At 39.1% G+C, this 138,614-nt stretch overlaps 8 protein-coding genes and 1 non-coding gene across 15 annotated transcripts; 6 read left to right on the top strand and 3 right to left on the bottom strand.

Moving 5' to 3' along the window:
• Positions 1–2,050: 2,050 nt before the first annotated feature.
• Positions 2,051–6,193, bottom strand: LOC131217647 (serine/threonine-protein kinase STY13-like). 2 transcript variants are annotated; one of them, XM_058212584.1, is made up of 2 exons: positions 4,744–6,191; positions 2,051–2,720 (listed from the first exon to the last, which is right to left on the bottom strand). In XM_058212584.1, the coding sequence occupies exons 1-2, from the start codon at positions 5,640–5,642 to the stop codon at positions 2,381–2,383; spliced, it is 1,239 nt and encodes a 412-aa protein (XP_058068567.1). In that variant the 5' UTR covers positions 5,643–6,191; the 3' UTR covers positions 2,051–2,380. The 2 variants fall into 2 exon arrangements, with proteins under 2 accessions (XP_058068567.1, XP_058068568.1); XM_058212585.1 differs by lacking the exon at positions 2,051–2,720 and adding an exon at positions 4,270–4,475 and having other exon boundaries at positions 4,744–6,193.
• Positions 6,194–27,556: 21,363 nt separating this feature from the next.
• On the top strand, positions 27,557–39,516 carry LOC131217645 (uncharacterized). 2 transcript variants are annotated; one of them, XM_058212583.1, is made up of 6 exons: positions 27,557–27,888; positions 30,080–30,224; positions 30,587–30,847; positions 36,531–36,612; positions 37,479–37,675; positions 38,965–39,516. In XM_058212583.1, the coding sequence occupies exons 1-6, from the start codon at positions 27,836–27,838 to the stop codon at positions 39,229–39,231; spliced, it is 1,005 nt and encodes a 334-aa protein (XP_058068566.1). In that variant the 5' UTR covers positions 27,557–27,835; the 3' UTR covers positions 39,232–39,516. The 2 variants fall into 2 exon arrangements, with proteins under 2 accessions (XP_058068566.1, XP_058068565.1); XM_058212582.1 differs by having other exon boundaries at positions 27,560–27,854.
• A 16,370-nt stretch (positions 39,517–55,886) lies between these two features.
• On the top strand, positions 55,887–64,268 carry LOC131217628 (probable serine/threonine-protein kinase PBL17). Its single transcript, XM_058212569.1, has 6 exons — positions 55,887–56,331; positions 60,378–60,706; positions 61,589–61,724; positions 61,944–62,080; positions 62,887–63,010; positions 63,574–64,268. The coding sequence occupies exons 1-6, from the start codon at positions 56,244–56,246 to the stop codon at positions 64,221–64,223; spliced, it is 1,464 nt and encodes a 487-aa protein (XP_058068552.1). The 5' UTR covers positions 55,887–56,243; the 3' UTR covers positions 64,224–64,268.
• Positions 64,269–75,411: 11,143 nt separating this feature from the next.
• On the top strand, positions 75,412–76,526 carry LOC131257593 (uncharacterized). Its single transcript, XM_058258375.1, has 2 exons — positions 75,412–76,233; positions 76,339–76,526. Exon 1 carries the CDS (start codon positions 75,460–75,462, stop codon positions 75,946–75,948), a length of 489 nt encoding a protein of 162 aa, XP_058114358.1. The 5' UTR covers positions 75,412–75,459; the 3' UTR covers positions 75,949–76,233; positions 76,339–76,526.
• On the top strand, positions 76,231–82,110 carry LOC131217672 (lysine-specific demethylase JMJ29-like). The gene is made up of 11 exons (XM_058212634.1): positions 76,231–76,241; positions 76,339–76,438; positions 77,058–77,190; positions 77,281–77,347; positions 77,740–78,463; positions 79,004–79,333; positions 79,533–79,826; positions 80,176–80,248; positions 80,331–80,416; positions 81,141–81,260; positions 81,528–82,110. Exons 1-11 carry the CDS (start codon positions 76,231–76,233, stop codon positions 81,606–81,608), a joined length of 2,019 nt encoding a protein of 672 aa, XP_058068617.1. The 3' UTR covers positions 81,609–82,110.
• A 3,919-nt stretch (positions 82,111–86,029) lies between these two features.
• On the top strand, positions 86,030–91,487 carry LOC131217621 (uncharacterized). Its single transcript, XM_058212563.1, has 3 exons — positions 86,030–86,182; positions 89,374–89,957; positions 91,078–91,487. Exons 2-3 carry the CDS (start codon positions 89,390–89,392, stop codon positions 91,380–91,382), a joined length of 873 nt encoding a protein of 290 aa, XP_058068546.1. The 5' UTR covers positions 86,030–86,182; positions 89,374–89,389; the 3' UTR covers positions 91,383–91,487.
• A 1,190-nt stretch (positions 91,488–92,677) lies between these two features.
• TRNAR-ACG (transfer RNA arginine (anticodon ACG)) lies at positions 92,678–92,750 on the bottom strand. The gene has a single exon. It is a non-coding gene; the product is annotated as a tRNA-Arg (tRNA).
• A 5,098-nt stretch (positions 92,751–97,848) lies between these two features.
• LOC131217614 (U3 small nucleolar RNA-associated protein 21 homolog) lies at positions 97,849–116,226 on the bottom strand. 5 transcript variants are annotated; one of them, XR_009157278.1, is made up of 20 exons: positions 115,890–116,222; positions 115,239–115,266; positions 114,306–114,406; positions 111,358–111,561; positions 110,900–111,143; positions 110,034–110,209; positions 108,621–108,703; positions 107,588–107,660; positions 106,458–106,523; positions 106,253–106,295; positions 105,343–105,482; positions 104,908–105,120; positions 103,819–103,903; positions 103,441–103,735; positions 102,695–102,962; positions 101,434–101,656; positions 100,450–100,664; positions 98,988–99,151; positions 98,102–98,193; positions 97,964–98,002 (listed from the first exon to the last, which is right to left on the bottom strand). XR_009157278.1 is itself a non-coding variant. In XM_058212554.1 (19 exons), the coding sequence occupies exons 1-19, from the start codon at positions 116,013–116,015 to the stop codon at positions 97,888–97,890; spliced, it is 2,835 nt and encodes a 944-aa protein (XP_058068537.1). In that variant the 5' UTR covers positions 116,016–116,226; the 3' UTR covers positions 97,849–97,887. The 5 variants fall into 5 exon arrangements, 4 of the variants coding, with proteins under 4 accessions (XP_058068537.1, XP_058068539.1, XP_058068538.1 ...); XM_058212554.1 differs by lacking the exon at positions 98,988–99,151 and having other exon boundaries at positions 97,849–98,002; positions 98,102–98,238; positions 115,890–116,226; XM_058212556.1 differs by lacking the exon at positions 97,964–98,002 and having other exon boundaries at positions 98,070–98,193.
• A 10,322-nt stretch (positions 116,227–126,548) lies between these two features.
• LOC131217600 (uncharacterized) lies at positions 126,549–136,773 on the top strand. The gene is made up of 4 exons (XM_058212540.1): positions 126,549–126,669; positions 128,912–129,125; positions 133,258–133,357; positions 136,100–136,773. Exons 2-4 carry the CDS (start codon positions 128,946–128,948, stop codon positions 136,354–136,356), a joined length of 537 nt encoding a protein of 178 aa, XP_058068523.1. The 5' UTR covers positions 126,549–126,669; positions 128,912–128,945; the 3' UTR covers positions 136,357–136,773.
• The last annotated feature ends 1,841 nt before the right edge of the window (positions 136,774–138,614 follow it).

Here is a 138,614-nt window from a genome sequence, read left to right as displayed (position 1 = left end):
GTATGACTATGTGCATGACCAATCAAACAACAGAAGGGTGGATGGGCTCAAATAGTGTCTCACACACCACCGGGGCTGCGGCTCCGACTCCTTTGGCCTGGACTCGCACCAGTGGGATAGGGTTCACGTAGACTTGAATACATTTACACAGCACAGAATAATCATTTCTTGTCACAAGTTCTAAACGAGATTCCCATATAATACTGCTGTAGAAAAATCTCCATGCACTTTTTCCAGACAGATTTGTTCAACACGCCCATTTTAAAGACCATGCTCTCCATGCACTTTTTCCAGACCGATGTGTTCAACACGCCCATTTTAAAGACCATGCTCCAACATACTCCATTTTCAAGACCATATAATATCATGGAAATTTATTTATTTTAAAGGTTCATTGTATCATGGTATCTCTTTTAAAGCTAAATAAACAAGTCATCTTTCCCATGTTGGGAGTGCTTGCAGAGACTCCCATACAACTCAATCATAATGAGGAAAAAAAAAACCTCCATGCAATTATCAACTCAATAATGACGAAGAAGCCCTTCGGAAAGGATAAAAGGATGGACTATTGGCCTCACAGGGATAATCATATCATATCATGGGAAATGCATCATTTCATATGAGAATGAGATTCGAAATTTATCTCCTTACCATAATATGATTGCAGTCTTCATTACTTAAATTTTCTTTTTGGTACCAATCTCCGCTACTTATTGATATGTAAACTAAGAGAACTGTCTTCTTTGGATGCCTGCATTTGTAGCTGTTGCTTCGCAGGGGCGTTTTGCTGGCACAGTGAGATAATCTCCCACTGTACATAGTGAAGCCCATGAGCTCAGCAACTGCACTAGCCAATTAATGTCCAGATGACCCTAAATATCTGATTAATGATTTGCAAATGAATGGTTAAAAGGAAAAAATAAATAACTCAATAAACGGTTCATATTCACCAGATTAAAGGTCCATTGACCAGGCATTTAGGAATCATCTTGACCTCTTCAACTTTTATGCCACAGCCTATCCACTTGGGATGGCTTGCATTTATATTGTGTTTGCATGTCGATGAGCAGAAAGCTATCTGGATGCAAGATTGCTATAAACACAAGTATTTATACACGCACACTGGCAGGAAGATAGTTTGTGTACCAGTATATTCGTATGCAAACTCACCTTTTAAAATCCGCTCAACAGAATGCAGTGTGCAGGACAAATGAAGTTATGCTTTAGCCTAACACATACCTAAGCGACTGAAGCATGGACTGTAGCCCGATGTATACTGCACATATGCACGAGGTGTATCAAGTTATTAGGGAGAGTATAAACATGCATGTACACACATGCTCTGATTCTAGATGCATACATGCCGTGTGTGGAATCACACACATTCCTCATGATTATGCATTTTCACATGCAAAATGATGTATTTGGCTATTAGCTAGCATGCATGTATGTGCATCTGTCATTGCCATGCTACATATTGCACGTTTCAGCCCAAGCATGGCATGGTGTCAATGTTAGCACTTTCAGCATGCATGGATGGGTAGCATGTAGGCCACTAAATGTGCATGCCACTGCATGGATACACTTGTTTATTCATGCGCCTACTACCTTTCCAAGAAAACAAAGTGTATACATGTCTGTACTTTCACATGCAAGCTCAAGTATACTAGCATCTATTGCAGAGAGATGTGGATGTGTATGCTCGTCCAACACTACATGTTAGATGCATGCACATACGACATAGCATGTCAGCATGAGTGCATGCATGTACAGTTTTGCATGTGCATGGATAACACACAAGGCAAACATCTATATAGACAAGAATGTGGCGTGTGCCCCGATAATGCACAGAAACAGGCATTAATGCAGACAAGAACACCATAATTCCATGTATGTAGAATCTCCAGTCCAGATAAATGTGCATGCATGTTGCCTTGGGTGCATACCCTTTTTTTCTGGCAACCAAGAGACAAAGTTCAGTGACACAGTGGGTGTATGCAGTTTTCAGGTGTTTGTAATGCCAAAAAGGTCATGGAAGGCTTTCTGTAAATTTTCTCTCAAACTGCATACTTATATTGATAGAAGAAAATTTTCCATGTTTAGGGAAAGATGAAATAAGCCGTAACAACTTAATACAACAGAGTATCCAACAACAACAAGAAAAAAGTAAAACCAAAGGGATCTGATAGGAAGCTTCTGCTACGCAAAGCAACTAAAGCTCACATATATGGCAGCAGGGATACACAATCAAATCTCTATTTTCAGCAGCAGTCCAGTAAAAGACCAGAAACCAGCAGTCCAAGTGACTATTCTTTCTTTTTCTTTCCTATCCAAAGAAAATACGATAGATACACAGGGGGATCGATGAATTCACCTCTTTTCAGTCAGCAGTCATTGGTTGCGTCATGCAACACCGGAAACGGGCCTTGCGGACGGTGGTCATGATCTCAGTTTCAGCATTCTCAAGCATCCGAACAACCTCAGCAAAGGGCGGGCGGACTTCAGGATTGGCATCCCAGCAACGGGTCATGATCTCGCCGAGCACTGGCAGACAGTCGTGGGGTATGATTGGCCTTACACCCTTGTTGACGACTGCAAAGGCGGCCTGGACAGCGGTCATGTTTTGGAAGGGAAGCATGCCAGTTATGAGCTCCCACAGGACAATACCAAAGCTATACACGTCAACTTTCTGGTTGTATGGCCTGTGCTGGATCATCTCCCTGCAAACCACTCAAATAGCCCAATTACCAGTGAATTAACAACATCACTGACAGAATCCAAGCACAACAACACAGACGGAAAAAAAAAAAAAAACAGAGAGAAGAGTAAGGAATCTGGTTGTTCTTCTTTCCTTGTTTTCTTTTTTAACTTGTTCTGGATCTCTGCAAATCTTAGTGGCAACCGACGTCGAAAGTACAATTCTGAAGATAGCAAAAATTCTGGAAAAAGTGGAAGAAGCGTGCGGCTTTATTTGGAGAGACACAAAACCAAGCTAGAGGTAGCATAACCTTAGCTTCTTGAAGGTACAGAAATTTAAACCCAAAAAGAATGTCAGAATCAGCACTAACTGCACCAACAAATCGATAGAAACAAAGGACTGAAGACCCTCAAGACAGAGCCAGCAGATGTGAAATCAACAGAACAGAAAAAGAAAAGAGCTTGGTGAAGATGAGAAGTAAACAATAGTCTTTAAATGCCACTCCTGAAGGCCTTGATTCACCAAAGCAAGAGACAAGCATGAGAACGAAAAAAGAAAAAGAAAAGAAAAAAAAAAAAAAGCGACCTAGGAAGATGGACAAATGAATTGGATAGGAATGGGAACAGCTTAGATGACAATCTTTCTAGATCTGACATCATGCTAGATTTGCATTTGATTGATCCCACTTGGCCACAAAAGCATGATACAGATCACTTGAACCATGGAGTGATCCATCAAATACTAACTTTTGAACTGGATAAGAACTTAAAAGATGCCAAAATGAGTTAAGTATCATATTTATGAGTCCTTTACTTCATACTTCACAGATGAATGAGATGAGTAACAAGAGTTAAAAGAACTGGAATCAGGAGCATGCAAAGCAGAACCCAAGTCCAACTGCAGACTATTGCATGTTTATTGATACATGTACTACTCTAACATCACATATTATGGACCATCGTACTTTAAATATGAGAAAAAAATTAACCAAAATTATGGGCATAAACATATTAAAATAAAAAATTGAAAAGATATTCATGACAACCTATGCAAAACATACAAAATAATAATAATAATTTGTGATGTTCTGTTCTCGTTAGGGAACAACCAAATTAATTTCCTGATAAGAATCAACGCCAGGCTCATTGAAAGAGAACTGGAGTCTCAAGTTACATATCATAATATTGTTAGTCAACTCGAATTCATAATTTAGTTGCAATGTTACATAGTAGGTGCATGTGTAAACCGAGCATGGACATCTAGCCAGTCTGTGTAATCATTTGAGATCCGTGATCCCATCCTCAGAAGATGAGGCATGCCACATAGTTATGGCTTTACAAGGCTGCTGAAATTACACACCAACAGCTTCAAGCGCATTCCTCTAAGTGGGCCAACAGATATTATTAGGAAGCATGGAATACAGGCAAAAGACTATATTATGTTCAGGAAGCATGGCTTTAGAAAATACGGTATTGGTAATGGCAAATTTGTAGATGTTTCTCGAGAAGGAAAAATCGGAACAATGTTAAGTTCAAAGCAGAAATCAGTGACATTATGGCAAGAGCAATAGCAAAAGAGATACTCCTTTAATAAAAAGAAAGCTTCCATCAATCAATGTAAGGATGAGAGAATGAAAGAGGCGCCATTAACTCTTCTTTGCCAGGGAAATGCTTGCAAGACCCTGGACTCAGTGCTTGCGTGCTGAAAACAATAGCAGAAGCAGATGGATAGATGGGAGCAAAAACCAGCTTGGAAGCAGTTGTGCAGACATCATCCACTAAATATCAAAGAAATTCAAGGCCACCACAAGAAACTAGAGGGGGTAAAAAAAAACATAGAAAGCATGCATATAAAACTAACAAATCATATATACATATATATAAGCATCATTGGTGCATTTAATTGCATCTGCTAAATAAATTACCTACAGCTCATTCCTACAATAAATGCAATCAGATCCAATGAAGTGGTACAAAATAAAAAGCACAATTTCATGATAGATGCAAGCGATGCATATGGCAAGAGAACAGAATTTTTTGACTTACGGAGCCATCCAACGGTACGTTCCCGTCTCTGGTGTCATCCCCTCCGTCTGCACCTCGATCCTTGCCACCCCAAAATCCGCAATTTTGATCGATTTGTCGGTAAAAATCAACAAGTTGTCTGACTTTAGATCCCTATGAATAAACCCCAGGCCGTGCACATATGCCATCCCCCTTGCAACATCCAAAGCCTGCTTGACTGCCAGCTTCAATGGCACTGACCTGTTCTGCCGTCTCATCAAGAACTGCCGAACTGAACCACCTTTAGCATACTCAGTCACAATACACCAGACCATTGGTTTCCGGCATGCCCCAATAAACCTCACAATGTTTGGATGCTTTAGTGTTGCAAGCATCATTACTTCTTGCGCAAACTGCTGCTCCATCAACTGTGCCCGCTCCGGACTGTTCTCAGGCCTTTCCAATATCTTAATAGCAACATCTTCTCCATTATAAGTGCCCTTATAAAGCTTCCCAAATGCCCCCTGTGCGAAGGCCATGCCCATATTAAGTTTCCTCAGATCAATCGTCCACTCGTCATAATTCTCAAGCCCTTCTGTGGTGAATCTGTTGTCCATCAAAGCTTGGGCCAACACATCATCGCTTAGAGCATGTGAGACTTTCCCAGGGCGAAGGACGCTGTGCCCAACAGAGTAGTTATTCGTGACAGCATGCAACCCAGGGTGGTTTAATATGCGGGTGTGGGAATCATTAGAGCCAACGCTGCTGTTATCAACAGACATCGAGACAGAACCGCCGCCGGCTGTCTGCAGGCTCCCAACACTGTCAATCGACATGTTGGAGCCCTCCCCAAGCTTCTGGTAGAACCCTTGGGTGAAGTCGTAGAAGTTGTTCTCATTGTTATTACCAATAATACTCCCAGGGAATTTCGGACCCTCCATCTTTCCCACTTCAAATCAAAATCTCCAAAAAAAGAAAAGAAAATGAAACTCTTACTTCTTCAGCATCAGTTTTTGCAGCTGAAACCCTAGCAAAAAGCCTAGAAATCTCCAAATTACTTCGAATCCCAGTTTCTTCTCAGCATCTGATGCTGTAATTCCCAATAAAACCCTAAAAGAACTTGAGAAAAAGCAAAACCCCAGGAATCCGAAGAATAAAACCCTAAATTTCCATTTCTCCACCAAAAACGAAAGGAAAAGCGCAGAAAACCAAGAAAGCCCTAGAATCGGAAGAGGAGACCCTCGGAAAGGGGAAGCCTCCGATCCGGACCGTCGAATCACCGATTTTAACGATACGTACCTCGATCGAGAGGGATATTCCGAAAGGATGGTTGAGATCGGAGGAAGATAGACGATTCGGCGAGGATGAATCGAGATCGAGGGAGAAAAGCGAGTGGAGATGGGGTTTTTCGAGGTGCGATTACGCCCTTTTAAAGACGCGGAGACGAGACGACCAGTAGAGAAAGAAATAAGCGAGTCATCGTTTCTCATTTCCTTTAAAGACTCCTTTTATATTTGTTGCTTTTTCTTATTTTTCTATCAATTTATTTATTATTATTTTTTTATCCTTTGGACCGGATCTTAATTTTCTAACGAAATTTAAACTGCACTCGCGCGAGTGAACTTTTCGCAGCATTCGCGTATGCTACGCCCTGATTTGCATAGATATTAAAATTAAATCCGTTTATCCGCTGGGCCCAAGCCTTAATATCTCATCTATTTAAAAATATTAGTTGAATTATTTACTTTGTTTTGTATAATTAAGTCCTAAAATAAGTAAATTCCGGACCTTTGGTGATTTTTTTTGAACCGTCTATTTCGTTTTATAATTACAGCCTATCTGACATGAATAATAAAATGGATTTTTTAATAAGTAATATTAAAGTTGATTCCCTCTTGATGAGAGGCTTGGATATTTCTCACGTGTGCTGAGTTAACATGTGTGAACAGGGTGTACCAGGTGGACTGGCGCAAGTGAGCGCAACAGATTTTTAATCTTCCAAGCTGTCCGAGGAGTGGTAATTCCGTATGACCTATCTTCAAGCGCCAAACATAAACTCATCACACGTGCCATTTTAGAATACTTATAAGGAATCTGGGACATTCGTTCAGTGGTAATAACACTGAAAATTACTTGTTTCGAAAATCAGGCTGGTGCATTTACTAGGATGGCCGTACATCTGTCAACAAATGAACGATTAGAAAAATGCTAGCCAACGGTCTAGATTCAACCATCATGACTGCATGTTTTTCTCGCAGTGGGTTGGCCTGATCATTAGGTTCAGATTACAAAAGACGTATTTGCAGGATTGAAATTCGCACGTGTCGTGCGTTTCCAAGTAATCGCTTGAAAATGGTGAATGTGTTCCTCATGCGTTGATAATGTACGGACTATGGTTGTATTTTTATCACGACGTGGGAGAGGGGGGAATTATTCGTTTGTATTCTCAGCAATAAAAAAGAGAATCTACCCTCTTCTTTTGGGTTTCTTAGAGGATGATGATTATTTGATCCTGGCCATCAGTACTTCTTGTCCATTCAATTTGGCAATTGTATTATTATATTTTAAGCTACAAATCGAATGGCTGAGATCCTTTGCAATTGCTCGAATGTAGTTTTTCAGTCACCTACCCTTCAATTAGGTCGAAGCGACATCACATGTGGGTTTCATTTCTGCGTGCTGCACGTGACATTGTGAGGCCAGACTTAAAAATTTTAGTAGGATAATATTTTTTTAATTGTATTTGTATTTGTGTTGATTCATGTATATTTAGAAGTAAATACAGTTTTTTAAATCCTATGTATCATTTGTAATTATTTTGAATGACATTTTTTTTATTGAAATTATTATACCCCATAAGAAAGGATTATACCCTGTACAGAAGGTTCTTGCCTTCCTTATATCCTTAAAGTAGAGTGAAATTAATGTGGCATTAATAAGAAACATTGCATGTGAAAAAACTTGGACCTTTCAAATACATATGCCCATAATGGATATTTATAAACATGAATTCATAATGTAGTTTTATGTTACAAATCCAAACCTGTAATTGATATTAAGTTGCAGATATTTTCTTATATTTTTATTATAATATAAGGTGAGAATTCTTCACTTATATCTTTTGTGCAATAATATAAATTTTGCATTTGATCCGTTAATCTCCTCTATACCTTTTTTGTAGGGTCCAATTTAGAGGGTGGATTAAGCATGCAACATAATTGCAATACAAATTATAGATCTCAACATGCATAGTGGATAGATCATGAACGCATTGCAAGCGAATTATGAATGTTTAGATCTCATATGCATTCGATGCACGTGGTGGCATACATGAGCAAATAAGAGAACAATATATATACATAGCAATGAAGAGTAATAAAACTTGAAAAGGATAAACCGCATTCTTTCTATTAAAAAAAACTTCTTCTTTTCTTTTCAATTACGTTATGTTCTCTATGTAAAGCTCTCTTTTTTTATATGAAAATGCAACAAACTTTCCAAGCTTCTGTTTAACATGAAAAAAAATAACAATACAAATTAAAATTTAGTAAAAATAAAGTAAAAGAGGTTTGAGAGTTCAAGTCATGGCCTTGAACATAAAGCAACTAAGTTAGGGTCTCACTCGTGGGCACAAAATTAGCCCGTAATGTTTAACACTCTACCTTATTAGTACTTTTATATGTTTATTTCATTACATCAATTCATTTTTTAGATTTTGAAGTGAGAACAAAATAAATATCTATTATTGTGTTGTAATGCTACAATGGTCAATACATCCTCAACAACTAATGTCTCACATCAACCCAGCCACTTTAACATCATGGTAAAGTTTAAGATAATTGTAACACTTCCCTTAGGTATTAATTATATATTAATAATATGAAATTGGCCTTGAAACTTTTAGAGTTCAAGAATGATAGTCCTTTAGTAAAGACATATATTATATGTGAAATATAAATGATTTACAATTCGATACAAACAGGATGTATAATATTAGCAATACTCCCCAATAATTGTCCCCCTTATCTTCATAAATCTCTACATCAATAAACAAATCATAAAAAAATATAATGCACTTATTTTAGTGAGACTTAATATTTCTCCTCATTTTTTATCAGTATATAACAAAGAGTTAGTTTCATAAATATATCAATAAAAATATAAACTTGAAATCATTAACTTTATAAGTCATACTAAAAAGGTAGTAAATAGTGCATATAATCATTAAATACATAAAACATGCATATTATGGTCATTTAAAAGATATATCAATCAAATTATAAATGATCAATTATAATCCGACAATAAGCATATAATATTTAAAATTAAGCAACTTTAAAGGTAAAACTATTTTTTTTTTTAAGAGAGAGAAAAAATAAAAAGAAGTTATAATATTTGAATTTTACTATTAAGCACAAGATGGGGTAAGTCATTTGATTTTACTATGGCGCTCACTCAATTAAGACTTAATCATCTAATTAATTATTTAAGCTACAAAGATCCTTCTAAGATCACTTATCTGATATATTATCGTCTCTTAAGCTTATAGCGAGGGACACCATGGTGAAGGTCGTTAAAACACATAAGTGTTCAACATCTTTGTCACTAGGGCAATCTCCTGAATCGGATTTGAACTCATCTATATCATCCCATGTTGTCGTCATATCATTATCTTTATATCTTACTTTACTAGCGCAATTGGTGATATCATGTCTATAACCCTGACAATTAAAACATTATATTGCGCTAAATTTTTTACAAAATTTGTTTTTACGTACAAGTTCAATCAACTAACGATTTGTGTCACAGCTCTTCCATCTATTAAACTTGAGAAATTTCTTAAATTTTTTAGACAATTCCTCCACATCCTCATCGCCATAATTACTATCGATCCAACAATCATATGCATGTTTGAATGTTTATGAGATGTTTTAGAGCCTGTTTGGTTTTCCAATTACATAGGTAGTTGGTTGTAAAGAAGTCATAATTACTTTTTACTTGTATATGAAATGGTTGTCGGTACTCCTGCTAATTACTGTCATGCGTTTGTTTTCAACAAAAATTTTGGTAGAATAGGCATGAAATCAATAGTCATGTGTTTGGGGAGATGGTGTATTAGTCATGTCACTCCGGTTGGTATCTTATGTTGTCCACCACCTCATTTCTATTACAAATGCAAACACTATTTGCATTCCTTAAAAGAAACAGATTGTGGTCTCCCCCTCCCACTACACCGGTGGTCAGTGGTCACTGTTCTGTGGGCCCCACATTCATGTACGTGTTTCATCTATGCCGTTTATCCATATTTATAAATTAATTAGAGGTTCGTCTTAAAAATGAAAGGGATATAAGCTAACGTGAGAGATGTGATAATCAGGGTACTGAGCAATTAGTTGTAAGAAGGAAGAGGAATGTACTTTAAATGAAGAAATTGTAATAACATGCAATACATTAAAATATTCAAGGAAGAAGATGGTTCTAATGCTGGAAAAAGTCGTACCTTCCCATAAAGCTTTGTTTTTTCGATTAGAGATGCTCCGGAAGTGCGATGACCAGCTTTTATAATAACTCTGATGCTGTATGTGATTGTTGACCATAACAATAGAAAAGATTGACAGTGCAAATGAATGGATTTTCAATAACACACATTTATGAGAAGAAGTAGAAAATGATAAATAGTATTGGTATTTAATAGAATGAAAAAATCCGATTGATATATTACCTTCTTTGATTGAAAATCTAGTAAATTCCAGTTCAAGAGAGGTGAAGAAGAGGAATAGAGGAAGTTTTCTTCTTCTTTTTTAAAGCTGAATATTGAGGTTGGTCGTGCTTCGGTATTCCTGTGGACCACCATTCGAATTCGTTGTTAGTTTTATAGCAACCGTTATTCGTATCAATTACTTGCAGGAAAAGACGAATTCGGGTGATGCCTTTACCTTAAATTACAGTCATCTTTATATCTCATATAATGCTAGTATTTAAAGCAATTTTCAAACGCATGTCTGTAATTATAATGTCGTCTTTATGTCCAAATCCCGGTATTAAGAAAAACCAAATAGGCTCTTAAGAAATATGCTGGTTTCTTTGCTCTAGAGAGGCCTTAAAGTATAGTTCATATATTTGTACAGAATCTAAAAGTTATTATACATTTATATCATTTATATTCTTATACTCTTTTATCGAAGTTATCTTGGGAGTAAACTTATCTAAAAGATATCTAAGTATTTTTCTACATATATGACCATCCGAAATTCTCTCTCATAAATTCCATATAAAATTGTAAATATTATTAAGTTTATGATAAAATTTTATGAAAGTTTCACTCTTATATTATAATATTTTAAAAATTTGTCATTAAGAGTTGAAGCTTCAATTTTTTTATTGTACTAGTTTTATCGTACGAGACTTTCAATATATCTCACGCTTCCTTACCCGTTTCACACGTGCAAATATGTTTAAATTTTTTTTTTAAATCACACAATAAATAGCATTAAAAGCTTTAGCATCATAAGTACACCGTGCACTCTCATCGACACCCCATTTGGATTTATCTTTGAGAACGTTAATAGTTATATCATCAACTACAACTTATTCCATAAGCATCGTCCATCCTTATTCAACAATTGCCCAAACCATGGAGTTAATGGATATTAGAAATACCATCATCATAACATTCCAATAGGCGTAGTTAGACTCATTAAAATATGGAGGTAGTGTGACGACACACCCATCTTGGGTAGATATCATTCTTAAGTTTATTGGACCAACTTAAGGTAGTTAAGCCCTTTAAGAGTTACCATATTTGATATTAATTAAAATTGCACATGGCGTAAGATAATCTACAACAATTATACGCGAAATCCTGATGGAGCTATAAAATGAATGGTTATGTGTTAGTGGGGGCGCAATTAAGGCTAAATATTTTTTTACCAATAAACATACAATTACTTATTTAAATTAATATGACAATTTAAACTAAGTAAAACAATTTAACACTTCAGTTTCTAAGCTAATAGTGAGTCAAATCACATAAAATATAATAGATGCAATATGTTAAGCCAATAATCTATAAGGGTGTGTTTGATTTTCTAGTTTATCGATAAATACCTAGTAAATTGGTAATGATTATTTTCCTACACATTTTCCTGTACTTGATTTGACGTTTTACTTTTTTTTACACAAAAATCGAGAACACTGCAAAACATTTGCGGGTCCCACCGTGATGTGTGTCGCTTATCCACACTGTTCATCCATTATGCCAACTGAACTTATGGCATGAGCAAAAAAATGAGGCATATCCAAAGCTTAGGTGGACCATGCCACAGGAAAAAAGGAATCAAACACTTACCGTTAAAAAAATTAAGCCACTATTTCTTTTGGTGTGAGCCAATTGAGTGTTGGATTTTCCTCAATTTTTGATTCATATCTCAAAATTCTGTTGTAAAACGGATGGATGGAACGGATATATCATATACATTACTGTGTGGTTCAAAAATTAAAACTATCTCTTTTGTACTGGTTTCAAATACACGAATTCCTATAAATTTTCAAATGTTGTGAAACGGTAATAATTACTCATTTCCACGGTATTTACGTTTGCTTTGAAAAAACAAACTAACCCTAAATGATAATATATATGTATCTGTGAGATGTATTAACTATTAACTTCGAGCATTCATATAATCACACACACACACACACACACATATATATATATAATTCACTAATTAATCACACAAACATAATTAAACAAGTACTCAAATAACAATCTTAATCACAAGCATGTATAGTTGTTAAGTTCCTATATTCCACTCCCAACGGACGCACTCAACCCATGAGTATACCAGATTTCACAATCGGAGGTTTTAAATCAGGTTCATCTTTAACCTATACAAGCATACACTCTCATCAAAGGCTTACATAAGAACTTACCTATATACTCACATGTGTTGGTGGCTTATGCAAGGACTTACCACATATATACCCATGTCGGTGGCCTACTCGAGGACTTACCCATGTACACACCTGTGTCGATAGCCCACACAAGGACTTGCACATGTACTCACTTGTGTTGATGGCGATACGATCATACATGAGAACCTATGCGAGTTTAGGTTATAAACTCTACATTTAATCCTACATGAGGAATGAGTGTGGGGACTCTTATAATTAGCAACTCGTGGGATTGAGCCCCTTTTGAAGCACCTTAATGGGTTGCTTGATCGATGCTCTCTCGTGCTTCAATCAATTATCTTTTTGCTCTCTCGATCATTAATGTCGATACGTTGTCAATGCTTCAACTCCAATATAAAACATTTTACATGCGATGCTCCTTTGAAGTGACCGAGGTGATGGAAGGTTAGATAGAATTTCCTACGACCAATGAAAAATTAAACTCATAAGGGATTCTCCTTGACGGACATTTTAGAGGTTGATAGACATTGGGATTTACCAATAGAATTGGTGTCTAAACTCTAGAGAAGGTTTGATATCATGATTTTCTTGAATAGAAATTTAAAATGCTTATTAGAGTGAATAACCACTAAAAAGAGAGCATGGATCTCCTTTAGATAGAGCCTAGGAGGTTTGGTAAAGATTGGAATGTACTAAGGTATATAAAATACCAAAATCTATGAATTGACCAAAGATCTGAATGCAATATATATAACAAAATGCCTCCAACGGATCTCTAATAGCTAGTCTCAATCGATCAACCTAAGTTATAAATGGTTCAGTGAACTTGTTGGGCTATTTTGACCATATTTGATCGATGCCTCAAGCGTTCGAACTAAATCAAAATTTAGGCCAGTGCTTGCTGGACAGTTTTTGCCATGTTCAGCTTATGGGTGACACCGAGTCGAACCGAGTCGAGCTGGCCTCAACTCGACTTGGCTCGATCACTTGCTGACATCAGCTCGATCCTCGAGCCTAACCGGCCAGCTCGGTTTGGTTCGGTCAGCAGCTCGGGCCAATTCGAGCCAAGATCGAGATGAGTTCACCATTACAGCATTTTCACAAACACCTAGACTGCACCTTCAAAATCTCACTGTATTAGAGACAATGGCAACGGTTTTACAGGTATTTTATCAAACACCTTCCAAGCAACATACAAATTAAGAAAAAAATGGTGTTGGTTTCATATACATACCTTCCTTGCCACCAGCCGCACTTCTTTGAGTCATTTCATCAAACACTTGGTGAGCAACATTAATATCAAAGTAACTAAGTCACTGAACTAGTTCGATCCGAGTTAGATTCAAGTTGGGTTCAATTCGAGTTGAGCTGGGGCTGGCTTGAACTCGGCTCGAACTCTCAAAAAATCAGCTCGACTCGGCTCGAACTCAGCCTCGAACCGAGTCGAATCGAGCTTTTTCGAATCGAGTCGAGTGAGCTAACTGAGCTAGCTCGGTTCGTGTACACCTCTAGTTCGGTTGATCAATTCGATCGATCGAGCTTTACTTGAACACACTAATCAGTATGCCAGTTTTGACAGTATATTTTTTCAATAGCTCGGAACCTTTATAGCCTATCTTAACATTTTTCAATTAAGCTTCTAAGGTTAGGGGATGATCAAACAATATTTACCTAATATGTCATCATTATTTAAAATTTGAGAGTTGTTTTATGTCAAGGTTAAGGTCACCAAGGAAACCCATTTACCTGTTCTTCACTTCCTTGATACTTTACTCTTCATATGTCTTCAATATTTAGCTTTTAAAAGCTCAACTGACTCCCTGACATATGGACGTACGTGATTGACAATTAAGATATATAAAATAAGTGGACTAATAGAGGCCCAAAATGAAAATTCGACAACAATATATTGGGATTCATCTCCAATGAGTGTTTTTTGGACTTATGGACGTCATGGAGAGCACACACCCATGTCTCACCCATTTGTGGCTCTTTTCATGCGTTGACGATATGTCTTATGCTATAAGATGCATTATTGACTTAAAAATTGAATATGTTTAGACTGGAGTTGCCACTAGCTAAATGAAATCTTGAAATTTACGGCTATTTAGAAACTGTAAAATCATTCATAGATTAGAGAGTTGCAAGACTTTCCTTTCCACATGATTCATGTAGTTGATTTGTACTGTAAATTCTAGATAAGGGTATGGGTTACGAAAAATGAAGAGATTATGCATCATTTTATGCTCGCATAATGTGCAATATCTACTTTACAGGATTTCTTAGTTTTAGGGGAATTAATGAAGCTTAAATATTACTGTGTCAAGCTGTATTTCACGGGATATTAGAACATCTTGTAGGCTGAATAATTTATTTATTTATTAAGAATAGAAAAAAAAAGAAAAGGAAAAACAATGTATGGATGTATAATCTTTGCAAGTGTCTTGAGACATGTGAAGTGGAGCACTTATTAATTTGATATGTGAGAATGATATGAGAAAACAGACACCATTTTATAGTAAAAGGGATGGTCGAGTATCTCCAATGTCAACCCCACTCTTTTAGCTTCAGTAGCTTCTTCTATTTCCACTATATGCACTTTTCTGTTAGACAAGATTACAATGTCATCATGATTTTTAGACAAAAGCAGAAAATAACATGTATAACAACCTTTCAACAATTGCACGTTGGCTCCTAACAATCCCAAAGTGCTCCGAATTGACACAATGTACTCTTCAAATAGACTCGGTCTTTACCACTACTTCTTTTCCTCTCCCTTTGATTGTTTGTTACGATGGATTTTACGCATCGGTTGAAGACCCATACATTTATTTTTTTTATAGCTTTAAGAAGCTCTCTTAAGGAGGCTATTATTTCGTCAACTTTTTATAATTGGTACCTCAGGTACCTGATGTAAATTTTTATTATTTTGTCTTATAATTGTTGTATTCATAACTTTTGAAGTTTCAAGAGCCCTATCTTTCACCAAACTTGGGTGTTAAGAGATTGGGTCTGATATTTATTTTTGAGAGGTGTCGGGACCCCTTTAACTTGACTTTCATGGATTTTCAATACCGTTCGAGTCTGAAAAATGTGGCTTAATCGTCACAATATTCTTTAGAGACATCTAAATGACTCATGAAATCAACTATTATATGATTTGAACGGGTTAAAAACCCGTAAATCTAATCCATTAATGGTATTAAGGTCATGTCGATAACTCATTTTAGCCGAACCATTTGAATTTTTAAGCCTTTTAGGCCATCCAAATGTGGTTTTAACCATGTGATTCATATTTGAGCTTCTAGAGGACCCTAACGATTTGGTCGAAATTGGCTTGGTTGGCCCCTTGATCTATCGATCTGGTCCGCCAGTTATTCCCGAAATCTACCTTAAACACATTGTGCCTTATTCGTATGTTCATTCGTCCTTGAAAAGACATTTTTATCAAAGCTTGGTTGAAAGTCGGTGAATAGTTTAGACCTTATTTCAGGTAGGGTGTTAACACAATATTGTAAGCCCTTACACACACACACACACACACACACACACATATATAAAGTATACCCCCCTCCTCCTTCTCTCATTCTCTCCCTTTTATAGCCCATTTGCACAATTTTTTCCCTTTCAATTTTTGATGATGTAATTCCTCTACTAATCCCTCACTCTCTCTCATGACCTATCTAAACTTTCTTCCCCATTTACTTTCCAACAACACTATTCCACCATTAATCCATTCTCATCTCTCACAACCATTTATACTTATGTACTTTTTTCTATCTTTTCAATTTACAGTGTCTCAATTCTGCTACCCATCAGGTCTGAATAGTTGACATTAACCTCGATAGTAATATAAAAGGAAAAAGGAAAAAGAAATAAACATTCATAGCACCTCCCTTGTTGTCCGCTAAAACTCCTCTCTATAAGTATTTTGCTTTAAATATAAAATTAATGGGCCTCCTAAGGTGCGAAATTACTTCATTTTAAACTAAAATATTTCTTTTAATGGGTTCATTACATTAATGCATGCCATTTAAAGACATTAACAATAATTTACTTTATTATTTATTATTATATAAATACATTGCACAATTCCTCTTTAGCAAAAATTCAGGTTACCAAACACAAATTTTGTATTCTACATAATTTTAATTACAGGTGTCAAATACAATTAAACATTCCAGTATGATTGTGATTTCGATTTTAATACATTATAAATATAAGTTGTAAAACAAATCATAAGCGAACTTTTCTTTTTAGAAAAGAAAATATAAGTCATTTTCCATACTCCTATTTGATGTAAAACAAAATAACTAAGTAAACTAAAATTAAATAAACACAAATTAAGAGAAAGTCATAGGCTTAAATCCCAATCTTATACATAAAGTACAAAAAGAAAAACAAAAACAAAGCAACTAAGCTAGGGTCTCACATGTGAAGCCCACAAGATTTGTCAATAATGCTTAATATTTTATAATTTTATTTTTTATTTTTGGTTAACTTGTTAGTACACCCGACTATCAATTCACACTTCACTATTAGCCACCCCCACTAGGGATCAATACCAAGATCTCAGTGTTGAAACGAGGTATCTTTCAATCAGTGTATCACTTGAGCTATGAATCAGGGTGTTAATATTTTACACTCATTCCAACTATTCTCGGTGTTTCTCTTTCTCTCTTATTCATGACGAAGAAACATAAAAATAGATGAGAGAGGAAATATCTAAATGTAGTTTTTTTTTTCCTCCATCCCTTTAAATTTGGGGCAACTACGATTTAGAGATAAGATATTTTTCATTCCCTCCTCATATTTGGAATAATCATCGTAGGATTTATTTCCTATTTCGATTATGATTCTCATGGATGCTATATATATGGGTGTTATTATTAATATGGTATATCCCAGGGTTTTTCATTTCGTTCAGAAGGGTTTCAAATGTTTGTCAAGGAGATTCGACGCTTATTCGAATCAAGTAATGTCTATCTTTCACAGTATATTACTGTTGCTTTATGCTATGGTTTTTTCTATAAAGATTTTTCTATGTTAAACTAAGTGTTTGTAATCAAACTTGGTTGTGCGATTGAAATACTTTGCTCGATTCATCTCTGTGTGCTTCCGCAGTCCCCCAACAGATTTTACCTTTATAATCTTCACTATTTTATCTTTGACCATTAATTTCATAATAAATAATTGGATGGTTAGGATTGCTTGACCAATCTTGACCAATGTTATTTTTAATATACGCTTTGTTCATAGTCTTCTGGCTGCTTTGAATGGTCTTCATTTAAAAATGTGCTTGCTTCATGGAAGGCTAAAGCATGGACTTGGGATTACTTATAACCACTCACTACAAAGAGGTAGTGCCTTCTTCTTCTAATTAGTTTTGTTCTTTTTTCTTTTTAAATTTTTTTTTCTTTTTATTTACATACATTCATACATCCATCCTACATATCCTTCCTCACTCACACTGCAAGGGTTGCTTGAACCTGTGACCTCGTGTTGAAACTCTATAAATTCTACCATTGAGGTGCAGCAACAGATGCAAAAGAGGTAGTATCTTGCTCAGCCATAAGGTCATTCCTACTTGGATGCACTGAAAATGCATAACGTGATTCAAAACTCCTCAGTATTTTTGTTTACGTGGTATGACACACTTGAGTTTTGAATCTGCCTCATTTTTAAGCTCGTGTTCTAATATGATTTGAAAAAACAGGTGGGCAGGGTGGATTTATCACAAACTTCAAGGCAACCCACCTAGCTTCCCAGCACAGTAACTTATTGAATTCGTGTTCCATAACAATGCCCAGTAGATGAGCAGCTCAATCACATTCAGAAAAGCCACATGCAGGAATCCAGAGTGCTTGATAACCAGCTTTGGCTGCGTTTGGATGCACTCAGCTAATAAAAATACAATTTTAGTCATTTCTCCTATTGACATTCCTTTGTTAGTACATCCAAACGCATCGCAGGTGTAGCTCACAAATGCGTAGGTGGCGTTTTCTGTCTTTTCATCGAATAAGAACCACAAATGCGTTGAAATGAATCCATGGCAAATGATTTTCGTCCATCCCTTCACAACTCCATCCTACCCAACAAAATGGCCCCACTTAAATCTTGTGGCAGCAAAGGCTCCTTGCTCGGATCACACATCCATCTTCTAGACCATAAATGTTGAGGTAATTTGCACATGGAGAGATTGAAGAGGCCGTTCGTGGCCCATCTGCCAATGTGGCATACGCTTTGTCAGGGCTCTGTACAAACAATCAAGAAGGGGACACGGATTAGATACTGACAGATTAAGTAGCGAGTAGGCTACTGAAGTGACGTCACCAAGTTATGTGGCCCCACTATGATGTATATGTTGTATCCACACCGTCCATCCATTTTTGGATATCATTTAAGGGCATGATTCAAAGAATGAGGCAGATAAAAAGCTGTAGTAGACCCCACCACTAAAAACAGTGGGGAGAGTGATTCCCACCGTTGAAACTATCCCAAGGCCCACCATAATGTTTATTTGAAATCCAACCTGTTCAAAAGTTAAAAAATACATGGAATAAGGGAAAACACAAACATCAGCTTGATCTAAAACTTTTGTGGCCTTTAGAAGTTTTTAATGGTGGGTGTCACTGTCCCCACAGTTTTCTGTGTTGGGGTCCACTAGAGCTTTGGATTTAACTCATTCTTTGTATATTGCCCTAGAATGATCTCTCTAAATGGATGGAAGGTGTGGATACGAAACATACATCATGGTGGGGCCCACGAAACTTGGTAACGTCACTTCAGTAGCAAGTCTCACTACTCAACTTGTCAGTAGCTAAGGTCAACTCATCAGGTGGGCGACGGACGCGAATTGGCTACTGACAAGTTGACGTCACTACGTTCCATGCGCCCCACCATGATGTATGTTTTGTATCCACGTCGTCCATTCATATAGAGATATCATTTTAGGGTAAGATACAAAGAATGAGTCACATCCAAAGCTCTAGTGGACCCCACCACAAAAAACAGTTGGGAAAGTGATGTCACTGTTAAAAACTTCTATAAGCCATGAAAGTTTTCGATTAATCTGATATTTGTGTTTTTCCTTATTTAATGTCCTGGTTAACTTTTGAGTAGGTTGGATTTCGAAAAAAACATCACGGTGGGCCTTAGAAAAGTTTCAACGGTGGGCATCAATCTTCCATCTATTTTCTATGGCAGGGTCTACTAAAGCTTTGGATCTACTCATACTTTAAATTGATATCTTCAAATGGATGGAAGTGGATTGGTTGGTGTACCACACACTAGCTATATAGCTGCTGTAGGTACGTGTCGTGCGAAGATGAGCACTGATGCTCCTCGAGCTTCGAGTTGTACGAACGGTTCAAAGGAGATCAAAGTTACATGACCCCACAGTGATGTCTTTATTATATCCACCCTGTTTATCTATTTTTAGAGATCATTTTAAAGCATTATCCAAAACATGAATCATATCCAAAGATCATCAGGACCACAACACAAATAGCAGCGGAGATAATGATTTTCACCGTTAAACAATTCGTAAGGCCCACCATAATGTTTATTTTCCATCCAATCTGTTCATAAGGTCACAAAGACCTGAATGAAGAGGAAAAACAAATTTCATATTGATCCAAAACTTCTGTGACCTCACAAAAGGTTTCAATGGTAGACGTTCAATCCCCCACTGCTTAGTATAGTCCACATGATAGTTAGATCTATCTTATTTTTAGTCTCAACCCTTAAGACAACCTCGCCAAAAAAAATCGATGGTTTGGACATAACACATACCTCATGATCAGACTCACATAACTTGCTGACGTAAATACAACAGCTATATAGCTAGGGTGAGGTACACTAGCCAATCCGCTTCCATATACAACACATACATCATACATCATGGTGGTGGGATCCATGTAACTTTGTGATGTCACTTCAACAGCAGTGAGTCTCGCTACTCAACTTGTCAGTATCTAATCCGCATCCGTGGGTGATACGGGCTAAAACCTCTCTTTTTTCCCTTACAAGACCAGGATTGCCTCCTATTATTTCGTCTCGGCTGGGTTATGTGGGGCTTACAGTTTTGTAAGTATTTTATCCATGCCGTTAATCGCTTTTTTAAAGATTATTTTAATATATGAATCAAAAATTGAGGTAGGTCCACATCTCCATTGGACCACAAAGTAGGGATTGAACTTCCATCATTAAAAACTTCTTGGGAGCTGGAGAAGTTTCGAATCAAGCTGATATTTATGTTTTCACTTCATACACGTCTACATGATCTTATGAATAGTTAAGATGGTAAAAAAACATCACAGTGGCCCTTATAAAGGTTTCAACGGTGGGTTTCATTATCATTGCAACTTCCTTTGGTGTGGACCATTGGAGATATGGACCTACCTAATTTTTTGGTTCAAATATTAAAATGATATGTAAAAAGAGATAAACGGCGTAGATAAAACACTTATATAACTGTGGGCCCCACAGAGCCCTGCCTAGACAGATTACCGTCCAGGCGGACGCAATCCGCGTCCTTCCCTTACCAACCTTCAAATGCACACAGTTGGTAGTAGGGTTAATCGATGAGCCACAGCCCAAACGATGATCTGGATGGATGATAGTGACAGGGATCTTCAATCTGACCGTCCAGCTAGCTGCGTGCCATGGAATGTGGGCGGTCCACAATATGGATGATCTGTATCAGGGCCATATCAGTCCAGCGAGTTTGACTGCAAATCATCTCAAAGTAAAAGGTGTGCGCATGGCATCCACCATACACTTGGCACACATGAAACTCAATCCTGATCGTACGCATCAGCATTGCCCAAAAATCACATTGATGCAGTGGTCATCGTCTCATTTATCTGTTATAATATGCACCATTGGCCATTCTACTTTTATAATTATCTATTAGACTACCACGGATTCGATGGTCAAGATGCCCTAGCTATCGGAAGCTGATTTGCTGCAGCACCCAGATATCCCTACTTATATGTTTTATCCACGCTGTTCATTCGTTTTGCCAGCTAATTTTTAGGCATTATGCAAAATATGAGAGAGATAAAAAGCTCAAGTGGACCACACCACACGAAACAGTGGGATACTTACGTCTACCGTTGAAAGCTTCTTTCGGACCACGGACATGTTATTTGCCATCCAACTATTCATAAGGTCAGACGGACCTGGACGATGGAAAAATACAAATATCAGTTCGATTGCCTGAGAAGTTTTCAACGGTGGGCTGTTTCCTATGGTGTGGTCCACTTAATCTTTGGATCTGCCTTGGGCTCATGCCCTAAACGAGTTTGCAAAATGGATGGATGGCGTGGATAAAACACATGTATCACGGCGGGCTAACAGAGTTCTGCCACCACGGATATCCCTAGTGGCGGATGCTGCAGGCAATCCGCCTCTGTGAATATCGGAATCGGTAGGGATGCGCTATCTCTTTACTGTTCGATGCTGAAAAAGATCTTTGGACCTCACCATGATGTATGTGTTTTATCTATACCGTCCATCCATTTCACAGCTCATTTTAATGCATGAGACCAAAAAAGGAGGTATATCCAAATCTCAGGTGAACCACATGAGGGGGAAATAGTGGTGATTTAACGTCTACCATTAAAAGATTCCTGAGGCCCACTGTAATGTTTATCTTCCATCCAACCTATTGAATAGGTCATACAGACTTGGGTGAAGGGAAAACACAAATATCAACTTGATCCAAAACTTCTGTGGCCCTCAAGAAGTTTTTAATGGTGAGCGTTCAATAACCACTGTTTGCTATGGTGTGGTCCACATGATACTTAGATCTACCATATTTTGGAAATTTTCTCTAATATTAGCTTGCAAAATGGATGGACGGAATGGATTAACCGTAACATCCTCGATTTTAACTGTTTTGGATTTCCAAAAATCCTTAAATTTTTTAAACTGTAATTAACTTATATGATCACTTATTGACCATTGGCACTCAATGTTAGTTTATACACGGGTGATATTAGTAAAGAATTTCACAAGTCCGATTAATCAACCGTAAGAAGCTAACGAATCCACCCGATCACTTGAACATCAAGTTTAGCCCCATTATTTACTCACGTAACCGACCCATCACTAAATAATCAAGACAATCATAACTAAATTAAAGATCTAACCGAAGCCGAGTCAGATATGACTCGAATCTTGACTAATAGACAAAATCAACCCCGTTACTCTTTTAGCCTAAAACCGACGGTTTAGAGTAAACATGACCAAATCTCCACTTTCACTACTTATAAATAGGCCACACTATGAACATAATTAATCCAAACCCTAATCATTGCCTACGAGAAATCTTAATACCTAATTAATTTTATAAATATCTCGATTTTCCGAACAAGCTCTAAACAGCTCGTTGTTGGGCTACTAGTTCTAAAATTATAAAATAATGTCCGCCTTATTGGGCTTGACGTCCATCGCGGGAGTTGGACCTGAGTACTGTCTAGAACCGCTCAACTTGAGCCAAAGGACGAGTGCATGAAAAGTGCAAATACCCTAAAGGAAGAGGCTGAAACTTAAGTGAATTGAGTCGTCTACTTTTATGCAAAGTTGAGAATTTTGGACCGTCGGTTTACGATCAAACTTCACACATGGAGTAAGGATATTTCCTTACTCATATCCGTATAGCCGCGGCCCCGATTGACTATCGGTGACCGTTGAATAGACTTTTAATCATATCTGTTAATCGGCGCATCCAAATGGCGGGCTGAACAAGTCCATACATAGATCATCATTAGGGCTAACTATCATACGGTGTATATCAATATGTACACCCTGTAGTGGGCCCTAGAGGATAGAAAAAAAGCCTCTCATAGGGCTAATATAGTAAAAATCCAACCCTTAGGGCCATTTACACAAAATCTGGCATTATAAAAGGGCCTCATTTGGGCATTACCTCTTCCCATGCGAATTTGCCCTAGAGAAAAGAAAGTGAGAAAGAGTGAAAGAGAAGAAAAAGAGGAGAAAGAGAGAGTGAGAGAGAAAGTGGGAGCCATCACCTTGCACGCACCCCCGATGGCTGGATCTAGTCTATTCCGACCTCTTTCTCCCTTTCTCCCTCAAAATCTCCAAATTTCTTGTTGTTGGAAGAGAGATCTCACCCTAACTAAGGTAATATGGTGATTCCCCCTTTAATGTCCATGAATTTCAGTTTTATCTTTAACCTTGTGCATTCTACACAATATAGGGTCCTGGTACTTCAAGCCTATGGACCCGGCTCCGTTAGGATCGCTTCTTCACTCTTCGATCGTAATTAGGTGCGGACTATCATCCTTAGGTGGCTTAGCACCAATTTTACTATGAGTTTAATGATTATGAATATTAAGATGATGTGCTTAAGTAATTTAGAGAGAACCTGGCTAAGACCCTATATGATAGGTTCCCCTAAATTTCATGAAATGGAGTGTTGTTTATTTGTTCTTCAACATGATTGAGTTTGATTTTGGTGTGGTATGTTCATCTCATGTATGATTTTACTAAATTCCATAACATGATTTAGTGTTGTTTATTTGCTCTTCAACATAATTATGCTTGATTTGGTATGGTGTATTCATCTTATATGCGATCCTAGTATAACCGTCCTTGTGGCATTTATGATTACATAATCCTTGTTGTATGAATGATGTGTAGCTCTTGTTCTCTTAGTTAACCCCACACAACACACATATACATTTATTTCATATTTTTGTTACTGGTTGTAATTGTAGAAAAATGTAAGTTTTTATGTTTGATGTGTGAATGCATGACTTCACTTGGGTTAGAAGGCAAACCCTGAATAGTTGGAATATTATTAAACGATGTCAAATCCTTGGGTTAGTCAAGGAACTGAGGTGGGAGAGGGTGGTCCCGTTGGTAGGACCATCCTGCTACTAAATCAGCGGATTTGGGCGGATGCGAATGGACGACAGTAATTGGACTATATAGGTGGCTTGTACTCGATATCGTCCGTCACGTGCTCACCTGAACTCGCACGGTCTAATTCGCTTACTGACCAAGCATGTTCGTTAACCATGTTGCTCACGCCTGTATGGAACCTGGAACACCCTTCAACCACTGAAGCCTATTGATAACCCTTTGAAACCGATCCACTGACTCGAGAGCCGGGCATGGTGGAATGAGACACTGTGTCTGAGCTGTCGGCCTACGCTGGGGTGACAAGCCTCCTCGTAGTGATCACAAGCAATCCCTCTTCTCAGCAATCCCCATGTGCTTGAAATCGGGGATGGGGAACCTGATGGGATCAAGGATCGCGGGGTCTTGGCCCCGCAACCAGTTGAAGGCAATGATACGTGGGGTGTACAAGTTTCTCCAATCTGCTGGATGAACGAAATTAACTAAATACTTGACTAACATTATTTACGCATCGCATTAGCTAGAATTTGGCGACTCGGCAGTTGAGGTCGCAATGAGAGAGTGTTGGTCATAAGCGATCGTTAGACGAAGTCGCTTGAGAGTGTTGTGTGAGGGCATATATCATATCATAATACATGCAAATGCATTAACAAGACTAGTTAGGGATCTGTGAATGCATGCCTTTCATTAAATTCATCATATAATTGCTGCTTGTTGTAACTTAAGGCTAATAGTAACCACTGAGTTAGCTACTTACTCCCATTCTAGGACGGTGTTTTAAAATACCAACCAGACCCTTTACTAGATGCAGGTGACACGGAGTTCGACGAGCCAAACGAGGTGAGCAATGATAGGGAAGAAGAGCTGCCCTGCTTCTAGACTTTCAGCGGATTCTTTTAGCTTGAGTTTAGGCTACCGCGTGGTATGGACCAGGGCTCTAGTCGCTTTGGGTCATGTATGAGTGGAATTAGTTCCCTATTTAAATAATTTTGAATTCGTGGTTTTGATATTTTTATATTTAGTAGCAATTGATATTGCTTTATGACGTACTTATGCTTCATGTCTTACTAAATTCTCCATTATTTATGAGATCATTTAAATGTAATTAAAATATAAAGTTTATTAGGGCACCTATGACACCTGAAAATCCGGGAGCCGAGTTCTTACACGGCGCCTGAAAACCAGAGTGTTACATTAACCATATACATTGTAATGAGGCCCACAGAGCTTTTTCACTACTAAATCCGTATCCGTGAATATCGGACTGGATTCAGCTTTTTCACTACTAAATCCGTATCCGTGAATATCGGACTGGATTCCTTTAACGGCTGGGTCCCGTTATTTGGACGGTCTAGATCGGCCTACGCACGCTACATCTACAGCGGATCTCGCGTATTCGGTACTTGCGTGTGGCACTCATGTGCAGCTAGCAGAAAACGTACTTCGTCTCTGCCCAGTATCATCATTGTGAGTCCCACAAGCGATCCATACCGTCTATTTTGTTAGTCCCACCTTGGGCGATGAATAACCAAAAAATCTCCCAGAATGAAACATCATAATCGTCCACCCCTTCGCAAATTGATCAGTGGTTCGGATACCCCGGTTGGGTGATTCAAAGGTATCCATCATCGAGTGTGGATGCAGCAGATGGAGCCTTTGGCGCCGGAAATCTCATACCACACCTGTTCCAAGGAATAGCAGGCAACTCCCAAGCTTTGTGGGCCCTCCAAGACGTTTGCGTAGCATCCACTCCGTCCATTTGCAAAACCTTGGGACCTCAACAAAAATTCAAGCACGTCCGAAATTCTGGTGGGTCACGTGCATCACAGGGACCATTAGGGATGGGGACGCACACATAGAAGAGCGCGGGTTTGGTGAGGCCCTGACGCGGAGCCCACCTTGATGAATCTGTTGTACATCGACGCCGTCCATCCGTTTTTTCAGATTATTTTAGTTTATGACTCGAAAAACAAGATCTAAATCTCAGGTGGACCACACCACACCACAGGAAAGAGTGGTGATTGAATGCCCATCACTAAAAACTTCTTGTGGGCCACAAAAGTTTTGGATCAAGCTGATGGAAAATAAACATCTCCTGTGGTGTGGTCCACCTGAGATCTTCATTTTGAATTCATGCCGTTAAATGATCTGGAAAAACGGATGGACGGCATGGACATACATCAACGTGGGCCGGACGGTCACGGCCTCACCGAAATGGGTGTTTCCCCAGCCTCACCGAATCCGCGCTTACCATAGAAACTTTCATGGGGCCGCCGTTTTGTTTATTTTCCATCCAACCCGTTCAACAGATGAGACCCACAAGTATGAAAAGATATAATAAAAACGAACCTGATTCGAGACTCAGGTGGGCCATTTGACATGAATCTAGAGGTTTTAGGCGTGTTTTATATTATTCCTGTTTTGTCGATAAGCTGAGTTTTAGATTGACTATATTTTCGTTATGTACGGTTAAAAGGGGCTGCTTCAACTGATGGACGGATGGATGCCACAAAAGGAATAAAAATTCTATGGGCCCCACGGTGATCGTATGTGGCATGCACGTTCTGCGCCAGGAGTTATAGTGGATTCCCATCCTCCGTCTCTATCCACTTCCTACTTCACACAATTGCTACGTGGGGATGATATGATAGTATGATACAACGGTCTCTATGATAGGTCTCGCAGCCGTCCATTTTGTAGAATTAAGTGGATCTAGACTGTACAATCTGTGGGGTCCACCGTGGACGGGTTGTAATCAAAAGGTTTTTGAAAGAAAAAAAATCCTACGCGTCCTAATGGTAGACTTGAAATGGACGGACAGGACAAACACAGATCAACGGTTGAAATTCAGGGGGTACAGATGAAAGAAAGAGATTGCTCAGATTTTCCGGTTTAGCGAGCCAGAGTGGTTGACTATGGGCCATCTGCAAAAGGTTCCCGACGACGTGGACGGTCCCGGCCCATCGACTCACCTGCCACGTGTTCGGTGGATGGTGGCTTTGTCATGCCATTTCCCTCTCCATGGTAGCATCGAAAGAATCACAGATGCACGGTCCGCACGGATGGATTACTACCCAAGGCAGGACTTAGGATTCTCTCTCTCTCTCGCTCTCTCTCACAGAAATGGCCTCCAAACCTTGGATTTTTACCACGAATATGGCGGGAATTTCACATGGGTCGATGGAGTTTTGGCGGGAAAACGTTCAAGGGGGTTGGGCGACGATCGCCGTCCTGCTTTTTCTCCTCGCCTGGCGATTTCTCAAGGCGTTTCCGAAGCGTTTCAGACCCGTTGGAGGAGATGGAAATGCGATGACGGTTGTTCCCTCAAATGCGAATACCGGAATCAGGTTACCTGCGTTTCCCCCCCCTTTTTGGATTTGGGTAATTCTCATTGTAATTTTCGTTTTCTTTGGAGCTTATGTGCATGATTGGTATTGTAGATTTTGGTTTTTTTTTCTGGGTTCTGTTTGGTGTGGTTTCTATGGATTGGGAATTTGTATTTGATTGCGTTTGGTTGCACCAGATTTCATGATATGTCATGAAATTTTTCAACAAATTAGACTGATTAATCATAAAATTTTCATGATATGTAATGGAATTTGCTGTAACCAGTTTGCTGATTTTGGTAGTTTAGATGATAGTCGAGCGTGAGTGATCTGTAGATAGATTTTGTTATATATACGTGAGTGATCTGTAGATAGATTTTGTTATATATATATATATATATAGAGAGAGAGAGAGAGAGAGAGAGAGAGAGAGAGAGAGAGAGAGAGAGAGAGAGAGAGAGATGACTAAATTTTATTAAAACACAAAGGGAAAAAGAAAAAAATACAGAGATGGACGCGAGGAGGCGACCCTACACTAATCAAGAAAATTGAAATTACAATCCTTAAAAGTAGGGGAAGAAGAAGCCCATTCTATAAGCAAATTTCTGTCTCTATGGGATATACTTCCCACCGGCTTGCTCAGATTATTGAAGCACCTCGAAATCCTTTCTTCTCAAGTTGCCCACCAAATAGCTATAAAAGCCATTCTCTAAAGCTCGGTTTTAGGTTTCCCTAAACCCACCCGCTCAAGATGATAAGAGGCGATCCACCGAATCCGGGGTAACCCACATCACTAGAAAGTGGACCAGCACATTAGTCAAAACTGGCCTTAGAAAGGAGCAATGAGCAAAGAGGTGATTCACAGTCTCCTCATCCTGCATACACATTAGGCAAATTTTTGGCAACACATTAGCTCTCTTTCTTAGGTTGTCAATAGTTAGCACTTTCTTTCTCCCACCAACTACCTGAAAGCCGCAATTTTTGGAATGTTGAGATTTTTGGTATTATTTCGTTTTTCAGTATGAATTTTATTGCTTAGTTGTTGATTTTAAGGTCTTTCTCTCTCTGGGTGTGTGTGACTGGGTAAGTACATCAAGTCAGAAGATAGCTTTCTACTAAGATTTTAATTTGGGGGTGGATTTGGATAGTTAGTGGTTGATTGTAACGCTGGTCTCTCTTTCTCCATCCCTCTCTTTGTGGCTCTATGTGCGCACGTGCGTGTTTGTTGCTGGTCGGGGCATAGCTTTTCTTGAATAAAGCTTGTGTCACGGATAAATTTTTTTATTGGGTGCTATGTTCCATCTCTTTCTTTCTTTAACCTCTTGGTGTTTCATGGATTGACTGCACTGTGCATCTCTATCTCTTTCTCCCTCGCTGATTATGGTATTTATGCTGATGGTCAGACCGTTGGTTTTTAGTATATGAATTTTGAGATAATTGGATATCTTTGTCTCCCCCTTTTTGCTTGTGAATTGAGAAGTTGGCTGTTCATAAGTATATATGGAATTTGTTATGTTGGGTATCCTTTTTCTTTTTCTTTTTTGCCCCCCTTTTTCATTTCTGTTCATAAGTATATATGGAATTTGTTATGTTGGGTATCCTTTTTCTTTTTCTTTTTTGCCCCCCTTTTTCATTTTTGATGTTTCCTTGACTTATGGATTTATTGGAGTGTTGATTGGAAGGCTGGATTTTATAATCTGTTTGGACATTTCATTTAATAAGACTAGTTTGAATTATTATAAAGTTCACCAAATGGAAAGTCTTTAAGAATATTAAGTAATTCACTATTCATTACTTCCCCTTTTCTTCTTGGTTAATTTGACATCTAGTGGGGTTGCAATTCAATATCTTTGTTAGATTACTGTTCAGGAGTACCCCTAGTTACTGTTCAATCATAAATCCATGGTGATTCAGATAAACGTATGTATGGCAACATGCTTGTGGCAGGTGCTATTTTTGAATGTCCATGCTGAAAAAGGTAGCCCGTTATCAAATCAACATCAGATATATTCAAGTTGGACCTGTAGTCACCCATATGGACATAAGAGGAGACCACATCCCATCCACCCTAAAAGGCAGAAACAGCAAGCATTCTTTTAGTATGTTGGCTGTAGTGAAGTTTTGAGGCTCATTTTTATGCCTTGAGTCATGCTAGTTTATGCTCAGTCTTTTTGGCACATAAGAGGCAGCATGATTATATGATTACGTCTTTTTGTTATCTGATATCAAAGTTCTTTTGCCTGCAGAATCTCAGAGATCATTTCAGTTGCTGATTTAAGAAATTTAATAGACAATTTGGAAGGGAAGCTTGATGAAATGGAGAGATGGGATGATGTCATAGAAAAAAAGAACCATCTCATGTCTTACAAAGCAAGGTGCTGCAAGCCAAAGGTTAGTGCTGCAACAACCTTATTCTACTTAGTTAATGGCTGTTCTTTTTGGCTCCCTCTTTTCTGTTTCAAAGTTCAGTGTACATTCGAGTTAATAAGTGATCTATAAACCATGTATAAAATTTGGAGTTGGACCTGACCTGGAGATTGGTCTTCCAACCTTTGGAGCTTGACTTGGCCATGTTAGTGGAAAAAAAAATCATGCTAACCTGTCTGACATCTTATAAAATCAGCATTTGGTGGTAATCTGGTTCCAATTGAGTCGATTCAACTGGATTTGGGTGGATCAGCTTCTTTTTTGTTTTTTTAAATGTCGATTTACTTTGCACTTTTGTTGTGACATTTGTGAGTTACTCACCACAGGATGGTCCTCTAAAATATCGAAGCTTGACCACATTCGAGAATTGTTCCACGGAGCTGTTAAGAGACTTTTACATGGACAATGAATATAGGAAAGAATGGGACAAAACATTGGTTGAGCACGAACAGTTGCAGATTGATGAAATTAATGGAACAGAAATTGGCCGCACAATTAAAAAGTTCCCGCTTCTGACACGAAGAGAGTATGTGTTGGCATGGCGCATTTGGGAGGGAAAAGAGAAAACCTTCTACTGCTTTATTAAGGTAAGATTCACCATTTAGATGCTGTTGTTATTTCCAAGGACTCCAAAAGGTGTGCATTCATTTGTGCTTATTGTGAGAAGGCTTTGAACCATGCTTAGATGTTCTCATTGAATGGATACATCTATGTGCAAATTCGAGGTTGCATCTGTTTATCCTTCCCTCCTTAATGTCATTTGAAGGCCCTATGTGTACTATGATTGCTTGAACAGGCAATCTATATTGAAGTTGAATTGCTATCTTCATCCTTTTTTGAGCAGAAAGATCAAAGTCATGCTTACTGCTAGACATGTAGTATATAGAGTTTTATTTATTGTATTAACTATGATTATTATCAGAAATATAAATATAAGTGTTAGTAGAAATCGTACTCTCAGCGATAGCAAAGTCTAACAGAGTTCAGTTCTGGTGACAGTTTTATGTGTAATTTAAAAAAAAAAAGAAAAAAGAAAAAAGAAAACCAACATTTGGTTGCTTTTAGAAGGTAAATACATCAACCTTCCACATTTTCTGGCCCGACAAGCACACGGAATGACAGAAGATCCTCCAAGGCAGAGGCTGTCACACTTTATGAAGTTTTGAGGCTCCTAGCAAAGAAGCTTGAGATTCTGGTCATTGTGTATTTAATGATTTTAAACGGGCGGGCAAGGATTATTGTGAGCCTTGGAGGCATTTGTTTGTTTGTTTTAAAATGAAAACCGCTTTCTCTCTGAGGCTAACCATTTCATTTGCCTATGTTCATGGATATGCTAATTCGCTCGCCAACAAACGAACGCCTCCAAGGCTCATCATAATCCTTGCTCGCCAATTAATTACATTAAGTCTCCTTCTAAAATAACTGGACTTTCAACTTCTTTTGCAATGAGTCTAAGAACCTTGATGGAGGGCAAGAGCCTATGATGTTAAAGCATTTTCTGTGCACGAAATAAGGCCTACATCAGTTCCAAAGCTGCCTTTTTAATGAGTTTGATTTGAACTTTCCAGACAAGCTCTCTTCTTGGAAAAATATAAAAAGATCTTAATGAAATTAAATTTCTACCAACTTTTGGAGTGTACTTTTGGTGACTTTGAGCTATTGGTTGCAAGGTAAAATATAGTGCCTGCTTGGTTTTAGATGGCACACTCTTCTTGTTCTATTTTTTTCAACTTCCAAAGTGGGCAAGAAGTGGAGTAGTTTTGGATATAGACTTATAGTCTCCAAGTGCTCCACCAGTAAATAAAAACACTTGATTTTATTAACTGGCATGCACCTTGGTTCTTATCAAAGCAAGTTTATTATCAACTTCCGGAACTGGTTTTGTACTGCTTGCAGTGGGTTTGAGTCTTTGAATAGGGGTGCCATGGGTTGGGTCGGTTTCAGGGGTACCCATACCCAGTGTTCGAAATATCGATACTATCGGCCGATATATCGGCCGATATTATCGGTATCGCACCAGTGCGAGACGAAACTCCGCCGATAACACCCGGAAGATACCAAAAATCCAAAACTTCAGATATCGTACGATATTATCGTCGATATCGTGCGATATATCGTCGACATCATGCGATACATCGTCGATATCGCCGATATCACCAATACAACCCACCCCGATGCCGTGGGTTGTGGAAAATCAAAAAATTTTGAATTAGAAAAGAGAGAGAGAGAGAGAGAGAGAGAGAGAACCTCGCTGCATGAAGGAGAGAGAGAGAGAGAGAGAGAGAGAGAGAGAGAGAGAGAGAGAGAGAGAGAGAGAGAGAGAGTACCTCGCTGCGTGAAGGAGAGGGAGAGCGCTCGTGACAGAGAGGGAAAATGAAGAAGATGGGGCGGGAGGGGTGAAAATGGGGATCGGCGCGGGTGTGGTTTACTGAGCATGCTCCTATCGTACTCAGTAAACTCAGTTGGGGCCCACTTTTAATGTATGTAGTTTATCCAAACCGTCCATCTATTTTCCCATATAAATTAATGGGTTGATCCCAAAAATTAGAACGGGAAGTGGATCATACCACAGGAAACAGTGGTGACACTGATTTCCACCGTTGAAACCTTTTTGGCCCCTACAGTGATGTTTATCAGTCATCGAAACCGTTAATAAGATCATATGGACGTGGATTAAAGTAAAATATGAATTTAATAAGATCATATGGGCCCTGCAGTGATGTTTATTAGTCATCTAAATTTAATACTTTTGTGGCCAAAAATGATATTTCAACGGTGCATGTTCAATTCAACTGTTTTGTAAGGTGTGGCCCATTTAAACATTGTATATAGTTTATTTTTGGGCTAAAGCCTTGAAATTATCTATTAAAATATATGGACGGAGCAGATAAAATACATAAATCGTGGTGGACCTCACATGAGTTTACACAGTACGCTAAGCGTACTGAGTTACTCAGTGTACAATCATATAAAGTGGTGTCCATGTTCTGTGGGTCCTACGGTAATGTGTGTGTCATATCTAAACCGTTCATTAATTTGGAAATAATTTTTTAGGGCATGACACAAACAATGGTGTAGATATAAATCTTTAGTGGACCCCGCCACAGAAAAAAGCGGAGAGAGTGACGCCCACCATTGAAACTCGTAGCATTCTTGAGGTCCCATCATAATGTTTATTTGTGATCTAATCTGTTCATAAGTCCAGAAAGATATGGAATAATGGAAAACACAAATATCATCTTAATCATCCATCTCTTGTGGCCCTCAAGAAATTTTTAATGGTGAACGTCACTCTCTCCACCGTTTTCTGTGGTGGGGTCCACTCGAGCTCTGAATCTGACTCATTTTTTGGCTCACCCCTAAAATGATCTGTTCAAATTGATGGACGGTGTGGATAGAAAAAATACATCGTGGTGGGACCCATGTAACTTGGTGACGTGACTTCAGTAATCGGCGCTGGAAGCGGATTGCGTACTGAGTAACTCAGTACCCTTAGGGTACTGAGTAAACTGTGTGGGGTCCGCTGTTATTTTTTTATTTATCCACTCCGTTAATCCATGTTAAAAGATAATTTTAGTGCTTGATCCCAAAAACGAACCAAATTAAAATCTCAAGTGGACCACACCACAAGAAACAGTTTGATTGCACCTCTTCCATTAAAATTTTTTTGGAGGCCAAAGAAGTTTTGGATCAAGCTGAAGTTTGTGGTTTCTCTTCATCCATGTCTTTGTGATCTTACGAACAGGTTGGATGACAAATAAAAATTACTTTAGACACTAGGAAGGTTTCAACGGTGGAAATCATTATTCCACACTGTTTCCTATGTAATGGTCCACTTGAGCTTTGTATTTACTTCAATTTTGGGATCAACCCCGAAAATTATCTGTAAAAATGGATGGACGGTGTGGATAAACCACATAAATTCATAGTAGGCCCAACTGAGTTTACTCGGTACGATAAAAACATACTGAGTAACTCAGTACGCAATCCAATTACCGTACGGAGTAACTCACTACGCTTAGTGTGCTGAGTAAACTCTGTATGGTCCACCATGATTTATGTATTTTATCTGCTTCGTTCATCTATTTTAATAGATAATTCTAGGGCTTCAACCCAAAAATGAAACATATACAATGTTCAAGTGGACCACACCATAGGAAACAGTTGAATTGAACGTCTACCGTTGAAAATTTCTTGGGGCCACATAAATTTTGGATCAAATTTATATTTATTTTTTCCCTTCATCCATGTATGTACGATCTTATGAATAAGTTGGATGACAAATAAACATCATTGTTGGGCCTAACAAGGTTTCAACAGTGGATATCATTATCCCTGCTGTTTCCTCTGGTATGGTCCACTTGATCTTTGGATATGATTGAATTTTTGGCTCAACCCCTTAAATTAGACGGAAAAACGAATGGATGGTGTGGATAGATCACATACATTCAAGGTGGGCCCATCCCACACAACTGCCCGTTCGGTTCAGGGCTAGAGACGGGCAAGGGTAGGACGCAATCCGCGTCGGTGACGTGCAAAGACGAGCACTAATGCTCCTCGAGCTCCAGTTGCACGAACGGTTCAAAGGAGATCAAAGTTACATGGGCCCAAAGTGATGTATTTATTATATCTACACCGTTTATCTATTTTTAGAGATCATATTAGATCATATTAGAGCAATATCTACACCGTTCAATTTAAAAATAGTTGCGTTAGTTCAGTTAAACATCGCATAACTTAGGAACTTATACAAAGGAAATTTATTATGTGCATTTTTTTTTTTGAGATATTATGATTTAAAAGTGTGTATTAAGGGCCTTTTTAACAATCCTCAAAGTTTCATTAAAAAATTCAACCATTTTCCCAATGTTTCCCCATGTTTCCCAAAAAGTGCGATAAACTATGCGATACAAACGATATATCCCGTGCGATAACCGATACGTATCTGTATCCCAAGGGTGCGATACATTGTGCGATACCGATATTTCGAACACTGCCCATACCCATACCACCAATGGATATTGCACCCATACCATTACCCATGTCTGGCTTGGAATGGAGACCAATACCTATACCTATCAGTGTTGTCGGGCATCCATTACGGCATTGGGTACCCATTTGTGGTTTGAAAATTTCAGAAAAAAATCTACCATTACTGCAAAATATTAGATTTTTTAACCAGGGATTAAAAAATTATGGATTTTTCTTCAAAAGCATAAAAATAGTGTTGTAACATGCTATTTTAGATTAGAAAACTCGAAAATACCATCTTTTGATGATGGGCGCCCCACTTTCACGGTGGGGTAGCCTTGTTGGACAGGTTGAATAGCATACATGCTTCACACCAATCAATCAATGGTTGGATGGCATGCACACTACGGCTAACACGTGGGCCCATCATGCAAAGTGTTGTAGAACCGGTCACTTTTCAGTTTTGTGAATTAAAAGGTGCTAGTCATTATTACTAGTCAGTAGTTATTGATTATAAATTAATTGGAGTATTGGTCACATGTATAATATTGGCATGTATACAAATTTATAACATAATATCATAATAATCAGGTTTGGGCTGGTTTCGGGTATGGGTAGAGGTATATCCACACCTGGCCCAGTTATTAATCGGGGTCAACCCAAACCCGCATCCATACAAGTTAGCCACACCCATACCTGGCCCATGTGTAGCTGGGCTCAGGTACCCGTTGGGCCTACCTGGCCCATTGCCACCCTTAACTTTGAACCATCAGACTGCAAGCTCTCTCATTGAAAAGATATATAACATGCTTGATTTGTGTAGTAATCATTCTTCTAGGGCATTAATAAGATTAGTTCTGTACCAACTTCAGAAATGAGCTGAATGACGTTTTGGAGCAATTGTGTACCAAGCATTACTTGAAAATTTTAGATGCACGCTTGATTCTATTGGGAAAGCAAGCAAGTTCCATACCGACATCCAAGGTGGGCCTTTTGAGGGCTTGAGCTACTTGTTACATATGCTAGCAATTGCTAGTGAGTTATTCAAGTTGCCGAGAATTGTTGTTTACTTCGCAATGAGATCTCAACCCTCGGCAATTTATGAACGATGGATAATAAATTTGTTAGAAAAGAGAAGAAGCCTAATTCAACAAGGGAGAAAAATTTTCTTTTATTACTAATATAATTTATAACTTCTAATTTTATAGTTCTCTTTCTTAGTGGCATTTGATGTATTTCTCTATCACACCAACCTTGTGCCTTGTTAACATTATTCTTTACTTTGATGACCTTGGTTAGGAGTGTGAACATGCTCTTGCTCCACGACAGAAGAAATATGTACGTGTTGGTTTTTTCAGATCTGGTTGGCGAATCAGGAAAGGCAAGTCCACCTCGCTTTCTCTTAAAGTTGCTTTTAGTTTAGAAACAATTAATTGTCCGTATACCACGGATTAAAGCTCACCTGGGACTCAGTCAGGTGGACTCGGTTCACCCTTGTTCCAAGTGCATAGTGAACATGGACTTCATAAAAAGCCATCTGTGTCAATGGTGGGGCATGGCCATTTTTGTAGTAGCAACTCTTGCACCGATTGACCTGTTTGAATTTGGAAATTGAAAGACTTAATTTCCAATATGAACCCTGAGTTTTGAAGTTTGAACTTGCATCTATTTCTAGAAAAAACCAGTTGTGTTTTGAAGTACCAATATGCAGTTCATTTTTGTCTCTGCTATAGTTCTGTCTCTATGCCATTTGCCGCTCTTTGATGCCATTGAATCTTATGATTCATTTGGCTCTGGCAAATTGCAAAATGAGAAGATGACTGATTACATTTTGCAATCAATCCATCTCATGACATGTTGCAGTTCATGGTGACTCATGATATGTCATTCACTGGAACTGTCCTATGTGGTGGCTGAAAAACATGTTGATTGGCCAAGTCAATCATTCTTCTATTGCAAGTTTTATTTTGACAGGGCCAAGCCAAATGTTGAAACTGAAAGACCAGTCTCCTAGTCCAGTCTGTGCTCTGCGCATCATTGGTCCTGTCAAAACACCTTTATCAATTGTTTACTAGAACTTTTCTCAGGCAATTTTGTTTAATTGACGATAGAGAAATGGAAAATTGACATTCAGTGGACCATGATTATTGTGAAATCAGTGTTCAAGTTTGCAGTTTCTTTGTTTCATGGCAGTTCCCGCCACCCCCCTCCCTTCTAACGCTGCCTAGTTTGTGATTTTGATCACAGTCCCTGGTAGAGACGCTTGCGAGATTGCAATGGTGCACCAAGAAGATGCGGGTCTCAACGTCGAGATGGCAAAACTGGCTTTTGCAAAGGGTATATGGAGTTATGTATGTAAGATGGACAATGCATTGCGTAAATACCCTCCTGCCCACCGTATAAGCACAAACTTGGCCGTGACTGCTCTCCAGCTAATTCAAAAGGTGACTACTCCATCCTCACTTCCTGCAGTGCAGCCCTTTTTAGCAATGTTCAACAGCAACTGGTCCGCTGGGAACTTGGCTGGGTTGACTCATTTGGTTGGTCTATGACCATTGCCTCTGCCAAATCCTATTCCATGAGAATAGCTGATGTGCCTTTCATTCACTTGGTTGGGTCGAACTCAGACATCTAAAGACTGATTTCCGGGTTGAATAAAATCCAAGTGATTTATCCATCTAAGGGCATTTTCCGTTCCCATGACAGTATTACATGTCATTTTACTGTGGGCGATGGCTTGCTGTTACCAGGTCAGGTGTTATGGATGTAGACTTTCCACGTGTTTACATACACTTGCACAAGCACATGTTATGTTTCATATATCATGAATGTGCACGTGCCATACTTTTCTTGCAGGTCCATTCCCAATTAACATCTTTATGCATATGTATGTATGTACATACGTGTGTATGCATACATGGGAAAAGAATACATGCATGTGTCTAAGCATATACATTAATGGACATAAATCTGTGTATATATAAGACATAAATGGGTATGTGCACAGACTGAACAGTTGTCACATGCACTTATGTACATAAACACATACTCATGCACATTTGTGTGGAGGAGATCCAGTCGATCTGAAGAGGATGAAAATGAAAACTTTAGCTTGCAAGGTTTATACCACACGTGCTGCGCCATGTTTATGATGATCCAAACCGTTGATCTGTCTTAGGTTCTGAAGGCTTTATAAATGATAATTCCACAGACCAAAAATCACAGTGATGAGACAATCATTACCATGTAAAAAATTTGTACAAAAATCGGTAACGGTTTTGTTGTTTTTCACAAACCATTCCTGTTTGGGAGCTTGGAAAGTATTCGGGTGGTAAATATTCCAAGAAAATAACATTTCCCCCCAAATTGGGAGTTCACTTTTCGGTGGAAAACATTTTCCAATAATACGTTTTCATAGCCATAGTCGTAAAATAAAATCCTGCCCTGTTTTATATTTTCTTTTTCTCTCCAGATGCTGTTTTGGAAAATAACTTGCAAAGAAAATGTTACTCTTCCTTTTGTTTTCCAAGCTCCTAAACATGCCCTAAAATGTTAGGAATATTGGATCATCATCTACTGCCCAGTCATGGTTGTCCTATCTGATTAAGTGGTTGGGATCATCCATACACATGATATTACCCATCCACCATTAAACATGCTTTCAGTTTTACATTCATGTTTTACATCCACAAAGGGGTAACTCAATGACCTGTTTATTATTCTGCTTGTTTAGGTCCCAACTGAATTAGAGGCCAGGACGGCTGCTGGCCAAGATGTACCCACCAGCTCTACATTGGAGGAGTTAAGAGAGAAGAAATTCTTGAGAAAGCCTTCGAAGAAATGGATAGCAAATGGCTTGCTTCTCTTAGGAGGTGTTGTATGCCTATCCCGTGGCCATTCTAGCCTTGGTGCTAAGATTGCCATTGCGTGCATACTGAAGAAACTGACTGAACATGGAACCCCGTCGAGCCATGCAGAGCCGAGAGGAGCCCGCCCGTAGCAGATGCACTGCAACTGATCTTTTGAGGTTTGAATCATCGAGCCAACCCAAATTGGTCTGAGCCCATCAAATGACTGTTACTTGTATTACTACTAGTTCATAATTCTTGATTTTTTTTTTCTTTGGTTATAATCATAAGTTTTTGTTATAATCATAAGTTCTTGTAAGATAACTCTACAGTTGTTGTGTATGGAGCATGACCTAAAACTGACATTGATCAGATGATCTTAACATCCAGAAATCTTGTGTTGAATTTAGAAAGCGGATCAGTTTCTTTCTAGCCAACCATTTGACGGCCACCTATTTGACAGTTGAATTATCTGATCGGTGTGATGAATGAGACGAACAAGAAATCTTCTCGTATAAATGCAGGAGAGGGATTGTATGATTTCCATTCCATGTCCCGGCAAAGGATAGGTGGGTTTTCAGTTCTGATAAGTGGGGCCTGTGCTCTGGCAATCCAGACAATTGCTTTTGCACCACCATTGATGGATGTTGATCCACAGTTCTCATCCAGGTCACAATCTTAACCTTTAAATTGTGTCCAACAAATTGACAGTTCAGAAGGGATGCACCAAAGGCAATATTATGATGACTTAGTTGTTAGCTAAGGATCCCTGTTCTGATAATTTCGTATTTGAACAGCAAGTCAAAAAAAAAAAAAAAAAAACATATTTGAATGGCAGATCAAATTTCACGGAACAAAGGATCTTTACACTTATGGGTCGTTTAGCACCTTGGATATAGGTAAACTGGTGTCTTTCAAATCCGAATAGCCTTTAGCACCTTGGATTTAGGTATTTTAAATGTATGCTTTTGGTGTGTTTTGAATTCTTAACAAAATGTTGTAACGGGCCGGCACTGTATGTAATTCAAATGAAATGGCCCTTTTCTCCTTTTTTTCCCATCCTTTTAAGGCAAGAGAGTCCACATGTAACGAAGGGGTTGTTACGCTATTGATTTACTGTACACGTGGCACGTTGATGATACACATTATTAGTTGCAACACTAAAATCATGATAATAAAATGATCTAAACATTGGATGATTAAAAAATGTTGGTGAGTCATTTATTTGTAGTCCTTATGTTTATGGCTCACCAAGGTTTAAAATTTTCTCATTTTTGGCCAAAGTATATATTTTAATTGAGTTTATTACAATCATTCTATCACATATCACACAAACAAATTTAGGATATGAAAGCTGATTTAGTTAATCAAATCCAAAAAAATTCTCATTTGTGGTAAGTATATATTTTAATTAGGTTTATTACAATCATTCTATCAAATATTACACGCACATTATACACACACGCGCGCGCACACACAAATTTAGGATATGAAAGCTGATTTAGTTGATCAAATCCCATTTCTTCATGCAGAAGAAGATTCTGTAAACACAAGTCATGTGAATATAATGAAGAATTCTAATGCATTTCAAAGACAAGCTCTCAAACAGAAAATTTGGATTCCACTTCATTTCAACCAAACACAATTGAGGATTTGGAATGACCTTAATTCCAATATCAATGTGATTTGGATTTATTCCAAATCCAAGCTTCTAAATGGGCCATTATTAGAATTTAATCTTTGGCACCTTATATCCTTCTAGAAGCTTAAGATAGGAGGAGATGTTTTTTTACACCTTACGCCCCTGTAGAGGCCTAAGATGGGAGGATAGATTTTCCGCATGATGGGAGGAGAGGTTTATCTCTGTGAGATATCATGCACGTGAAGCATACACAGTGTACCACGTTTACATATGAACTGATCACAATTACTATGGGCCCATCAGTATGCTTAGTCCAAATAATCCAAAGTATAAGTTCAAACTATTCAATACATGGAGCCCACCTAATAAAAGCCTTACATCATTTTGATGTTCCATTCTCATCACATTGTGGGCCATGTGTACTAAAGTTATCTGTGGTTCCACACCGTACACATAGCAAGAATTTACGGTAATGGTAGTCTGGTGGGCCAACATGCAGATGAACCATGGCCAAAAGTCATAATTAAATAGTTTTGAATGTCTAGTTGAGAGTTTTGGACAATTTAAAAGTACTTTCCATCCAACTGTTACTTGAGCTTTGAATGGGCCTATTTTTAGTCAATGGCACAAGCACATGTTGCCATACCTGAATGGACGGGATAGATCTTATTATAACTGAGACATGTTTAGGAACCACCATGTTGTTTGCATGCCATCCAAACCATTTTTAATGTTATTCCAACTTACTGCTTGTTTCGATTGCGAACACTAATTCAATTTAAAGTGTCATTATTAGATTTTATAATGTTTGTTTAAACATGCAATTTAATGGTCAAATAGAGACTTAATAGAACAATTTTTACATTGTGGTTTGGGGTTCTTGTCGAGTTGATTGAGCCATTGAGTTGAATCAACGAGTCTCTCTGTGTCTGGGTCCAGTCAGACTCAGTTCCAAGTTTCCCAGTAACTGTGCTGGGAATCTTGCTGAGTCGAGTTAACTTGGCCAAAGTTCAAGTTGAGTGAACGAGTTTCGGAACACAGCAGTGTTCGAATTTGAATAAGAGAGGGCGTTCTCAAACGACCCTACATGCATGTGGATCATGCTATGAGTTCTGAACTGTCCATCATGTGGGACATGTTTAGAGCTTTTGCCATTTCACTCTAAAGAAAATGGACGCTAGCAAAGTTTATTGTAGTGGTCCATTTTTAAATTATTATTATTTTTGTACAATGTGACTCACCCAAGTGAAATGGCCCAATTTTAAGTAAAAAGATGAAAGGAATGTGGGTCAGTTGTGTTGTATCTGCATGTATGGTATACCTGTGAAAGGGGATGACTCCAGAGGCATGTGGGCAGTGGACCACCTAAATATTATACTCTCTCATTCCCCACTAGATTGAGTGACGTATTGTTCTTTGCCTTGTAGACTGTTCAACGTCTTAGGCTACCTTCCATTTGCTATGTGGGTGTGCCGTTCTCAATGTTCAAGCCAAAGCACAACCGTTGATTCAGGGAGCCCAGGCCTTGATTAACAAAAGGACCATCTCCAAGGCAGTTGGATAGGACCTTCGACTACTCCCGAATGATTAACAAAAGGACCAATGATTGTTTCTCACTTCAAAGAGACCAAAGGACAACTTACAAAGCTAACACCCACTTCGTCTTTCCTTTATACTCTACCAAGCCTAAAACAGCCTTACAATATACCCAGCATCACAAAGGGAGTCTAAAAGCACCCAATATACCTTTCCTATATATCCCTCATGAAAGAGGGATGGATGAAAAGATGACATACCACAAGACCTTACCAAGGCCCACTTCAGTTGGCCTTCAATGATTGTTGCCTGCTAGTATGCTTCAGGCACCATTCAAAGGGGGAACAGTCGTTGGATATCATGGATGTTTAGTAAGAGTTATTTGCTATTATCAAACACGAGATCACACATAATAACAAAGGCCTTTATTTAGTTAAACGTGTGCAATTAGGATAGAATAGGCATCCGAGAGTCATACTCGACTTGAGTTCGATTAAATTTGTTATGACCCTAGGCTCTGAGACAGATTGATTACACCAGGTCCATGGGTGCGGCCACCTTCCCAGCCACCTATTGTTGTATGTGATCAGGCAATTTAGAAGGGGCGGTGTTTGTCCTTCTGAATGAGAACCTTTTGCTTTATGTTAAGGACTCTTCCTTCGATGGTGATTGTGAGCTTTATTTTTCTCAATAGAATAATGATGGATGAAAAGAATTAAAACTAAAGGTTAATATTGTCGATTTTATTAATTTATATTTGAAGCTCAGTACAATTAGCAAATAAACAAAATATTTATAGAAATAAAAGAAAGATAAATACTTGCGATTACTTATATGGACAAACAATTGAAGCAGATGGTCAACATGATATGATCAGGGGTGTGATCTTTCAAATAATGACTTAGTTGATCGAGAATCTAATTAAGGTAGGTCATTGATATTTATACTATTTTTAAGCGTACTGTAGCAATGACATTGAACAATAACGATCTAAGCTAACTTAAACTCCAGACGTTCTGTAACATGACTAGGGAGAAGTGAAGGAACTAGAAACTAAGATAAGCAGCATTGAGATGTGTAGATTGATTGTGTTTGGTGTGGGGTTTCGAACTCTTCATCGTATGTTTCTTATATAACCTAGGAGGTGGCAAACCCTTCCTGGATTTCCTTGTTGGTCCAAAATTCTTAGTAATTCTAGTATAGAACTGTTTTCTAATCTTCCCAACAGGCTCGAGAGATCTCTAAAAGTCATTATATTACACCGTTTTCAGATCTCCTTGTCAGCATGATTATAGAGATTCATGGTCGTTACGGGATCAATCTCATTGTACTTGGATTCTTTAGGACGCCTTTCGATTTTCTTATGTCACCGAATCGAAAGATGTCAGGCAAAAGAAATTCTCAAGGCATGAGTAGGATTTTATCCGTTATTTACTAGGTAGCAACAACAAGTGGTGGGATCTTATTGGCCTGTGAGTGTACATACCATGATGGGTGTAAACAAGATCCCATTGACATAAAGTAGGAGTTAATCCTTCAATTCAATATATTCACTTATGACATGATCTCCTCAACATGGTATATGGAGCCATTCGTACTGTCTTTACGTAATTGCATAGTAGGAATGTGTCTTGGAGGAGCTTTTTAATGTTGGCTAAGAGGTGCCCTTAGCCATACCTTAGAAAAAAAAAAAACCCCATTTTCCTATCTTATTAAAGTTGCTAAGAGGCATGGAATTATCATTTCCGTGCTATAACAGTGCTATGCTTTTGCCTCGGCACTCCTAAATAGCCTTAATTTGCATATCTAATGGAGGAATGTGGGCCGTTTGTTAATTCAACCGATTAAATCAATCTTGATAACTGATCGTTTACGCGGTCAGTGCCTCTCTTAGATCAGGTCGTTTCCACTAATTATAGATGGCTTCAATATCCAAATCAGTACATATGGTGGACCTAGAAAATACCAAAAAGGTCCTTTGATGATCCAAACTGTAATATAATATGATTTATGGCAGGCCTAGCTGTGGATGTCAGAATGTCCAAAAAGCCCTTCTCATGACCCAAACCGTATATAGGGAAACCCTAAAAGGTGTTCTTGATTACCTAAACCATTCATATTAATGGCCTAACTTTAAAGAAAAACACTCTTACATAAAAATATATAACTACCCTTTGACGATTCAAAGGAGCGGATTGCGTACTGAGTAAACTATGTGGGGCCCAAGGTAATTTATGTATTTTATCTAAACCCTCCATCCATTTTATAAGGTAATTTTATAGCTATATCCTAAAAATTAAGCATATCTAAATCTCAAGTGGACCACACCTCAGGAAACCATGTGAATTGAATTTACACCGTTGAAAAATTCTTCAGGGGCCACAGAAGTTTTGAATCGACCTGAAATTTGTGTTTTCCATTAATCGATGAACCGGTTGGATTACAAATAAACATCACTCCGGGCCTTAGGAAGGTTTCAACGGTGAAAATCATTATTTCCACGGTTTCCTGTGGTATGGTCTACTTGAGCTTCGGACATGATTCAATTTGGGGCTTAGACACTAAAATGAACTGAAAAAACAGATGGACGGCGTGGATAAACCACATACATTCACGGTGCGCCCAACAGAGCTTACTCAGTACGCAATGGGATTTCAAGATTAACGGTGCCGTCAACGTTGAAAGTTATAGAGTAAAAAAATCTCAAGGGTTGAAATTATTCTAATCTATTAAGTGGGGCCCATCATATGGAAGAAGACCCAAGTTCCAAAAAATCAAGTCGGTCTGTACAATGCGTCCGGATGTATTCTAATTTCTCAGCATCTCTCCACTTTCAAATGGACATTTGAAATTTCAACTTACCAAATGCCGGTGTATTACTGCCGACCTGACCAATGCGCGTTGAACATTTGCTCCATTGAGGTATTGTACTATAAATAAACAATTACAAATAAAAATATGTAGTGGGGCAAGTGCATCGTAACCTTTCCATGCACCTAGTTGCATCTGTAATTCTCAGCATCCACATCACATATCTGGACCGTCCATTAGATCCAGTCCACTTTTCTTCCATTACCCTGCAAAAAATCATAGAAATTGGGTGGTACTAAACATACGTGGCTGAACCTTTTTTCTATAAATGATCTTGTCCATCTATTTTTGCATGCCGCTGATTTGACGGTTTGGATCATCCAACCAGAATCATCTTCTCCCACGAAGAGTGATAGGGCCGAATGGACGGTCCAAATCTATAATACGGATGGCCCACATGTCCAAATGCAATCAAGTGCATGGAATGGTTCGGTATAAATGAAAAGGCCAGCAAAGGCTTCTGGAACGGAACCTCACGAGAGTCCATGCAATCCCAGCCTTTCAAGGACGACCAGCCACAACATCATGACAGTTTGTAAACCGCGTCGTATCAGCGTCTGCATGGAGAGAGACTCCAGCGTCCGACCAAAATCCGTTCACATCGAGAGAACGACGTTTGCTAGGATACGTTCTCACGTATTGGTATTTTAGTACGTCGGCACTTTAGCCTGTGGATATGGGGGTTATCTTTGAATGATCCAAACCGTTTATATAATGGGCCACACCATGGATTAGGATACCCAAAAAGGAATAAAAAAAACTCTTGGGTTGAAAATTTCAACACTTTGATTATGACAGTCTCTTAAGGGTTGAATATTTAAATATGCGATTTTTTTAATCACTTTAATCGCTTATGAATGATATGGGCCATAAAATAAATGATTTGGGTCCTTCGTTTCATAGCTAAAGTCCCACCTTATCCTCAGTACATTCACCGAGATGTATTCTGGTAAAACTCCCACAGTTAGCCCCCACACGAAGCACACATACTAACTTAGCAAAGAGTGCAGTACATATGAGAGATGATACATAAGCTTGAAGGTGATCACGTGCGAAAATCTAGTCGGTTCACTCATCACGAGCACTACTCGTTTACATTGAATTCGGACCGTTTGGACATCTTTCCGAATCTGCATCCTTCTTTGACACAATCAGCCCACCTAACAAGTGGACCATCTTGAGTTCGTGTATGATCGTGTTCCAGGTGGGCCCGACCAATGCACTTAAGAGACACGTATTCCAGGTTCGCACGTGTGCTGCATGTGAGACTCACTTTTCAACCTTTCACACCTAAACGAGGGAGCAATCCAACCAGCAGGGGTTTTCGTTTAAGCTCGTTTTGCCTCCATCGAGACTGAGGATCCAGAGTGTGTCTCCACCCAATGGGGCCCACATGCTGAGTGATCGGATGATCTGAACCGTCCATGTATAAATTTTTTAATAGCTCTCATTCGATGCTAAAAATCAAAGGTTAGGATCATAACCGAAGCTTGATTGTAGGTAGCTTATATAACGTAGTAACGAGAAAACGGACTGTTCAAATAATCAGACTGTCTCGGCATGTAGGCCGCAAAGGGTGGTGACATACGTAGGATCCTAAGTCGCGACGGAATCAAAATGAACTCTCGCAGACATCCAATCTTCGTCGCATGACCGCCCATTTATTGGACCTTGTCATGGATGGCTTACATTGAAAAAATCACATGCATCGGGAAATCCAAGGCATCACCATTCGTCACTTTCAAACATTGGATCTGAACCATTAAAATTATTATTTTCTACCGTTGCTTTGAAGGTCACCGATCAGATGGCTAAGATCATCCAATCATGCGTCGAGTCAACACGGAGGGTTTCCTTTTCTGAGATTCGGATCTGAAACTCGAATTAATTCCATTTCATAAAACGTCAGGGAGGCGACCTCGACCCTCGTCCGTCAACCTCACGCGGTTTTTTTGACAATGCGTTCTGGTTTGGATTTTTCAATCAGAGCGAAGATAGCTGATGAGATATGGCGTTGTAATTGTACAGTTGTTTTTCAGTCAACAGATCACGTCCGTTGACTGTATTGCTGTGAAGGAATGTACAGAAACTCATACGCCCCTTAAACACCGTACGTGTGACACGTATGCATTCCATTTTTGGGCCCCACAGTGGATGGAGCATGGCCAGAAGACCACACCCATCTGATCTTGCCTGATGAATTTGGATCTTTGCTAAGCGCACATGCGTGTGAATACAGCTCATGTACACGCCATAGCACATACGTGCAAATTCCAATCTATCCATGAGGTTGGGCCCACGTTCTACGTGTTTTCCTAAAAATAAATCTGGTCCACTCAGAATATGAACCCCAATACTGGAAACAGGTGGACGGGTTAGAAATCTTCAGCCAACTTTTTTCAGAGCCGTACAGTTACTTTGTAAACGGTGGCCCACCTGATTAGTGGTTTAACATGATTCTAGGGTTTGGGCATCAATATTGTGGTGCCTTTCTGATGGATGAATTAGATCTCTGACTTATTGTGCCATGATGGCACACTTGTGGCGTGTACACGGACTTCATTGCCCACGCGAGTTGGGCTTAGCAAAGCGCCTGAGCATCAAGGCACCGATTTTATGATCAGGACTGTTAGGTGGGTCCCATTTTCAGATACTGATCCATCAAGCATTGGGCTTATAATTTGGACGGTCTTAATTAATTCACGTAAATGTAACTGCATCATATTCACGCACATGCATGGTTGATGAGTTCCAATGGTCTAAACGCCCCACCATTTTAAAAAAGCCGCAGGTCCAACTGGTTGGATGATAAGTTACAGTCCAGTTAGTACATACTTCTAACCTATCTTGTTTGTTCAGAATCCAAACCGTTCAATAAGTTAGTCCCATCATGAGGATCTACTTTTACAAAAAAAAAATGAAAATTTACACTCATATGTTGGCCAAACCATAGAAAAATAAATAAATAACAAAATACAAGTGTGGTCTACGTAATAGATGGATAAGGCTGATTTTTAGATAAACCGATTATCACGGTGGACCCAATTTACTAGACAGATTGGATTTTGTACAAAGATGACATTAGGAACTCATCCATGGGGTACTGACTGTAATTTATTGTCCAACGAGTTGGACTTGGACCATGTGGTAGGTAAGCACGAGTTAGAGGATCCATGTACATGTACTCTATTACTGCATACTTCACATCCAAACTCGTGCATGAACATCCAAATTGTCATTTATGCTCTTCTACATCCGTTGTTTGTGCGAAATTCGGTCACACTGGGATTATTACCTCCCGCTATAAATCAGGCCAGAATGCCACACGTGTGTGGAGTCAGGCCATCCGCAGTCATGATTTCAACACTGGCCCTCCTCATGAGTGGACCTACCTATTTTTGTTGGGCACATCTTCAATGGTAGGAAGCTATTGCAATCCAAAGCTTGGTTAAAATTACAAAACAAAAGAGACAAAGAAATAGTAAATAAATAGGGATTTATGCACTTCCACGATATTCCTACTCCACATGGGACAATGATACAAAATTTTTTAAGTGAAATTTACTTAGTGTTTGTGAGAAATACATCTAGTTATCTATTTTAATAGTTAATTTTAAGACATGAGTTAAAAAGTGAGCTAGATACTGGTATAATCTTAAAATACGCTGTAGATCTGAAACTTAGGTCAAATACACCGCAAGAAAAACTGGGGAGGGAAAGGAATAACATTGAAGCCTTACTGAGGTCCACTATGATGCGTATATGTCATCCAGACTGCCCATAAGGCCATTATAGCTGGGATGAACGGGAAGCACAAAAATATATATATAGGCTGATTTAAAACCTCTGTGGTGGCATGAATGTTTCAACGGTCGATGTTGAATCTTTACTTTTTCTTCTATATGGCCCACTCGAGTTTTGGATCTGCCCCCTTTTCTTTTTTTTTTTTAAAAACCATTGTTCTAATATGAGATTCAAAAACAGTAGGACGGAGTGGATTTCTCACAAACATCACCCTTGCTGTATAACCATGCTAACTGTATGGCTGAAGAGTCACCACCACATGTAGAATTATGGTAAAAGCATGCCCTTGTCATTAATACACGAAGAATTTCAGTGTTTAATTAATTAAGACAGATAGATTCATCTTCCGTGCCAACATAGATTCATCTCTCGTGCCAACATCTCATCATGAATTCGTGGTACAGTTGGATTGGATTGAAACCGTCCATTTATTGATTCCCATAATAATTCGTCCATGGTCTCAAATTCTGTGTTTAGAAAGTTAGAACCCTTTAATTGGTGGCATACAAATGATCACTAAAAAAAGCAAAAAAAAAAGAAGAAGAAGCAATTCTCATGTTATATGATAAAAGGCCCATCTATTAGACGGTTGAAATTGCATTATCAAAGAAAACATTGGTAATGGTCAATCGACAGCTGAGTCTAGTAGATGTCTGGTTCAGATCACCGTACATATGTGCCACGTATGCAGTACACGATCTGGATGCACCAAAATTCCCGTGGTGCTAAATAGTGGTTTGATTTTCCCATCATCTCATTTACGAAAATACCCTTCAAGTTGGTCTCACCCCATTTGATGAACAACTAATAAGGTCTTCATCTGGCCTGTACATACAGAAACATGGATTCCTTTGCAAGATCCAAGCCGCTCATCAGGCCGATCTCCACAGTCGATACTCTTTCCAAGGAGTCACAATGATCTGATTGTCATTTAGGCCACGTATTCAATTCGAATTTAGACCGCTGCTCAAAATATCCTAGCCATCCATTTATTTCGTATATATGCGGTGCTCATTATAATTGGACACCTAGTTTTTATGGAAAGAATCCGTATGTTGGGACCTATCCAATGAACGGCTTGGATCTCGACCACAAGAGTGGTCGGCACGTGTGAGAGTTGAGTGTGGAAAAAATGTAGTCGCTCGAGTTCACTTGCGAAAGTTAATTCAGAGGCTATGTATTCGCGCACCTTTCATCGTGCAACCTATTTTTTTACACTCGCGTCAAAGACTCAAAGCCAGACACGCAATGCATGGATTAGCGGCCTGACCGAAGGGCGAATCTGCTCCCTTGAGGGAGGTAATAAGTGGGGATTGATTGTCAAGAAAAGGATATGGAAATGACATCCGAACAACCATAAGCCTCATCAGGTCAGCTCCGCGGTGTGGGCCACCGAACGATGGGCCCCACTTGTACCGAAATCCTTCTCGCTAAATGCTTGACACGTCACCAAAATTTCCCTCATCCAATCACAATGTCCGCAGACGAGAAACAATCGATGAAGGAAAGACCGAAGCACACATAGACAAAACGTAAGGGTCTGTTTGGGTTGTCTTAAAGCAGATGGTTGAGAAGTCAATAGATGAGTACGGATACCTGGCACTTGCCTTTCTCAGGTCTGTAACATCCAAACCGTTAATTAGGTGGTCCCCATTCGGTAGATACCATGTCTCAGAAATCAGGCTTATCTCTTCGTCCGATGAGTGACACGTGTATGTCGAATCTTTTGGGTTTTTTTTTGTTTTTTTGTTTTTTTGTTTTGTTTACCACAAATTCCTCAATTCTGACTTTAATATGAATTAGTCCACACGCCGGTGCAATAAAGCTGAAATCGGATTGCGTACTGAGTCACTCAGTAGGCTATTATCATACTGAGTAAACTCATTTGGGCCCACCGTGAATGTATGTGGTCTATCCACACCGTCCATCCGTCTTTGCAGCTAATTTAATATGTTGATCTCAAAATTTAAGCATATCCAAAGATCAAGGGGATCATACTACATGAAACAGTAGAAACAATGATTTCCACCGTTGAAACCTTTCTAGACCCACAGTGATTTTTATTTGTTATCCAACCGGTTCATGAGACCATACCGACAAGGATAAAGGGAAAACACAAATATAAGCTTGATCCAATACTTTTGTGGCCCTTAAGAAGTTTTCAACAGTAGACATTCAATTCACACTGTCCTGTGATGTGGTCCATTTGAGTTTTAGATATATTTAATTTTTGGACTAAATTATTAAAATTATCCAGTAAAATAGATGGAAGGAGCGGATAAAATACATAAATCGTGATAAATGTCACAGCGTTTACTAGTACTCAGTACGCAATCCGCTTCCAATAAAGCTCATGTGCCGACACGCCAGAAGTTTCAACTGGCAGTGTTGTAATCCTGTCATTTTTTGGTTCATTCTCCAGGATAGGATGGGAAAATACAATGTGGACCACATGTGATGACCCCAACACTACCTATATATTTGGTGACTAGACTTTGTACTAGACTTTGTAGGGTCCATTATGTTGCATATGTCTCATCTACACCATTCATTGATTTTTGTATTCAACGTTCAAGAGTGCCACACCACATGAAATAATGGGGATATTATTTTTTAAGCTTGTTAGTACCCGCACTGTGAGTTGACACTTCACTGTTAGCCACCCCCGCTCGGGAATCGAATGCCAGGACCTCAGTGCTGAAACCTGGTATCTTTCACTTAGCCTACCACTCAGCTATGGATCGGGGGTGTAAATAATGGGGATTGAATGCTGCCGTTCATAAGTAAGTGGGGGGACGAAAGTTTTGTATCAAGCTTATATTTGTTTGTTTTCCCTCTGTCCATGTCTGTCTGAACAGGTTGGATGGCTAATAAAAATTATAGTGGGCCGTAGGAAACTTCGATGGCTTCCACTGCTTCATGTGGTGTGGTCTACTTGAGCTTTGGATATACTTTAATCATGGACTCATATACTAAAATGAGCTATAAAAACATATGGACGTAGTGGATAAGATATATAAATCATGGTAGGCCTAAAGAGTCCGGTTACAGGGCTATAAATGGTGATGGATCACCGCATCCGCTTCCCAATTTTCAGAGCCGTACAAAAAAATGCAGCCTACCTGACCATTAGATTAACCTGATTCTTTGGGCTAGGGCATCAATACAGTGGTGCATTTCTGATGGATTGATTAGATCTCTGATCTATTGTCCCATGCTGACACATATGCAGCGTGTACATGAGCTTTTTTCACACGCGTATCAGCTTAACAAAGCCCTTATAAACCAACTCCCCGACGAACGGACTCGGATCGGGTACTACCACCGCCAGTCCTTGGAATGGACAAGGGATATGAGGGGCCACCGTGATGTATGTATTTTATCCACACCGTTCATACATTTTTCCATATCATTTTAGGGTACTTGCCCAAAAATGTGACAGTTACAAATATCAAGTAGTGGACTACACCGTCGGTATTAAATACCTACCGTTGAAATTTTTTTAGGGGCCACTGAAGTTTTGGATCAAAATGATCTATTTGTTTCCCTTCATCAGGTCTACGTGACCTTATGAGCAGGTTAACCGTCACTATGAGCCCTAGGAAGGACTCAATGGTGGATGTCAATATCACCGCTTCTTCCAGTGGTGTGGTCCACTTGAGCCTTTGATCTGTCTCATTTTTAGGCGTTTATCTTAAAATGATATGGAAAAATGGATGGACGGTATGGATAAAGACCAATAGTGGCCCTTCATAGTCCCTGTACGTTCCTAGCTAGGGACGGGCGGGGTAGTACCCTTTCGGCATCCCAGCGAACTACAGCACGATACGTCGGATCTGAAGCCTTTGAATCTGGTCATCTTTTGTTCTGATTATGAACGGTCACAATAGCTTTATATAATCAAACGGTTGAAATATCAAATCTGAGATTTTTTTTTTTTCGGTCATCCCCCATGCACGTGGCGCCATCTCAAATGAACGGTTTGGACCATTGAATAAAAATCGAAATCCATAGGCCAGAGTCCCTACCTTTCTTATTGTAATAGGACGCGATTGACAAACGTCTCTCTAGAGCACTACGCCATGCTTTTTGTGCACTGAAATGATTAAGATGCTTGCATCTATTATTTTATTTAAAAAAATGGTGAGAGTCGAGAGTTGTGCGGCTGAAGGATGGTGTTTGTGACATCCAACCCATCCAACGTGTTAATCCCACTATCATATACGTATAAAAATATAATCACGCCTATCTAATCATCAGGTGGGCCACACGGATGGTAAACCTAGTTTTATAGGTTTTGGGCACTTGATGGTTTGATTGGTCGGATATTGGATTATACGGTGAGAATGGTTGGATACACCAGTTGGACGGGTTGGATGTCACACACACCACATGGGCTTGCGATGCCTCGACTCTAACGTCTTTTTAACCAGCTAACCAAAAATAATAATAATAAATAAGGGTATTTTAGTCACGATATCCCGCAAGCGAAAGCTGATTCGATGGGGGAGCAGTTTACGTGAGACCCCGGCCTTATCCAAGACGGTACGGCCCTTACCATGGGGGCCACCTTGATGTGTGTATTCTGTATCCACACCGTCCATCCGTTTTTATAGATCATTTTAAGAAATTATCAAAAAACAAAGAAGATCTAAATCTCAGGTGGACTTTACTCTGGGAAACAGTTGTGATTGAACACCCTACCATTAAAAAATTCTTATGGTCCACCTGATAATTGGATCTGCTTCATTTCATTTTTAGAACTCTAAAATGATCTGGAAAAACGGATGGACGGGGTGGATACAGAATAAACACATCAAGTTAGGCCCAACGGTGAGGGCCGCACCGTCTTGGGTAAGGCCGGGGTCTCACCTGATCCGCTCCCGATTCAATGAGGCCGGGAAACACCGACTTCAGTGAGGCCATGACTGTGGGCCGCACCTTGATATAGATGTTGTATATCCTCTCCGTCCATCCGTTTTGAAAGATCATTTTAGGTTATGTAACCAAAAATAAATCTGATACAAATCTCAGGTGGACCATACAGAAGGAAAGAGTGGTAATTCAATTCTCACCATTGAAAAATTCTCGTGGGCCACAGAAGTTTTGGATCAAGATGATATATGTGTTTTCCCTTCATCCGGATCTATATGACCTTATCAAAAAGTTGGATGGCAAATAAACATTACTATGGACCCTAGGAAGTTTTTAATGGTAAGCGATCAATTCCCACTGTTTCCCGTTGTGTGGTCCACCTGAGATTTGGATCTGCTTCATTCTGGGCTCATGCCCTAAAATGAGCAAGAAAAACGGATGGACAGTGTGGATATACAAGACCTACATCAACGTAGGCCCTATGGTCACTGCCTGATGAACGGGTAAGATCTTTAGCACGAGTGACAAGCTTTCACGTGTGAGAGGCAAGTGGCAGCCGCGTACTTGACCGAGTTGGTAAAAGATGGGAGAAGCGGGAGAATCGAACAGAACAAACACAACGGACGGAAAAAAAGTCGCGTAGATACAGCATTCCAAAACTGCCCTTTATTGTAAATTACTAAAATAACCCTGGCACGCTGAATGAGGTGGACATGGGGCCACACTTCACACGTGCAAACGTGAGGCGAGCATGCGGGACGCTAGGTGGAATCCAGCATAAACGTACGCTGGGCTAAAAATCAGGTCAGCCCACTCAACAGATAGAGCTCAACTGTCCGTTGAATTAGACCACTGGTCATGCCCTTTATAAACCATCTTTTATTTATTTATTTATTTATTTATTATCATATTGATTGTGGCCATTCTGATGGGTGGAACGGCCTGATTTTGAGCCAGGGAAATGTTGAAGGTGGGCCACACTTGATGAATGTGCCGGATTTGTAACACGTGTTGTGTGAGGGCTTAAACAAAGATCCGCTCCAGGCAACTTATGTAGAGGGCGTGCCTACCGCTGAGTGCCACGTGGGGGAAACGTGCATGAGATCTGCCCCGTTCATCGCGTGTGGTGCCTCATTTTTCACTCAGAGCCCCAAAAATCAGGAAGGTCCAAAACTGGGGTAGGCCACTACGTAGGAAAAAGTTGGGATGGGGACCCCCCACCATTAGTTTCCTGTGGAGCCCACCGTGTTGCTTATCTGCCATCCAATCCATTCATCTGGTACGCCTCCCGAAACATCGCACTATACTAAAATTCAGGTGGGCCACACTGATCGGATTATCAACGCGAATTGCTCTACATGGCTGGGAAATCCTGGCCGTTCATCATGTGGTGTGGTTTCGGCCTTAAACATGCCGCATACCATAAATAATGCGAATCACTGATCGGATGTATCAAACTGTTACGAGGAGAGTGAAGGGTTAAAAATAGATATACCAACGGCCAAGATTTAAGTACAAGCATGACCCACATGATGAGTGCACCATCTTTATTTTGGGATAAAAGGTTTGTCCACATGAGTTTCACACGTACGCCAAATCAGCCCCATTCACGTCTTCAATTGATCCTCGCGCGAATGGTATCCAGTGCGCTTGTAAGCATGAGATCCACCGTCCCATTGCTACCCACATAGAACACGTGGAATAGATCCAAACCGTTCATTCCATATATGAAATGGTTATTTCAATCCAAGTACTGTTTGGACATCCAAAACTTTAATTGATGGCTACAATTGGACACTAACAAAAAAATCACATCCAGTGATAAAAGGTCCACTCATTAGATGGTTAGGACATTCTCAATCAAATCAGTTTTCACAAATGCATAATCTTTGTCAATAAACACAGGATTTATGGTTCGGATTATAATATATATGTGCCACGTGTAAGGTCCAAAAGGTGACGTCACGAAAATGCTGTGCCTCCGGATGAATAAAACACTGTTCTATAATTAGAGGGTATTTCCGTTAATCTATCGAGTTTCGGGGACATTTGTCCCCGCCTGCCTTGTAGGACAAAGATCCCAGGAAGCTGGTTTGGCGTTTTCGGCGGCTACACATACGAAAAAATCGCCATAAAAACAAAACCCCTCCCCAGACTCATTTCTCTCCAAAGCCCATTCCTCCGACGATCCAGATCGGAATCTGACCCACTTCCCGAGATTTTCTGGCTCTTTTGACGGAAATCCTCCGAAAAATCCCAGATCTGTCGGATCTATTCCTTGCCACAGTCTAAAAGATCCGATCTTTATCGTCGTAATCATCAGAACGACAGGAAATATCGGTTGACAAAACGATCGGGGAATTCCGTTGAGGTGGGACTCGCGTGGCGATCTTTCGTGCTGTGGAGAATCCGGACCGTCCAACCGGCAATGGAGGGATGAGATTGAAACCGTGCCTGGGAATCAAATACATGGGGAACTGCCTTACCGTAGATGAGCCGCAATCTGCTTCTAAAAAGCAGTCAGGTGATCTCTCTCCCTCTCTCTCGGAACTGTATTTTCTCTGTAGTTTTTCTAATTTCCATGTCTCGCGGGCTACCATTTCATCTCCTATTTTTCCTTTTGTGGATGCGAATATTCGAGTGGAAATGCCGATGACATGAGAGAGAACGCCACCGGATATTTCTGAAAAGAGGGGGTCTATGCTATCTTGCGCCGCGGGTGGCAACGCTCTGGAAATATGAATGTTTTAACTCCTCGACATTACAAACACGTTGCTTCACTAGAATATGACGGTTTTGTCCCCGACATTTCTGGAACAGCAGTCGAATTTGTAGGGGTAATTCGGTCCTTTCATTGGACAGCCGTCGCTACCATCTCCGTCCAAATTACTGAACTAACCCTGAGATTCCCGTTATTTACATAGTTTACTCCGCCTTTCAGCTCTGAAAATTGGGACATGTGCTTGTGTAATCCAGACCATTGGCCTGTTGTTTTCCGCAGTTGATGGAGCATTCCTTAAAAAATCTAGTCCATTGGGCCTGCAAATGGATGGCCAAACAGACAAGTTAAGCAACTGTCCATATTCAAAAGGGCCCCCAACGATAGTTATCAGGGTCTTCCATTCTGGGAGGTTTTTTGGCTCCATGATGGGATGCAACCTACCAATGGTCCAGATTAGTTACTGGCCCACTAGTCAGAACCCAAAAGCTGAGTATCTTGTCCAAAGCCTCCGGTCAAGGATCCAATATCTCTGTCCTGATCTAAAAAAGTGGACTGGACGGTTGGATTTGAAAATTAAAATGTGGGTTGTAAGTCGTAAGTATCTTAAAAAGTGGACTGGACGGTTGGATTTGAACATAAAAACGTGGGTTGTAAGTCATAAGTATCTTAAAAGGTGGACCGGACGGTTGGATTTGAACATTAAAATGTGGGTGGTAAGTCATAAGTATCTTGGTATCTTAGATGTCCTTTGTAAGTCGTAAGTAATCTTAAAAAGTGTACTGGACGGTTGGATTTGAACATTAAAATGTGGGCTGAGTTGTAAGTCATGAATATCTTGGTGTATTAGTAATTCCCTTGGATGCCAGTAAGTTTTGTAAGTGGAAAGTGACTTACCAGTAAGTCACTTATAGGTGGTGTTTGGGAGAGGAATTCATAGGGCTTTGGAGTGAGAAGTCACTTCCCTATAAGTGACTTTCAATTGTAAGTCACCCAAAACTTAAAGACGTACGGGCATCCAAAGGACTCAGTAGTAGTTGCAGTAGGTAGTGATGTGGAGTGGGAGAAGTAGCCTGTTGTCACGAAGATGGTGGTATTCGTAGTACTAGTCCATAGTTGTATAAGTGTAGCACAGGTACTATATTATAAGTAGAGGTGGTGGCAGCAATAGAGGCAGTACTGGTAGTAGCAGTAGTGGCAATCATAGTTATAGTAGTATCAATTTTTGTCAAGGTTTGAAATAACTGTAAAGGTTGGTGTATCAACCAGGTCCAAAAATAATATATAAGGTGCTTTTCAGACCAATATATTAGACGAAATATTTTCTTTGCTCAAAGTAGTTTGAGAAATTATCAATAAAACAGGAAAAAAATGTAAAACACCAAAATCCATTATTTTAAAAAATAATAATAACATGTATTTGGTGGTATATTAGACCATTCTTTGATGAGAATGTTGTCTGTTGGCTGGATATGCTAAAAGTCAACCAAATAGACCCTAGTCAAACACAAATCAGGTTTTGTTTTATTAATTAGGGCTTATTATAATGAAATACAACAAAAGGAAGATGAAAAAACAAAGTGAATGATAGTTTCCCCTTTAAAATGTTTCCCAAAATGGCTCATTCCACTTCAATTCATTGAATATCACGCAAATCTTGTACTATGGTCCCCAAAATTAGCCTAGTTCTAGTAAAATGAATTTTTAAGATTCTCCTATGGTTGCAATGAAGAAACCAATGAAAAATCTAAGAAAAGTTTTCATTTTCATTTTGTTATTTTGAGATGGGCCCTTTTATGGCCGTATCGGTTCCACATCGGTGCCGATATGGGGTATATTGGCCTGTATCAGCTGATACAGGCCAATTTAGCCCATTTTGGATAACAATGCTAGCAAATACAGTTATGATACAGCAAATATGTCCACATCGTAAACAGTTTTCAAAAGCATGGTCATCATAGCTTATAGGTGGTAGCTGTAGTAGTTGTAGTAGTGTCACACAATGGTGATATAAGGCCTTGTTGTGCTAAACATTCTCAATAAAAAATTTCCTCGGGAAGCCAGCGAGGACCATGGGTGCCAAACAAGGTTCCAAATATCTGTATTGAAAGGCGTATCTGCCTAGCCCAGAACTGATGTCATGTGGATTCGATATGGAAAGTCAAACCTGTATTGGCTTGTACAAATAGATCTTCCACAAAAAAATTCAGAAAAAAGGGGAAAAATGGGAAAGACAAGAATATACACTTTTCTTTTGTGTTTTGGGCATGTATCCAATGCTGTGCGAGGCCCTTTTTTGGTAATTGTCGAGCTGACCTGTTGAATAATTTTTTTTTTTTTTTTTTAAAGAATGAAAAGAAGAAGAAGAGCTGACCTGTTGAAAGCTGAGATGTTGAGTCCTTGACCTTAAATTTTTAATGATTCTTATAAATTAATATGATACTATGATATGTCAACTATCGTATTCATCAGTACATGTATTAACTATAGACTAGTAGAGTATAGATTGTAGAGACTAGAGAGCCATTGCTACCAAGTGGGCAAGTACTATCACAATTCATGGTATCGCCCAGCCAATGAGTATCCTCATGCAGCATGTATGTTCACAAAATAAACTTACTTGAGTACCAAGTAATTGTTAGTCATTGCATGGTCAATACCACATGGATTTTTGCGGGGTCTCACATGCTGAAAATTGAGTTTTTTAATCTTTGAACACTGATAGTTGACATTAAAGTATTTGGAAGCTAGTTCTTAATTTTTAGTGATTCTTTTAAATTGTAGGATACTACATTCTGATCACCGATATGGGCCAGCCCCGCTTTGTTTCGCTGAATCATACTCTTAAATCTTTTCTTTTGATCTCCAAAATAGCCCTAGATCTAGTTGGACATGGCTTATTTGTCTTCATATATAAAATAGATGAAATTGGAGAAAATTAAAAATAATCACGAAAGGGGCAATCCCTGGTAGTTTCACCTTTCAAGACAAAAAATCATCAAAGGGACCAAATGTTGGCTGATACATCCAGTGATCCACTGATTTTTTAATAAAGCCATTTCACCCCTGTATCATGGATCGGCCATGATCATTGACCAGTACGAATACAATACCATTTTGTTTTGTGATATTTGGAACCATGGGAGTTGGGACGCCACACTAGCATTTCTTTGTTATTTTTTGGGATACTTAACGGCAAAACTCAAATGATGGGAAAATGCTCTTTGAGAATAATCTCTTGGGAAGCTCTGCCAGATAAAACAACAGGAATACAAACAGGCCCTGATAATTAGTATATTCCAAAAGCCCGGATTCAGGCACTGACATAGGTGGGTATGTTATCTGAGACACTCAAGAAACAACAGGGGTCACCAAGGGGAATTGGCAATAGCCATTAAAACATGTTTACAGAACGCATGTGTTGGTATCCATATCCTTCATGACATCTGTATCAGATGTGCATCATTATGTATTCAATACGGAAATACAGAAAGATGCGGGCATAATTCATCACTTTCTGTGAGTCTAGTTTTGGGTGTGGGCATGGGTAACCCTTTTTATGGGTGCTACAAGCACTTTCCTCCAATTTATAACATTCAAGAAACCATACTGGGGATGCATGGTTTCATTGGTTGTGCCGAGCAACTGAAGAATATCTTGCCTCTCATCTTCATATCCATTTCATGTCAGCACATAACATGTCTGTTAGTAACAACAGTGGTTATAGTAGTAGCACTGATAGTAATCATCTTTGTCTGAATGGTTGTCGTACAGATCTTATCTAACTGCCCAAAATTTTTTTATTTTTGTGTGCGGTTTTTTTTTTTTGGTGTGCTTTAAAACAAATTCAGTTGAAGTAGACCGTCTTGTGGCTTCATCTCCCACCAAGCCAAACAAGCTGATTGCTTCCGACATCAGCAATGCCGTAAGTGTGCCGGCAACTCCCAAAGATGTTGAGGATTTTCGGCAGAGTGCTGGATACAATGTCGACATTTTTACATACAACGAGCTGAAATTGACGACCAAGAACTTCCGGCCAGATCAGATTCTGGGTGAGGGTGGGTTTGGGATCGTCTATAAAGGTGTTATAGATGAGAATGTCAGGCCAGGTTATAAGTCCACACTAGTTGCCGTTAAAGAGCTTGATCCGGAGGGTTTTCAGGGTGATAGAGAATGGCTGGTAATTTTCTTCTCTAACGAATACTGTTTCTGCAAATATCTTCGCTTCCCATTCTTCTTTTCTTATATGAAGGTATTGTATCCATGGTCATGGATAATCATAGGAATGGAGAACTGATTCATCTGCTTCAAGGGCAGGTTCATCAAAATAAGCTCATGAAACAACATCTACACTGATTTATAGCACTCCACTCCAGCTGGTTCTTAAGGATGCATTTCGATGCTGAATTGGACAGATTTGCAATCATTCAATTAAATATAGAGGTAATGACCCAAATGGATGTGAGTGGGGCAAACCCTACTTGGGTCATTTCCGCTTTATTAAATTATCTCAGAGAATAGGTATGACAACTAAGAAAGATGTTTGAATCCCAGAAGTATCAAGAAAGGGAATGGGAATGTTTAAAGCCTTACTGTTTAAAGCACTACCCCATGGGAATTTTTGAAGCCTTAATGGTTTCAGAGACTCAGATCGACTCATTTGGTCTTGAGTCAAGACACAATTTGCCCAAGTTGGGAGTGTATCGGCCCAACTCTCCTGGTGGGGTTAGTGCCAAATCCGAGTCCAGTTGTCCGATTCACAACTGATTCGGCCAGTCTTAAAACCATGTTGCCGATCAACTTGGAATGCATGAAAATTGGACTGTTCTTTCTTTTCTTTTTCTTTTTTCTTTGAAGCGGTAATGGATTGTCCTTTTTCGTCATAGGTAAACCAATAAGTGATGTATGGATTCTCATGGTTTAAGCTTATTTTTTGTAATAATTTGATACTCAATGGAAACAGTACTGATTGTATTCACCATCTTTTCCCTTCTTTTCTTTTTCTTTTTTTTTTAAAAATTCTTTTTCTTTTCATTTTTTTTTTAAAAATTTTATTTTGCAGGCAGAGGTCAACTATCTTGGGCAGCTCAGCCACCCAAATCTCGTCAAATTAATTGGCTACTGCTGTGAGGATGAGCACCGGCTTTTGGTCTATGAATATATGGCCTGTGGAAGCCTCGAAAAGCACCTTTTCCGACGTAAGAAACCAAACTCACAGTTAAAGAGATAATTTCTTTTCCTTTTAAGCATTCAACAACATTTCTTGCTTTGTGCTCTGAAGGTTAGTTGGGTAGTTGGGGGAGAAAATGAGAATTTTTGGCAATTATGCAAAGAAAATTGGTTGATTGAACGAAATGTTCTGTTCTAGCAAAATGGTTAGCTTGGTTTAATTTGGCCCATTTCTCCTCGATCCACAGGAGTATGCCTTACAATGCCTTGGTCTACTAGAATGAAGATTGCATTGGGTGCAGCAAAAGGGCTTGCCTTTCTTCATGGAGCAGAAAGGCCAATAATCTATCGTGACTTCAAGACATCAAACATCTTGCTGGATTCAGTGAGTATCTCTGCTGTTGTACATTTCATTTATGACACTTCAGAAATTCTAGACCTTTTATTTGAGAAATACTTTGATAGTCTGGCAGTGTGATGGGTGATACACAGATACTTAGAAATTACTGAGAAACTGCACTCGTGGTGTGTAAGTAATTTGAACCAAACTGACCAAATTAACCATTTTAGACATATCATGAACCAGAAGTTAATTCTATCAGGTTATCTGAATATTAGATTGATAGGCATTTATTGGACACTTGAAATGAAAAATATCCATGGTCTTATTTCAGAAATTATCCATGAATGAGAGGTTAGGATTGTTCAACCAATTAGGAGGGTAACTTTGAAACAAGTGGTTCCACAATTTAGTCGGTTTAATTTGAGTTAATATATGCCACGTGCACCATTTCTAAGTGCCTGCATATCAAGCGTCATACATAGCCAGAGTATCAAATTACTCTCCTTTATGTTTTCCAAACATCAAGTTCAAACACCGTATGCAAACAAAAATCAGATGAATCTGCACGGTAATCTTTCCCCGTGCAAACAATTTAATCAATCTGCACATGCAACAAAAAAAAGGAAAGCTCATTTTTTCTACAACTGAGAATATTGGCAATTGGTTGGTGATTGTGAAGAAATCCTGAGTAGTTCTGAGCATGTGCAATAAACGGTAGAAACAACTTTGATTTCATTTTTTTCAAGAGGGATTTTTTAATACTCTTCATCCAAAATATCATGTTTCGAATTGGAGTATTGGTAACTCATTGCATTATTCTATGATAAATAATTATTTATAACATGCAGGACTATAATGCCAAGCTTTCAGACTTTGGGCTTGCAAAAGATGGGCCTATGGGAGACCAAACCCACGTTTCCACACGAGTTGTGGGTACTTATGGATATGCAGCGCCAGAGTACGTAATGACAGGTGAGTCTGCTAAAGGGACTGATGGACTGGGCCAGGTGTAGGAAGGAACCTCCTATTTAAAGAAGAGAAGTGTGAAAACAGGACAAGCTTGTGTGTGATTTAGGGTTTTTCTTATTTCATAATCAGGTTGGTCCACTAATCAGGTGGCTTAGAAATGTATGTATGGACTGGTGGTCATATTTTTCTCATGGTTCATTATTCATACATGCTTGTGGTCAGCTTGATGAGTGGACTGGCCTCACTTTTGGGCCAGAGCATGTTCATGGCATATCCCTCCTGATGACTGTCCTGGATCTTCCACCTGTGTGGCATTTGGGATACTTGCTGCAAAGAAAACCCTGTTATCTCCTCGTGCAAGAGTTTCATTAAAGAGCTCTTTGAAGAATTACAGCGACACCTCTCAGATAAATCATTATCTGGATCCTTAAATTGCTTTGGGCGGAAGAGCATCTTGTCCGGCTGAGTTACTTGGGAGATCTGATCATTCCCTTTCGATGTTAAACATAATTGCTTCTCTAGTAATTGGTATTTTATGATCTAATCCATCTAATTCATTTGATCAGGTCATCTTACAGCTCGAAGTGATGTCTACGGTTTTGGAGTCGTGCTCCTCGAGATGCTCATCGGGCGAAGAGCAATGGACAAAAGCCGGCCAAGCCGAGAACACAACCTGGTCGAGTGGGCCCGCCCACTCCTAAGCCACAACAGGAAGTTGATGAGGATCTTGGATCCAAGAATGGAAGGCCAGTACTCATCGAAAGCTGCCCAAAAGGTGGCACACCTGGCCTACCAGTGCCTTAGTCAAAACCCCAAAGGGCGGCCCACCATGAACCAGGTGGTGGAGATCCTGGAGACATTCCAAGAGGAAGCACTGCTCCAGGGCGGAGGCAGCAGTGTCACGCTTTACGAGGTTCCCAAAACCCCAACAGATAAATCTGCAGAAGGAAAGAAGCAAACAAGCAAGAATGGCTGTGAAGGAGAGGATGCCCAACACACAGAAAAACCAGCAAAACCAGTGAATGGATGTGGAGGAGATGATGCGCAATTCAGAGCAAAACCACCAAATGGAAGGAGCAAAAGCGAGACGGCTATAGACTCTGATCTGTATAGCCCTTCTTCACCTGACATTGAACCCCAGCAGAGGAAGTCCTTTTCCACAATAAATGTAGGTGGGAAACGACCTGTGGACGAAGCTGATCTGTATAAGTTCTGACATTGTAGTATTTTTATATGTTCAATCAATGAGAATTTTGAATTCCATCTACTTATTATAGTTGCATGAAGTGTGAAGTAAAACAGCAACAGATTCCGCTGCAGGAGTGGGGAAGCATCTATTTCAAAATGCAAACAGATATAAATAGGCAGGAAGCAGGAGCATGATCTGGATTGCAATTAGAAGCAGGAAAGGCACCTATTTAGAAGGATCCTGCAACAAAGCTTCTTGTTTTACAGGTACGAGTGGGCAAGACAGGCCATTCATGAGGTGCACTCAGCTGCATACGCAGTCTAGCCCACTTATCAGGTGGCCACCACATTAGTGGATGTGTGACCAACATGGTTGTGGACTGGCCTGATTATTGAGCTGGGGCATTTTCTGTGGATCTTACCTGGTGAATGGTCTGTATCGGGCACACCTGTGCTGTTGGTGCAACCAAACATAGCTTGGACTGATTCCGAGCTCTGAAACTAAAGAATTCTTCTTTCAGCTTAGTTGAATCATCTTTGATGATTTCCACAGATAATCTTCGCTCACTTGGAGTGATTCTGAGCACTGAGTGATAAGCTTGTTTTGACACCATTGCAATTCAGGATCCGGGTGTTTTGCTGTCCAGGGGGGTTAATATTGTAAGTGGTCCGGTGATTTCTCATACAGGCCATTATAAGAAACTTAAAATGAACTATGATTGTTGAGCCTTGCTATCTCTTTAGGTGAATATAGAATAATGAAAAGAAAATTTTCAGTGGTACAAATTCAATTCAAAGGTCAGGATCATCATGGAAGTGTCATTTGGGGTAAGCAGGTAAGTGAAATCATTACTTTTTCTCCAGATTTCAAATGCATTGAAAAGTCGCATGTCACTTACAGGTGAAATTTCAGTCCGACTGCCACTTCTAAGGGCCTGTTTGGATGCCTATAAGTTGGTTAAAATGTAAGTGACTTGCAGGTTGTGTTTGGGGGAGAAAATTTACCTGTAAGTTACTTACAGCTTGTAAGTCACTTATACTCAAATCTTCCAAAAAACTATAAGAGGATGGGATTGAGAAGTCACTTCCCTGTAAGTGACTTACAGGCCAATGGTCTGATTTTTGAAAGGAGGAAAAAGGGGGAAAACGCACCTCCATTACAGCGAATGCTCTGATAATCTCTCTCTCTCTCTCTCTCTCTCTCTCTCTCTCATTAGGGTTGTTGTGCTACCCTCTCACCCTCTTTGCAATTAAGTTTTTTTTTTTTTTTTGAAGGATAACAAGATAATTTTATTGAATAAGAAAAGAAAAGGAGCAAATTACAATCCTTGAATTCATAGACAAAAGAGACTCATTCGACTATTAGGTGAATCACCCTAAGAATTGTAGTCTCCACTGATTTTGAAGTATTATTAAAGCACCTTCCATTCCTTTCTTCCCACACGGCCCGCCAAACAGCCAATAGGGACATTCTCCATAGCTTTGATCTATGCTTCCCACACCTCTTTGCAATTAAGGTTATGATTTCTTTTCTTTTATTTGAATCTGTCCATCTAGTTAGGCCGTGACAGTGGGGCCCACTTTAATGTATCTTTTGGTATATCTATGTTGTCCATCATGCCGGCTCATCTTAAGGCCTAGGCCCAAACATGAAGCAGATCCGAATCTCAAGTGAACCACAGGTCCACACCACAGGTTACAGTGGTGATTGAATGTCCACCATTAAAAACTTCCCGGGGCCCATCTTAATGTTTATTTGCCATCCAACCAGTTGTTAAGATCACACATACCTGGATGAAGGTGAGATATAAATGTCATCTTGATCCAAAACTTTCGTGGCACACAAGAGGTTTTATTGGTGGCCATTCGATCACCATTGTTTACTGTAGTGTGGCCCACATAAGATTTAGATCTGCTTCTTTTCTTCTTCTTCTTCTTTTTTCTTTAAAATTTTTTTATTTGCCTGAGCCCTAAAATGAGCTGAAAAAATTGATGGATGGCGCAGATCTAGAACTTGGCCTTCTTTCTTGTAGCCACTGGTTTTTCAATCCATAGATGATATGTTTAGGAGCATACAATCAAAGGAGTTGTTTACAATTATTTGACCGTGTCATTTTCTGATTTTTTTTCTTAGTGGTTCATTAATTATGGGTTTAACTTGATAGAAACGTCCAGATCAATTGATTGGATTGTCCATGTGTCCCTTACAACCTTTTGTTCTTGAAGCAATTGGTATATTTTCTCCTTTTATGTGACTTTTATATGGCCCTATCTGAGTGGGGCCCATCAAGTGAATAGTTTGGATTGGGGAGCCATGAATTCTAGTTAAAGTATTATGACATTATTCATCTGAACTCTAGTATACATGGCCCTATCTGATGTGTTGCATTTGTTTATTTACAAGCCACCAATTAGATGGTTGGGATCATCTATATTGTAGATGTTGGCCATGATGATCGATTAGATGATCAACTTAGCTTATTAAAATTTTGGTCTGACTAATATTTTGAGTCAAATAGTGCTTGTTTATTATAAAGAGATGTATCTAACCAGGCGTCCGATTATCTAATCCAACGCTATTGTAAAATGCTTCTCCATATCCTGTGAGGTGCAGATGAGTGTACCAAGCTACTGATTCTTTTTTTTTTTTTTTAGTTTCTTAGCATTATCAAGATTTCTATATTATATGTATTTTAAATTCATGGTTTCATTTTTATGACCTACTTGATGATTGATTTACCCAAGAAATGGTTCAAATATTCATTTAAATGGACTTAACGAAATGGTATTTTTGTGCTGATAGCTTTGTGTGAATATGCAACTTTTTACTTGTAACTAACTTATAATTTATCCAAACATAAAAACTAACTTATTTGTAATTGACTTATAACTTATATTCAAGTAGGATAACCTTCGAGAAATGATTTAAATATTCATTTAAATGGACTTAACAAAATGGTATATTTGTGCTGATAACTTTGTGTGAATATACAACTTTTTACTTGTAACTAATTTATAATTTATTCAAACATAAAAACTAACCTATTTATAACTGACTTACAACTTACATCCAAACAAGATAAACTTCAAGTGATTTTCACTTATAAGTCACTTACAACTTAAAAAATTTATAGGCATTCAAACTAGTCTTAAGTTACCTATAAACATTTTATAATTAATAGAACTTATAGGCATCCACCCCTTATCTATGGTAGTGGTGAAACTATGGATGGCTTAAATTATAAGACCATCTCTACATCGCAATTAAATAGTTCTTGGAAGGAAGCTTGCTCTAGTCTTTTAAAGACTATGGATCTCGATTAATGTTTTTGAAAATGTAATTTCATGCACCTTTTTTATGATTTTGTCTTCCTTTATTTTATACCCTAAACAACACTCACACTCACCCTCACCATCCTTTCATATAAATGACAAATTATAGGCAAACACCTATTATTATAATGTAATTGCGGTTATCCACCTATTATTCATCAAATCATCAATCTATGTTTATATCTATACTACTTACAAAAGTTAGAATAATTTTAAGAATTGTCATTTTTTAAAATTTATTTTTTCACCGTTTTTACTTGACTAAAAGACACTTGTAAATTATCCTTTTTCTGACTTAGAATATGGGCATTGTAGTAATTTATGGAAGAGGGAGTGAGATTGTGAAATCCACTTAATCCATGTTTTAAATGTATAATCGACTCCGTCCATCACTTTTTATACCTGATTTTAGTTCATGCAGTAAAAAATCAAGTAGATCCATGACTCAAATGGATCACATTATCTTGTTGAGTGTAGACAACCGTAAAGTGTCATCTGATTCCTTCATTTTTGTAAAACTTGAGAAATTCATTTGAAGTAAATTTATTTCCATTATCCATCCTAAGAGTCTTGATGCAGCGACTTCGGTCTTGGAATGCATGAAAATCATGAACACATCGCTCTTGGACTTTAATGTTTTTATCCTTACTCTTTTTTCTCTTTTTCTTTTTTATGAAAAATCATCAATGAATGAGACGAAGTATAATGCACCACCATATGAAGTAGTTGGTGACGATCCCTACACATCAACGTGTATGTAATCAATCATGCATTTGCATGTGTGACTACCTTTTGAGAACTTTTGCATATATTGTTTTTTTATAAAAACAATGTTTATAAAATTTCATTTCACTAAACTTCATCATCAACATTAAATTTCTTTTTTCCAACACTTATATACACCATTCACTCATATGACCTTACCTCTTGTGCCGTGACCGCAATGAAAGTTCACCATTTTCAAAAACTGCATTTGCCATGTCATTTGTCATTATACTTCCTAACAACTTGATGGCTTTTACAATAACACGTGTGCTTCTTTGGAGACGGTAAGTACTCCCACTTTCCTTGTAAACGGAGTTGTATAGAAGTCCAACCAAGTCAAGCTTGGCCTATCTCGGCTTGGCTCGGCCAGCAGGCTACCTCAGCTCGAACTCGGTTTGGCTCGGCCTTTCAGCTTAATTGGTCAGCTCAACTCGGCTTGGTTAGTAGCTCAGGCCAACTCGAGCCAAGTTCGAGACGAGTTCAAGCTCGATCTTTCAAGTCGAGTTCGAGTTTAGGTTTTAGGGTTTTTAATAATAATAATAATGATAATATATAATTTATTTAAATATATAAATATTAATAAAATATTTATATTAAGTGAACTGGATCCGAGTTGAACTGAGTCAAGTTCGAGTTAATTTCTAAGCCGAGCCAAGTTGAGTTTAGCTTGGACTCTGTTTCGAGCTTAAAAAATTAGCTTGATTCGACTCAAGCCCAGTTTCGAATCAGGTCGAGTCAAGCGAGGTAACCGATCTAACTCAGCTTGTGTACAACTCTACCTATAAATTTACAACAATCTAAATATAATTTAGATAATGAAATCAAGTTCTTTCAAGTCCTGACACATGAGTCACATTTTCAAGTCTTCTATTCATTCCATCAGATATCTTCAATCCAACGAATCCTAACTTTTGTGCTAGTTGAGTCATTTCACATTGATACAACACCACCCTCTTGTAATTCATGTGTTAAACCACAATCAATGAGGACACATGATGAGTGACACTACTATCAAGTATCCAATTTTGATAAAATGACGGGTGAGAACCTACCATCGCCATCTCATTTTCAATGGACGTCGATGTTGACATTTCTATTTGATTGGCTTTATTCCTAAATTTTAGAAAGTTGATCGTCATTATTTGAATTGAATTCTTTCGATTTTTTATTTTTTTATTTTCTAACAATCTTTCTTCAAATGACCGGTCTTGCCACATACCCAACAAGGACATTTGACACCCCTCGATGTTGAATGGCTCCGCGACTTGCTTCTTGCAGAATTCTTTGCTTTGCCAATATAGTCATTGGGCCTTCCTTTTGTCATAAAAGCTTTCACTTCCAAACCATTTGAACTTTTCAAAAATGCATTCTTTTTAAAATTTATTGACTTGTAATGCGCTACAAACTGTATTTCAACTAAGTGAATCTTCTTTGGTATAACTTAATGATGTAATCAAGTTATCATAAGACTTTGGTAATATACATAATAATGCTATTGCCTTTTCTTCATCTTCCATTCTCACACCTATGCTTTTGAGTTGACAGATAATGTTATTGAATGCATTTAGATTATTCAAATTTTTTATACAATCCTTCATCTTTAAAGCATATAATTTTTTCTTCAAGAAAATTCAGCTCATAAGAGATTTTGTTTGATACAAGCTTTTTAGCTTGTCATCTTCTTGCTAATTATGTTAAATAAAATATGATCAGTAAAACACAAGCGGATAGTTGGCAATACCTTGAGATCCATCTCGTCATAATCATCATCAGTCATAAATTTAGGTTTCTTTGCTTTACTGAGCAATCCCATGTGTTGTCTTTGTTGAACTAACAAATCTTGAATTTTAATTTTCAAAACTCAAAATTTTTTTACCTATCAAATTTCTCCACATCCAATCTAATATTAACCATCTCTTCTAATTTATTATCCAAACCCAAGATCTCTTATATCGCTTGAAGCAACTAGAACTATAACTGACCACTTAATACAACTAGAACCACCGCCCAAACAACAAGCCATCAAAATTAAATACCATTTGATTATAATAACATAATATATAGAAGGATCAATTGCAATAAATAAAAAGAAGATAATTAATATGAAACCAACCACAAACTACAAAACAGAAATACAAGATATATGTGGTTTACTACTCGAGCTACATTCACAAGCAATTTGCAAAGAAATAATCCACTATAACAATAAAAGATTACAAAAAGCAAGGCATAGAGTTCATTACTCAAGAGCACAACAAAACTCATTTGAATCCAAGCTCAAAAAGAAAACCCTTCACAATTCCATATGCTAGTAGAAAATCTTTTCAACTTGAACACCTATAAAAGAAGATCTTGAAGCACCTATTGAGAAAAAGCTTTAGAATATTAAATCTTGCCATTAAGAAGAAAAACACCACTTAAAACCTTCTCCTTTGTAAGAAAATTAAAAAAAAAGTCTTCTCTAACTCATAACTCTACTTTCTTTCTTTTTTTCCAAATATGACTCAACGTAGAAATCCCATTTTTCATTAATGAAATACCTAAAATACCTCTCAAATAGTCCATAAATACTTCGCCTTGTTTGCTTACTTATAGTATAACTTATATGAAATTAAAAGGTGATTAAAATCATAGTAATTTTAGTGTCACTATTTTAACACTCAGTGCTTAAAATTGAAGACAGGACATATTGAATGGATTGGATTTTACATATATATACAATATGGCAGGTCCACTTGGGTGTTTTCCATGCTACCTACAACACCATTGTAGAGTATCCAGGATAAGGTATCTTGTGAGAACACGCTGGAGGCTACACCCACTTGCAAATATATGGTTGGCATTCCATCCCCATTATTCCCCTTCGTGTGTCCCACCTGACTGTTAGATTTAGTTGATTTCTATCCCCACAGCCCATAACTAAAGTTAGGATCAGATGAACGGATTGGATTTAATCAGAGCTTGGGTGTTTTACTCCATGGGTGAAACAAGTGTTGTAGAGGACACTAGTCCAAGGTACTATGTGGGGTTGTTAATAGGCCGGACTAGCCTATTGGGCTTTTGGGCCTAGCCTGTATGGAATTAGGCTTGGGCTGCAGTATAAGCCCAAGGGCTGGCCTTGGACTTAAAAAGCCCGTTTTTTAAAACGGGTCAATTTTGGACCACGTACAACAGCCCCTCAGGCTCCACCATAATGTATGTGCTTTATCCACGCCGTCCATACACTTTTCCATCTAATTTTATGTACTGATTCCAAAAAAGAGATAGATCCAATTCTCAGTTGGACCACATCATAGGAAAGATTGGTAATTAAACATCCACCATTAGAAACTTTTGAGAATCCAAAAGTTTTGGATCAAGCTGATATTTGTATTTTCCCTTCAACCGGATCCGTGTGACCTAAACGATGGATGGAAAATAAACATTACAGTGAGCCCTATGAAGTTTTTAATGGTGAGCATTAAATCACCATTGTTTCCTGTAGTGTGGTCCATTTAAAATTTGAATTTGCCTCATTTTTGGTCACATGCCCTAAAATGAGTTGGAAAAATTGATGGACGGTATAGATAAAACACATAAAATCATGATAGTGCCCACAGAGCTTTTCCAGTAGCATACAGCTCCGATACTCTACGCAATCCGAATCCTTCTTTTGTCCGGCAACCGCTCTCCCAACCCATTCTCTCTCTCTCTTTTTCTTAACCCACCGTCCCCTCATCTTCTAACCTCCAACCAAAAATTTCTCTCTTTCTCTCATCTTACAAGCTCCGATTATCGCCTCCGGTCAAACCGTCAGATTTTCGCCGGAATCCACCTTGAATCTGACGCCATTCTCGCCAACCGGACCAACCACACGGCATTGTGGCCGTTGCAGCAGCTTGCCTTAAACAGGTATCTCTCTCCCCAATCTGAGAAACACTCGAGCTCCGCCATAAACATTTCGGGCACGGGCGCCGCCTGGACTCGGGTCTATGTTAAACGATGCGGGCCGAGCTTGACCCGACCCGTTATACACCCATGCTAACTTATTAGGGGGCCATGGCGATGTCCGTTACATCCACTCCGTCCATCAATTTCACGAGATCATGTCCCATCCAGATCTGTCTCATAGGGATGAACGAAAAAAAAAAGAAAAAAAGAAAAAAAAGACCAAATCTCATCATAATCCAAACGATCCAAAACTCTGGTGGGTCCACCCTTGATTTGCATGTGGCAAATCTCAGTTTCTATTTTGGCTGATTTTCTTTTTTCTATTTTTACTTTTTCTAAATATGGACAATGTGGACCCCACTTCTTCAACGTATAAACTGAAACGGATTGGCTGCTCATTGGCTAGTGGTCGGTGCTCTGTGGGCCCCACCATGATCTATGTGTTTTATCCACACCGTCCATCCATTTTTACACATAATTTTAATACCGTATTCCATAAATTATGCAGATCAAAATGTCAGGTGGACCACACCATGTTATAACAGTAGTGATTGAATGTCTGCCATTAAAAACCTCCTAGGGCCCACTGTAATGTTTATTTGACATACAACCTGTAGATTAGGTTCTACAACCTGGATGTGGGTAAAAACCAAATATCAGCTTGATTCAAAACTTTTGTAGTCCCAAGAAGTTTTTAATGATAAGAGTTCAATCAACACTGTGTGGCCCACTTGAGATTTTGATCTACCTCAGTTTTGGTTTTATATAATAAAATTATCTGTAAAAACGGATGGACGGCATGGATGAGACACATAGATCATATTGGGAGGGTGAGTAGCCAATCCGTTTCCCGCGGCGGTATAAGCTCGAAACGGAACCTGGAGTACTGGAATGGTCTGCAATATCTACGCGTAAAACATCGAAGCTCTGTGGGGCCCACAATTTTGTATATGTAAAATCCACTCCGTCCATCGGGTTTGCTACTCGATTATATCCGTTGGGGAAAAATATCATCAAGATCTACCGCTAAAAAATTCTCTAGTATGTATGCATATTACTAGTATATTATACGCATAATAAAAACGTACGTTAGTATTCTTTTATTCCTTTTATACACATGTACTTTGTACGATTGAATGGGATTGGTCCACAGCGTGTTTCACATGGCCCCACGATCACATCCATTGAAATTAGGGTCTGAAAAGTTTCAAGTGCAATCACATTGGATGTATGTGTCTGGCTGTACACGCGTAATAGAGAGAGCTCCCAGTTTTCGCCGCTACATTTTACACTGTTAACTATGTTGTAGCCCACTTACGGTCTCCATCCTACTGATTTTTAGGATCAACAGTAAAAATATGGTGGCTCATCTGATGGACGGGGTGGATCTGATTGATATTAATACCACATAGTGCTGAGTCAGAGCAAGTCAAGACATGGTATGCGATACGATGGAGATACTCCGTAAAAAAAGGATGCGAATTTCCTGGAAAGCCTTCCGCGGGAAGTTCCTGCCTGGGAAGGTAGGTGGGGCCCTCTGTGATGTTTTTCAGGAATCCAATCCGTCCATCCGTTTTCCGAGATCATTTTAGGATATGTAACTGAAAATGAGGGGGATCCAAAACTCAAGTGGTCTATACAATAGTAAACAGTAGGGATTCAATGACCACCGTTGAAACATTCGTATGGCCGCAAAAGTTTTGTATCATGATTTTGTGTGTGTGTTTTCTGTTCATCTAAGTAGGAATGACTTTATAAACGGTTTAGATGCCATATAAACATTAGGTGAAGCCCAGGAAAGTTTCAACGGTACCAGTTTTCCCTCCCGTATGCCCTGATTGAACTTTCGATCCACCTAGTTTTTGGTCTCATTGACTAAAATGACCTCTCAGAACGGATGGACGGATTAGATTTCTCAAAAACATCAAGTTGGGCCCCACTTAGCTTCCCGGTCCTGCGAAAGGCTTTCGCAGGAGATCCGCGTCCTTTAAATGGACTGATTTTTTTCTTTATTTTTTATTCCGTCGTGGAAGTGGTCGAGACGAGAACGCAGAGAGGTAATTTCTAAGCGTTTTTCTTCTTGTTACTATATCTAGCTACTTCAACAATTTGCGACCCTGACCGTGGGGCCCACCTTTATGTATTTGTAGTACATGAATGTGGGGCCCACCTTTATGTGTTTGTAGTACATCCAGTTAGTGTGGTCCACCTGAGATTTGGATCTGAAAAAAATGGATCATTCTGTGGGCTCCACCATCAGGCCTCACCCGGGGATATTTTCTGGAAAGCCTGGAATGGACGTGAATTTCCTGTAATGTGGAGCCCACTGCAACATCCGTGTGGCATCCACTCCGTCCATCAGTTTCGCCACCTTAAAATAAGGCATGGGCCTGAAAATTGGGCAGATCAAATTGCTGAAGTGCCCCACACCATAGGAAACATTGGGATTGAACTCCCACCATTGAAACATTCATATGGGTCACAGAGTTTTAAATCAGGTTAATATGTTCTTCTTCCTATTCTTTTTCATCCATCCATGTATGAATAACCTTATCGACGGTTTGGATTGCACTAAACATAACAGTGGGCCAGAAAAAAGAAGAAGAAGAAGATATTAAAACTGTGTTTTCCCATCCCCATTGTTCCGTGTGGTGTGGCCCATTGGCTTCCAGGAAACTGATGGTGACTCCAATAACCTTTGGGTTAGAGCAACCTTGCTTCTCCTACGTAACGTAGGGCTAAGATCCTATAAGAGAGATGATGCTAGATTTCTTCCTGTTTCAGATACACATACACTGACAATGTTACCAACCATGGCCGACGATGACGACGAATCACCTCCATTCATCGCAAACAACGGCCTAGAAGAAGAAGAAGAAGGTCAGAGGCAACGACGGAAGAAAAGCAGAAATCAACACCACGAAGACGACAGTCGACGGACTCCATACGTCAGGACGAAAAGGCGACGGACCGTAAAAAAACTGAATGACCCTACATCCAGACTAGAAGAAGAAGAAGAAGAATGTCAGGATCAGCTGCAGAAGAAGCTAAGAAATCCACACCATGAAGATGACAGTTGGACTCCATACGTCGGGACAAAAAGGCGACGGACAGTAAGAAAACTGAATGACATTACATCCAGACTAGAAGAAGAAGAAGAAGAAGAAGAAGAATGTCAGAATCAGCTGCAGAAGAAGCTAAGATATCCACACCATGAAGATAATTGGACTCCATACATGGCGATGAAAAGGCAACAGAATTTTAAAAACAGGAACTCGAAAAAGCTTCTCTCACCACCAGCAGCTGAAGGTTCAAAACCAAGGCTTTCAGAGCATAAGCAAGGTAGATGGATTCTTTCGATCGACCCGGAAAGGCCATGGACCATCAAGATCACGATGTCAGAAAACCATCCATTGGCCATAAAAGAGAACAAGAAAAGACTTTCAGACAATGAAGACGAAGAATGGATTCCAAAGGGGAGACGGGAAAACCATCTACTGATGTTGCAAGATAAAGATTTAGAAGAAGAGCAGGAAGATGATGAGCCACAACGGACTTCTCCGTCAAAGCATATGGAAAAGGTTGCGAAGAAGAAAGAGGAGGATATCTCTCCTTCTTCTTCTTCTTTAATTACTATCTCGACCGATGGCAGCGGAGATTGCACCGATGGAGTTTTTGCTAGTGTTGCGAGCAAGGTCGGCATTGTTATTTTCATCTCTATTTGATTATCTCCCATCAATTATAAGCTTTCTTTTCAAATGGATATGATTGATATCTAGTATACAGTTGAAGGATTGTAAATGTTTGATGAGTTAGACTAGTATTCCTTATTTAAAAATTTTAATTTCGAGATGGTTTTTTTTTTTTCCGGTTTTTCAGCGGCGACGACTGCCACAATCCAAGGAAGGAGATAGAAAGATGTGTCATCAATGTAGGAAATGTGATAGGAGTGTTGTTCCATGCCTCAACTGTAAAAAGAGAAGATTTTGTATGCAATGTATACATCAATGGTAATTCTGTAAATTCATAATAATCATGGCATTATTTGAATCCGTTTCGATGAGGATGTTGAATGCAATCTTCTAATTATTAATTTTTTCTCTATTTGATTGTAGGTATCCGATGATTTCAGAGGAGGAGATTGCAGCCGCTTGCCCAGTCTGTCGTGGGAATTGCAACTGCAATGAATGCTTGCTTAGAGCAGTGACTGTCAAGGTATGATTTTAATTCTTGGTTTGTTTGGATAACCATCAAAATTGAGATTTGGGTATATGCCTTTTGTTCTGTTTTAGTTTTTTTTTTTTCCAAAAAGAGGCAATGTATACTTCATTAAATGCAAAGAAAATGCACATTGTTTTATATATATATATATATATAAAGAAGAAGAAAAATGCACATTGGGGTCCATTTTGGTGATCCACACTGTACATATGGTGGGCCCCAAAATCTCTCCCATTGGATCATCTCATATTTCAGTTGGACACTCATGCATGGACCATTTTGTTGTAGTTAGAATCATCTGATGGGGAAGATATTGGGGCTTTGGAATGATCCGACATACCATTGGTTGGATAATCAAACAATGGGGCATGTTTGGATTAATGGATTAAGTTTCAGGAAGGTAGCCTGCACGTGTCCTTGTTGTGCCAAAAGATAAGATGGTCTTTCCTTGAATCTCAAATCACATAATACTTATTTTTTTAATTAGAATTTGGAAGGATAAGATGATCTTTCATTGTATCTCAAATCACATAATACTTAGCTCTTTTTCTTTTTTTCTTTTTTCCTTTTTTTTTTGTTTTATAAGGCAGTCTAATACCTTCTTCTGTCACAGAAACCGCAAAGGGAAGTAAGTAGAGAGGAGAAAATCATACATGCCCATTATATGCTACGCTTCCTTCTCCCTTTTCTAAAACAGATTCATCAAGAACAAATTATGGAAATGGAGTTGGAGGCTAAGATTCGAGGTACCAAAAATTTCTTGGGTGAGGGTGTCATTGTTACGAATTCTACATTTTCTTCCGACATTTTAATAACTAGATGCTTTTTTCTGGTAGGATTGTCATCACCAACCGAAATGGAATTACAACAGGCGATCTCTTTCGATGATGAGCGTGTGTACTGGTAAGCATTTCTCTTTACTTTATAGGTAGATTAGAGCTTGTTTGGATGCCACTTGAAAATGAGTTCACTTCATTTTATTTAATTGCAATTATGTCTTAGAGATCAAGTTTTTGGTAGGTATTAAAAATATAGCCAGTAATTTATATAAGGTTGCATTTGGTTGTACTAAGTATCACAGAAATTGCTTGATATTTCATGATTAATTAGTCTTTCATGAAATTTGGTGCAACCAAACACACCCCTAAACCGTGATCTCTAATACATAATTAATCTTAGCTGAAATGAGATGAACTCATTTTTTTTAGGTGGCAACCAAATAGGCCCTTGTAGTTTTATTTTTGTCATACATTGTACCTTATTTGCTTGCATTTTCAATGTGGTTTTTGGTTTAGTAACAACTGCAAGACGTCCATTGCCGATTTGCATAGAAGCTGTCCGAAATGCTCCTATGAACTATGCCTTAGCTGCTGCCAGGAGATCCGCGAAGGCTGTTTAAGGGGAGGTGGTGAGGAAATCACTTGGCATTTTCCCGACAGAGGGATAGATTATGTGCACGGCGGAGATCCCCTTCCGAAGTCTATGATAGAAGTGGGACTCCCAGATAGCTCTTCAGGTCATCACGAGCCATCGATTGAATGGAAGGCCGACCACAATGGCAGCGTCCGTTGCCCCCCAAAGGAGATGGGTGGCTGCAGAGACTCCCTTTTGGAGTTGAAGCACATTCTTCCTAGAAACTGGATTTCTGATATGGAAAAAAAGGCAAAGGAAGTAGCAGCCCAAAGCTGTGAATTTATAGGAGTTGCTGATACTTCGCTCTGCAGTTGCCATAGTAGCAGGAGTAATAAGGATTTGCGGAAAGCAGCTGCGAGGGAAGGTTCAGATGACAACTATGTGTATTGTCCGACTTCAGGCGACATTAAAGATGAAGGTCTAGAGCACTTTCAAAGCCATTGGATTAAAGGCGAGCCAGTAATTGTTCGCAATGAGGTTGAACTTGCCAGTGGCTTGAGCTGGGAGCCGATGGTCATGTGGCGTGCATTGAGTGGTAAGATGAATTCGAAGAAAATTAACAAGGAGCTCGAAGTGAAGGCCATTGACTGCTTGGTTTGGTGTGAGGTTAGTTCTCTAATTATTTTACTCTTATTTCTTCTTTTTTTTCATTTCAGATAACTAAGATTTGCTTTTGTGCATTGCACTTATCGTGGGATTTATTATTTGGAATTTGTATGCACCAAGAATCCTTTTTAGTGGATAAGCTGTCTCAATTTTGGTAATCTAACTCGGTATTGGTTGTGGATGAGTCAGGAGCTGAAAACGATATTTTGAACCATAACATGATCCATGATGACCCACTTATATAAAGATTATAGAAAAGCTTTAATCATCAATATTTTTAAATAATACTAAAGGGTCTGAAAATGAAGCCTTTTGGAATGACTGAAGTTGGAATTGGGGCTAATGATCTATTTTGGGCCGTTCACCGACTTAAATTCTACACCATTTAGTAAATGTTCATGATCGAGTTGCTGGTCTCGATTTGAATTCTTGGCCCATTTAGTAATGCCCGAACCTGAACTACCCATACTCGCATCGTAGCCATTTTATGCTTGTGTGATTTATATCTCTCAATTATTGAATCTGGTTACTATAATGCAGGTAGAAATTAATAATCACAAATTTTTCAAGGGATATACGGAAGGGCGAATGCATAGAAATCTATGGCCAGAGATGCTCAAACTGAAAGACTGGCCCCCTTCTAATCTCTTTGAAGAGAGGTTACCACGCCACGGAGATGAATTCATCAGCTCGTTGCCATTTCAGGAATATACACATCCTAAGTTTGGTCTTCTTAATCTTGCCACAAAGATGCCAGAGGGAATCCTGAAGCCGGACATGGGGCCAAAATCATATATTGCTTATGGCATTCCTGAAGAGCTCGGCCGCGGGGATTCTGTAACTAAGCTTCATTGCGATATGTCAGATGCAGTATGTCTTCTCTTCCATAACTTTACTAGAGTCCTGTTATGGGGCTACTTGTACTTTAGCAAATGTCGTACAATTTGAGCGAGATCATGGTCATTCATCATTTTCTAAATTGGGGTTGAGATGTCATTGTAGTTAGTACTCTTGGTGAGCTTTTTTCTTTTTATTTTTAACCTTTTCTTTTTCTTTTTTTTATGCTTAGGTGAATGTTTTGACACATACTGCAGAAGTGAACCTTTCCAACCGACAGCATTCCGCCATAAAAATGCTGAAGAGGAGGCATAAAGATCAAGATGAAAGAGAACATATCCATACACATGAAACAGATGAGGAGAAGAACAATGATTCTGCTTGTTTTCCACCAGAAGAAGGAATTGAAGAAAGAGGGGGTGCTCTGTGGGACATTTTCCGAAGACAAGATGTACCAAAGCTACGAGCTTACCTTAGAAAACACTCAAAAGAATTTAGGCACATTCATTGTTCTCCAGTTGAGAAGGTAACAACAGATGAAAGAAGAATTATATGATCCTTGGCCTTAAGATTGTATTAGTTGGCCCATGTATCCACATTTCAGGCCATTGATTTCATGGGCTCCATAGATGATGGGTCAATACCCAAAAAACAAAAACGAAAAAACCGTGACGAAACAACAGAAAAAAGAAGCTGAAATTTGTGAATGGCTAGTATCTCCCAACCTGGGAGATTTTTTGAGCATGGCCCATCAACTGAGATGCCCTTGAAATCAAGAACATAGATTACCAAAGCATACATAACCTTTGTCCGAGGATTGATATTATTCGTCTAAATTAATATGATGTTCTTGATCTGTGATTATTTATGAACAGGTTGTTCATCCCATTCATGACCAGACTTTCTATTTAACTTTGGAGCATAAAAGGAAGCTCAAGGAGGAATTCGGTTAGTACACACCTTCTTCACGATCACCCTTGTGCATTGAAACCTAACAGTCATATTAAAGCATGTTTTGTTTCTTCTATAGGAATTGAAGCTTGGACATTCGAACAAAGACTGGGAGAGGCGGTATTTATTCCTGCTGGATGCCCCCATCAAGTGAGAAATCTAAAGGTATACAGCCATTTTCGGTCCTTAAATTGAAGAAATTGTTTGTTGTTGTATCTGAGGGATTGCTTCCAAAACAGAACCATCTGTTTCCCAATTTGGAATTTTCTATTTCTCACTTGCGGTTTGGCGCGAAAAGAGAAGGAAACAAGAGCATGCCCAGTGCACTTCTTACTTTGTGACCTGCTCTTATTCGCAAAGACTCCCAAGTGGGACTATTCTTTTGCCCTTGAAACTCAATATGTCCCACTTAAGTTCAAAAGGATTTTGATTGAAAAGGTTTTGTAAGAAAGAAAAGAAAAGAAAAAAAGCAATGCATTTTATAGCTTAAGTACACATGTTTTCTTTGAGTAGTAACTTGTTAAAAATTCAAAAAAATTTGAGATCATTAAGTGGGGTCCATTTGCCCAAAAGCCACATGGATCCTTTATGCATGGAAGCTTATAAGCATGGGGATTAAAATCCCAACAGGGACCCATATGTGTTAAATGCAACAAAAAACAAGGTGTATGAATATGATATCATGGTTTTGACATTTTTATATGTTTTATAACTTCTTATGCTTGTGTTTGTCTATGAATATGATATCATGGTTTTGACATTTTTATGTGTTTTATAACTTCTAATGCTTGTGTTTGTTCCATCTCTTCTATAGTCATGTACGAAGGTTTTGACATTTTTATGTGTTTTATAACTTCTTATGCTTGTGTTTGTTCCATCTCTTCTATAGTCATGTACGAAGGTTGCTCTCGACTTTGTTTCACCTGAAAACCTCCACGAGTGCATCCGTTTAACCGAGGAACTCCGGCTACTTCCTAGGAATCACAAGGCCAACGAAGACAAATTAGAGGTATGCCAATCTCTCCCAATTAAATAGTCACATTTTATCATTCATGCACATATAAATATATTCTCTAATGATGCATTAAAAAAATAACATGGGCCAATTGAATCTCATTTGCATATCGATCGGTTAGCCCCGCAAAAGAAAAACCTGTGTACGTATTGGCACAAAATAAAAGAGCCAAGGGCATATGCACATAGACACACATACAATATACATACATCCTTTGTTAAAAACTTAATAATAATAACTCACAAATTCGCATTGGAGCAGGTAAAGAAAATGACCCTTCATGCCGTAAATCAAGTGGTGAAAGATTTGCAGGAGTTAGTGCCTACACACGAAATTGAGTGATTGTTTGTGACCATAGAATAAAAGGTATTGTTTCATAAATATGTTGTTAATTTATATTAATGCAAGTATTGTAGTGGACTTCACATTCCTATACCTCAAGTTTATGTGATGCAGTTGCAAGCAGTCTTTCTAATTGATTTGTAAATGTTGTTTTAGCTTCTTTGAGATTGCGATTAAGGAAATGGGAGAAATATTTAGTAGCCATTGCAGCCTGCAACTGACTTCATCAATGGTTCTCTTTCAAGCTCTATGCATGATGGAGAAAAGATAGATTGATCATACAGCTCTATAGATAACATATGAATGTAATATGTTCAACGGATGAGATGGAAGATTGTGTTTGTGTTTATGCAAGTAATGAATGTTGTATATATAATTACTAGGGGAAGTAGCACGTGCAACGGACATTAAGAGAGGAATGGAAAGAGAAAAGAGGGAGAGAAAATGGGAGGAGAGGATGTGGCTACAAGATCTTCAATGTTGGATGATCCATCCACTCTTCTTTTTTAAAGTCATGTGGCCCACTTGAGTAGATTTGCCTTTTATTTGGACTGATGTCCTAAAATGAGGTAAGCTCAACAGATGTAGAGATGGATGTTATAGAGTCATTATAGTGGGACTCACATAGCCTTTGTAGAAAGGCTCCTAGGTTGGATCTTCAAGAAATGAGAGTGGGCTACTCATGCACAACATAGGAGAGGGGAGGAGCCAGTAAAAACCAAAGCAGTCAGTTGACGCAGCTGAAATCCAAGTACTCCATTCATAAGGAAGCAGATTTTCAAAATTCCACTCAGTAATATAAATATGCTGTGACTATATTGAAAATCACATCTAACATCCCATAGAAATTGCTCATGTGGGGCCTACCTTTTGCTCGATTTGTTTCCTTTTTTTACCCAAACCCTTCAACTGCAGGCCCACCTTTTAGAATTGGCTACTTTTTTAATTAATTTTAATTAACTAATCAAAATATAATTAATTGAATGTGTGGTAATGCAACCTAGAGACGATTGCCTGGAGACTGGTCTGATGACCACCATGATGTAATTGTTTTATCCACGCCACCCACATCCGTTTTTTCCAGCTCATTTTTGGGCTCATGCCCTAAAATGAGGCAGATTCAAAGCTCAAGTGGACCACACCACATAAAACTGTGGAGATAATGACGCCCACCGTTAAAAACTACCTAAACCAACCATGATGCTTGTGGGCGTCGTTCTCTTGAGCTTCGGATCTGTCTCATCTTTTGGTTCACACCCTAAAACGAGTGGACAAAATAGATGGATACCGTAGAAAAACCAAATTCATTATGGTGGGCCCAAAGAATCAGCTCACCAGGCATATCTACGGTGACTGGGTCTCCAGCCCCTAGAGACCAACTTTCTGCCAGGGAAAGTTAAGTGAGGCCCATTGTGAAGTTTGTAAGAAATCCATCCAGTCCATTCGTTTTGCCGGATCATGTTAGGACATGGGCCTAAAAATGTTATAGATACAAATCTCAAGTGAGTCACATGACAGGAAAAAGTGAATAGGAAAATGCCTGCCGTTGAAACTTACCTTATATGGTCATTCCTACTAGGATAAAGTGAAAATGCAAAAATATTAGGGTCGTTTGGCACCATGGATTTGGGGAGATTTGAGAGGATTTGATGGGACTTAAAATCCACTAGTTGTTTGGCACCATAAAGTAATGGGGGTTTTCAAATCTCCTTAGATAGGGGTTTAAAATCCACGGTGAAAGCTTGGATTACATCTAAAATTTTTTCAAGAGTTGCATGTGTAACATGTGTGTCACTAGACTATTAATCTATTGGACACATGGCCCACTAATGATATCCTAAAATCATTAGATTATCAATTGCATCACTATAATTACTTTAATATGATGATTAGCACGGTTCAAACATTGTCCATGTAAATCCATGGTTAAAAAACGTTGGTTAGTCACTTGGACGTGAGACTGAGAATTTCATCATTTTTGAGGCAAAGTATATATCTCAGCAGGCTTATTACAACCATTATGTCAAACATAACATAAGCTCACTAATTAGAGATATTAAAGTCGATTTAGTAATTAAATTCAAACCCTATAAATATACACTGCATTGTTACTTTTGGATTAAAGTTATTCAGGGGTTCTAAATCCACGCTCCCGGACGGGCCCTTACAATAAGCCAACACTTCTATAGTCGTAGAAATGTTTCAACAGTGGACATTCATTCCTCCCTGTTTTGTGTCTCACACGGATCACTTGAGTTTTGGATCTGCCTCTTTTTCTATCGGGTCCTAAATGATCTGACAAAACAGATGGGCCGGGTGGGTTTCTCACGAACATCGTGTTGGGCCCTGCTAGCTTACCATCCCAGGAAGTTACTTGGAAAGGCTTTTATCAGGTAATCGGCGTCCAAAGACAACCATGATCTCCTGGGTTATGGCCCATCTAATGAACGTGTTGATCGTTGTTCATGTATGTCACTTGTATGGTTGACTTGTTTAGGACAACACCTTATCCTGTTATAGGATCTATTGGATGAGCGGTGTAGATCACTGAAAGATGGGTCCCACACGCACAGTTTTGGTGGAACCTGAATTGTACCTGAACCGAACCATGGACTATATTGTGGATGGAGCATAGCTTAGTGATCGTATTAATCAGTTGATCCTCACCGTCAATTTGGTTGTATTGAAAAGGACGGTGAATGTTCAGTGGTCAATTGTCCAAATTTCAACGAGAGAAGTTAGTGGTAACGATCGTCGCCCATGCTTCATCCACTATAAGACCCCGATTTTGGGTGGTCTGGATCGTTTACATGCATGCTAGATGGACGGTTGATGGTACGATCCAGTACCTTTGTTTTCTTTTCGAGGAATGTTAATGTCAGGTCGCTGCATAAAAGTTCAATGCATTTCCTACCTCACACGGCCCATGTGGGAGCACGTGCGGTGATCTGAACGGTCCATCAGATGACCTTCCTCTGCTATAGACCAACCAACCATCGCCTGTGACCTCGGGCACAGAGATATCTCTTTGTGGGACCCAAAGAGATGTCCATGACAAATCCACTCCGTCCATCTATTTTGAAAGACCAAGATAGGACAGGATTCTAAAAATCAGGAAAATCCAAAACTCATGTGTGCCAGGCCATGTGAAACAGGTGGTATTGAACGCCTGGCAGTGACAGAAGTTTTGTATCAGCATGATATTTGTTACACCGGTTTATCTGAGTGGTAGTAATTCTATGAACGGTTCGGATGGTATATAAACATCATGGTCAGCTCCAAGAAGGTTTCAGCGGTGGACGTCGTTATTCCCACTGTTTTGTTTGTTGGCCCACCTGAATTGGATCTGCCTTCTTTTAGAATCCTGTCCTATTGTGATCTTTCAAAATAGATGGGCGGCGTGGATTTGTCACGGACATCTCTATGGACCCCACACAACCCCGGGCACAGAGATATCCCCCTGTGCCCGGGTTCACAGGCAGGCAATCCGCAACCGACTATACAGTTGAGAAATTTGCTGGTTGAACGTGGACCAGTTATCTAACCGTTCATTTTACGGACAATTGATCGTGTGGCTACCAAAGATAAATCTCATTTCAAATTTTGTATAGAGTCTATCCATTTGGTGGCCCAGAAGAATAACAGCCTCGATCACTATAAATGTTTGCCACGTGTACCGTGGACAGGGAACTGCATAGAATGTTATGCAGCAACCTGCGTACCAGCATCCATTTAACTTGAGTCGGTACAACTAATGAAGAAAGTCCGGTGCATCAGGGATATGTACAAGGCCTATGTTTTGGTCATCCATACCGTTGATCTCATAATCCATGATGTAGATATGGAAATACTCAAGGTTCTATCAGAGTAGAAATTCTGACACTTTGATCAATGGACCACTTGTAGAAGATAAAATGTACACAAACAGTCCGTAAGATGGGGCCAAAGATTCAATGTTTGAGATCCTTCAGTCTGAAATTTTTATTGGCCATCCCTCATCTGCAGTATTTTCCATAAGATCAACGGTCTGGATCGAAGAAACATGTCCCCAACTGTACAAATGGGTCCATCAGGACACGATTTCCATGACGAGAGAATAAGTCCACAGTTCCACAATAAAAGCCTGAGCAATCATCATATTATACGCCGCCAGCATATTTGCACGGTATACGCGGGTAACAAGTGGTACCCATGGTTTAGTACTCTGGACTATTTTTATAGTGTGGTCCACCTTGGATGGACTATGCCTGAGAACTATCACTGAAATCACAATCTTAACCGTCTGATTTTTGGTGTAAAGATGGACGGTTTATAAGAGTAGTAAAATACGGTCCATATTCAACTGAAATAGATCCCAAGAAATCTTAGATGTTTTTGAAAAAATATCCATCCTCAGTGTAAAATCAATAGATCAACGGTCTGATTTACATGAAATGGGCCCCACTTATCAGAACCGAAAACTCGCGTATACTCTGCAACGATGCGATACAATTGTAATTGGCGTTTTGAGAGGTGTTGGTTTTGTTCAAAATTTGCAGTGAGAGAGGCAGAGAAAGAGAGAGAGAGATCGGAAGGTTCTTCTCCGAAACCCTAACTTCTTTTTTCATTTCATCTTTTCGATTTCTTTTCGATTCTCGTTCCCATTTCAGGTGCGTTTGGATGCTCAATTTAACTGGACTGCGTTTCATTGAAGCCATTTTATTTGGGGAAAATGAAAGAATATGAGGGCATCCAAACCCCTAATTTCAATTCCAAAACGACATTAAAATGCGATTTTGGGGGTTAGTCGTTGCTAACAAATGCAATTTAGGTTACTTGTTATTCTAGGAGTTGAATAATTTCAAATTCGCAATTCATTTTGATTGAACATCCAAACACAGTATTTTGTATTTATGGTCTTTTTTCCTGAATTTTTTGGTAAATTTTTATTTTTTTTATAATTAAAATACGTTAATTTCTTTAAGGGTCTGCTTGGAATATGCGTTGTGCGAGGAATGCGAGTGGAATCCGTGCGTTCATGCACCTTAGATAAGAATCTCGCGATGATAACGTGTCCACACCACTGTTATTGAGTTTGCATTTTTTTGGGCCTTTTTTTTCCCTGCAGGAGTGAGATTTTGTTGCATCCACCCAAACACCTCTTCCAGGATTCATCAATTGCTTCCCTCGCAGAATGTGGCCCTGTTCTTCGTCGTTCTCATTCTGTGGGCTATTCTTATTTCATTTCGTTTGGTTTGGTTTCTCTATGTACATGATGAAACAATTAACTACTCTTGTAATTTAGAAGAAGAAGAAGAAGAAGAAGAGGAAGAAGAAGAGGAAAATATACACTGCTCCCTTTAATATCTCAAAAGTAAAATAGTCAATTTTTCTTTTTTCTTTTTCTTTTTTAAATTTATTCTTTTTAAAAGATGAAGATTTTTATTAGGGCCAAAGGCCAAAAACAGAAAAATAACACAAGACAGAGCAAAGAAACAGAAACAAAAACAACACTACCCTACATTCAGGGGACCCAATCCCTTATATACAACTCCACCCTTTTAGACACACCCTCAGGGAAGGACTTAAGATTACTAAAGCAGCGGCTAATCCTCTCTAACCAAATTGACCAAAGGGCAGCCAATAATGCAACTCTCCAAGTCGAGGTCCTTAGCAAGCCTCCCCCTCCAACATGCCAACTTCAATACATAGAATCAATCGAACAAGGCATCACCCAGAAAACATTTTCCAATCGAAGAATGCGTAACCAGAAAATCGTAGAAAAAGAACAGCCAATGAACAGATGGTCCACTGTCTCCTCCACCCTCAAACAAAGGGGGCAGGCAGGCATTAGGAATGCGGAGTCCTCTTTCTTGGAGGTTGTCAATGGTCAGGATCTGGTTTCTCCCAGCCAGCCACGCAAATGCAGCAACTTGGTGGGGGCCGTAGAACCAAAGTGATGTAGGACAATTAACCACTTGCTCTAAAAGCTCTAACTGATAGAGCATGGTGAATTAATCCGTTTATCTCATAGCCTAGGCCCCAAATCCATGGGTTAGGTCATCGGCCGAACCCTCATGGGCCCAAATTCATGGGTTCCGCCTCACACGGACCCCAAATCCATAGGTTGGGTTCCGCGGGCCGCCCACCCCGAGTGTCCCCCTGCATCCCATAAGCCACCCCACTCGAGCCCGGTGTGAAAACGCCCCCGCATTAATCACCCCCGGTGAGGAGTTTCAAATACGAGACCTTCTGCTCTGATACCAATTTGATGCAGGACAATTAACCACTTTCTTTAAAAGCTTGAGCTTATGGACCAATCAACATGCTTTTACCCATGCTTATGGACCAATCAACATGCTTGGGTTACTTCCTTTTTTTCAAACATGTGACTGAGCTAGCATTCCTTTTCTAAGTAACAACTTCAGAACGAAGGGAAGCCGCCCACAAGAAAATGTTAATAGAATTGCTCTCCTCCCCTAGGTCCCTTGAAATTGTTGATTAGAAGATGTGCAATCCCTGCCTTCTGCTTCTTTGAGTTTTTCCACCCAGCTGATCTTGAAAAATGCCTTTTTTAATCAATTAAGAAAAACCATCAGGGTCTGTTTAATGTTTCCTTTATCTTTAGAAACACAACCCACACACAAAGGTCCATGATCCCACATTGAAACAAAGTTCAATGTCCTATAGCTGGGATCGGAACATCGGTCACCTTTTTGTTCTCTTTTAACAAAATTTTGTTAACTTTCTCAAAAAAAAAGAAAAAAAAAAAAAAAAAAAAAAAAAAAGGAAAGAAAGAAAGAAAGGAAGAAAGGAAAGGAAAGGAAAGAAAAGAAAAAAAAAAAACAGGAGGTGATCTCTTCTACTTTGCTTCTAAAAGTCAAAACTCAAATTGAATTTGATGACGACACAACCTTTGTTGATAATGGGAACTTGGGTCAGTTACTGTTTCAGCTGTAGAAGTCTTAACTGTGATTGATTTTAGTTTTGGAGTAACTGATCAATTTCTGGGTTTAAGAAAATCAAGCCCTCATGACTCGACAGGAATCCTGATTGACGTCAGTCAGTACCAGAAGCTTCTTCTTTTTGTTATTGATACTCAATGAATGCCCTATTTGGACATATCTCCGGCAGTAGTCTCCGCAGTTCCTTCTTTTCTTGGACGACATTTTTGTTGACTCTCCAAAAACCAATCCGATTGGTTTTTGGTGGAAGCCAAACATTTTGATAAGTGGCAACCAGACGGGGTTTGTGAACGTGCATCCAAATGCAAGAGGCAAAAGGAAGTTTGGCTCAAACGGCTTTTAGCCATTAAAAGGCCCTTTTGAAACTGCATCCAAACGGGCCCTGGGTTTTGGAACACTGCTGAGGATTGAGAGTGTTTCATCATCTTCTCAATACCAGTTCTCCTTTTCTAATTTTTCTTTTCTGATTTTTCTTTCTTTTTTTTCTGAGCTTTCCCCCATCTTATTTTATCTGCCTTACATTTGAGTTTGTGATGCTGCTTTAAGAGTACATTTTGGGTGTTTCTGCCATTAGGCACAGATGGGATGCTTCCCCATGTTCGCCATCCAGATGAATAAAAGTCCGACTTGGAAGTTATCTGGATTCTGGATGCTCATTTTGAGACAGACCGCCCTTAATGGACATGGTTTCCATAACCCAAAACAGGCAGATGACAGATATTAACCCATTTCATCATGGATGTCTAATCCACTGGTTATTTGAGGCATAACCAAGCGGCTCCTTAGTTTCTAATCCAACTTTTTACTTTTCTGTGCTACAGCCATCCAAACAATCCAATGGAAGTCCAATTGGATGTCAAAGTTCAGACTCCACGAACTCCTATTAAAAAGGATGGGGATTCGAAAATAAAGTCAGAAACCAGTCTTCAGTCACTGACAGCTTCTCGCTGCACCCGTTCTCAGGTGGCTCCTGACTGGACCGTTCAGGAAATTCTGGTTCTTGTGAACGAGTTCGCTTCAGTCAATAAGGATTGCCTAAAAAGCCTCCCTTCTTACCAGAAATGGAAAATAATTTCTGACAACATGGCAGCCTTTCAAGTCATCAGACCATCAAACCAGTGCCAGAGGAAGTGGGAATCTTTGGTCGCCCAATACAAAAAGATCAAGGGTTGGGAGTCACAATCTGGAATTGGTTCTTTTTGGTGTCTGGACAGTGAAACGAAAAAAGACTATGGACTTCCAGCTTTTTTCGACAGGGAACTTTTTGGGACGATGGATGGTTTTCTTAAGAGTCGGGTGACTCGGGTGGCTCGGGTGGCTCAATCAGATTCAGACGTGGATAGCGATTCGGAAAGACATACCAGAAAGGTCAAGGCTGGCATGGTTGTTCTCACAGGGAATCCTGGTATGGCAGCTTTCCTTTTACATCCCTGTTTCCTATATCAATGTTTAGACATTGAGGTGGATTAGGACTTTCCATCTAACAGGATGGACCATGGAATGATCATAGTTAGAAAACCACACAAATCGGACAATCTCAGCCATCCTACTGGTGGCTTTCAAAACAATTTTTAAAATATCAGTGCATCATGTTAAAGGGAATGTATCTTTTGAATGATCAATTTGTTCCAATACACGTGCATGGCATGGAACATATCTTCTGCAAACTCGTCCACATGTAATTTTTATGGAATTCAACATTGTGCCAAGATTGACAACATTGGAACGTGTTGCCATACACTGTTCAACAAGGTATTTCAAATTCTGCCTTTAAATGGACGGTGAAGAACAAAATGGTTAATGGCCAGTGGTCAGCATGACTGTCAGCCTGGAAGTAGCGGGCCCAGGTGCTAGGATTGTCTGATTGGTTGTTGGTTTCTAACTGGCAGCCATCTTCAGTATGAGCCACGAGATGGATAGTTTGATCAACCTCTTCCTCCACATTAAGGTAAGGTTGTGGTAATGCCAGGAAATTATCTTGGATTGACTGCCTGTAGCACTGCTTAGCTCTCATATCCAAAGAAAGACCCATCAAGTGGCTGCAAGTTTCTTGCATGCCCACACTTGAGAAACTTGCCTGCACTTCTCTCATGCTATATGTCTATATTGGGATGCATTGCAAATTTGTATTGGTAAGGTTTAGAACATGGCTACTGATGTTGTTAAAGCAGAAGACATGCTAAGTAGGTTCACTGCCTCTGCTTCACCACACAACGATCCAGACCACTCATCCACGAGGTCCCTCTGTAGAGGGGCCGCATTTTAAAAAAAAAAAATCACTCATGAGAGAGGTCTCACTATCCATTCCAAGGTGAACTAGAAACAACTCTCACTATCCATTCCAAGGTGAACTAGAAACAAGGTCCACGAGAAGTTTCTAACCCAACTTGTTTGGATACAGACCCTGAGAATTTTGCCACCCAGCCCATACGCAGGTCAATCCAGATGAGTGGTATGGATCATCACACTGATTATTATTTATTACTGATATTTTCTTATGCTCCCCTCTCCCCACAATTCATTAGGTTCTAAGAAAGAAGCGCGCAACAGGCTGCGGAACAGCAATGCAGGTAAGGATCAAGAGCTGGCCAGGAAACTGCAAGAGAGTGCTCAGCTTATGCATGCAATACTGAAAGGAGAACTGACGGGGAGTGCAGGTGGCAGTTGCAATCCAGCAGATATGAAGAACCCTGATGAGGTCAAGACCGAGTTCCCTGATGAGGTTAAGACCAAGTTCGCAAGGCAACAAGCGGACCATCTCATCAAAGTCTTCGGAACCCTTGTTGGCACCCTAAACGAGTTTATAGAGTTAGTTAAAGAAGGTGGGTAGTTTTCGAACCTGCGGCTGGGACACTTTGCATGGACTGTTGTACAGCTGGTTTCAGTTCAAAGGTTAGCAATGCCGCTGCGAAAATCCATCTGCTTTCTCGTTGAATTCTAGTTCATTGCATGGTTCTAACTATCCACTGAATGCTCCATTGAATGTGTTAAGCATTCCATCTCTTCTACCTGGTGGAAGGCATAAGTGCCCATCATGGTTAAAAGAATCAATGAAGCTAACCAAATCATCCTGTCTCGAGTCAACTTGGGATGAATCGACCTGACTCTGGCGGAGTCGGGGTTAACTTTTAGGGAAGAAATTACCATAATGCTATTGATCGTTGTTTCTTTAAAAAGCGGTAAAGTCGATAATTGTGGGGCCCGAGTATTTTTTGACATCCAACACGTTTGATATATGAACAGATCAAATCATCAAATGGACCGCATGGGAATTTGGATGCTTTGGGGTGGGGTACTTTTTTTATGGTGTGGCCCACCTTTATGATGGTGTCGTCTAGATTTTTGGTTCATGTGATCATCACAGTGGGTTGTATTCGTTGGACAGTTGGATGTTATACACATACCACATGGGCCTAACAATTCTCTACTTCACCACATTTATAAATAAATAAATAAAAGGCCATTTTGTTTAGTTTCATCCCTCCAAAAACAAATCCCAAGCATGAGGCATTATTTGGTAAAACTGGAATTACTTGGAAGTTTTGCAATGAGTGAAAATTCCTTGTTACTTAAAGTGGAATATCTAGAGCTTCAAAAAATTGCAAGATGGGGCTTGGCTTGCATTGGTACGGTTGTTTTGCCGGAACATCACTGGATGACCATATTCTAAAAATCAAAGGGATTGATGGGTGGATTGCAAAAGAAATGGTTAGATCTGCACTCCACATCCATCCAACAGAACTCACAACATCAATGAAATTAACCGATGGATCATACATTTATGAGATACAACCTCATCATCAGGTAGGCCACACTGTTTATATCCCCTGGCAAAACAAAAAAAAAAAGGAACATTTGTCTTTTGGATTCGTTTGTTTTGCTCATTGTCGACCCACCCAAGGAATGAAAAAGCCTGATGTTTGAGTCAGAGGTGTAACCAGCGTGGCCCAAAGGAAGGAAATGTCAGATATTGCAACATGCCTGTGGGCTTATAGTGAACAAATCACATTGAAGTATAGGAAGTAGACCATCAGATTAATCTTCCTTTCTCGAGCAAACCTTAACCGTCAATCTTCTAACCATCTGTAGGGATGGATGGACAAGAAAAAAAGAGTTTTTAAAAGACGACTCCGCTGGGGATCGAACCCAGAATCTCTGGTTTCGTAGACCAGCGCCTTATCCATTGGGCCACGGAGTCTTTGTTGTGAGAACTTTGCCTACTATATTTATAACGTATTCACTGATTCAGCAGATGCCGGCTCTGAAAACGATCTCTTTAGTTAAAAAGGTAGCGCACACATGACCCGCGAAAGATGATCTAAACGGTTCATATGGTGGGTCCCCACCATGTATAGGTATGTGCTATAAATCGATCGGATTAACTGAGCAAATCCCAGACCAAAACCAATGACTGAAATAATAATAAACCAACAGTTCCCATCTAACGTGAAACGGCTCATCCATCATGTTGGAAACATGTAGACAGGGCCCACTTGATTAATGGCTCCGATAACCAAGATGGGCCAGGCTAGGATTAGCCTGTCAACCTTCCTTTCATCTTTTGTCATTAGATGGATGGAGAGGACTCACCCAGCCACTTTTAAACATGCAATGCAGGAAGCAGATTACCCATGCCCCCTGCACAGGAACATCCCTATGGCCCTGTTGTCTGAAGCCGTGTGGGGCCCACATAGATGCTCGTGACAAATCCACTCCGTCCATCAGTTTTGAAAGACCAAAATAGCCAGAAAGCTAAACATCAGTAATATACAGTACCCAGGTGGGCCACACCAAACGAAACAGTAGGAACGGAGGCGTCCACCGTTGAAACGCTTCTGGAGCTGACCATGATGTTTATATACCATCCAAATCGTTCATAAGGTTATTACCACTCAGATAAACAGTTGGCACAAATATCATCCTGATGCAAAACTTTTGTGGCCCCCACAAAGCTCCCAACGGTGGGCGTTCAATCCCCACTGTTTTGTGTGGTATGGCCCACATGAGTTTTGGATCTGCATGACTTTTAGACTTCTGTCCTACTGTAGTCTTGCAAAAATGATGTAGGGAGTGGATTTGTCACGGGCATCTCTGCGGGTCCCACACAGCTTCCTACATTAGGGTTATAGGTAATCCACCTCATGCTTTGCATGGCTAATCTCTAACATGCGGCGCAATCAAATTTCTCAGGCCCACCCAATCCAGTTCAAACAAAGAAAGTAGATTTGATTGAACATTTTGGCTGCTATCGTCCGAGTCAAATCCTCGAAGCGGGTTTGATTGAACGGCAGCCCAGCGGATTAGGTGCGGCTTAGGACACACACAAGATGGTGCAGCCCTTACCGTGGGCCCACTTTGATGTATGTATTCTATATTCACCCTGTCCATCTATTTTATCATACGATTTTAAGGCGTGATCGATAAAATCTAGCAAAATCAAATTTCAGATGCACCATATTATAGGAAACGGTGGGATTGACGATTAAAAACTTATAGTGGGCTACAAAATTTTTGGATGAAGCTGATATTTTTTTTTTTCACTTCATCTAAGCTTACGTGACCTTATCAATGGGTTTGTTGGCAAATAAACACTGTAGAAACATTATGGTAGGCCTTATGAAGTTTTTAATTATAGGGCGTTCAATCACCATTGTTTTTTATAGCATGGTCCACATGAGATTTAGATCTACTTCATTTTTTTTACGCTGCCCTAAAATGATATGACAAAACGGATGAACAATGTGAATGTAGAATACATACATCAAGGTGGGCGCTGCAGTAAGAGTCACACGTCTTGGGTAAGCCCAGGGCATACTTCATCTACTCCTTCGAGTACATCTACGAAGTGTGATTTGATTGGACAGCAGGCAGACATAGCCTCAATCAACTACAAACTCAACCAAATGACTTTATAAAGAATCCGGATCCTCTGCTTGACACAAGCAGGAGTGTGTGATGACATGGTCCAGTTAGATTGCAATAAAGGAGGATTTTTCTTGTGGCAACCATAAGATTGAGAGCTATCTTCAACAGCAACCAATTGTCTAATCAAATCCAATCATGCTAGATACATGGATTTAGTAGAGATAGGGTGCGATTTGCTTGAACCATAAGCTGCTATCAGAGATTATCCTGAAATGAGCAGATCAGGTGTGACCCTGGCCTTGTCCAACACTGTATGGCTTTGACTGTGGGGCCTATTTTGATTTATGTATTTTATATCCACACCATTCATCTGTTTTGCCAGCTCATTTTAGGGCATGAGCCCAAAAAATGAAGCAAATCCAAACCTCAGGTGGACCACATCACATGAAACAGTAGTGAAAAACTTACAGAGCCACATAAATTTTGGATCAAACTGATATTTGTTTTTCCCTTCATCCAAGTCCATGGGACCCTATCAACAAGTTGGATGGAAAATAAACACTATGGTAGACTCTAGGAAGTTTTTAATTATGGTGGATCAAACTGATATTTGTTTTTCCCTTCATCCAAGTCCATGGGACCCTATCAACAAGTTGGATGGAAAATAAACATTATGGTGGACTCTAGGAAGTTTTTAATGATGTAAGTTCAATCACCACTGTTTCGTGTAATATGGTTCGCTAGAATAAGGTGGATTGCAGAGACATACGCGGTCTAGTTTTGTTTGTTTTTTTTTTCCTCGTTTTTCTTTTAGTTGTCCATTTGCATCATATACTGTAACCATCTGATGAGTTGTGGACCAGAGCATCTAAAAACAGGACCCATCTGGTGGACAGCTATGACCACCTCACACATGCCACAGTAGCACACAGGGTGGCCTATGAATGGACTACCCACAGCATCAAATATTAACCCGTATCAGTGTGACAAATACCACCTGAGTTCTTGAAAATCTCGGCAGAATTTAAAATGTGGCAATGAAATTCGCAATATTATCACCTTATTAACTTGGAAAACAATAATAATAAAAAACCTGAAGTTAGTTTATATAAATATAGATATTTATATTTAAATTGTAATTCATTTATTAATTTAAAAGAAATATTTTTTATTTTCGGCAAATTTTTCCAATAATATGAGGAGAAAACCTCAAATTTTAATAATCTCCTGAGAATTTACAGGTTTGTCACTATGACCTGGATCGTTTGCTTAGGCAAGTTCCAGAGGAGACATCCCTTGTAATTAAAAAAGGAAGATGGAAATTTTGGGGATTTGGCATCCAAACACTGTCAACACAAAAACTAACTCCAACAATCTTTATATCTTTCTAACCAACAACTCATATAAGAAGGAAATTCCAAAGATGCCCTTTAAACTCAACAGTTAACGAAAATACCACCACTTGACCTTATTTGTCTCACATGTGCCTCACATGGCCTTGCCATGGGTAGTGCAATCTAAGATATTTCAAGTAGGCCGTGGCCATCACCCTAGTGGTAGACTGAGTGAAAGATACCGTTTCAATACTGAGGTCTTGGTATCGATTCCCTAGTGGGGGTGGCTAACAGTGAGGTGTGAACTGACAGTGGGTGTACTAACAAGCTAACAAAAAATCAAAAAAGTCGGCCATGGCCATCGCCCACATCAAATACCTGATGACTCATATGTTGCCAAACGCTAATAAATGTAAATGACATGACATCATGTAAATTTGATATATGAACATTGTTCGGAGTATCCCCATATTATCTCTTATCTCCAACTCAACAATACTGATAACACCAGTGGTACCAAAAATAGTAGTACCAAAAATATTCTAGAATCGGTGATGAATCGCTAAGGGGGTGTTTGTTTTTCAATTCCCTGTGTAAATACATGTAAATGTATGTAAATGGATAAGGATTAATTACTAATGTAATTCCTACACATTTTCTTATGTTGACAGCAACAACTTACCTTTTGACATTAAAACCGTGGGTGCAAATTTCATGTAGGGCCATGTGGCTTATCCACACCGTCCATCCATTTTGAGGGCTGATTTTCCAGCATGAACCCATAATTGAGGTAGATCCAAAGCTCAAGTGGACCACACCACACGAAACTGTGGGTTGAACGCTTTGCCGATAAAAACCTTTTACGACTATGATTTCCTATGGTGTGGGCCACTTGAGATTTGGATTTGCTTCATTTTTGGGCTCATGCCCTAAAATGTTTAGGTAAAATGGAGGTGTGGATGTCACATACATCACAATAAACCACGCAGATTTAAACCAGCCTTTTATGGACTGAGTTTCAAGGTAGAAATATCTCTAGGAATTCAAACAGATGTAAATAACAATAATGACCTATTCACTGATAGTTATTGGTATTTACCCAGGAATTGAAAAATCAAACACCCCCCTAAGTATCACCAATATTTTTAATTGTGCAAATTCAAGGTGTCAGTTGTATCAACATTTCCAATGTATCACCAATATTTTCGACTGTGTAAATTCTAGGTGTCGCTTGTATTGCTAGTGTATCAATGATATTTCGATAATATCGCCAATGTATTGATACCGCCAAAAGTTTGTTTATTAAAAAATTCCATATCAATTTTTTTTATAGGCACATGGTTGTATGCAGTGATCAAATTGTCAACAATATCATCATTAACACAACATGGTTGATATCGAGACCACATTCTTTCGTCTCATTTTCAGTTGTCAACGATTTCTCGGCAAAATATCACGTGTTGTCAATAGTCTGAAATACTAATGGATGCTTGGATGGAAGGTATAATGGTTGGATAGATGGGATTGATGGGATGGTTAGACTGATTTCTTAGTTCTTACAACAACACATGCTTTTTAAGCCCCCCAGTACATAGAAACTTATTATAAATGCATTCTTTCTGTAATTTTTTTTTATTCCTAAATATGCAAATGTGTATTTTAGTATTCTCTCGAAGCTTCACTGAATATTTCCACCGGTTTCCCCATGTTTCCCAGCATTTCCGGTTATCAACGATATTATCAGCAATATCGATATTGTTTCCGTGTCCCCAGCCAGCGAAACTTGCAGCAATTTCAAACACTATAAATGAAATGGTAATTGAAAATAAGAAAATGAACAAAACGTCATGTACTGGTTATAGCTTGCGGCTGTATGAAAAATGAATCCGAGATTCTGGAATCACTACCGTAGGATGTCCAAGTTGAATCACAAGATTCAAAGCATTTTATAAGCTGGTTAAATAAAATAAATAAATAAATTCTGAAGTCCAAAATTTCAGTATTTGATTAAAAAAATACCGATTGCAGTGCAACCTCATGTGCAGGTCCACTCCAAATTGCAAAGCCTATATTACAAGAAGCAACTAAATAGCTTGGTTGAGCAAAATTTCAATACATTTTTTATGTTACTGATAATCAACCAAACTTCATGTTACAACAGAGAATGCTTCCACAGCTATCACAAGAAGTAACATGTAAATCAGTGAATATTAAAGGCCTGGTATTCCTTAAAGCCGGGCCCGGTAAAATGCTACAAATGCACCATAGAAATTGCCAAAATTAGCTATAACCATTAGCGAATATATTTTAATCGTAGGCATATTGCCCAATCAGATCACGAACTACTGACCATGTAGATGACTTCTTGAAATCACAATCCATCCGCCTCATTGAAATGGTTGAACGGCCTAATGCATCAGGAATCGTGAGTTTTGAGTCGTCCTGACCAGAAGTCACCAAGATCAGATTTTCAAAACCGCAAGTTACCTGCAGCTAAAACAAAAATATATATATCATCATCATCATCATCATCATCATCATCCTAGTCTTCTCCCAGCAATTTAGGGCTGGCTTTTGAATGGTGGATTGGCATAAGGTTTCCAATTGGCTGCCACACACAACCATTCTCTTTTACCTGGGCTCTTGGAACTGGCAAAGGCAAAAGGCTCATATCAATGCCATGGTTAAAAGACCTGGAGACTCTGATCGACTCATCCAGCCCTGATTCAAATCATGACTTGCCAGAGTCAGGGCCCCAACTTGCATGAGTAGGGAGATCGGTTGGGGGGGAAGGTGACTCATGGTGTCAAACTGGATCAGATGATTGGACTCGTCCAAGTCTTAAAACCATTTTCAATGCCACTCACATGCCAAAATGTTCCCACCAGTATCAACCCCTAGCCCAACTACTACATGCATGCCCCAAAGGGCAAACAAGCAAAGTAGGGTCATGGTGAGGCAGTTGCCAAGCAATCCAGTAAGCACGAAGCATCCACGCATGTGAAAGAAGGCAACCCGAAACTCAACAATCTCAATGCCTCCCAGATGCATACTTTTGAGTACATGAAAAGGGCTATTTCAGTCATTATCGAGAACCTCGAAATTTGTCATTAATCTCCAACTCAGTAAATACTGATGCAAGCAAGAAACTGAGCAGATCTCATAAACCAATGAAATGATAAACTAAAAGGGCAGGACCAATAGCATCAAAACTGAGAACGGATTAGAAACACCACCTCCCATAGACTCATCAGAACGGTGTATTGCTGAGAAATGTAACCATACATCTAGAACTTTGAAACATTCTATCTATCCTCTGCCACACCGAGCTTTGAGCTTCTAGAAGTTTCTTTGCCTTATTTTGTAGTGTTGATTGACGGCGAACTGTTTCACCATGTATCTGTCCACAAATTGAGGGTGATAGATTAAATCAAAAGAGAAATTCCCTGAATTAATGAGATCTTCATCAAAACCATTGCCTGGCTATTTGGGGTCAGCTTTACAAATCATGTTTCGCCAAATCATATTCAAAGCAGGATTTTCTTTTCTTTTTTGAACTACCATAATTTTAATAAAACTGAGAGGTCAAGAGCAGCTGCTGGAGCCCCCTGTCCGATAATCCCCTCCTGTCTGAAAACCATTTCCTTCCAATCCGCTATAAAATTCCTGTCAGATATATTCCCCTTGATCGATTTGACCAAAACCACTTTGCCTTAAAAAAATTCTTGCACTGCATTCTTTCCACAATCCACAAAGAATGCCACAAGGTAACATTCTCCAGAGAATGCTTCCTCTTGCCGAAGGACCTAGATCCTTCATACTGATGGCATGTAATGCACATGTTGGGGAAAGGTAATTGACGCTTCTTAAGATTCTCCATCATAAGGATTTTATTTGCTGGAGCTGACCATACAAGAGCAAGGCATTCTCATGATTCCTAGGATTACTGGCTGGCCTATGGGCAAGTTGGGGAGGGAGGAATGGAAGACGCTTCTGAAACGAGGATTTTACATGGAAGATGGTTCTTAGCAGGGATCTTTTATTTTTAGTAGAATGGGCCTCCTGTATAGATGGTCTGAAAGATTGTGCTGCATTTTTTGTTTTGGTTTGGCTTGAAGTTTGGTGTGCAATCTCAGTTCTTTTAATGAAATGCTATTGCTTTTCACAAAAAGGAAAACAACTGGCTGCCCATCCGACATCAACCCAAATACAAAATGATGTTGCAAAGACAGCCACAAACAGCCCAGTTTCAGAAAATGACCGTCCCTGAGGATGTTAAGTTGTTAACATGTGGAGGAGAAAACTATTTTGCTTGTCCCTTGAATTAACTGCAAGTCACCTTATCTACAGAAAATGCAAATGAAAACGGGAGTATCTATCCACTAAATTTAGCAAAACTTCTATTTAACTGCCATGGTTAAAAAATGGTAGACATGATCAGGCATGTTTGATAGGAATCTAAAAGTGTGGGGTTGTGTAGGCACAAATCCAAATAAGTCCTGCAGAAATTTATATTTTAGGGGGAAAATGTTACCATTGCCCATCTTTGTGAAAACAATGGGACACAAAATCTAAGAAACTTAAGCCATTCTGAGAATTCAGGTAGAAATTGACCGTTATCCAGAAACTCAAACTGGTAGTTACTAGTTACAGTCAAAATTGTGATCTAGGAGAAATTAGAAGTCAAAGCAACAATACCTTGAGAAACAGCCTAATAACAGCTTGAATGAACTCAAAGTTGTTTCTGCAGGAAATCTCATGAATAAAATAATCCAATAGAAGTTCAATAGAATGCAATTCCGGCCTCTGTTCAGGTTCTTGCAGATCATCATCATCTATAATCTGAAGCATCCGCAGCTCCATATCCAGCGATGATGGTGATAAGCCTTTGATGTAGTCTGTGAACGATGAGACTGCAGTAGGAGCACATATACCAAGATAGATTCCAATATCAACAAATCAAGCGCTTTGCCCATAAACATAAATACATGCATGGCCTTTCAAAAGAGAAAAAAAATGCATGTATCCATCCATCCACACACATACACGTTACTGATGTTTGAACAATCGAGGTGGAAAACAACAAACTATTGAGTATATTCCAGGAAGGATTCAAACATTAATTTCAGTAAGAAAGTGAGCAGGCTTTTTTCCTGGCAATGGCAAATTTATCTTACTTTTCAAAGTGGGAAATGTATCCCTAAAAAAAGGATGACGAATGATAACACTGATGAGACAAAAGTGATGCAGGATCTATATGATTTTCTTTATGAAAAGGTAGGATCAGAATAATAATAAGTGGCATGACCAGTTCAGCATCATCATCATCATCGGCTTATCCCAACTAGTTGGGTAGGCTCCAGTTCAGCATTATGGTAGGGGGAAAAAATCTACAGGTTTCTGATCCACAGAAGTAAACAGGCATTGACAAGCCACCAGGCTGAGATTTCAATTTTGGCTGCAGAATGGATACGTTCCACACAGATCGTAATGATATAGAACACAGCAGTGAAATAAGCTCACAGCTGTCCTAATCCCAGTTGCGATTTGGGGCAGAAAAAGCAGGAACGGTATCTTGCCTTCAGCAGTTTCCATTTTCCAAGCCATCCAAGCATACAGTGGAATGGTCGGGGTAAATTCAAACATGCTCTAGGAATGCAAACAGTTACCAAGTAGACTTACAGTTTTTCATCTCCACAGCAGATTGAAGTAGTTCTAGAAATGGAGATGGTAAATAAGGCTTTCTCATACTGCGTGCTGCTTCATCACCTCTTGTATCCTTATCCTCTTCGGTATTTACATCGCTAGGCTTAAATAATATTTCTCCTGAGAAAGATGGAACTGAAGGCAAGAAGAAAGGAGCTTTCTCTGGCTTCTTTGGTGGTTCAATGGGCTTATTGCGGACCTATAATTTGGGAGGGAAATCCAGAAATAAATCAAAAGATCAATACAGAAGTACCAATAAATCGACTCCAAGACATACAGGTCAGAAAACACCACAGAAACCAACATAACACAGCCAAATAAAGGATGGTATCAAAATTATTTCATAGAAAGATTTTTTTTTAAAATAGCTTAAGCAGGCAACACTTTCATTTAGGGCGTGTTTGATTTTCCAATTCCCTCGGAAATGCCCTGTAAATGGTAATAATTATTTCCTTACGTAATTGCCGCACTCTTCCCCGTATTTGATTTGACCGCCTACTTTTCTGATGCAAAAATGGAGAATACTGTAAAATATTTGTGGGTCCCACCATGATGCATGTCACTTATCCACACCGTTCATCCATTATGTCAGAAAATTTTATGCTATGAGCCAAAAAATGAGGCATATCCAAAGCTCAAGTGGACCATGCCACAGAAAAAAAAAAAAAAAAAGTGAATCAAATACTTACCGTTAAAAACTTCTTGGGGCCACTGTTTCTTTTGGTATGGGCCACTTGAGTGTTGAATCTACCTCATTTTTATCTAATGTCTCAAAATGTTATGGTAAAACGGATGGACAAAATAGATATGTCATATACATCACCGTGGGGTCCAAAAATTTAAACTAGCTCTTTTGAACCGGTTTCCAAGACAGAAATTCCCATGGATATTCAAACAGTTGAAACGGTAATAATTACCCATTTCCAAGGTATTTACACCACCCCTGAAAAATCAAACAGGCCCTTACTTAAAAGATGATAGTGTGATCATTCTGTGGCATCTTGATCACATCATAAAAATCTACCACCACTGAGATGTTACAAAAAGCAGGGAGTTTTTCTTTTTCTTTTCTGTTTTTTTGAAAGGAAACGAATTTACTAGAAGCAGGCCAAAACAGCCAAAACTCAACAACACGGCCCAAGATCCAGACGAAAGGGGGCACAAGGATTTCAGAACAAAAGATAAACCTAAGCACAGTGATTCACCAGAATATCATCTTCTTGGATAAAAAGGAGACCTTTATAATGTCTAGATTGATCAGACTTTGCCACTGGCTCTTGGGTAGCATCGAAAGGGTGACAAGATCAGGGATTTGATGACTGAAATGTGGAGAAGAGACAGCATCCTTGTTTTGGGATTGACGCTCATGGGGATGATCAGATTCCTCATTCTCAGGCTCAGAACCTTCTTTTGAAGAAACAGCCGGCAACTGGACACTCACGACTTCTTTCCCACTTGCATATGGGTGCACATGAGAGACTCCAGAAAACATAGCCTGATTAACCCTGACAAATTTCAAGGAAAATCAACTTAGGAGAACCCAGATAAGCAAAAAAAGAAAATCAAAGAGCATAGGTATGGGAAATAAAATTGACATTCTAGTTTTTAGGACTTGCAGATTTGGAGCAAGACAAGAAACAGATAGGAAACAGGCAGGACCAATTCAATTTCAAAGGAACAAACTAGAAGCATGAAAATATATATATAGAAAGAACAAAAACATGCCAAATAAGAGATGTACCAACAAATGCATATTACAAATCTAAAATCCTAACGATGTCTATGAAACATGCACTGGCATTGCTAAGAGATTCATTCAATCAAATCCTACACAATCAAGTGCTTCAATCAATCCAAAATTGTAGTTTCCATTAACTGACTTTTCATTTTATAATATAAAAGCTCATGCTTAACAGTAACCCCAGTATGTTGCAAGATGACTCAAGTACAAAGAAAAAGGAACTGAAAATTAATAGAACTTACCACAGGTAGACACCATTTTGATCAACGTGAGAAGTTGCCAAAATATCCATATTCGGTGACAGAGATAACGCCGTGATAGAAACATCAACATGCATTGCATCTATCTGTCTTGCAAAAATAACATCCCAAATTCTAAGGCTACCATCCATGCTTGAAGATAAAAGCCATTTCCCATCCTCACTGAAACATAGGTCAGTAACACGGTCTGTATGACCTTCAAATTTACGAACCATCCGTAGAGCCACAACATCAAACAAACGGAGAATCATATCTTCTGCTACAGTTGCCAAAAGACCTGAAAATGCAGCATTGGATATTGACCATCACATTTGCTTCTCAAAAGAGAACAGAAAATTAGAAAAGAAACAGTACAAGTACCATTTGTCCGATGATAGACAAATTTGACGACAGGGCAACCAACTTCCAATCTTGATCTCAGTTCACGTCCCTTGAAATCCCACACCTGCAAGCACATCATCATTAACATTATTGAAGGCCCATATAACATATACAAGAGAGACCATATAGAACAACATAAAAATCACATAGACAAGCCTAAGTTAATTTATCAAGAAAAAAATATTATAAATTACAATAAGTTGAGGTATTATAAATTACAATAAGGTTCTGGGAAAAAAAAAACTAATTTAAACCTCAAAAAAGAACAAACAAAATTTTGAATAGGCCACCTTGCAGGGCCAGCCCATATAGTTCAAAATCTGGGCCAAATCTGACCCCAGGCCTGGCCTGTTGATCGTCCTATGTGGAAGAGTAAGACGAAATTAAAGCTGTTAGTATTGAAGGGCTTCAAAAGAAAGGGGCACTCAAACAACTAAAAGACACCATTTACAGAACCAAATGCAGCCTTTGACGCTCTCGTAACAAGGTGCCTAGGAGAAATGAAAAAAATCATATGTAAAAAGGACTCCGATCCATTAAAAACGACTCCTGTTAAAAAAATACCATTCTCAAAATCTTGATGCCTGTGTAGATTATATTTTTAATATTTAACTATTTGGGTACACTTGAGCCATATCCAACATAGTTCCATACCTATTTCCCACGTCATGTAATATCCAACATGAGTGCCCGAGAGGATTTGAAGGATTCGTGAAACACAGATGCTTTGTAAGCAAGGTTCAAAATTATCGTTATCATGGCACATCAGTGGCCACATTAGTCTGAATTTTGGCTGACTGAGTCCTTTGAATGGGTAATAAATATTGAAAATGCATCGCATAGGTTTCTCAAAGAAACAATGTATATCCACAGATATTTGGAACCATGATTACAAGTTCCACAAATGTAACAATTTGCCTTCTCTAACCAATACTTAGTAGCTGATCACAAGTGGTTTACGCTCGAGTGGGATAGGTAAATAATCATAAGACTAAAGCAAATAATAAATATTATTAGCTAAAAAAGCAAATAAAGAACATGAAGCGGTAGACTGTGGAACTTAACCACCTTTATATCACCATGATATCCTGCACTTATCATGAGACTATTTGTGGCATCGCAAGCAACTCCAACCACTTCTCCATCATGAGCACAACTTCTTGCTTCAGAAATATCCACATAACCGCCACGGCTGATTCCAGATTGAAGATTAAATCTTTCAATCCAACCAACCTCCATTCCTAGAACAGCAAAGTTACCACAGGCACTGATGCAACAGGACTGCCAAACAAGACAAATAAATAAGTGAAGATATCCATGAACTGCGTCTTCATATAACTTCCATAAAATCATGTGTTGATGGACTGTGCAGATGATTTGCTTTCCTGTAGAAACAATAAGCATACTATTCTATGGCGTACTATGTCCATCAATTAACAAATGTGTGCTCAGCTGATAAATATTGATCAAGTGTGAAATTATATGGAAGTTTAAAAGGCATACCTTAACAGGTGTTGGGTTTTCCGGGGATGGTGTTAATATATGCTCCCCGAGGACAAAGTTCTGAAGACGCCACACATATGCTCTTGGAGTATCCATATGACAAGTCACCACATTGCACCAATCACGCTCACGGATTTCAGCTAAAATTGGTTTTTTGACACAGCAAAACATTAAAACAGCAGTGAGGTTGCTTTGTCAACTAAAACCACACGAGGACTTGTAATGCCTCTACACAAAAGATGAAAAGTGCAGGTCACAAACCACAGAAAGCATACTCAAGCAATAGAACATGAGAAGGTTTGGAAAGCTACATATCTACTAAGGAAAACATGCCAAAGAAATGTAGCAAGTTTTGAAATGCAAAATGTAGCAAGTTTTGCAATGCGACCCCAGACCTGCAAATGTTTCCATTTGTTCCATTTTCTCACAGCTCAATACTGCAAGTATCAAGACTTTCTATGCATTTTAAGGACAACACACATAACGTATTAAGAACAAGAGGGTTTTTGTCTTTTAAACAAGAGGTTTTAGTTACATTCCAAAATCTTCAAGCTCAAAAAGCATAACTATTACTCTGAAATGTTAACAGTCACTACAAGTTCCAAGAAGCTTTTAAAAAAACCAAATATACTCTATACTTCAGTTAAGCAAAAAGACTAAGAAAAAAATCAGCTATTTTTTCACAAGAAATCAATGTGGAAATTTATAATGAAAACAAAAAAGAAAAGAAAAGAAGAGAAAACAGAGCGACAAAAGGCAACATTATATATGAATAGAAAACAGAAAGTCAATGTTTCCAGATGTTTTTAGTTCGATGTCATTAACCTACCCTAAGAACACATGAAAAAGAGCAGTGAAGAAGATAATTTTAAAAATGTATATGTATCTTTATCTTGAGGGAAAACACTACCAAAATCAAATGCGATAACTGGCTTCAACTTTATCTCTTCCTCCTGAAAATAAAACAAACAAGCTGAATAGCTAACTAGTGAAAAAAAAATCAATGTTAATCATAGAAAATTTAAAAAGCAGCAAGCATTAAGCTAAAAGGCAATTCCATATGTGTGAGCATAAGCTAGCTACATCAAATGAATGTTAATCAGGACGGATCAAACCTTCACTTTAAGTTTCTTTGCTCTTTTAGATACATGGCGTTGAGAAAGCTCTCTGCTTTGTTGATCCTGCTCATCAAAGATGATATTTCTTAATTATTCCTCAGAATGTGAAACTTTCATGATAATCTCCTCACATCTCTAGCAATCATCAACTAAAACAAACTACAAAGCTAACTCTACAACAAAATTCTGGTCATCACACAACATTTTTATCAACAATACATAGAATGACTTAAATGACAATCTCATTGAGTAAATCAGCATGATTTAAGCTAATAACGAATGTAAACAGCCTGTTCCCGTCCTCTTTAGATCATCTCCAGTATCAGTTGTAACAGGCACTGATTGTGTGTACCAAAAGTGCCTCTAGCAGGCCAAACCAGTCACAAAGCATGACCTAACTTGAACACAAGCTCCAGAGAACCAGTTGTCTTCCGAAGCCATTACCTGGTTCTGAACAACCTGGATTGATTAGTTTTCATATGAACTTGCTTACTTAGATAAAAGGAAAAGATACGGCAAGTTTATCCTTTTGTCAGTGGCTTACCTATCTAACCAACATTAGGTGGGTTTACGACCTTTGATCGTCTCATTTTTCTCAAACAGCAGAAGGTTATAAAATATTACAAATAAATACTATTCTTTTTCCTGAAGTCGCAATTTCTATTCTCCTGATTACCTAGACAAAATCAAGAGGGATCTAAAAACCTAGACAAAATCAAGAAGGATCTAAAACAAACACTCAAAATTTCAGCTCAAGAACCTTCCCGGTTTGATGGCCAGTCTCTGGCTTTAAAGCATTTAAGCAAGCCCGTCCATTTTGGAAATGATATGAAAACGGTAATATCTGCTGTGAGAATCAGCAGTTCAGAAGCAGATGAGATGGGGATAAAAATGTAAATTCTTTGGTGGAAGTGAAAGTAATTCGACTCCATGGTGTCAACACTGAAATACATCTTCTAAACTTCACATAACAGAAATTACAACTTCTCAACATAAAAGAAATTGAATGTAGCGCTACATGGAAGGCAACGCATATTCAAGTCTATGAATTAAGCAACAAAATCGATAAACAAACAAGAAAAAGAACAAACATCATCAGACAGGAATAGGATGGTTTGAGATCAAACCTGGATAATAGAGAAAAGCCGAAAAGCGCGATCCTGTCCAGCCGACAAAATGTGCCTTCCATTACCATAGAACCTGGGAACAACATAATTTCCAGAAATTCACTTATTGCAGAAAAATAACTGAAGAAACTTTAAAGTGGGAGTGACCAACACGCAGTACACTTTCTATGCATTAGGTCACTCCCAGTAGATTTTCTATGCACTATGTATCTATCCACATGCATATTGTTGGAATTTGATATTGAAAGGGATTTTTCCAAGTTTACAGAGTTGTTTCCCTAAGCTATCTACCTTCTGAGTATGAAAGGCTTCTTCTGAAAGATAGAATCTGGTTTTAGTAAGTAGTGTCTAATCAGAATTAGGAATTATTTCATTGATTTTTAAAATAAAAAATAAAAAATGGACATGCTCTCGTGTGTGAATGGTAGCAAACAAATTTTCCCTATTGAATAAAGTTGTATTTAGAGCATCCTGAATGAATTTTGTTGAGGATTAAACAGAGTAACGTGGCATTGATCAAAATGCAACCAAAAGAATTCATGTGCAAAGGCATCATAGTTACCAAATATGTTTTAGATGATCACATTAAGTTTTAACAGTTAAGTTCACGGCTCCACATGTTGAAATGAATAACGGGTGGTTATGATATTGTTGGACCATCTATGACACAAGTATGGAGAAACAATGACTGTAGTTTAGTCCAATGGAATTGGTCGATACCGAAGCATGTCCAAACAATTCAGAGCCCAAGGAGTGCAATATTCAAACCCAAGGACATATCTGCAATACCTTTGAGGCACATGTACGACATAGCATTTCCCCAAAAATGTAACAGTAATTTACACAAACACAGAACCTAAGTTGCCTTCATAATTTCTTTACTGAGTTTAGAACATTTTAGTCCTTCAAAACAATTTTCTCAACATGGAAAGAAATAAAATAATAGGAAACACTTCTGAGAATCAAAACAATGTTATATTTAACCAAAAGGAATGCATGTATAACAACTAGAGAGGATTCTTATCATCCAAACCTAACACATAGAGGAGGAGCACTATGGCCACTTCGGAAGCGTAAAAGACGAGGATCCCCATCAGTTGTGTCAAAAATCCACATCTGATTCAAAGAAAAGGCAAACATGTTGTTTTGGTTAAAAGAAGAATCATTGGCATCTCAAGTGCTGATTAACATAAAGAAAATAAACAAAACAAAAAAAATCCAGAATAAGCATCATTTTGTCCTAGTTCAAGCTGCATGTTTTGTTTTGACTTTTGAGAAAGACATTCAAAAGCTAAGAAGTTGCCGGAATTGATTTTTAAACAACCTGTACATCTAGTAGGCAACTTGTTGATTGCAATCAACCAATGTAATAGGCTATTAGATAGTGCTTAATTGTAATCAACCTATGCAATAGTCTATCACATAGCGCTTGTGGGAGTTTTGTGCTCTCATTGCTGGCCCCAAGCCCAGATGGAGGACAGTTCAGTCAGGTCAGCAGGCAGCGTCAAACTTCTGCCATAATTTAGGTTTGTGTGAAGTCGGCAGCCAGTGTCAAATTTTTTTTTAAGATGAATATTATTAAAAGGCAAAAGCCAATAAAGGAAGAAACAGGAAAAGAACAACAAGAAGAACGGGGGGGGGGGGGGTGGAACAGAAACAGAAACAGACCGAAACAAATAAGACCCATAAAAAGGAACAAAAACAGAGAAGAAAATACAAAAGCACAGCTCAAACCCAACCCACAAACATTAACCCGGAGCCCAATCCCTGATGGATTGAAAAACTCTACACAGAACTCAGTTGACCGTGGTGTTTTTTTTTGTTTTTTTTTTTTTTCCTTTTGAATGATAAATTTTTATTAAACAACCCACAAGCAACAGCAAAAAGAGGAAAGAATACAAAAAAGGAACAAGAGGGGAAGGGGGCCCAAAAGGCCACTGACCGAGTTTTTCACGTCAATTGAAACAACAATTATTCCTCTCTAACCAGATGGCCCAGAAGGCGGAGAGAAGACCAAGCCTCCACCTCTTTTTTCCAAGTTTCCCACCACCTCCAACATCCCAAGATCTGATGTGAGCTTCAATAGAATAAGGAACCACCCGGGAGACTTCCGCCTGCAGCAGAATCCCAGACCAAACCGCAGCAGAGAAGGGGTAGTGCAGAAGAAGGTGAGAGACAGATTCTGCATCCTAGAAGCAGAGGAGAGACATTCGGAAGAAAAAGGATTCATGTTGCTGACCCCAATTACTTGGGATAAGGCGACGATGATGATGATGATGACGATGCACATGTAGTTGACATTGACTAATATCCGAAATATACAGGTATTACTTCACCCACGTGCAACTAGTAAACACTAAAAACGCTGGTCTTTCAAGCAACTAGTAAGGCAATAAAATTTTCACCCATTCACCAAGTATGGCAATTTGCCATCAAAATTACTTACTTTGATTGAATTGTCAGCAGCAGAACTCATAAGAACAGGCTCATTAGCAAAATAATGGAGTGATATAATCGAACTGTCATGTGCTTCTCTTATGACCATTTGTAGCCTTCTTTTCTCAAGATTCCATATGCTTAAGACACCTGATGAACCCCCAGATGCTAGAAGAGGCTGTCCATCTGAAACACAAAATAGAGAAAGATGAACATCATGAGGACTTAACAAGCAATATGAAATCATCAAGGAAACCACGCATTCACTAATTAGCATACAACCATTGAAAGGGTGCAAAATTGCTCATGGTAAAACAAATATCTTTTGCTATGTGTAAGCAAGGCAGTAAAATCTTTAAAATGAATAAGGGTATCTATTCCATAGCTAAATCTTTTCTTTTCTTTTTTGAACATTTATTCCATGGCTAAATCTTCCAAGTACTAACTCTTACAAGGTATTGAAGATAAGCATTTCGCATATAAGTCAAGCTATTGTATTGATTGAAAAATACTACCAAGTACATTTTTTTAAAAAAAAATTACAATGTCAGCGTCTTGGACTCTATACCGTCTCCACGCATTGACACCATTTTTTTTCTTTAAAAAAGAGCACAAAAACCAAGCAGAAAGACAAGTACCAATCATCTGAATAGAGCACACCAGGGAAAAAAAAAAAACACCTTTCTTTTGAACTTCAGCTAATTGATTATGAAGTAGGAAAACAAAATTAATAATACTATGAAATAGGTGTAATCAATAAATTAAAAGAGAATTAGACAAGCTGGTCAAATAATCTCAAATTCAGTGACAATGTTATAAAACTAAAAGCAGCAAAACATTGAAACCATGTATCAGCTTTAATGAGTTACCACTTACCAGTCCTGAAAGACAAGGCAGTCACAGCACCCCGCGTAGAATGTGTGAATGTAACTACCTCTTCATCATACCGTAAATTATGAAGATGAACTTTGCCATCAGCACAGCCTACTGCTACTACATCTAGTGCAGGTGAGGAAACAAAACAATGAATAGATGAATTCCAGCCTTTAAACTCATAAAGTTTCTTCTTTGTGCTGATATTCCAGAGCTGCACAGAACCTTCATGGCTCCCGATAAGAACCTGAATAGTACATCTCTTTCTCAGTGAGTCTACACTTCAACAGATCATCACAACTTTATTAAAAAAAGGAAAAGTGCAAACCAAGCTAAGGGGAGTTCATTAAGAATTTCTTTACAAGGCAAAGCAGAACAAAAGCAATTAAGAAGTTGACACAAGGATGATGACTTTATTGGAACTAAAGCAATGATTTTCTTAAGAAAGAGAAGGCAGTTACCTTGTTTAGATAAGTATCTGGATGCACTATGCAACTTGGAGAGAATTTCTCTTCTAACAGAATGTGTCCGACTGGTGCAAGATTCTTTTCAATTCCTTTATATTCCCAAATGAACAGATTACCCTTGACATCAATACTTATGATATGTTCCCCAAACAAGAGCAACGAATTAACCTTTTCAGTATGCCTGCTCCATGTTGCAACCTGTTCCATACAGTGTCAGGAACAAACATGAAGAACAAGAAACATTGATCATGCAGTACATCAACTAAAAATGCTCAGTGACAAAAATAAAGCTACTTGTGACAAATGGCAGAACATCCCAAATGATTTCAGCAAAATGCATGTCCACTCTTTGTATAGGTCTCATCCAAAGATGTGATTATTAATTTATTATAGTGACTTATTTGGCTAATTTGGAGTTGAAGGGCTCATTTGGCATGTGTCATAGGCTATTGCATAAGGGAGGGGGGCTCTGCCTACTGCCATTGTATTGCCAATACATATCGCATGTATCAACGATGCAGTGGAACTTTATGAAGGGAGCTGGACAATTCACTGTGATATCATCAATATCACGAGATATCAATGATATATTGCGCGATACCAAGGAGATTAATAATTCCCTGGGTGTTTCATATTGATGACACATGATACTGATAGCATTGGCCAATACTATTTATGCTGCAATCTGTAGCTGGGACAATGCTATGATGATGATGATGATGACAAAATGGTACCCCAATAACAAAGATTTGTTTTATGACGACAGGGTGTCCCCACCGCTTTTTAAGGCAAGACTAATCCCTGTAGATGCATGCAAGCATCCACAAACCATGTGCATCGGGTAAAGCATGGGAAGGGGAATCAAACTCACATCTGTGGGGAGCAAACCCATGATGCTAGCCATTCGCCCAAACCCTAGGCGGGTGGTAACAAAGAATATTGTGAAATGGAATAACATGCAATGTTTGCAATATTGATAATATCGGCCAATATAATCGAGATCACACCTCAGCAATACAAAACCCACAAGAAGTTGCAGACTTTTGGATATCAACGATATTATCGCAGTGCATCACATTGTATCACAATGTATCGCATTGTATTCACTTGGGTTTTCCCAAAATTTGTTTTTTTTTTTAATTACAAATTCCCATATTTTGTCGAATCTTTCACTATTAATCCATTTCTTATATTTATAAATGATATGAATTGATTTTGAATATAGTTGCATCATTTCTTTGTACAAAGCGTCTTTCATTTGGAGAAGCATAGCAAAGATGGGGCCCCTTGCCCTTCATAAGATATCCTTCTCATTGGGCAATGGCCACAGAATCAGGTTTTGGCTAGATAACTGGTGTGGTACTCCCACACTAGCTGAATGTTTTCCTAGTCTTTTCTCCATAAGTCATGATCTGAATATTCGCGTGGGAGATTGCTTTGTTGAAAATGAGAATGGAGGAATTTGGCTCCCTTTGTTTAGAAGAAATCTAACTGACAATGAGATCCATGAGTTTTCTATTCTTGTATCTCGATTGCAGGAGATTTCTCCATCGCCCTTTGAGGAGGATTCCATACGGTGGACCTTTTCAAGCTCGGGCATCTTCTCAGTTAGATCCTTTAATTGGCACTTAGCAGCCTCCGTGGATCCAATTCAATGCTGTCACACGGGAGCTCTTTAAGCATATGGTGTTCCTCCTAAAGTAGCAGCCTATGGATAGTTTGTTGGGCAGAATCAAATCCAAACGATCGATTATCTGAAGAAAAGAGGAATGATCATTCCCAATGTGTGTCTTCTATGTTCGAGGAACGAGGAAATTGTAGACTATCTATTCATCCATTGCCATTTTTCTCTAGATCTGTGGTGGGGCGTCCTTAGATTGGCAGGAATTTCATGGGCAATGCCAAACTCCGTTGATCAACTCTTTTGTATGTGGCATGCAGACCCTGGAGGTGCTCTAGGAAAGAGAAAATGGAGATCCTTGTTGCTAGCTGTTTTATGGGCCATATGGGCAAAAAGAAATAATCGTTGCTTTAGGGACAGGAGCATGTCCTTGGCGGGTGTTTTCTCCAGAGTTCTTGTGGGGTTTCTTCTAGGCGTGGCTCTAGCTATTGTATTTTTTGTTTTTCTTTTGTTTTTAGTTTTTGTTAAGTTTGTTGTTAGTTTTTTTTTCCTTTAGTTCTCTAGTGGTCTAGTTATTTTTTTGTATAGGTTTTTTTCAGTATCTTCTCTTTTCTTCCTCCTCTTCCCCTTTCTTCCTTTTCCCTCCCTTTTTTGTTTTCTTTGTGTTAGAAGTCCCTTGTTTTGTTTCAATAAATATCTATCTTTTAAAAAAAAAAAAAAAATCTATCAAACAGCAAATAGCTTAGGACTTGATACAAACGAAACTTATTATGTGCACTTATTTTTTGTGATCTTTTGATTTCTAAATGTGAAATGATGTCTTGTTTAACATTCACTGAAGTTTCATTGAAAAATTGAACCAATTTTCCAATGTTTCCTAAAAACAGTGAAACATTATGTGATACATCCGATACTTCCCATGAGATAACTGATATGTTTATGTATCCCAAGGGTGCGATTCATATCGATATTGAAAACATTGATGATACTATGAGCAATGATAGTAAAATATTGAATTACCATTCATATCCTATATCCACTGAAAATAATTGATGATCTATAGTCTAACTGAACTTATGGCCCATGATAGGGTGGAATGGTAAAACAGGATTCATGCAGCCGACCCCAATTATTTGGTATAAGGCTTAAATGATGATGATGATCCTATATCCACCAAAATACAATGGGAAATTTTAGTAAAAGCATTAATTGATATAGCAAAGATTAAAATATTTAATAGCACAAAAAATGACTATACAAACCAATATAAGAACCTCATACTATGTCAAGAAGATCTATAGATTAGTTTTTATCAACAAACCTGATGAGCACGTTTGAAAACTCCAATGCTGTTTCCATATGCAGCAAAAGTATAGTCTCGATAGCATGCAAGAGCTCGGATCTTCTTTGGCAATTGAGGTCCTTCATCAAGATTTTGGACGGAAGTTCAGAATCGAACAAAAAACACGAAGGAAGCATGTCACTTGCAGCAAAACTCATCCAATGTAGGTTTAAGAAATGATTAACTAACAAAATTTGAATCTATGTCCCTCGAACAACCTGGTAGAGGACTGTTGAGCTTGTTCACAGTTTCTCATTGGCGGTTGTTGGATTCTTTCCCACAATCTCTTTCTTTTCTTTGATCTATTTGCTTCCCCTTCCGGGGTTTGCTTTACATAGTGTGTTCGTCATCATAGAAAATGATTTCACTCACACAAACTATAAACATGTGCCACTGTTCATGATCATTTACTGACTGCATTCTGCTAATCAAGAATGTATCTCAAATTTTCTATGATCATTTAGCTATAGCATTCTAGATTTTGTTCCTACTATTTATACTGAGAAATTTCAGGACAGACCTCAACAAAGCTCTTCATGAAGCAACATCTCAAAAGCCTGTTTCAGAATCTTCGTTTCTCTTAAAAGATAAAAGAAAAACTCACTTATTATTCATGGTTGTGTAGAATCTAATTTTTATCATACATTGGATAAATGTCTGAATTTTGATTATGAACATATATCTCTAACAAAGATGATCATAAGCATTCCTGTTTGTTGGCAAAATTGGATTTGTAAAATCAATCCTAAACAGCTGGCAGAAGACTGTGATGATGATAATGATGATGACAATGACGACAGTGGTGGTGGTGATATCACTAGTATCAGTTCTCCAGTGAGAAATAAATGCTGGCATAGAACAGCCCCAAATAAAAGGGCGGGGGGGGGGGGTGACTGGAGCTCGAAGCCTTACCAACAAGCACCAATGTCAGTTTCGCACACTGCAATAACAAAAAAGGCAAGAAAAGGAAAATTCAGATTCAAACTACACAGAGTGCATTCAAAGATAGAAAAAATCTTTGTGACTACAACCTGCGATTTGTGTGTGCGCACGTGCACGAGTTAATAGATACTCTGTCTGTGTGATAGCTGGTGATGCACAGGTGCATGGAAATTGTAACTGTTTCCTACATTAACTCAAATTAGACCATCCAAATTGAGGGACCCACTGCAGATGGGCCTTCAACCCAGAATCAGAGTGATTGATCGATCGTAACCTCACATTTCTTTTGTGTTGAATATTTTCATTTCAACCGTCCAATAATCATCTGCCAGTCTTCTAGTTATGTAATCAACGAGTGATCCATCTAACAGAAGCTCACAACTTGGACGGTTCAATATGAGTTACTTGCATGCCATGTGTGCAATTTATTACCACCTGTGTATCAACCATCACACTCTGACAGAGTATCAGCATTTTTTACAATTTAAAAAGAGAAAAAACGCTCAAAGTAAGTACACCATGCCCATTACCAGGAACAGAAAAATGGGTGTATTTGTCAAAATCATAGGGCGTATATATCAGTTCGTGTATATAAGAACATACGTAACTGTACAGACTTACGTCGTAGATCTGCCAGGCTTTCCCGACGCTGACGGTGACGAAGGTTTCAGTTCCCAGCCTCTGTACGGTGAAGGGGACGCCGGTCGTGATGTAACCAATCGCTCGAAAAGGTTCGAAAATGCCCATCTGTTTGGCAGCCAGGCACGAGATGAATGGATTTGGTTTGAAAGAGGGATTTTTCGGAATGGAAGACGATATTCTAGGGTTTCTGTGCAAGAAAGAGCATGGCCGCCTTTGATAATCGAGGAAGAAGAAGAAAAGGGCAAAAAACGCGGGAGACTACTGTTAAGAGAAAAACCCTAGTCGGGCAGACAGGGTTTTGCTCTTTTCTTTTTTGACGCAAGTTCCTGAGCTGGGAACCTATGTGGGGCCCACCATGATGTTTTTCATAAGTCCACCACGTCAATCCTATTTTTGAGCTCATTCTAGGATAAAACGAAAAAAGTGATCCAGATCCAGGACTCAAGTGGGCCGCGGTAAAAGAAAAGGTGGATAGGGAAATTCCTACCGTTGAAACCTTCCTAAGGTCAAAAGTGATGCTTACATTCCATCCATGCCGTTCATAACGTCGTTCTTACGGGGATGAACTGATAAAAAAAAAAAAAAAGATTACTAGCCTGATTCAAAACTTCTGTGGCCCCCGATAATATTTCAGCTGTGGACGTCCAATTCTTCCCTTTTGGGCCCACTTAAGTTTGATGGTCTTGGTGGATTTATCAAAAACATCCTGGTGGACCCTACATTAGCTCCCAGCGCAGGAACTTCACGCGGAAGCATTTAGCAGGAAATCCGCGTCCTTCTCTTTTGGGAATTTACAGTATAACTGCTTACCTTTTATGATATTTTTAAATAAGCACATGCTTTCAAAATATTCAAAATAAAGTACTGGATGTTTAACTACTTGCTGTCATATAACGTTAAAAGCCTGTTTGGCCGGCCGGATTAGGTGGGCTTAGGTGGGATGGAATTGCATCTGGTCCTGTGCCAATTTCACTCCATATTTGGGAAGGGTGGAAAAGCTTGGAAGTAGGCTAGATGGAAACGTCTCCGGTCCCATCCTAATATTACTCAATGTTAGCAAGTTGTGTAGGTCCCACCATGATGTGTGGGCTATATCCACACTGTCCACCCATTTTTCGAGATCATTTTAGAGCATGGGCCAAAAAATCAGGTAGATCTAAAGCTCAAGTGGACCCCACTATAGAAAGCAATGGGGATTGAATACTTACCGTTGAAAATTTCTTTGGGGCCACATAAGTTTGGATCTGCCTCATTTTTAGGCCCATGCCATAAAATGAGGTTACAAAACAAATGAACGGTTTAGACATAACACGTGTGTTATTGCCAATAGTTTCAAATGATGGTGGGTATCTCCTTTCAATGTACCACCGTCTTACAAACAAAAAAGGAATTAAGCTTATCCCATGGTAACAGGGAACAGTCCCTGCCATGGGTAATAATGATGTTTTTTGAATCACATCCCACCTACTACCGTGGGATCGGTCGGGCCAAACAAGCCCTAAGGTTATATGCAATTCATGAACTATATTTTTTTAAATGTTAAAACAGGCGTACTTAACAGCCTCAGGTTCCATCTCAGTTCTCTTCAGATAATGTGTTTTATAATACGTGAGACACCGTTACATTTTAAAATATTTTAGTTTTCTTCCTCTCCATATCTCATGTGGAGATGTCTTGTCCTATTAAGGATATGACACGTTACTAGTAGTACTTTTCCTCACAAAATTACAACTTTACTTGTAATAGTGTTAAGTTGACCATTTGAACAAAAGTTTTGTTTATCCTCCCACCCACACTATTTTTATGTGGTATGTAAGGTGTTGTGCGCTAGTGGAATATGATGTCCTTTACAATAGCTAGAAAATCATTAGATAAGTATTCTCCCCCTTGACTATTGTAGAGAATATATATCTTCTTATCCAATTGATTTTCTACTTCCTAATATACATCTTAAATACATTAAATACTTTATCTTTATATTTTAATAGGTATACATACACATGTAAAAGCAGTCATCTACATATATTATGAAGTACATTTTGCCTCATTATGTAAGAATGTCATTTAACTTGCACATGTCAGTGTACGCTATGTCCAACATTTTAGATTATCTCTCAACATTAAGGAATGATCTATTAGTCATCTTAGATCACATACACACTTCACATTTATCACTCTCACTTTTATTATACGATATTAGGACATTATTAGCCATAATTCTTGTGATACTATTGTTGGGGGACTACGGAAGCACACATAGATGAATCAGGCAAAGTATTTCAATAATGCAATCAAGCTCAATCGCAAAAATTCCGAATTTAATATAGAAAAACCCTTTCGAGAAAAAACCACGGCACAAAGCGATAAATATACATTATAAAAGCAAAAAAAATTATAAGAGATAGTGATTACCTGATTCAAACAAGCCTCGAATTACCCAAGCTACGCCCTTGAAACCCTATGAACAAATTAAAAAGCTCTTGATACCCCCTATTCTCTCTCTCTCTCTCTCTCTCTCTCTCTCTCTCTCTCTCTCTCACACACACACACACACACATAGCATCTAGGTGAATCACAATCGAAATAAGAAATAAATCTCGCACTTACGCAATTTTACGTAACTCTATATGATCGTTCAATGCCATCAAAGTGACATCGAAGGTGTGCGAATCTAACATGCACAGGGATACAAACTCAACCATATAAGCATGAGAATTATTTTAATTCAATAAAAAATTAATCATCTCATCACAAGCATATCCATTCGCAATAAAAGTCTCATTCCTAAACAAGATCAACTTGTTATATTCAAATGGTGCACATACAATATTGATCCCTGGTTTACTCATAAGTTCTCCTGAAACCAAGTTTATCTTAATGTCAGCGTAACACCCAGGCCAATTGTCACGGCGTCCTAGGGCGTCCACTAGTGGAACCGCCATAAGACCGCGTTAGGTAGCCGCATAGAGCACACGTGCGAGGCCCTAAAAAGCTAAGGATAAATGACGTCAGGTGTCGCTGTCACCAAGTTACGAAAGGATGAGATCACAAACGTAGTTAAACCTAAATATAACCTGAGTCAGAAATGGGCCGCAGGGCCGGCCCTCCTAACAATCCCTTACGACGGACTACAATAACCGTGGACTGCTCGTCGGAATCCCGCTAAGTCTAAAACTATGGGACAATGTTGGCCTCACTGGGCTTGAGGTCCATCGCGGACGGAAGACCCAAATGGTGCCATGAACTGCTCAACTTTGGCTAGGAAGAAAGTGCTTAAAACGCGCGACTTTCATATACCTAAATTTGGAGCTTTAGTGAAGTTGGCCCCACCACTAAATTGTGAAGTTGCGACTTTCTGACCGTCGGATTTCAACCAAACTCAAGTCATAAGTCAAAGATATTTTTCTACTTATATTCGTATAATGGTGGCCCTGATCGAACATCGATAGTCGTCGATCGCAAGTAAAGTCCCCACAGTCGACGAGGCATCAGATCTCCATCATATTGGGATCAATCGTTCATCCTATGATGGGGTACCCGTCCCATGGCGCGGATGGGCCAGCGGACCCCTAAAATAGCCCTATGGCCAAATTTCAGCCCATTAGGGGCATGCATGCTAGAAAAATTGCCCCCATGGCCATTTAGAATAAAATATGGGCTATATAAGACCCAGAAATTCACTCCCTCACTCCCATACGAATTCTCAACTACAAAGGGAGTGAGGAGAAGTGGAAGAAAGTCCTCCTTGGGGAGCTATTTTAGGGGTTTCCCTTGACACTGCCTCGCCGTAGAGAGTGGCCCGCCGATAATAGAGAGGTAATCCTCTAGCACTCTTCGAATTTTGGCATTGTAGGTCATTTGCAGCGCCCTTACAAGCTAATTCCATCAGCGCGGGGTTTCAATACACAAATTCACAGACCCAAAACCTTAGAAGCAGCACCGCAAATCAGCGGACTACTCTGGGTACGAACCATTACCTTTAGGTTACCAATTATCGAACCTGCGTCGCAATTAATGATTGTGTAATGAAATTTATGAATTATATGCTAACTAGTGATTAATCATTAGGCCTATTGTCCTCCATGAAGTGCAAATTCTGTTTCTGGCCGCCAATTATTGATTACATGCTATAATAGACTGTTTTCACTGAGATTTTCATGCCTATATGCTCCATACTTTTCCCTTGATACATGTGCGTAATTGTCTGGCTGTTGTAAATTATGCAATGACTAAATAATGCTCCACATGCCTAATTATTTGCCCATATCAGTTAGAATCCCTAAATTACGAATGAGTTTGGTTGCCCATTCCTGAATTAAAAAAAAAAAAAAATTTGGTTGCGGTGTGCTATAGAACTTTAGTCTATTATAAATGGGGTTGCCAACAAATCATAAAGATTTACAAGGGCAGCCTTGCTGGATCGGCTTCCCTGGACTAACTCAACCGATTCAGGCTGAAGATGGACACTAACAGTAGTTGGACTATATAGGATACTTGCAACCGGTGTTGGTTGCGCCGTAGGTCGCATGAGTCAGTCGAGTTAGCCCACTAGTTGGCCAACCACGTGTGTTCACCATATATGATCACACCTGTTTGAACCTGAAACACCCCACGCCCCTTGACCGCACACTTACAACCGTTATAATACAATCCACAAGTCTCGTGAGCCGGGCATGGTGGTATGGGACACTATGCTCGAGTTGTCGGCGTACGCCGGATGACGAGCCTCCCCATAGTGACCGCGAGCAACCTAGTTCACAAAACCTATCTTTCGTATGAGTCAGCTGGGAGTGACGAACTCAAACGGATCAAGGATCGCAGGTACGAGGCCATTATGGCTGCCATGGGCCTAGGGATCAGATTAAGACATTTATTTCGTGAGAGTGCCTTAGTTTTTTCAATCTTGCTGGATGAACGAACATAACTAAATACTCGGCTAACATGATCACTGTCGCATTGCATTAGTTAGGTTGGCGACTAGGCAGTCGAGGTCACATTGAGGGACTGTTGGTCATATGTGAATGTATAGATGAAGTCGCTTGAAGGAGTGTTGGATGGCGAAGACATGCATCGTACCATGACATCATGCATGTGTATTAATAAAAGTATTTATGAATCGTATGCTTGGTTGTTTTTCATTAATCGCGCATATGGAATTGATAACCTGTGTAACTTGATGATAATGAAATCACTGAGTTGGTCACCACTCCCACTCTAGGACGATGTTTTAAAACACCGACCAGACTATATCTTAAATGCAAGTATCACAGAGCCCGATGTGCTGGATAAGGCAATCATAGACGCCGATGAGGAGCTCTCATACTTTCAGCTACTGGGCGGGTCGCCATAGATTGCCCTAGGGCCAGCGATGGGGCCTTAGGGCAAGGGACATTTTATATTTTCTAAACTGTATGTATTTTGTCGAGACACGGTCCCGTACACTAAACGTAAACTCACCCCTTTTGTTAGTCATGCTCTGATCTAACTAGGTTATAAATTTAAGTTTACGCTGCATGACCCATTTAATTTTGTGATGTTCATATACTAATAAAATGGAATCCCGAAATAGTTGAATCTACCAAGCATAAGTGGCACCTGAAAATTTGGGAGTCAGGTATTACTCGACCCTCAAAGTTCAAGGCATTACAGTTAGGAGCGTGCAATACATTGGTCAATATTACATTATTTTCATAGATAAAGACAAGTTTCACAATTCATTTGCCAACAACATTCAATCGACCCTCATTCTCCATTTGAACATCTTGACCACTGGTCACGTCTTCACATGTTTTAAAGGCAGATCTGTCGTAGCATACATGGACTTTGGCACCTTTATCACACCGTCAATTGGAGACTTTCCCTTTAACCATGTTCACTTATGTGACCATTGTGACAATGTCATCATTTATTGCATTAACATCTTTGTTAGGCTTCATGTGGTCCCTATAGACTCAAGCGAAGTGTCTGGTCTTCCCATCGACATAATAAGAACCTAAGGCTTTATTGTTTTTTTTTTTTTTTTTTCCTTTTTAGCCTTTTTTAAAAACTTCCTTTAATCCTTATTTGATTTTAGGGATTCATTATTCTCTTAGGGTTATTGTTATGCGATGGCATTTCTATTGCATTAACCTTGGTCCATGATGTAAAATTGTGTGAAATAGTCTACTGCGACACATGTGGAAGCTTGATGGAGCTTTAGAAATATGGCTAGGTCTTAAAAAATGGGGTGATTAGAACCAATTAAAATTTATATAAATAAAAATACAATTGCCTACTTAATAATTTACCAATTGAAACTAATGAGGCAAAATAACACTATGGCTTCAAAGCTAAAGTGGGTCCAATCACATAGATTACAAATAGATATACCAATCAAGCAACTAGTTTGTAGGGATAATGAATTTGTGTGTGCTTTGCAAGTTAACTGCTTAACATACAACTCAATTTAAGCATTCATATAATTTAACAAATCAAACACGCAAGCATTAATTAGAATTGCAAACATTCATGATCACAAACACAAGCATATATAGTGGTTCGGTTTCCCTATTCCACTATCAGTGGACGCACTCTCCCTGAGTGTACTGGTATTTACCGTTTGAGGTTTTAAATCAAGTCCACCTCTAACCTCTACAAGCGTACACTTCCGCCGGAGGCCTACACGATAACTTACCCATATACTAACCCATGCTGGTGGCTCTCCCGGAAACCAAATTAGTTTTCCATCGGCTAACTAACAATCACTATTAGTCAAAATTTAAGGGCTTATATACACTCTTACCAGAGGCTCTCATGGAGACTAACATGTATGCACCCATGCCCGGTGGATCACGTACACCCCATGTTAGTGAATTTGGCCCTCTATAATAACCTATCGAGTCTAGGTCACGAACTCTTAAACTCAATCCTACACAAAGAATTAATGTATATGGACTCTTACAAACGACAACTTAATTGTCGGTTTGAGCCTCTTTTGATGCACTATATTGAGACGCTTATTCAATACTCTCGTGTGCAAAATTAGCTTCCCAATTGCTCTCCCGATCATTGATACTAATGCCTTGGCTAAGACCGTCCGCCCTGTATACGTTGTTCCAATGAGGTGACCAAGGCCACAGAGGATGGTGACATCTCGTACAATAAAATGTGTGAATTGATTCATAGTAAGGATTCACTTAGATAGGTATTCTTAGATGATTTAAATAGTGATATACCAATATGTTTAGTGTTTAATATATAAAAAGGGAAAATTAATCCATACTCTCGTAATGAAGCATGCAATGCTCGTTAGATTGAATAATCAAAAGAATATTGTCATTAACCTCTTTGGTATAAAGTATAGGGTGGTGGGTATGAGTGGGGAATCACTTAGGTTTCCATTGCACCAAAAACCTTTAAAAAAAAAAAAAAAAACACTCAAGAATCGAATGCACCATATAAAGGAACCAAGTTTTAACGATAAAAATAGGGAAAAATGGCTTTCTTGATTGATCGAGCAATGCTTTCGATGGATCAAACTCCCATTCGGTAGGATTAAAGACCAGTTTGATGCTATCAAGAAATTTCAAAAAATGAGTATTTAGTTGTTAGACATTTTTCGCCACCTTCGATTGATCAAGACTCGAGTTCGATCCCTCGAACCCACGACCTTCGATTGATTGGAGGTTCACTCATGACCCGCTGACGACTTGTCGATGGAATCGAGATCCACTAAAAAACTGTTGTTTTGGGCTGATATTTTTATAATTGAATCGCACATATCTTAGCCCAACTCATCACATTCCAATTAGGCTCACATGGCTATGAGATGATCAATCAAGATTTACCTATTAGTGTCAAAATCATTTAAAGGTTAAGGTTGTTTTGGGTTTAAAAGTTAGGGTTACCTCATTTATTTGTTCTTTACTCCCTATTACTTCACGTCTTCTTGTGTTTTTGGTCAGTTTTTGTGGACTCAGCCTACTATTTTTCTCAGCCTAATACACACAAATGACTTTTTTTTTTTTTTAATAGTCTTGTCTTTGGTTTTATCATGATCGGTAGCTATGTTAAGATAATGGTTGTTAATGAACTATAGACACTTGCCTTTGCCTAAAAAAGGTTGTTGGGGTGGAACTTTTTCAATAACCAAAATGTTGAAAAGTGAATGCTGCATCCAAACATGCATTAGGCTTCTTGACTAAGAAAATCTTTAAGTAAATTGTTCATGCATCCAAGCGACACTCAATGGATCATTTTGCAGCATTAGAAGTTTATTAAGGGACTTGTTTAGCCAAGCCGATCGTTGTCTTGTTTGTTTGTGCCATGATATTGTGACTAATCATTCTAGCATTGTTCATGAAGTACTTGGAATAATGGAGGATTGTTTTGCTTGTGTGTGATGGTATGTGCACATTAAAATCAAGCGGCAACATGCATGCCACATGCAAGTTGCTTCGATACGAAGGGCCCTCAAAGATGCATGGTGGCATTTTCAATCTACATTGATACATGTGTCACACCTACAATATACAAACATCATTTAAAGATTGAATGTGGTACATTTATGGTGGCTTAAGATAAACTTTCACTCTTATGCCATATATAATATGTGTTGCAAGAGAACAATCTAACACATGCTACAACGAAAGTAAGTAGATTTCGAGTTATTCTAATAAACAACAAAGGCATGGAGATGGTGAAAAAATGTGGACTACATATCCTGAATGGCAATGCAATAATAAGGGCTTAATTGGCATCTCTACTATGATTCAATAAAAGCTACTCCAATATACTCTTTTTGTTCAAGCTCTTGTTTTAAATAGTCTCATTTGGTGAGATTATTTTTTCAAGTTAAAAAAGTATCTTATTTGAAACAAGCATGTTTGGTAAAACCTTCAAATAAAATTTATTTATAGTGGTTGACATCATTTTAAAAGATTACGACAACTCCATTATAAGTGCAATCAAATAGTTGTTTGGATGGACCATGCCCCAAATGATAGAAGAATTGATGACTCTAATCTTCATATTTAAAGAATTCAGGCCATCCATTATGTTCTACGTTAAATGTACATAAATCATCATATAGAGCCCACATTTGATATGGATTGTCCAATGTGTGAGCCAAACCTTCAAAGTGGGTCGTACATCATACAAGGCCCAAGTTGGATGTGGACTATTTATTATTAGGGGTCGATCTCAATGTAAGTCATCCATTGTGTGGGGCCCACCATTAATGCTAACTGTCCTTTATATAAGAGGTTCATCCTCAATGTCCACTACCCATCACCTATTATGTGGAGTCCACATATGATGTGTCCATAGTGTGGGCCCTAACTTCGAAGTGGATTGTCTATCACGTGGGGCCCACTTTTGATGTTCACCATTCATCATGTGGGGCGCACCTTTTACGTGAATCATCCATCATGTGGCCCACTTTGGACATGGGTAATCCATCATGCGAGACCTTGGAAGTGGATCGTTCATTAAGTGAGGCCCACTTGAGGGGGCCATCCATCATGTGAGGGGCCACACTTTGATGTTGGCCATCCATCATGTGAAGCCCATTCCATCCATTATGTGGGCCCACCTTAATGTGGACCATTCATTGTGTGGGGCCCCACCTTCAATGTGTGCATGTGGGCCTACCTTTGATGTCAATTGACATTATGTGAGCCCACCTTAGTGACCATCATCCATCATGTAGGTCCCACCCTTGATGTGGATTGCTGATCAAATGGGACCCACTTGATGTGCATGTTCCGTCATTCTAGGCCACACTTTGATGCGAGCCACCTATCATGTGGGGCCCACCTTTGATGTGAACTATTCATTATATGGGCCCACCTTGATGCAGGGCCCCATGTTCAAATCACGAGGGGCCCACCTTTGATGTCCACCATCCATCATGTGGGACCCAACCTTTAATATAGTCATTCATCATGTGAGCCCACCTTTAATGTCAACCTTCCATCATGTGGCCCCACACTAAATGTCCACCGCCCAACACTTGGGTCCCACCTTTGATGTGGACCATCCACTAGGTAGGGCTTGCTTGATGTGGATTGTTCATTATGTGGGGCCACACTTTGATGCATGCCATTCATCCTGTGGGGCTCGCCTTTGATGTGACCATGCATTATGTGGGCCCTCCTTTGATGTGGACCATTTGTCATGTGGGGCCCATCTTCAATACCAGTCATTCATCATGTAGGCCCACCTCAAAGAAATTGTAAAGAGAAGAGAAGAGGGTAAGATGGGTATTACTTGAAAAGTTTAACGATAAATTTGTCCAAAAAATAGTTAAAATATCTAATCGCTAAAGCTAAATAAGCTTAGTTTAAAAAAGTAACCCCTCCCTAATTTATTAAATTGAAGTTTATTTACTAATTTATAAACAAATAAGCACTCTGATTATAGATTTTTACAGAATAATTTAATTTTTATTTTTAAAATAAATCAATAAGCTTTTATTTGTAGAGATGCCAAAGCCTCGTAACTTTGAGTGCACGAGCGAGCCCATGCAAATGACTACTTGGTGGGTATGCATGCATCCAATAAAGGTTGTCAACATGTCATGTTTAAGCTAAGACTCGTAAAGAGGCTGGGTTTGTGCATTACTAATACCTGTCCACTATCTAGGGTCTGCAGGGGTCGTACGCCAGGTTTCTTCGATGCAAGAGTAGTTGCTTGGGGTTTACGAACCCCAAAATCTCATCACTCCCTGTCTTCTGAAAACCATAACTTTCTCATGTTCAATTGACGATCGCTGTCATTTGTATGTCTCCCCTCTCTCTACGTGGCGTATCCGGTCGATGGATGATGGGTTTTCAGAGAAACCCGCTATCCACGGTGGGCCCACCACGGATCAGTGATCTAGACTGTTGGGAAATATTGGATGCGGCCATGACCCAAGAATGCCGATGTGGAAATCTTGACCTTTCATCTCGTTGCCTGCAAGGAGATGGTCATGAATGAAACTAACCTGTCTGGATGCTTGTAACTTTTTTAAGTTGTAAGAAAGTTACATGTAACCTACTCATAGGTGTAAGTAAGTTACTTGTAATCCTGTTTGGATATAAGTTGTAACTTACTTACAGGTAACTTATTTTTTGTGTTTGGATAACTTGTAACTTTATTACAGGTAATAAGTTCCATATCCACGCTAAGTAGAACTTGAAATAGGGAATCGTTGAAAAATTAGATTTACATGTAAAAAAGATTAGATAAAGTTATTTCATTTTATTAAGCCCATGTAAATGAATAGTTTGGTTGATTCTTAGGCTAAACAAATCAACAAGTGGGCCATAAAAGTGGGCTCACGTTTTCAAAATGCATATAATGTAGGAAAAAAAAAAAAAAAAAAGCTTAAGGTAAGATATCCAAGCAAAAATTTCCGAGTGACTCTTGCTGACAAGAATCAGTTAAAGAGAAATCACAAGCATAGGAAGCTGCTTCCACCAATTTCTGCATTAGCACTTAAAATCTCAGAGTGGGACATTATTAAAATGGACCAATATCAAGGGATAGTTAAAAACTAGATATCTTAACACTTCGATGTACCCTTGATTTCTCACCATTTGACAACAGGTAAGAATCCAGATGCAAATGGAACTTGGGACCGTTGGAAAATGGATATGTTAACAATGGAGTGGGCACTCAATTTCAAAACACCCTAAAACATGCATGAATCTCAATGCAAATAGAAATTGGGAGTGTTTAAAAAACCATACGGTTGAAACAGATTTGGAACATAGACGGGACAAGTTGCACTGACACAGCAAGCCTCACTTATACAAAATGAACAATGGAATGTGGGCCCCACTATGATGTATTTGTTCTATCCCCACCATCTATCCATTATTCTAGATCATTTTAAGAAATCAACCTAAAAATAAAGTACATCAAAATCTCAGGTGGACCAAATCACTAGAAACAATGTTGATTGAAGGCCCACCATTGAATACTTTTGGTAGGCCACTGATGTTTTGGATCAAACTGATATTTGTTTTGTTCCCTTCATCCAGGTCTTTCTGACCTAATGAACAGGTTGGATGTGAAACGAACATTACAGTGGCTCAAGGAGTTTTTTAATGGTGGACTTTCAATCATTACTATTTTATCTGGTGTGGTCCACCTGAGATTTATATATGCCTCATTTTTGGAATCAAGCCCTAAAACAATCCAAAATAATGAATGGGCGGCATGGATAAAACAAATACAGGAAGGTGGACCCCACAGACCATCGGACATTACCCACGCCTCTAGCTTAACTGCCTGAAAAAAATAAAAAACAGGAAAGGAAAACATAAAAAAAGGAAGGAAAGAAAGAAAGGGGTTTTCTAACCCTGCCGAAGCTGGATCGGAGAGGGAGAAGGAGACTGGGAGAGGGAGAATGAGACTGAGAGAGGGAAACGGAGGCCTTCACTCCGTCTGAGAAGGTAGGTACGCTCCTTCAATGCAGGTGCGATTCTTCCCAACGATTTTCATTTCAAAATTTCCAACCGTTACCTGTATCTTTGATACAGGTAACTTGAAAAACGACTCAAAGTGCCTGTAAGATTTTCGCCTCTTTCTCCTGTAAGAAAGTCACAGGTTGAGAGAAAGTTACCTGTGACTTTCCTCCCCCAAACACCAACTGTAACAAAGTCACCTGTAACTTTGTTACATTTTAGAAAAGTTACAGGCATCCAAACAGGCCCTAAAGCATCGGTCCGCACAAAAACGCCCAGTTTTAGTGGCTCAGATCTTCCCATCTCGAATCTTTATGGGGCATTGTCCATCGAGGACTTTGCACAGTACACACTGTTTTATTCTGTTTTTATTTTCAATTTCTATCCATACTTGGGTAATCTAGGCCATTGTTCTGCTGCAGCCCACCCCGAAAGGACCATGCCCCAAATATCTCTGAGATTGGAACATCCTATCCCCCAATTCTGTCAAACAGGCTATTCTGTCATCGATTATTTTCATCATTGAATTGTTCCCTTTTGTTGAATTTCTGTGTTCAATGTAATCAGCATTCGAAATTTGAGAAAACATACTTCAGAAGAAATGGGAGAAGCTGATGACAGTGGAAGATCGAAGAAAATAGTATTTGTGACTGTGGGCACCACTTGTTTTGATGCTCTTGTCAAGGTGGTGGACTCTCAGCTAGGTAAAGAAGAATTGTTCAGGAAAGGCTACACTGATCTTCTCATTCAAATGGGTCGTGGAACATATACTCCCTCAAAGGTATCTGATCCACCTTCACATCTTTGAACTTTTGTTCTGCTTTTGTCTTCTCTTAGCAAACTCAAATTAGTTTTAGGGGTTGTTTGGATGCCTGTAAATCATTTACAGCCTGTCCTGTTTGGCTGTAAGCTGTAAATGATTGTCTGTGTTTGGATAGCCTGTAAATTGTTCAAGTCCTGTAAATGAAATCACAGCCTTTTGCCTGTAAATCGAATGGGGCTGAAAGCTGTAAATGATTTTTTAGCATCTAAACACAGACTGTAAACCATTTACAGTTAAGCCCCATTTACAGGCATCCAAACGATCCCTTATGAGGAAGCTTCGATGAAATCACCAGCCTTTTAAAAAAATAAATAAATTTAATCGTGTATGCATATAGAATGGTGTCATTAGTGTGTTGACGATGATGAACATTTGTGCATAAGTAGATTGATAGAGCAATCAAAGATGGAATTTGATCTGCTGAGTTAGATAAGAATACATACCAATTTTGAGGATCAAGTACCAGCCAGGATGCTCCAGTTTAGCATATTCTTTTTCAATTAGCAGACAAAAATAGGAAATAATGAGTAAAATTGGATATATATGCTGATTCACAATACAAAATATCTCAAGGAGTCAAACCAAAGTGGATGTAAAAGAATCAGTCTCCTAGGTTTTGAATCCCATTTCAGGAACAAAGAATAACTAGTTCAATCAACATATCATAAATATATGAAGGGTGGCTGTGGAGATGGGAAATGGTAGATTTATCACTTTTGGTGTGACGTGTGGTGCAGGGATGCGGCTCTGAGGACTGTTTACCACCACCTGATTCTTGTGTTGATTTCCATGGAAGTCATAGTGGTAGAGTGCTATGGTGTTAGGGGAAGCGGGGGATAAAAACACTAAATTCTTCCACGCTATTCGCAAGCACAAGAGTGAGGGCCAACTGCATTTCTTCCCTATCTGTTAATGGTGTTAGGCTAGAGGATAAATATTCTATCTGTAAAGCTGCTGTTGAGTTCTTTCATTCCCTTCTAACCTCAAGGTTATCCAGCTCCCATCTCGATAACCTGCACTTTGACTCTTTGTCTAAGGAGTTGGCTGGCATGTTGGAAGCCCCTTTCTGTTTGGATGAAATCAAGCAAGCCGTGGATAATCTTGAGGAGATAAGGCCCCTGGCTGCCCTGATGGGTTCCCAATGGCTTCTTTCAAATCCTTTTGGTACCTCATCAAGATTGAGCTCTTAGAATTTGCTAACGATTTTTATTCCTTTGGCAGTTTCCCGTCTGAACTTGGGTGCACTTTCATTGCTTCGATTCCTAAAATTAAAGGAGCAGTCAGCTTGAAATACTTTAGGCCGATTAGCTTGATTGGTGGTGTTTACATGATCATAGCTAAGATTTTGTGTCAAAGGTTAAGAAAGGTCCTTCCCTAGGTAATATTGCCCTATCAAAGTGCCTTCGTAGCTGGTATAAAATGTTGGACAATGCACTGCTTGCTCATGAATGTTTTGACTAATGTCTTAAATTGAGAAGAAGAGGTATTGTTTGCAAGTTGGATTTGGAAAAGGCTTATGTTCACATTGAATGGCCTTTTCTTGATTATCTTTTTTTGCAGAATGGGATTTGGTGAGAAATGGAGACTTTGGATTAGATCATGTATCTCCACAGCCAAATTTTTGATTTTGATCAACCGTTCCCCCTTCGGTTTCTAAAGTTCTTCTCGGGGAATCCGTCAAGGGGACCCCCTTTTCCCCTTCCTGTTTGTCATTGCTGCTGAGGCTCTTAGTTGTATGCTTAGCAAAGGCTAGGAGGACGGACTCTTCAAAGGATTTCAGATTGCTAATCTCCCAACTTTGATAAATCATTTGCAATTTGGAGACGATACCCTTCTCTTTTGTCAAGCCTCTGAATCGGATGTGGCGACCTTGCAAGTAGCCATTGATTGGTTTGAAATTGTTTTAGGTTTAAACATTAACATTGCCAAAAGTGAACTGCTTGGGATTAATTTATCCCCTTATGAGAACAATGCTTTTGCAGATCTCTTCGGTTGTAAATCTGCCTCGTTTCCCACTACCTATCTAGGGCTCCCTCTATGCCTGGTAAACCTATTGTGCACCTTTTGGATAGTACAGTGGAAAGAATGGAGAGAAGGCTGTCTGCTTGAAAAAAACAAGCTCCTATTCTTAGGGGGCTGTATCACTCCTATTAAAGCTTCTATCTCCAACCTTTCGATTTACCTCCTCTCTCTATTTAGATGCCCCAGATCTGTGCTCTTTTGCATTAATAAAATCAGAAGGGATTTTCTTTGGCAAGGCGGGTCGGTATCTAGAAAATCAGAAGGGACCTCGTAGTCCAATTGGTGGTAGCCATTCTTTTGTGTTTAGGGGCCCCGTAGGTTAATCAGACCATTGATCTTGTCAAGATCATTCATTAGGACCATTGATACTCTTGATCTTTCACTGACTCAATTTTGAAGCCTGACATGCTCCATATCCTCAACCTGGATGCTTTAGTGGGCAGATCTTGAATTAGGACCCTTGAGTGGGCACAATCTTCAATCGATCAACAGTGGGACCACTCATGGTCTCCCGTTGGATAATCAGATGGTCTTGCACTACAGTTTCTTTACATGGTTGGACTTTACAATTCAACTACTGCATGTTGAAATTTTACATGATTGGAATGTGAAATGGAATGTAGACAGCTTGAGCTGCAATTATATTGGAAATCCCACATAAATTTTTAGTCTTCTTGCATTTGGACCCCAACATTCTATTCTATTGAACATATATTCAGCTTCATCTCATTGGCTTTTGAAACAGATTAAAATGAGGTAAATTCAGAACAGGAGTTGCTCCCAATGAGTACCTTTTTTTTTTTTCTTATAAAGATGCCAACCTGGACGGCTTTGACCTGTTTGAAAAAAAGAAAAAAAGAAAAAAAGAAGAGGAAACAATTTGACAAGTGGACAAGACTTGATCAAGTCCTCAGTAGGAACCTACCAGCACCTTTCTTCTTCTTCTTCTTTCATTTTGTTGGCTAGGTGCGGCCATTACCTTTAAGCACACGGGTTGAAGAAGATTGTTTGCTACTCAATTTCTCCAGTATTACCGCGAATCTCCCAATTCCGTCCCCTTCAAATGGAAATGATGCACACTTCAACCTTAGGAGAGAGAAGGAGATGCCCATGTCCAATCAGTTGGATGGCTAGTTTACTGTCATACTGGCAGATAATTTCCATCCTATCTGTGTGTGTGATATACATCCTTGAAAGGTTGACCTATGGTGAGGATCCCATTTGGACAGCTAGTTTACCATCCTACTACGGATAATTTTCATCCTATCATGTGTGTGTGACATTTAACCCATACAAAAGGTTGGCCCTACTGAAGATCTTAGCTGGACGGCTAGTCTACTGTCCTGCTGGTGGATAATTTCCATCCTATCATGTGTTTGGAACATCCAACCCGTTCAAAAGGCTGGTCCCACTGTGAGGCCACATCTATATTGTTTTATTATACCAGTGACTATCAATTGTTGTCAGAGAGCATTGTGAATATATGTTGGGGCCTTCATGTACATATGTTGCTTGTGATTTGGGGAAGAAAAAGTGGGACACTAAAGCCTTCTTGATGCGGGTTCTGTTCATCACGCTGCACCAAGTTGCAAAGCCTGCCTTATTGGCTTGGAAGTGTGGAAGCTAGTTTGGCATTGAGAAGAATGGAGCAAGTCTTTAAAATCAGCCCAAAATGGCAAGTGAGCTCAATGCAGCAAACAGCCAAATTGAGCACTTGCCGATGGGCACTCCACTCGGTGAAAATATAATTTTCAGATGCGTTCGGAGTAGTTCTAGTTCTTTCCTAAAATAACTGAATGCTCCATAGCAAAAAAATGACATTTTGGTAATTTCGCTACACCAGCACCATGGAGATTGCATTTAGTATATTACCCTTGCTTGAAGCCGCCACTAGATAATTCTATGCATTCTTCTAAATGAAAACAGGTATCTTCAGAAGTATCTTTCTTTCATGTGATGCAGCAATAGCTGCCCCCATGTCTTTCCAAACAGGGAGGGAGGGAGGGAGGGAATAGCTGCTTCCATCACATAAAAAGTGAAACATCTGACAGATTTTCTCTCAATGCAGACTTCAGGAGAAGATGGATCTCTGGCTGTGGACTACTTTGCCTTTTCTCCAAGCGTTGCCGACTACATGAGATCTGCGTCTCTTATAATCAGTCATGCAGGTTCTATCCCACTCTAAACGTGGTTGTTGTTTGCTGCAATCTCAACTGTTCTAGTCCTGAATCAATCATCTGGAGATAAAGCTATTCTTCTTAATGATTATTATCTTCCTAATGATTTTAATGATTTTCCCTCCCTCCCTCTCTCTCTCTCTCTCTCTCTCTCTCTCTCTCTCTCTCTCCCTCTTTTTGATCAGTAATATGAATGATTATTATTGAGTTTTAAAAATTCAAAACTCAACTCAGGCATGGCTCATGTGGCCCAATCATAACCAACTCAGAAGCTCGGACAAGTACTCAGTGATTTCCAAGTTTAAAAAAAGCTTATTGTTATAGCCTGAATTTTCAAGGTCTTTATTTACTAGATTGGGTATTTTTCAAGATGTTTAATGACCAAGTAACCTATTAGGCTGACTTATGTATTGATTAAGCTCTTCGAGTTACTCAAACCTATCTGCCCATGCATAGAAAGAAGGTTCTGCTGATTATCAATGATTTCCTGAAGTTGTCGACTATCACTTTTTCAATTTTTAAGGTCTTCATTGAACATGTTGGGACTTGCTGATTGATTCAACCGAGACTTTGGTCAAGGGAGTTGGTCTTTTAAAAGTCGGGAAAACTTGAAAAACTGAAGAATCATACTACACTAGCATTTTGGACTTGAAAGACTGAATAATATCCCATGAAGTTTCAAGTCTGATTGGATTGGGGCTGTCATCAAATCCTAGTGGAATTTTGATTTTGTAGACAGAGATACCTATGTGATTGTTGTGAAGATCGTTACAAGTCAAAAATATGGATTTGGTAATTTTGATTTCTTTTTCTTGTTCTTTTCGCTTGATATCAAATATGCATAGATTAGCTAATTTGTGACTAGTTAAGATGAGTAATCATGATTAGTCACATGAGTTATATGTTAGGAAGAGGAATATTGATGAGCCTGAACCTGAGTTATGCATAGCATCCTCAATCCTCAGTTTGTACAATTGGGGCCCATGGTTGGCTGATGTAGGCCGTTGTTTTGATGGCCCCAAAGTGCTTGATTGGATAATCCTAACCCTGCAATTGTTGCTCCACAGGTAGATGGTTAAGTGATGTAGGTGGATGAGAAAGAAAATACAAAGAAGAGGAGAATGGATTTTTGCACTCACCATACAATTTAAAGGGTTTGATTTTTATTTTTATTTTTTATTTTTAAATAATATTACTATTATTATTATCATAATAAGGTTTTCTCCCTCTGTAAGAGTGCTTTCTCCTTGAACTCATGCTTCTTTTTGACAGATAATTTCTGTAAGAGAATGTCTTTTCCTTGAACTTGCATGTCTTTTTGACGGATAATTTTAAACAACTCCCCTTTGGTTTCTGACAATTGTAAACATGTCCTCTTTAGTCTTGGACTATTACAATTACATCACCTCTGGTATACACATTTGTTGCAGATTTCCCTGCACAGTCTTTTAGCATCGTTACTTTTTACAAGTTGACCATTTTACCCTATCTCACAGGTAACTAGTTTTAGACGTGTGGGCCTACCACAGTGCATCTATGCCATCCAACCTATTCAGCATGGTCACTCCATGAAAATGGGAAGCCCAAAAAATATACTTATCCAACCATCAGGTAGCCCACCATGTAGAGTTGGAAGTTTTTGGGTAGGTGTGGCCCACCTCATTAAATTTGGAGGTTTTGTGTGGGTGTGGCCCACCTAATGATTGGATTATCTTGACTTTTTTTTGGGCATCCAATATTTAGCGTTGACAGACCTGCTGAACAGGTTGGATATCATTTATACATAACAGTGGGCTCCACATGCGTGCAAAAGAAACTCCTGGGACAAGGATATTTTTGTCATTTGGTGCATATTCCGCTTAACCTGGAGCAGAGGGGACTGGGCTATGCCCGTTGATGTGGACCATCTGTTTTGCTGTTGGCATGCGGAGGCTGGTGGAGCCATTGGAAAAAGGAAGTGGCACTGTCTTTTGCTAGCTGTGTTTTGGGCGGTTTGGGCGGCAAGAAACAACTGCGTCTTTAGGGACCTTGGTCTCTATTCCACAGCTGCGTTCTCTAAGGTTTTGATCCTTTTCAGGGATTGGGCGCCATAATTTGGTCAGTGCTCTGGGTAGAGGCTGGGGCCGTAGCCGGTGTATTTTCTTTTTCTTCCTTTTGTTTTTTGTTTTTTCTTTGTTTTTCTGCTCTTGCTGCCTTTTTAATAAAGTTTCTCATCTTTCAACAACAACAACAACAACAACAAAAAAAAAACCCTTGGGCAGAGGGGAGGTACTTGTAATCATCCAAACTAGAGGGGAGGTGTTTACAATTATCTCGTTTTTGAAATTCCAATCTTTATTGCCACGTATAAAAAGTGAATTATTCTAAATTAAGAAAAAAACAATATACCTAAACATATGGACCTAAATTTCTGCCTTTTCCCCCCTCATATCTGGGAGGTAGAAGGATCTTCCTATCTGGGATGTTTTTGGGCATGGTACGTCCAAGGTGGGTCACATCAGCTGAACGGTTTGGGTTGCTGAACCATGGACTGAAACTTGTACAAACTGAGAACCTGAGGAAGTACGCATTCCTTCGAGTTGAGCTCATATAATTCCTCATGAATGGAATTCTCTCACATCATTAGGCCCCCATTTGGTTGCATATTTCGTTTGTGTTTAGTGAAATGATGATGTTAGTGGAATAAGGTTCTAAAAGAATCTTGAGGTATTAATCGTTTTAGTTATTGTGCAGGGTCGGGGAGCATATTTGAGGCATTACGTTTGGGAAAACCTCTAATTGTGGTTGTAAACGAGGATTTGATGGACAATCATCAAAGCGAGTTGGCTGAAGAACTAGCAGAGAGAAAACATCTCCTTTGTGCCCGCCCTCAGACACTGCATGAAGTTATCAGGAGTATGGACTTGGAGTCTCTCATTCCTTACCCGCCAGCAGACGCCGCAACAGCTGCTAAGCTCATAAACCGGTTTCTTGGATTTCCTGATGACTGATTTCTGTTGACTAATCAAGCTGTAGATATTCTACAAATCAATCAATATCTCTATTGCTGGAATTTGATCTGGGCCCCACTTAGCAAGGGGGCAAATCTGAGGCGGAGAAAGTCTTGTGGAGTCATGGATGATGCTGAACCCCATAGCGAGAATTCTGAATCGAAACCAACAAGGAAAATGATTACTTGAAATAACGGTAATTTGTCTCTAGACTTCCTCTTTGAGCCATGAACTTTAAGGCAGGTTTGGATGCACACAATTTTGTGATATCCATTAGAATTATCACCTTTGTGAAAAATACCCACTTCCTATAGTTATCATAAGCAAAAATGTCTTTTTGATGCTAAAAGGGCATTGGTTAGTAAAAGAGTGTAGAGTATTTCATTGAAATAGAACATTTTATAGCTTTGCTAGGCCCACACCCACTGCAAGTCAGCTAATGCACAGGCCTCTACTTATGCCAGCCTGATAGACAGGTGATATGTCCAAGGCATCCGTCAGGTGGACCTTACCATGTAGCTGTTACTGCCCTGATGTACAGGTGGTCCATTTAGGTGGTGTGCCAAGATACTAGAAATAGGTTGCTGGGTTAGAGAACTTTGGCTTATTTATTTATTTGCAACCACATTTTTGTAGTTATTTGTGGCCCACCCGACTAGTGGACACCAGATTCTTGGGACATGCAATCTACAGTGGTACCCTTTCTGATGGATGGCTTAGATTGCATGCCCATTATCTTACTTGTACGCATGTGTGGGCTTGGAAATGTTCAAACATTTTATTCTCCTCAAGCTAATGAATTTCCTCATTATTTGTGAAAATCATGGGGTGGTTGGGGTAGTTGAATGCTGGAACTATGGATTTGTTGTTCTTGGACCTCCTCTGGACCTGTGCGAACCGGCGAGGCCTCATATGTTTTTTCATTGCTAGAGGTAGCTGATTGGACTGATCTGGACCATGCATAAGGTAAGATCACCATCAATGGATGGCATGGGGGAACTGAAATTGAAGAAATAATGGCAGAGCTAAGCTTAAAGATACTGTTCGAATGCATGATACTAGTGTATGAGTGAGTTTAACCACATGCATATCAGAAATAATAGCATGTATTGTGATGTTATCTACCTTGATGTGAATTGATGGCAAATTCCATTAAAATTAGGTTGGGAGGAATGTAGTGAAAATGCAACATCCGAAAGCGGTTTTTGTATTGGTGGGAAAGCATTCCAAAACTGGATGTTTCCATGGAATCACTGATGAGTTTATTGCAATGAGGCTGTATTGGATCCAATACAAATATATACGTATGCAAAGCTTAGTGCACTGTTTGACAGCTAGGAATTTTGAAATTTAGGGTTTTCAATCCAAATAATTTTTGGACAGCCCTCTGAAATCCTGGATTTCATATCTAGTCCTCAAAAGGAGCTCTCTTCCAAAATCCGTGAGAAAGTTTTTAATTCTCAGAACTTTCTTAACTGCTGCTACTCTCCTTGAGGCCTAAAATTCATGCTGGCCTATAGGAATGCAAAATCCAGGAATTAATCCCGCCAAAAGAATGCCAAACATAAGCTAACAAGGTAGCTTATGTATATTAGCATTGCATATTAGAGTAAGATCCAATCCATTCATTAGTGGGGTACCGTTACTTAGATGCTCTTGCCGAAGAATGACGTCTGTACAGTCCTCAGATGGGCCACAATTTCCCAGAAAAACATGGCTGAAAAAACTTAGTCGATGTTTTCTTGCCCGTCTAACTGATTTTTTTTTTTTAAAAATAAAATAAAATCCCGAGAACATCATGGCCCACCTGCTGAATGGGCTGGAATTATATTTGGGTGAGAACATATAAACGGTCCTTCCCACCTGATGTATGGCTTGGATATTGCACCTGCTGCCCCACCTGCTGTATGGCTTGGATATTGCTCCTGCTGGTCACCTCACGTTTCCAAATAAAAAACGCAGGGTGCCGATTGCTGTCGCAGGAAGTTCCAGCGGTTACGACCGTTGAAACATTCGTGTGGCCACAAAAGTTTTGAATCAGGCTAATATTTTTCCGTTTTCAGTTCATCGCAGTCGGAATGACCTTACGAACGGTTTGGATGGAATATAAACATCACGGTGTAACTCAAAGAGTTGAATTTCAATCGTATTTCCCTACTCCCGGCGTGCCACCCGCTTGAATTTTGGATCTGCCTCATTTTTATTTTTTTTTAACGCAAAACGGATGGACAGCGTGGATTTCCCACAAACATCACGGT

The sequence above is a fragment of the Magnolia sinica genome, chromosome 10, assembly GCF_029962835.1.
Source record: "Magnolia sinica isolate HGM2019 chromosome 10, MsV1, whole genome shotgun sequence".
Classification (NCBI taxonomy): domain Eukaryota; kingdom Viridiplantae; phylum Streptophyta; class Magnoliopsida; order Magnoliales; family Magnoliaceae; genus Magnolia; species Magnolia sinica.
The sequence above is the reverse complement of the archived record's forward strand: the minus strand, read 5'-3'. Positions and strand labels throughout refer to the sequence as shown.

What these genes read in the sequence shown, in the direction of transcription:
- LOC131217647 (XM_058212584.1), bottom strand. Translation starts at nt 5,642, where the DNA reads ATGGAGGGTCCGAAATTCCCTGGGAGTATTATTGGTAATAACAATGAG. An exon ending in ACGTACCGTTGGATGGCTCC is followed by an intron (nt 2,721 to 4,743) that starts GTAAGTCAAAAA and finishes AGTGGTTTGCAG; the next exon opens with GGAGATGATCCAGCACAGGC.
- LOC131217645 (XM_058212582.1), top strand. Translation starts at nt 27,631, where the DNA reads ATGGCCTCCAAACCTTGGATTTTTACCACGAATATGGCGGGAATTTCA. An exon ending in CAAGGTGCTGCAAGCCAAAG is followed by an intron (nt 30,225 to 30,586) that starts GTTAGTGCTGCA and finishes TACTCACCACAG; the next exon opens with GATGGTCCTCTAAAATATCG. An exon ending in CCTTCTACTGCTTTATTAAG is followed by an intron (nt 30,848 to 36,530) that starts GTAAGATTCACC and finishes GACCTTGGTTAG; the next exon opens with GAGTGTGAACATGCTCTTGC.
- LOC131217628 (XM_058212569.1), top strand. Translation starts at nt 56,244, where the DNA reads ATGAGATTGAAACCGTGCCTGGGAATCAAATACATGGGGAACTGCCTT. An exon ending in CGAAAAGCACCTTTTCCGAC is followed by an intron (nt 61,725 to 61,943) that starts GTAAGAAACCAA and finishes CTCGATCCACAG; the next exon opens with GAGTATGCCTTACAATGCCT. An exon ending in GCCAGAGTACGTAATGACAG is followed by an intron (nt 63,011 to 63,573) that starts GTGAGTCTGCTA and finishes TCATTTGATCAG; the next exon opens with GTCATCTTACAGCTCGAAGT.
- LOC131257593 (XM_058258375.1), top strand. Translation starts at nt 75,460, where the DNA reads ATGGCGATGAAAAGGCAACAGAATTTTAAAAACAGGAACTCGAAAAAG.
- LOC131217672 (XM_058212634.1), top strand. An exon ending in GATGATGAGCGTGTGTACTG is followed by an intron (nt 77,348 to 77,739) that starts GTAAGCATTTCT and finishes TTTTTGGTTTAG; the next exon opens with TAACAACTGCAAGACGTCCA. An exon ending in ATTGCGATATGTCAGATGCA is followed by an intron (nt 79,334 to 79,532) that starts GTATGTCTTCTC and finishes TTTTATGCTTAG; the next exon opens with GTGAATGTTTTGACACATAC.
- LOC131217621 (XM_058212563.1), top strand. Translation starts at nt 89,390, where the DNA reads ATGGAAGTCCAATTGGATGTCAAAGTTCAGACTCCACGAACTCCTATT. An exon ending in TGTTCTCACAGGGAATCCTG is followed by an intron (nt 89,958 to 91,077) that starts GTATGGCAGCTT and finishes ACAATTCATTAG; the next exon opens with GTTCTAAGAAAGAAGCGCGC.
- LOC131217614 (XM_058212554.1), bottom strand. Translation starts at nt 116,015, where the DNA reads ATGGGCATTTTCGAACCTTTTCGAGCGATTGGTTACATCACGACCGGC. An exon ending in CAAAGAAACTTAAAGTGAAG is followed by an intron (nt 106,296 to 106,457) that starts GTTTGATCCGTC and finishes TTTTATTTTCAG; the next exon opens with GAGGAAGAGATAAAGTTGAA. An exon ending in TGCTGTGGAGATGAAAAACT is followed by an intron (nt 100,665 to 101,433) that starts GTAAGTCTACTT and finishes CTCCTACTGCAG; the next exon opens with TCTCATCGTTCACAGACTAC.
- LOC131217600 (XM_058212540.1), top strand. Translation starts at nt 128,946, where the DNA reads ATGGGAGAAGCTGATGACAGTGGAAGATCGAAGAAAATAGTATTTGTG. An exon ending in GAACATATACTCCCTCAAAG is followed by an intron (nt 129,126 to 133,257) that starts GTATCTGATCCA and finishes CTCTCAATGCAG; the next exon opens with ACTTCAGGAGAAGATGGATC. An exon ending in TCTTATAATCAGTCATGCAG is followed by an intron (nt 133,358 to 136,099) that starts GTTCTATCCCAC and finishes GTTATTGTGCAG; the next exon opens with GGTCGGGGAGCATATTTGAG.